Raw genomic sequence first — 142,646 nt, 5'->3', positions numbered from 1 at the left:
TCTACTTTAGGTGCCCACAGAGCCCCAGAATTACCTTGGGCCGCCTTGATTTGTTACTGAGCTCTCAAGGTAGCGCTGACTGTTCCATTAACTGCCACTTTTGCAAAATTTGCTCAACTTTCAGCGAGGTTTTATTGTCCCCTGGGGAATGGCCTGGGGTGACAGGGACAGGGACAACCCTCCCAAGCCCCTCCCAAGCATCCCCCAGGGCCAGAGGCACAGAGACCCCTTGAGCATCTCCTGGGCACTGGACAAAATAAACTTGGCAGAAATCAAACTTAACTCTGCATAAATCACTTTGAAGAATATTTGCTCTTCCCACAAGTAACTTGTGATGGAAATGCAAACAAATCCCAAATATGAATAAACCGACAATCCAAGCAGTGATGTGGCAATTCCAAGTTTCATTGGTTCCTGCACAGCTCCAGCTCAGCTGCTGGCAGGTTCTGATAGAAGAAAAGAGAAAAACTGGCCCAATACAGATTATTAAAAGGAAGGGGAAGCTCTGTGTAGCTGTCACAAAGGTGACAGGGATCAAGAGACAAATGATTCTCACATTGGGCAAAGAACCCAAGCCTGGGAATTCAGGAGATATTCAGGAATTTAGGTACTTGAGCTGGGCTTCTTGTAGGAAGGACTTTTAGCAGCCTTATGTTCCTCACCGTGGGGTGAAAGAACCTTGTCAGTCTCGCTGGTAACATTTGCTCCCTTTCCTCCAATGATTTTAACACACTTTTCAAGGAAGGACAACAAAATATTTTCTTTTCACTGGCCACCCACAACAGCCATTTTCCTCATCAGTTCTCCCATAAGTTGCTCAGAGGAAGCTGTGTCCAAGTTTCCAAGAGTTCCTCCAGAGAGAGAACCACAACCTCCTCAGAGGACGGGAACCATGCTGTTGTCAAAGGCACCTGGGGACAGACAACAGTGCCCTGAACTCACTGTGCCAAAATCATGTGGCAATCTGGTTAAGAAAATTGTTAGAGAGATGCCTCAGCCCCAATTAAGGCGCTAAATCCAAATCCAAAAGTGGATTTTATTGAACAGTAAATGTGGGGTAGAGAGAGAGCTGGAAAGAAAGAGAAAAGGGGGGGAGAGCAAGGGAGTGACAGGGACAGAGACCTCCCCTTGAGCAGGTGTAAGAGTCTGTCCGAATTTTCCCTCATCTGCCTCACGATCATCATTTGAGGACCACTGAAGAGAAGATCCCCCCCGTCTCCTCTGTAGGAGAAAGTCATATGCCACAAGGCCCTGAGACCTGAGAGCATTGCTAAGCTACTGTTTCCACAAGCGTTGTTTGCTGTATGCTACACTGAGCCCAATGAGAAGAAGGGGGCACCGTGCCCTTTTTGCAACAACAGCCTTGGAAGCTGCCCCACCTCTCGGTCTGGCTGGACTTCTCCTGAGTGGTGGAACCCTGCAGAAGACCCCTCTCACTCGTTTGCAACCACCGTGACACACAGACTGAGATGTAAGAAGCCTCTTCATCAAGAGACCGAGACATCAAACCCCCATGTGAGAAGTCCCCCTCTTATACTTTCCAAGGACTGGGACTGAGACCCCCAACCCGGGGGAGGTGTGTGGGGAGAGGCAAGCTGACCAAAACGAGATGGATGTTGCAGGTGTGAGCATTGGGCCACAAAAACAATGGCTCACGCCCACTGCCGAACATGGACTGTGTGTACCCTTTGGAAGCACCATTCTTTCCCCAAAACTACCTTTGATTCGGTTGCAAAGTTCATTCTCCCTTCCCCCATTGGAAAAGAGTACAATTGGGGTCCAGATGAACTGCGCCTCTGAGATCTCCCCGGCGTAACAGGTGGATCCTCAAGTGGACTGGACCAAAGGACTTCATCTTTACGTTTGGTAGCTATATCCCTCTCTCTCTCTCTCTCTTTTCTCTCTCTTTCTCTGTATTTTTCTCTCCCTTAATCCCTCTATCGCATTTTGTTGTGGTCATTCAATAAAGGTGCGTTTGTTTTGATGATTACTGCAAATAATAATCAATCCTGATTATTATTTGCAGTAATAATCAATCCATGAGATCAATCCTAAGGACGGATCGTGACGCTGGGGTTACTAGGAGCTACCAGGCCCATGCTGGGAGCTCTCTGTGCACACACTGGGAGCAACTGGGAATGACAGGATGCATGCTAGTGACAACTGGGATGTCCTGGCAGTGACTGGGATAAAACTGGGGGCAGCTGAACCATGCTGAGGTAACTGGGAGTGCCTGGTGATGACTACGAGAATGTTCAGGGCAGCTGGGATATAGTGGGAGTGCCTGAGACCATGCAGGCGATGACTGGGACTGGACTGGGAGCCACTGGGAGCCACTGGGAGCGTGCTGCGGGGAACTGGGACCATGCTGGGGGCAACTGGGGGCAAGTGTGAATGACTGCAGCCCTGCTGGGAGAGACTGGCATCATACTGGGAGTTACTTGGGGCTACACTAGGGGCAACTGGGAGAACTGGGAACACACTGGATCAAAGGGGGAGCAACTGAGACCAACTGGAACTGTGCCAGAGGCAAATTGCATCATAATGAAGAATGACTGGGAGCAACTGGGATCATACTAGGAGCAGCTCCTGGGTGACTCAGTTCTACTGGGATCATCCTAGGATCATCCTGGGAGTGAGGAGGAGCAGTGCGATGGCTCCAGCGCTGGGGCTGGGGGCGCTCCTGGGGGGCCAGGGGGGAGTGGGACCCCCGGCACCGGCACCCCCCTGCTCCTCCTATCCTGCACAGGGACCCCCTGAATCCCCCATTCTGGACATCAGGACCCCCTGCTCCCCTTTTCCTGGCCTTCCCATGGCTCCCAGCCTCCAGACTTGCCATGGGCGTCACCCTAGGATGCCCTGGAGCACCTTGGATCCCCATTCTTGCCTTTCCCAGCCCCCAGCCCCACTTTCTACAAAACCAGAGACCCCCTGAACTCCCCCTTCCCGAACATCCTGAGTGTTCCCACCCTGGTCCCCCCTTTTTGGGAAACCCTGGACTCCCTTTTCCTGGGCTCAAGGACCCCCTGGAACTCCTTCTACCTCTCCACGTCCCTGCCCCTGTCTCCTGTCCCTCAGCTGTCCCCTGTCCCTCGGCTCTGTGGGGCCAGGGACAGCAGCAGGACCCAGGGCAGCCCTGGGAGAGAACAACCCTGAGCCCCAGCTGGGCCAGTTCCCCCCAGGTCACTCCCAGCATGGGCCCTGTGGCTCCCAGTCACACCCAGGATGGTCCCAGTCACTTCCAGTTACACTCAGTGTAATCCCAGTATCATCCCAGTCACTCCCAGTATGATCCCAGTATGATCCCAGCATGGTCCCAGCACAGTCCCAGCTGTTCCCATTCACCCCTACCATAGTTCCAGGCACTCCCAGTATGGTTCCAGTCCTTCCCAGTATGATTCCAACATGAACCCAGTCACTCTCAGTACAGTGCCACTTGCCCCCAGTATGATTCCAGTCACTCCCAGATACTCCCAGTATTATTCCAGTAACTTTAAGCTTCCTCTGTGGTCCCAGTCACTCCTGGTCTCCCCCAGTATATCCCAGTTGTCCTTAACGTGTTTCCACTCACTCCCAGTTGCTCCCAGTAGTTTCTGGCATTATTCCAGTTGCTCATAACCACTCCCAGTCACCTCCAACATGATTCCTGTCACTTCCTGTATATCCCAGTTGCCCCAGCATGGTCCCAGTTGCCCTCAGCCTGCTCCCAATCACTTCCAGTATGATTCCAGAAGGATCCCAGTCACCCTCAGTATGGTGCCAGTTGCTCCCAGTATGATCCCATTTGTCCCCAGCATGTCCCCATTTCCTCCCAGTGTGATCCCAGTTGCCTCTAGCACAGACCCAGTCCCTCTCAGTATGATCCTACTCTGATGCCATGATAATGCCAGTTGCTCCTAGTATGGTCCTGGTTGCTCCCAGTTGCTCCCAGTCTGATCCCAGTTGCTCCCAGCGGCCCTGTGTTATGCTTTGGAGTGGGAGGAAATTTAGGGAAGTGATGCAAAGTTTTTTGTGTATCTGACAGTCTGTTGAGCTACTGAAAAGCTAGACACGCTTTTGTGAAACACACATGGTAAAGATGAAAAAATTCAGAAACTTTTTTTCTTTGTTGGTCGGCAGGGAGCTGCTGGGTTTGGCTTCTGCTCTGTGTCTGGGCTGGGCTGGCAGTCTTGCTGCAGGCTGGGCTTCTTTTCTATTTCCTGGGCTGCTTGCTGGCTTCTCTCTCCATGGGCTCTGGTTTGGCCGGGCTGGGCTTCAGCAGCTGCCGGGCAAGGAGACAGGGGAGGCTGCGGAGCTTTAGCCAGAGCAGGGCTGGCTGTGGCTGTGAAGATCTCGCTGTCAGGCTGCTGCTTCTTCTTCTTCTTAGCATGGCTGAGACCAGAGACTTCTGTGGCTGGTGTAGAAAACTAAACACTAACTATAAAGCTGATCTGAACACAACTGAGCCACAGCTTTCTGTTACAAGTTATTGGTGGGTTAGGTAGGCCTCATGCGTGATGTTAAGTTTTTCAGTACTTCAGTCTTCTTCTGAGTGAGAGAAAAGAACAAAATGCAAGGATATAAAAAACAATATGAAGACACTAAAGTCAATAGAGAAGAAGTTAAGTCCTAGATGAGAGGGCTGAGAAGATGCTTTGTTTTTAGAGCTGAAATCTTCTTGTAAGCTGTAAAGGAGAGGAACAGTGGATTTGTTTTTACTAAAAATCTGTGGGTCTGCTCGTAGATAAAACTAGCTCTGGAAGATAAAAGAAACAATGGGAAGGATTCCACTGATCGATGAAGGGAAAAAGATATTTGCTTTTACAAATACACTTTAGGTTTGCAGATAAACAAAATAAGCCATTGAGAAATGAAAGAAACAATGGGGAAGAAAAACCCCTAAACTCCGTAAGAATTAAAAACTAAAAGGGAGGGTTATACATTAGAGGGAAATCTTTGGGAAATCTTCGGTGTCAGGCGTATCAGGGCATCTGTACCTCTCAAGCACCTCAGCCAAGGGGAAAGAGAGAAGGGAAATGTGGCCAGGAAATTAGGATAAAAAGAAGGCTGCATCCTCCAAAAATTCAAAGATCCCAGGGGAATGCCCCATGGCCTCTCCCTTTATTGGAATAAAGCCAGAAAGGACTCCTCTGTCGTCTTTGTGAAGAAAAACTTCTGGTGTTTCTGGATTAATTTTCCTAACAACAAGAAAATACTCTTTTTCTTCATAACGCATAAAACTATAAGGAGATTAAATGTTCAAATTGATATGAAATAAAGGCTTCTATGTTAAAGTAAGCAGACGTTAAAATAGCTGTAATTCCATGAGAAGTTCGAACAGAGAAAGAGTAGTCTTGTGCTTCAAAAAACGAAGAAGGGGCTGGGAAAAGGTTGACTTGGTGCCGGATAAAGGGGTGTAGGGGGGGTCTCAGTACTGAGCAAAGGGGTAAAATGGTATCTGGGTTCTCAGGAATGGGGGTGCCAGGGGGGTCTCAGGGTCATGGGAATGGGGGGGGTGGGCAGGGACGTGGAGAGGTAGAAGGGAGTTCCAGGGGGTCCTTGAGCCCAGGAAAGGGGAGTGCAGGGTTTCCCAGAAAGGGGGGACCAGAGTGGGGACACCCGGGATGTTCGGAAAGGGGGAGTTCAGGCTGTCTCTGGTTTTGCAGAAAGGTGTGCCTGGGAAAGGCAGGAATGGGAGACCAAGGCGTTCCAGGTTGTCCCAGAGTCAGGCCTACGCCAAGTCTGGAGGCTGGGAGCCATGGGATGGCCGGGAAAAGGGGAGCAGCGGGACCTGATGTCCAGAACAGGGCAATTCAGGGGGTCCCTGTGCAGGCTAAGGGGAGCAGGGGGGTTCCGGTGCTGGCAGTGGCGGTTCAGGGTCCCAGTGCCGGGGGTCCCACTCGCCCCTGGCCGCCCAGGAGCGCCCTCAGCCCCAGCGCTGGAGCCATCGCGCTGCTCCTCCTCACTGCCAGTGTGATCCCAGGATGATCCCAGTAGAACTGAGTCACCCAGGAGCTGCTCCCAGGATGATCCCAATACAGCCCAGTCACTCCCAGTCCTGGCATCCCCCCAGGCCTCTCTGCGTTCCGGCCTGTCCCGGCTCCATCCCCGCCCCTGCCGGGGGCTGCGAGGGCTGCGGGAGCGGAGGAGGAGGAGGAGGAGGGAGGGAGGAAGAGGCGGAGCGGGGGAGGAGAGGGGGAGCCAGGCGGCTCCGGCGCTGCCTGAACTTGCAGCAGCCTCTTGTCCCCTCCTGTCAGGGAGTTGTGCAGAGCCAGAAGGTCCCCCCTGAGCCTCCTTTTCTCCAGGCTGAGCCCCCTTCCCTGCTGCCTCAGCCCCTCCTGCTGTTCCAGCCAGGGTCGGATACTAGTGCTGCAAAGAGCAATGTACAGCCCTGGCATAGGTGCCTTTGTCACCACATTTTAACCTTTCATTAGTTACAGAAAGACTCTTGGGAAGCCCCAAACTGCAGTCAGTCGCTGCAGTGCCAATGTCCTTTGCAAAGCCATGCGGCCCGGCCCGGCCCCGCCCGGCCCCGCACTCGGCGCCGCGGTTGCCCGGTAACCGCGGCCGGGCCCTCAGCGCCTGTGACAGCGGCGCGGCCTCAGCTGCCTGAGAGCGCGGCCCTGGCTGGGTGTGCGCAGCCCGGGCTCCTGCAGGCGGCTGCACCGGGCCCTTCGCCAGGTGAATTGTCGGCGTAGAGAATTGCTAAAGGTGCAGAGCATTGGCCTCTGCGAAAAGCTCCGCAGCGTGCAGAACACTGGTGTCTGCTAGGGAGTCCTGAATTTCATTTGAAGGTAAAGACCGACTAAAGTTGAACTTTTTGGTTTTGTTTCATCTGTGCTCTGAAAGAGAATGCCAAAGGGAAATAGAGGATGTGATCATGCCAGTGTTCTGGCGCAGTAGTTCACTGACATGTACGCCTGAGAGGATGAACAATAAATGGACTACTGATTGTGCTTTTTTTACTGAAGAAATGCAACATTTTCTAAAGATAGTAGTCTATACATTTTTTCGCTATGGTAAGTGCTTAAACTGCTTAAAGGTGAATGAGTTCTGTTCAAGTTTCAGTGGGTTTTTATCATCTGGGTTTTAAAATTTTTAGGGAGATGCCTCTGTATTGAGGTGCAAAGGAGAGCATATGCCAAAGTCAATGGTCTGGATTTTATGGAACAGTAAATGTGAGGGAGAAAGAGAGAGAATGAAAAGAAAAAGTGGGAGGGGGATGGAGGTTGGGAAGGGGGGGAGGAGAAAGAGAGTGACAGAGAGAGATTTAGTAAAAGATATCACCATTCCATGGATCCCATTGGCCTACCATTAAATCCTCTTCTGATCTTCTCTGTGGTGAGGTCTGGCAAAATGTAAGACTCCAATGGATTAATGCAGATTTGGGCAAGGTGATACCTTGCCCAGGTACCTCCCAGGAGTGGGGCAAGTTGGACTCTGTCTCTTGCTACTTAGAAATAATATAAAATCTTTAGCACCCGTATATCCTTTGAGTCTGCCATGAGTTGGGTTCTGGATTTTCAGATTTGTTCTGTTAGCTTGCATGCCCTGCAGTCGTCTGGTGCGAGGCCTCAGGAATGGGTCTGGAGGCACTGCGGAGGTCTTTGCTGGGAGGTTTGTGTGCAAAGCTGGCCTCAGCAGAAGAGTCAGTGGCTGTGACTTCCCCAGGCTGAACGCAGACAGAGCTGATTTTCAGGACAGCTGCTGGGTTTGGCTTTGTTGTGGATATGTTTTTCTCCTCAGCCTTGTTTACTTCTCCCCAGACCTGAGCTAATGGGACAATAGTGTCACCTTGATCTTGTCTCAAGTTCCCTTAGGCAGCTTAACTCACAGTGCCAAGTTCCAGTCAGGAGGCATTTTCAGGGAAGGGTGGGCTTGGGTGGTCGCAGCTTCTTTCTAGAGTTTTGTCACAATGGGCAGAAAGTCCTTTATAATGATATTTAAGCCATTAGCCATAACATTCCAGTCTCTCATTAGTCTCCCAGCTGTGAGGAGCAGCTGAGAGAGCAAGGGTGCTTTAGCCTAAAGAAGAGGAGGCCCACCCTAGCTATTTTTGAGTAATATTTAAGCTACAGCTTTGTCTGTTTGAACTGTTATTAATGTTCAGATTTTTAGCTCCAGGTTTCAGTATGATCTAACTTGGAATTGCACAAGGTAGCCATCGAGTTCAAATAAAGTCCAACTAGAGGCCTAACTATACTAGCTGCTTACACCAAACAAGCACTTAGCTACTTTCAAGTAATGTAACATTTTTAGCACCAGAATATGCCTTGAATCTGCCATGAATTGGGTTGTGGATTTTCAGAGTTCCATTGTTGCTCCTTCCAGTTTTGTTGAGGCATTGTCGCTCACCTGCGACACCGTCCCTTGGAAATGGCGTCTGGATTGCCAAAGAAGACACCAACACCTCGTCTTTTGTCCAGGGAAGGGCTGAAGCCTAATGCTGTGAGTACCCCCTGGGGCTGTGTTAAGGCTGGCACTGCCCTGGTGTGCCTGCTCTCCCTGCCCCTGTTGTCCAGCAGTGCTGTGAAGCTGCAGAGCCCCTGCCCAGCCCTTTGTGCTGTGCTGCTGTTGCTGGGGCTGTCCTGGTGCAATAGGGAACACTGTGGGATGCTTCAGCTGTGTCTTGCCTGGCTGTGCCAGCAGAGCCAAGTGAAACCAATGTACAGCTGAAGCCCTGAGCATGTGTTCTGTCCCTTTCCCTTTGCCACAGGAATTCCTTCTGTCAGGCTGGGCACCACTCACCTGTGCTGCTCTGACCATGCTGCCCTTGGGCACCTGGGCGTGTTGGGGGGGGGGGAGCTCAAACTCTGCCCAAAGCCTTGAGAGCCACGGCTGGTCCCAGCTGGAAGAGCTTCCAAAGCAGCTGTTCTCTCCCAGCTCCTGTGTGGGCACAGGTGCAGCCCTGCAGGCAGCGCTGGAGCCAGGGCCACAAAGGTCCCTTGCTGTCTGCAGCTCACTTGGCTGAAGATGCCCCAGTGCTGAGGCTCTGTCAAGGAGATGCCTCTGTTTTCTTCTGTGGAGGGCTCTGTCAGCCCAGACAGAGAAAACAATTCACAGGGAGAACTAAAACCTAGAGACATTCCTGTGCACCTCACTCTTGGTACAGTGTTCCTTTCTTGCATCTCTTGGACTCATCCAGCAGCGATATCTCCTTGCTGTGAGTTCTGAGCGTTGTGCAGGGATGGAGTTCAGGCAGTTCTGAGAGCCCCTCCCCATTCTCTGGAAAGGTCACTGCCTCAATCCAATGAAACGTAAGAGGAAACAAATGCCCAAAGAGCAGAAATGCCCAACCATGTCCCATCCAGTCATGGAGAAGCCAATGGGACCGAGCCATATGGCTGGAGTATGTGTGTTCCACTGTGTATTATTAATTCCCTGATGCTAAGTATTTCAGCAGGAAACTCCCAGGGCTTCCAGGAATGTCCTAGTGGCTGTGATCACAAGTTATTCACCAGTGTCACTTGTTGAAGAAAAGCCTTTCTGAACAAGCACAACTCTGAGGCTCTAGCTGGTTTACTTTTGCCTTTCAGCTGCTTCCCTGTAAGTTCCAGAGGGAGAAGTTTCTCAGCAGGAAGAAGGAGGCCAGCACTGGGGGGAGTATTCTGCCCAGACTTGGCCCATTTCTAGACAGGAGTGAGACTCGCCCAAAGGTAGCCTTTTCCTGCTCTTTTCCTTTCTGTTTCACATGAAGTTTGAAGAGGGTGTGTGTTTGTGACAGGCTTGCCTCCAGCAAAATGCCTCAGTGTCCAGGTCCTGCTGTCTTTGCAAGGTGCTGGGAGTGGTGGACTGGGAGTCCTGATCTGCACTAAGCCAACACAAATACCCTCTGCTGAAGCTGCTGGGGTGTGCTGGAGTGCAGCTGCCATTGCTAAAACAATGGGAGGAAGGCTGGGGACACAGAGGCCCAAAATTGCCCTTTGCCATTCTCCTGCTAAAGGAGCCACCTCTTGCTTTGGTGTGGTCACCATCAAATGCTCGGGGTCCCAGGATTCCCTGCAGAGTGGCAGCCTTGGCCTTTGAAGGCCAAGGATCTGCAGGAATTACTTCAGATTGAACAAAACAAATGTCATTACTGCTTTGGGCTGGAACAATGTGTTGGACCCTGACGGGGTGTTAGATTTTGCAGGCTGCCAGATGTACAGGGGACTGGCCCTGGGCAGAGGGGAATGGATGTGCTTTGTCTGGATCAGTGCCTACTCAGAGGTGTGTTTAAAGCTGCTTTTCTGGCAGGACTAGCTCAGTAGAAAGCACAGTCCAAACGGGTAGGTGACTGAGGTGGGCTGTTGAGCAGGAAATTGGCAGCAAGAGACACGGAACACAATCCAGGTTAAGGATTGTCCTGGAGAGGGGCCTTGGGAACACCTCAGGGAAGGGCACAGCTAAGGGACAGTGTGCTGCAGCCACTCCCTTCAGCAGAATGTGTCTGCTGTGAAGTCACAGAGGAGACCTGCTTGTGTCTCTGCAGTGACAGCAGTGTGGCTGGAGAAGGCAGACAAAGCAGGGCAGAGTTTTCTCCAAGCAATGTCTCTGCTCCAGAAGCATTTGCTCTTGTTGTGTCATTCCAGACGTGCCTCTACAATGGCATGAAATGAGGTGTCAGTAATGACAAGAAAGCACCCATTTAAAGGCCATTGAAAAAGGAGATACCAACTCTGCTTTTACCCAAGTTGCTGAGAAAATAACTGAAACTTATCCTCATTCAGCATTCACCTCACTTGTCTTTTTCTTTTCATCTCATTTGTCTTTTTATTTTTGCCTTTTCCTCTCTTTGGAACACACTAACTTTTAAATACATTGAAAAGGAACAAAATCATCAAAGCAAAAGGAAAGTGTTTCTTAGTCCCTGTGACCTTTGCCATTGGATGGGTACTCAGGAGCTTCCATTCTCTGCTGAGCACCAACTTTTCTGTCCGCCCCCTTCTCGTCCTCCTTCCTTTTGGTCAGGTCTTCAAGCCTGTCCCTCTCACTGTGACACTCAACAAACCAACCTGAACAAATCCAAACCACAAAAAACACACAGAACCAACAAATTCCATTCTTTTGCTTAATAACCTTTTGGCTTCAGCCAAATGTCACCTCATCTCTCACACCTGCTCTGGTCCTGTGCTCTTCTTACTGATGTCTAAGTTCTAGAGCAAAAAAAGATATTTGCAGTTGTGTGGGCCTCGGTTTCCCTGTCTCAGAGTAAAAGACATCCCAAATCCTTTCCCATGGAGTCTCCTGTAAATTCATGGGTTTTACTTACTCCATGAGTGCTCAGTCAGTGCCCCAGAGCTCTGTGACCGCATGGGCACAGGGCTGTGTTTTAGGAAAGTGCTGCCTGGCATTCTGGAGAAAGAAACCTGGAGAAATCCATGCCGAAAGAGCAGCTTGGCTTGAGCCTGCTCTGTGTGGCCCAGCAGCTGTGGATGAGCTCAGAGCAGAGGTGGGTGAGCCACTGTTTGCCCAGTGTGGGCTGGGCAGACGTGCTCCCTCAGAGTCTGTACTTCACTGGGGATCAGTGGAAGATTCTCCTGCATGAACCTTCCTCCCAGCAGCTGAAGCTCTCCCTGCTCTCTCTCCTCTCCAGCTGCCGTCAGCTGCCCCGAAACAGAGCTGGTTTGGGGTTTCCCCACCAGAGCTGGTATTTCAGAACTTTGTCGCTCGGGAGGTCTCGGAAATGGTGCTGTCTCTCATGAATAAGGACAAGGTAAGTGCTGGCACCCAGAGCTTTATCGCTGTGCTGGAAGAGGAGAGTGCTCTCATTCCCTCAGTGTACAGCAAAGCAAGTTATCTGCTGCAGCACATGCAGAAGAAAATGTCTCAGCACCTTCTTCTGCAAGATGGTGGAAATCTTCCTGTGCTGGGAATTGTCCCCAGATTTTGGCCAGGCGTTGATGGTGTCTATCCCAAAGGAGTTTCCTTCTCTTGAAAGCTCTGGATTGACTGGAATGTTGAGGGCTGTACAGTTCTTACCTGCTCTCATGCTTTGCCTTGGCTCTATAGCACACCCTGTGTCTCCTTGGTTCATCTTGGCTCCTGGTAGGAATCTCTGCCTCTTTCAGCCAGTTTGGCTCCCTTTGTGCAGCTCACAGCCAGAGCTCAGGGGCTGAGCCTTCTGCACTTTATGCTGGAATCACTTCTCCTTAATGGCATTGGCCCTGCAGGAACCGGGTTCTGCAAGAGCCCTGCAATCAGAGTGATGGAGCAGAAGCAGTGAGAGGCCTTTAGGTGCCACTTGAGGCTCCTGCTCAGCTTCATCCAGCTCTGCTCAGCTTTTCCAAAAGCAACACGGTGCTCTGCTTTCCCTTTGCAGAAGCACAGCAAATCCAAAGCCATGTACTCCTGGAGGTTTCCACCTTCATCTGAAGAAATTGGCATTGTTTTGCAGTTTCCCAAGAGAGCTGAGAGGGAAAAAGTTGAAAAATGTCAATTGTGTTCCACTGTAAAGAGGAAAACTTGAGACCATTTGAATTTCAGTCCGGGAAACATTTTCTCAAGTGAGGCTTGTGCCAAGAGTGGGCTGGTGGGAGGAGACAGGAGGGAGTCCAAATCACCTGGTTTAGACTTTTGGAGAGCATTTTGGTGCTCAGGGGTTGATGAGATCAGTGTGCTAGAAAATGCATATGTGCTGTGCATGTAGTACCCCAGAGGGCCGAACCTGGCCTGCTGGCTGCAGGCAGGAATGCCCAGCAGCCCAGCTTGCCTGCACAGGCAGCAGGAAGCCCTGGAGAGCCAAGATTGGCTTTTCATACTGGAACCACACTGTCAGTCAGTGCTGGTCCTGTTTCTCCAGGCAGAAAATGCCTCTGAAGCCCCATGGTCAATAGACACCGCCTGTCTGTGTTTCTGTCACTTTTGGCAAGCTGGTTGCTCTCATGGTTTTATGATTCTTGCTTGCTGCTTTACTGCCCATTTAAATTCTCTTTGCCATCTCCTTGTTTTCGGGATTGTCTTGCTGTGTTCATTCCTTCTTTTGCTTTTCAGGTTTGCTTTTATTCCCAGTAAGACCACAGTGTTTGGTCTCCTGTCTTGTTGCTCTGCCTGCCTGACTGTATCCCCAGAAGGTCCCTACCCAAAGCTGATCTGCTAGAAGGGAATTTCTTCCTTCCCCCACAGAAATGGGCTGGTTTGCTTTTAGGTAGCACATTCCCCCTCTGGAACATGACCACTTCGTGGCTGTGTGCAGGCAGAAGCCAGCAGGTTTTTTGGCCTTGTTGAATATGCAGGTGACTTGGTTCAGGTGCTGTGTCTCCATGCTGCTGGTGCTGACCTGCTCGGCCCTTCCTTCCCAGCAGGCACTGCCCTACTGCCCCTGGCCAAAATGCTGGAGCCAGAGAGAAGGGATTCAAGTTCAGCCTTGTGAATGATGTGCCTGTGCCTGCTCAGCTGAAAGTGCTTTGGAAAAGGGGCAGGGGAGGGATGTTAGCAGGGCATGGACAGGTCTCCTCTCATCCTGTTTCCACAAGTGGCAAAATCATAATTTCATGTCTTTGCTGCAGTTTCTTCACGTGGTGAAGGTCTCCATGGAGAGCTCACCTTACTTCCAGCTGGTGAGCTCCAGCGATGCGTACCGTGCCGTGCCGCCGGGCGCCTCTGTCCCTGTGCGCATCCGCTTCACCGCCAGCAAGAACAAGGTGAGGCTGGAGGAGCCAAAGCACACAATGATCTCCACAGCCACTGTTTTCCCTGCACTCTGGCTGCAGCCCATTGCATGCTGTGAGCTGGGCTCCAGGCGTGGGCAGGCAGCCTGCAGCCAGTCACACCTTGGCACTGCTGGCAGGCACTGCAGCCAGGCCTGACAGGCTCTGCTTCCCCTCCCTGCACATTGCTGAGCATTGCCAAGGGAAGATGCACAGGAAAGAGGATGAAAATGACAGAGGGCTGTTGATAGATGTTGGGCCATCTCTAGGTCCAGTGGAAGGGGTTTCATTCTGATGGAAAACACCAGAGGAACAAAGAGGTCAGAGAGCTTTCCTCCTTCCTGGACTGCCAACAGCTTCCCTGCCTGCCCCTGGGCTGGAGCAAAGCCGGTGCTTTTTCACCCCCTCTGTTGTGCAGCCTTGCAGCTGTGCTGTCCCAGAGCACAAGTGAGCACGGCACAGCTGCAGGGCCAGGGCAGAGGATGTGCTGTGCCCGTGAGCCCGGCCTGGCACAGGCACGCTGGGCCCTGGGTGCCCTTGGTCAGCAGGAGGTTGCTGAGCTGCAGGGCACTTGGACACCTGCCTGAAGGAGCTGGTGTAGGGCAGGTACAAGCTGCAGGCAGAGCTGTGAGCCCAGAGCCCGTGGCAGTGACACTGCTGGGGCTCTGTCTTCATGCCTGTCCCTGTGCTTGCTCTGTCAGCTGGCACCCATTCCGTGCCAAAGGTGCTTTTGCGGGGAGGTTTGAACAGCAGTGCCGAGGCCCTGGCAAGTCTGATCTCAGTGCTGGGATCTGGAGGGTTCATGTTCTGATCTGGAGGCTTGTTCATACAGAAGGGTTGAGGGCATGGCATGGAAGGGAGGAAGCCTTGCAGGGAAACAAAGAGAGGCCCTTTCCAACAGCATCCTGCTACCTCTTAGCACCGTTCTTCTCCTGACTTGGTTGGACAGGCAAAGTTAGAGGGGACTTGTGAGCCAACTGATGTTTCTGCACCAGGCCAGAGGTGCAGGATGTCTTTGGGTGCAGCTGTTTTCTCCTCTTCCTTTTGCTGCTTAGAGTAAGTTGAACACTTTGTCCTGTTCTCAGACAGTGGGAATATAGAAGCCTAAGGAGCAATGTCCTGTGTTCCCCAGCTCCATGTTGCTTAGAAAGGGCTTAGGAATTCTTTAACATCATTAAAGTTTAGAGTAAAAATGATGGTGGCCTAGGGCTGTTATCTGTATGAGCCAAGTGACACAAGAGCTGAATGCCACTGAGACAGATTTTGCAAAGTGCGCTGGTGCCTTTAAAATGTGACATAGTAGTAGAACTTAGTGTTCATTTGAGGGTGCAATAGGTAAATTGATGCCCTTGGAGGGGTATAGGAAATGGTTTTTCTTCTGCCATGGGGATGGCACTAAATGTGCTGTGCTGAGCCAGTTTCTTTTCCTGCAGGATTATTGCCACGAGCTGGTGTGCCTCACTGGAAGGGAAAGGATCGTTGTGCCAATTCGGGCCATTGGTGCCCGAGCTGTGCTGGACTTCCCTGCCCAGCTGGACTTCTCCAAGTGTCCAGTCAAGGTCAGCACCCAGCAGACTCTGCTGGTGCACAATGTCGGTGCCCGGGCAGCTCGGTACCAGCTGGGCACCCAGAGGTGAGGCAGCTCATCTGTCCCTGTGCAAACACCTTTGGGTGAGAGCGGAGTTGGGAAAGAGCTACAGAAGGAACCAAGCACCGGATCTGCTGCCCTGCAGCCTGGCTGGAAGTGAGCAGGATGGAAGGCATCTGCTCTTGCTCTCAGTGGCCTTGGAGCTTTCTGTGTCCCAGATTTCCTGGAGGCTGCTGGAACATGTTGGGAGCTGGCTTGCACCCTGCTGAGCACAAGCAGCTTCTGAAATGCTTCCTCAGCACTGTCAGGGCTGCCTGCTGCCCTGTGTGGTAGGCGGGAGCCGGAATGACTCCTCCCTGCAGGGATCTCCCTGTGCCTTGGGCCATGGCAGGCAGTGGGATGGATCAGCTTTGGGCAGCAGCTGCTCTGGGATGTCCCACCTGAACACCCAGCAAGGCCCCCAGGGCTTTGCAGAAGGGCCAGCCTGGCTGATTCTGCAGCTGCAGCAGTGTTTGTAAAACCTTGTGTGAATAATCCATGCCAGATGGGCAGCAGCAGCCTCAGCTCACCTCTCATGGCCATGCTGTGGGGCACAAGCTGTGCCCCCAGCTCCTGTGCACAGAGGGCTCTGGTGCCTCCTTTGCACAGCCAGCAAAGCGCTGATGTGGGAGTCAGGAACTGTGCCAAGGACTTGGGCACCGTCCCGTGGGCTGGTGCCATGGCAAGAGACAATCCTGGCCCAGCCACAGGGAGAAGGGCAGATCATAGGGGAGGCAGAGCTCAGGGCTCAGCACCACAGCAGCGTGAGGCCTTGTCCCTGCCAGCCTGAGCCATGTGCTGCAGGATAATGGAGCGGAAGCAGGAGAGCTGATGTTGGCTGCTTTGCAGCTTTGGAGCTGGGCTGCTGCTCTTGGGCGGCACTGGCTCAAGGCAGTGAAGAAATGAAAGCAATCTGCCCTGGATGATAGCAATGAGATAAGGGAGATGGGTAAAGAAGAACAAGGGAGTTATTTCTTAGCAAGAGAAAAGTGGTGAGCAGGTGCGCCCATAGTGGAGAAACAATGATGCTGCCTTTGTTTTTGGAGGAAAAGTGCTGCTTTTTTCATTTGGAAATCAAGAGGGAACCTTTCCCCATCAAATAATTGATTCTCCTCTGTCCCTCCCCCAAAATGGCCATGGGGTGTTTCTGCATAAGCAGCTTTCTCCTTGAGCAGGGGCAGGTGTCTCTTGTTGAGATGTGCAGAGCAGAGCCAGGGGCAGTCCTGTGAGTACAATAGAGGACACAGCTCACTGGTTCTTGATTTTGAACCAAAAGGCAGAGTGGGCACTGATTGGCATCAACCATGAAATCAACTGGTGAATGTTGTGCAGCTTCAAGTGCTGATTTCAGTGGATGTTGGTGGCTTTTGGAGTGTGTCTGCTGAGTTCAAGGGCAGGTGAGGTGCTGTGCTAGATTCAGGACAGCCAAGTTTGGTTGTTGAAGCTCTTGCTCTTGGCTGTGCCAGCTGGTGCACTGCTGACAAGCTGGTCCTTTCCCCTAGGATTCATCTGTGCCCTGGGTAGAACTGTTGCTGCTCTTTTCAGAGGATGTTTGGGAATGCCCTGGATTGGTGTCTCAGAACAGTGTCTGTAATGATTGTGTGGGTCAAACTCTCTTGAGAAAGCTCCTCCATGGGAACAGCAGTTGCAGCTCAGAAGGAGCAAAGCAGGGAAGCTGTGGCTGGAAGGGCTGCTTTCAGAAGTTAGTGGGGACACCTTGATGTCCATGCCATTGCAGATGGGGAAACTGAGGCACGGAGCCATGTCTGGGTGTGTGTTCAGGGTCCTTCATGGGACCGCCAGCAACCCGGGGGCTTCTCCTGCCTGCCCTGTGCCCAGAGCCCATCAGGGGCTGTTGGCTGCTGCCCCTTGGCTGGAGCTGCCTCCTGTGCCCAGGGCCCTGTGCTGAGCACACGGGGCTGTGTTGGTTGGAAACCCAGGGTGCCCTGAGCCCGGGTTTTGTGCCCCCGAGCCACGACAGCCGGACCTGTGCAATGCCTTTAACCGAGCCATTGCCTGCTCTGTCCTCGGCCTGCAGGGGCAGCGTCACTGCACCGAGTTTACACTTCGACCTCGCTGAGCTCGACTTCGGGGACATCTCCTTTGGTGAGTGTTCCCTGGGCTGGGACACAGCCTCAGGGATCTGTGCCTTCCAACAGAAAAGCATCCCTCACTCCTGCTCGGCCCCAGCAGCCTCTTCAGGCTGTGAACTGCAGGGCTGCTGCTGCTGCTGCTGCTGCTGCCTCAGGGGGCATCTTGCCATTGTGAGATCCAATGGAAGCAAGGAATAGAAAGGCAGAATTTTCTGGTGTCTCTGTGCTGCTTTAAAAGACAGATGTCTGCCAAGGAAGGTGGGAATCTTGCTGCAATGGAAAGATGAGCCCCTCCCTCCAAATGATTATCCTTTTGAAATGACAGGGCTCCCAGGCAAAACTGTGGGAAAAGGAATAACAGTTCTCTGCTAGACTGTCTCAGGAGAGCACAGACAAGAAGGCAAGAACAGACATTTCCCAGATGCCAAGTCCTGTTTTTCCCCTTTGGTGGAGGTCTGGTGACAGCAGGAGGAGCTGTGGGCTCTGGCAGGGCAGGGATCCCCCCCAGCCGGTGCGGGAAGGGAAGGGAAGGAGGAAATGCTCCTTTTGCAGAGCCCCAGAGGGCAGGGGAATGCAGGCAGTGCCAAGCAGCAGCAGCAGCAGCAGCGGGGCAGGCAGGCAGGGTCGGTGCCAGCGCTGAGCTGCAGCCAGGGCAGCCCCGGGCCAAGCACAAACCCTCCCGCAGCAGCAGCGGCCGAGCTGCGAGCCCCGAGCGGGAGGAAGGGAAGCTCCGCTCCCTGCCCAGCCTCAGCTCCCACTGCACAGCCGCCCACGGCATCACGCCACAACTCCCAAAAACCCCCCAGGGAAAAGCCCAGCCCAGGGCCAAAACCGCCCAAAACCCCCCAGAACCCCTGTCCCCCTTCCCAGAGCCAGGGCAACGTTCACGGCCAAGCCTAAAGCCACAACAATGAAGTTCATGAACTTCTGAAGGAAACTCATTGCCTTTCTTGAGCTGCTTCTTCCCAGCCTGCATCACCACGGAGGCGCTTGTCAAGTTGACTTTGGAAGGAATGAAACAAGAAAGGCAACAGATGGAAATATGGGTCTGAAGCAGGAGACTGATCCTGCTGAATCCAATTTCATGCCTAAGGGCTCTTCGGCTGAAGGCAGCTGTTGTATCTTTGCTTCTTTGTAAGTGTTGACTGTTGTCTGCGTGTGCTGGCCTCAGTCTCGTTGGAGGTGTTGCCATCTGGGTTTGTCCTTTGTGTGCCTCTCTTGCCTCCCTGCTGGAGTCCCTGCTGGAGCTGGCAGTGGTCACTTGGATGGGCACAGAGAAGCTCTGGGCTGCAGCTGCAGTTGTTTTTCCTCCCCATCTGTGTCCCAGTGACTCTTGGTGAGCAGGCCTGGGGAGAAGTCTCCTCCCCGCAGAGCTGGCCAGCCCAGCCAGATGTGCAGTGCAGAGCAGGCTGTGGCTGCTCTGCGCACTCTGCAGGACATCCCCTCCATGAGTGGCTGTATCTCTGGCTTTGCAGGATGGAAAGCAAATCTCAGAGCCAAAGTGGGGTAAACCCTTGCAGGCAGCACTCTCAGTGCGCAGCACGGCTGTGATGTCCCTGTGTGTGGGTGAGGTGGGACCTGGTTCCTGATTGCTAATCTCAAAGCAAGGCTGGGCTGTGCCCCCAGCTGAGTGGGCTCTGAGCTGTCACGTGCTCAGTCTGTTTGGCCCAAAGCAAGAGATGCCTTAAGGATCCTGCAGAGAGAAGCTGCATTAGGGTGCTTTGCATCACGTTCTAGTTCCTGATCCCATCCTCACTTTCTTTTGCTGTAGCTTCTTCTCACTGACAACTCACTCTTTATATGTGTTGAAAAAGGTGGGAGTGTTGGCAGGCTGAGCAGGGAATTGGACAGCTTGAATTCTCAGAGTAAATGCTGGCTCTGGGTGCACACTTATCACTGAGAGAGAACTGGTGCTGGTTTGGGGCAGGTGAGGGAGCTGGTCCCCATCACAAAGAGAGAAGCTTGCATTGTTCAGCAGGGCTAGTAGTGGGCATTTTCAAGGCTGCAGTCTGGAATCTGTGTCAAAGGGAACTAAGTGACGATTAATTCCTCACGCAGCTTCTGGGTGAGCTGTAGTTCAGATCATAAAGAGCTCAACTCCAATCCCACTTTGATCCTGCCAGGATCTTGCCCTGCCAGGATCTTGCCCTGCTGGGTGCCTGAATGGCTGTTTGTGTCCTGGCCCAGGCTTTCCCTACACGCAGCGCTGCCGCCTCACCAACAGCTCCGCGGTGCCCCTGACGTTCCAGCTCCGCATGTCGGACGATGGCACGCAGCCGGCTGTGGACAGCGTGGATCAGATCCGCAGGGACAGCGACCCGGCCTGGAGCAAGGGAATCCATTTCCATGTGGAGCCCAGGGAGTTCACCATCAATCCCAGCAGAGGCACCATCCTCCCCCAGGGACACCAGGACATCGAGGTACGGCAAGAGCCCGGCCACAGCCGCTGCAGCACCAGGGCTGGAGCTGCACTGCAGGGTGGGAGGGCTTTAGCTCTGGTGCCAGCTTGGAGCATCGTGGCACGGAGAGATCTGCACTGCTGGGAGGCCTCTGCTGGCTGGCTTAGTCGGGATGTTCCTCAAGGAGCACTGTTTGCTTTCCAAAATCATATGCTGAGCTCACAGACCTTATGGTCAAGGCGTGAAACCATTCTTGTGTTTTTGAGAGCGATGGATTTGATTGCAACGGGGCAGAGCAAGGATGAGGGCAGAAGGTGGCTGTTAGAGAGATGTCATTGTATCAAGCAGTGAGCTTTTCTTCTTGGTGTCATTTCCCCCCTCCTGGGGAGCAGAATGATTTGTGTTCACTGCAGGAAGCTCCAGTGGAGACAAAAAAATCTGCAGCCATGTGTAGCGGTTCAAATTTATTGTATTGATTCCTTGTTAAGTGGTTTGTTCTGTTGTACCCCGTGTTGTCCCCGAGTTAGTTTACCCCTGGGTTTTACCCTCCCTCAAAGCTGTCCCTCATGCCATTCCCTGCCCCTTGTTCCAGCTCTTTCCCTGCCTGTCAAACCCAGCCCCTTTTGTTCCCCAACTTTCTTTGCCAATTTAACCTGGAGCCAATCCCTGTCTGCAACGCCCCTTTGGAATTCCCCTGTTCCTGGATGGCCCAAGTGAGCCATCCTCCCCACCCTCCAACCCAAAGTGGCCCCAGACACTTGATGTAATCCCCTCAGTGCTCCCCTGAGGATTCCCTTTTGGTTTGCTGTTTGTATCCACCTCCTGATTTGTGTCTGTACAAAAGCCCTTGCACAGGAGTGTCCAGGGCTCTTTTGGCTCTGATCCCTTTGCTTGGAATAAACCCTTTCTTGTGTAATTTCAAGACACAGATCGTCCTCCTTTCTCCTCTGCCTGGTCCCGTTGGTGGCTTGTCTCTTGCAGTGTAGAGCAAGAAGCTCTGAGGGTTCTGCCTGTGGTCAATGCCCAGCCTGGGCCAGTTCTGAGGGTTCTGCCTGTGGTCAATGCCCAGCCTGGGGCAGTTCTGAGGGTTCTGCCTGTGGTCAGTGCCCACCCTGGGGCAGTTCTGAGTGTTCTGCCTGTGGTCAATGCCCAGCCTAGGGCAGTTCTGAGGGTTCTGCCTGTGGTCAATGCCCACCCTGGGGCAGTTCCCCACTCCTGGCGTGGGGCCGGAGTTCTCAGAGCCAGCCCGGGCTCAGGGTCCCAGGGCAGCCATGAACTGCCCAGCACCTGCTGGGCCACACTTTGCCCTCAGCCTCCTGCTGTAAAGCTGAACTCGTTGTGGTCAAGTCAGATTTCCTCTGCATGGATGTCTTTGTAGTCAGATGAGAAACTGGCCCCTTCATTTGAATGCAGTGGTGCATGGAGCTGTAGTCTAATGTTTTAATGTAGCTGACCTGTGCCCTGATAGCAAGGTGTGTTTAACAAATGTGGTATTGCCAGAAGGCTTTTGTTACTCTGAGACTGTGCTCTACACATGGAGCAGCCGAAGAATGAAGGGCAAATCCTCCCTCAGGAACTGGAGGATATCACCCGTGGGTAATGAGCTTTTGGAAGGAAGCATTGACTGTTCTTCTCTTCCACCAGGTGACCCTGTGCTCCAACACGGTGATGGAGTTCTACCGGAGATTGCTGGTGGACCTGGAGGGTGTTGGCAAAGGAGTGGCAGCCCTGATCATCACAGCCAGGTACCAGCCCTTGCCTGGCCTCCCCCAGGCACTGCCTTGCCCAGGCTGTGCTGGCTGCAGCTGCCAAGGAGAAGTGCTGCTGAATGCCCTCATGTTGTGCCAGCTGGACACGAGAACAGCAGTGCTTGGGCAGCAGCCTGTAGTGAAAAGCACGTTTGCTGCCAGCCCAGCACGGTCCTGGGCCCTCTTCTAAAGGCACCAGGAATGATATCATTGATTGGCCTTGTTTTTGGTGCTTGAGGTGGAACAGATTTCCTGAGGGCCTCCTCTCCTTCAGGCTGCAAGAGGTGGAGTTGTGCTGGCTGTGAGCACCGTGCACTGGTTTGGGCCACACCAAGCTGAGAGTCAGGCTCTGGCTCTGTCCATGAGGGCACATGGCAGGGGGGAAGTGGCTCCCAGCAAGAGTGGGGAGGGCAAGGTCTGACAAGGGGAAAGCAGCCCTTGATGTGGCAGGTCAGCTGCAGTTGTTGTCCTTCCCTCTGCTTCCCATTTTGAGCTTTAATGTTGTCAGAGTTGAGAGCAAAAGTCGTTGTTGCTGCAGCAGAATTCCATGCTGCTGTGCTGCTGTGGGTGGCAGTGTGATGCCCAGAGGGATGCAGCTCCCTGGTGCTGTTCCCTGTGCCAGGCAGAGCCATGCAGGCAGTGCCTGGGCTGCCACTGTGTACAGCAGGTGGAGCTGGGGCCAGGCAGTGCCTGGAGCTGTGCAGTGAAGGAGCCAGGGAGCTGCAGGGCCTGGCAGGGGCTGATCAGCCCCTCTGTGGGGCAGCTGCTGTCTCGTGCCCTCCAGGGCTGGGGCAAAGAGCTGAGTTCTCAGGCAGGGCAACAGCACCATGGCAGAGAAGGGAGTCATTTTTACTGAGACCCTGGAGCTGTGTGTTCCTTGAGCCTTAGGGAGCACTGATCCTTGTTGGGAAGGCTTCCCCAGAGCTCGTGGGTCACTGGCACTGTTGCAGGAGTCCTTGCAAGCCTTCTTGGGTAAAGGAGGGGCTGAGGCGGCTGTGGGGCAAAGTGCTCTGCCTGGGGAACTTGGCAGCCTCTGGGTGCTGCCTCTCAGGGTTTGCCCCTCCTTGACAAGACATGTTGGAGTGGGAAGAGGTAGAAGGCAATTTATCCCTGTAGGGCTCTTCAGTGTGCATTTGACAGTGACCAATGTGTTCTGCTCCATTTCACAATCTTTGGGGGTAGGCATTCTCCATTCTCTCAGTATCTCTGATTGTCCTGGGCTTATCTCTTTGCCCAGGTGTCTCGTTCCTGAGCTCCAAGTGTCCTCCCCAGTGCTGCTGTGTGATGAGTGCCACCTGAAGGTGCCCTATGAGAGGAAGATCCTCATTAGGAATCCCAGCCACCTTCCTGGCTGCTAGGGGCTTATTCCCCAGGTTTGGCACCACATCCACCTCCTCCTGTCAAATCTTCCTGAGGAGATTATTAGGGGAACAAAGGGTTTGGATAAGACCTTGCTGGTTTCTATTCGGTCTTAAAGATCTGCTGAGAACAGGATCCTACCCAACTGTAAACTTGAGGAGGCAGTTTAAGCCCCTGAGGAAACAGTTGATGCTCTAGTCCTCAGGGTGTTTTCCTGTGGGAGATCTTAGAGGGTTGTGAAAAGCTGCTGCACCCACAGACACCAGTGCCTGTGCTGGCAGCCTCCTTGCAGGATGCCCTGGGAGTGCTAAGCCTACAATTCTTGCATCTTGTTTGTGCCTTTGACCTTTGTCCTGGGGAGCTTTAAAGGTGTGTGTAAGTTGCTGTTGTGGTGGATGTTAAGGAGCCTAAAGTTTCTGGAGAGGTCCCTCTGAATGTGCGTTTCATTGTGTCCCTTCCAGAAGCGCAAGGAGGACTCTGCTGTGCTCTACTCCAGCCCCAAGCCCTGTGGGATTGTGCAGCCCCAGAGCACAGCAGAGATCCCAGTTGTGGTGGCAGTGCAGGCCCTGGGCACTCATCGCACCGACGTTCTCATCGGCGTGTTCGGGGATGAGAGAAACCCCCTGGTGAGGGCAAGGGGAGCTGTGAGCCTGTGTGCAGCTGCTCCTGGCAGGGTGCACGGGGACAGGGATTCTGCCGGGGAAAACAGGCACAGGCTGCTGGGGAGAAGGACAGGAGGGATGGGGGCACAAACAGCTCCTGCCTTAGAGGTGGCAATCTCAGTGTCTGACACAGAATGGAGTTGGGCTAAGCTGGAATCCAGGGGGATTTCAGGTCATTTTTCTTTCAAATGCTGTTAACTTTGGAAACATCTGTTTGAAAATGTCATCTCTCTGAGCGCAAGAGAGGATGTCAAAGTCTTCTGGGAACCTTGAGCTTTCTGTTAAAGAAAGGAAAGCTGGCATTTGAAGAGTGGTTGCAAGGACTGAAACTTCAATTAAAACATATGGAAATGGCAATGCCAAATTCCCTGGATGGCACCAAACATCTGAACCCGGGCCATCATGGCACTGCCTGTAAATCAGTGAACAGGAAGGAAAGGCAGTGCAGGCTGTGCCAGGGAGCCTGAAGTTTGACCAAACAGTTGCTTTTAACTATCAGGCTGCTTCTGTTAAAGAGGAGGGTTTCTCCCCACCCGAAGAACCAGTTGTTTAACTGTCAGGCTGGTCTTACCTAGAGATTTCTTGCAAAGATGAAAGATTTCGGACAGTAATTTTTAGTTTGAAAGGTTCTCTTACCTTAATCCTTTTCAATTTGGAGGTGAACATGTAATTTTCTTTTTCCCCAAAAGCCCAGCATTTCAGCTGGAGACTGGTAGCTGTCCCTAAAGAAATAACTTGAGCAGGGTTGAGCTGTTGAAGGTTTTTTAGGTTTCTCTGTTGTGGTTTTTTTTTGGGTTTTTTAAACTCTTTCTTGCTTGCTTCCTGGAACAGAGAGCACAATTACGGAGCTCAGGACGGCTGGCAGAAATCTCCCCAAGCCCAAGGCTGGCAGAGCTTGGCAGGATCCCAGCACCACAGCCTGTGTATGTATGGATGGATGGAAGGATGGATGGATGGATGGATGGATGGATGGATGGATGGATGGATGGATGGATGGATGGATGGGGAATGCGACCTGAGTCACCTGGGAGTGTTGTAAAATGTCAACCAACCCCCCATCGGTGTCAGGGGACCATTGCTGATAAATCCCTGGTGGAGCTGCAGAGTTTCTGGCCTTGGGCACTGGGTGGGCTGTGCTGGCTGGGCACTGGCTGGGTCTGCCCCTCGGTGTCTCAAATCTCACCTTTTTGCTGCCTTCTCTGTCTTTTCCTCTCCCACTGTGCTTTTTGCATCCCCACCAGGTGTAAATGCCTGTCCTCTGTAATTGCTCAATGCGAGCAGTTGCAGCTGCTGCAGCACCTCAGTGCCATCCCTGGGCTGCCTTTAGAACAGACCTGCCCCAGCCTGGATTGGGAAGGGCTGGATCAAAGCATTTCTCAGTTCAACGAGCCAGCACCCAGCCAGGGGCTGCATCCTGGCCAGGAGCTGTTGGTGCAGGTGTCCCTCCCTCCCTCCCTCCCACTGCAGGTCCCTGTTCATAGTTATTTATTTACCAGAGATGAGCTCCACCCACCTAAATTCAAACCCCAGCCACCAAAGGAGATGAGAACCAGTCTGGATTGCCCGGCAACTCGATGGAGGCACTTCAGGACTTGAACGGAGGAGGCAGCCAGGGCCCTGTCCAGGTTTAGACCAAATTTGGGGAAGAATCCCCTGAAGCAGCTCCGGTGGGAAAAAAGCAGATCCAATCGGCCCCTCCCCCCAACTGGTCCAGCAGGAAAAAATACCTCCCTGGAGAAAGGTGGAAAACAACCTGTTTGTTAAACAATAAAACCAAAACAATATCAAACAATGAGACCCCTTGCCGCTCTACAAGAGATGACAAACTGAGAAAAGCCCCTCCCTGGGTTGCAGCTCACTCAGTCTCTGATCAGTCCCTCCGGTGCTGGAATTGTCTCAGGCCAGGCCCGGCCCGGTGGGCCACAGGTGCAGCTGCAGGTGCTCTCCTGGGTGTTCAGTCCAGAGCAGGTTTCAAGAGGTCCAAAGAAAAGAAAATACACAGTCCAGGGAACTTCTTTGCCTCAGCTAGCTAACACTAACTAAAAAGCCAAAGAAGAGCTCTGTCCCGCTGTCTGTCCGCAGACAACAGCAGTCCAGGAGCAGGAATGTGGGGGAGTGGAGTGCAGTGTATGAAAACAAACTGCGCGCTTCTTCTCTCCCCCCTTCACTCTCTGGAACACTCTTAATGATGCAAAACTTATTATTCAACATAAACAGAAGGAGACGACTGGGGATAAAAGCATCAAATGGTCAACCCAGGACATTCCACCCCTTATCCCCATATCATCTGCTCACTACTAAAACTAATATAAACTCTAACTCTACAAGTACATACATGAAACATCCATTATACAGCTATACACAGACAATGGTAATAGCATTCAGCAAACAGTGATATTTACAGAGGTTTTATCCAACATTCAGATCTCCCTGAGGTACTCATCGTGTTCTTCCATCTTTTTGCATTATCCACCATGTGCAACCTGGTCCCTGAGCAAAAACAACCCCACGAATGGGTTTGTCTGTATTCGAGGCAGGATTACTCCAAACTGTCTTCCCTAATAAACCTTTGACATGTACCACTGGGACTTTGTCTCCATCTACTCTCTGCAAAGGCTCAGAATGGGCAGGGCCCACTCGGTTAGTAGAGCCCTGGGTGTTAACTAACCAGGTGGCTTTTGCCAGAAGCTGCTCCCAGTTTTTGAAAGATCCCCCACCTAATGCTTTCAATGTGGTTTTTAACAGTCCGTTGTACCTCTCTACTTTTCCTGCAGCTGGTGCATGGTAGGGGATATGGTACACCCCCTCAATGCCATGTTCCCTAGCCCAGGTGTTGATAAGGCTGTTCTTGAAATGAGTCCCATTGTCTGACTCAATCCTCTCAGGGGTGCCATGTCTCCACAGAACTTGCTTTTCCAGGCCCAGGATGGTGTTCCGGGCTGTAGCATGAGACACAGGGTAGGTTTCCAACCATCCCGTGGTGGCTTCCACCATGGTCAGCACGTAGCGCTTGCCCTGGCGTGTCTGGGGCAGTGTGATGGAGTCAATCTGCCAGGCCTCCCCATCCTTGTACTTGGACCACCGCCCACCGTACCAGAGGGGCTTCACTCCCTTGGCCTGCTTGATGGCAGCACACGTCTCACAGTCATGGATAACCTGAGCAATACTGTCCATGGTTAAATCCACCCCTCGGTCTCGTGCCCACTTATAGGTGGCATCCCTGCCCTGATGGCCTGAGGCATCGTGGGCCCATCGAGCTAGGAATAACTCTCTTTTATGTTGCCAATCTAAGTCTATCTTTGACACCTCTATCTTTGCCACCTGGTCTACTTGCTCATTGTTTTGGTGCTCCTCATTGGCCCTACTCTTGGGAACGTGAGCATCCACATGGCGGACTTTCACAGGTAGCCTCCCTACCCTGGGAGCAATGTCTTTCCACTCTTCAGCAGCCCAAATTGGTTTTCCTCGACGCTGCCAGTTAGCCTGTTTCCACCTCTCCAGCCATCCCCACAGAGCATTGGCTGCCATCCATGAATCAGTGTAGAGGTAGAGCTTTGGCCACTTCTCTCTCTCAGCAATGTCCAGGGCCAGTTGAAGAGCTTTGAGTTCAGCAAGTTGGCTTGATCCACCTTCTCCTTCAGTGGCCTCTGCCACCTGTCGTGTGGGGCTCCATGCGGCTGCTTTCCACTTCCGGTTCATTCCCACAATGCGACACCAACCATCAGTAAAGAGAGCGTATCGTGGATCTTCTGCTGGCAGTTGGTTGTATGGTGGAGCTTCCTCAGCCCGTGTCGCTTCTTGTTCCCCTCCATCAGCGAGACCAAAGTTTTCACCCTCTGGCCAGTTTGTAATTATTTCCAGAATCCCAGGGCGATTCTGGTTTCCAATACGGTTGCGCTGTGTGATAACAGCAATGCATTTGCTACATGTAGCACTGGTGGCATGTTGCGTAGAGGGAACTTTTGCTTTGGACATCCACCCCAGTACTGGTAGTCGGGGTGCCAGGAGGAGTTGTGCTTCAGGGCCTATTACCTCTGAGGCAGCCTGGACTCCTTCATAGGCAGCCAAGATTTCCTTCTCTGTGGGAGTGTAGTTGGCTTCAGAGCCTCTGTAGCTTCGACTCCAAAATCCCAGTGGTCGGCTTTGAGTCTCCCCAGGCACCTTCTGCCAAAGGCTCCAGGACAAGCCATGGTTCCCGGCTGCAGAGTAGAGCACGTTCTTCACCTCTGGTCCTGTCCTGACTGGGCCAAGGGCCACTCCATGAGCGATCTCCTGCTTGATCTGTGCAAAGGCTTGTTGCTGCTCAGGGCCCCAGTGGAAAGTGTTCTTCTTACAGGTGACCAGGTAGAGAGGGCTCACGATCCGACTGTATTCGGGAATGTGCATCCTCCAAAAACCTATGGCACCTAGGAAAGCTTGTGTTTCTTTCTTGCTGGTTGGTGGAGACATTGCTGTGATCTTGTTGATGACATCGGTGGGAATCTGACGCCATCCATCTTGCCACTTCACTCTTAGAAACTGGGTCTCTCAGGCAGGTCCCTTGACTTTGCTCCTCTTGATGGCAAAGCCAGCTTTTAGGAGAATCTGGATGATTTTCTCCCCTTTTTGGAACACATCTGCTGCTGTCTTCCCCCACACAATGATGTCATCAATACATTGCAGGTGTTCTGGAGCCTCACCCTTTTCCAGTGCAGCCTGGATCAGTCCATGGCAGATGGTGGGGCTGTGCTTCCACCCCTGGGGCAGTCGGTTCCAGGTGTACTGCACGCCTCTCCAGGTGAAGGCAAACTGAGGCCTGCATTCTGCTGCCAGGGGAATGGAGAAAAATGCATTGGCAATGTCTATAGTGGCGTAGCACCTTGCTGCCTTGGACTCCAGCTCGTACTGGAGTTCCAGCCTGTCCGGCACAGCAGCGCTCAGGGCTGGAGTCACTTCATTCAATGCACGGTAGTCCACTGTCAATCTCCATTCTCCTTCAGGTTTACGCACAGGCCAAATGGGGCTGTTCAAGGGTGAGTGGGTCTTGCTGAGCACCCCTTGGCTCTCCAGCTCACGGATCATTTTGTGCATGGGGATCACAGCATCTCGATTCCTTCGGTACTGTCGGCGGTGCACTGTTGAGGTGGCAATGGGTACTCGTTGCTCTTCCACCTTCAGGAGACCTACTGCAGATGGGCTTTCTGACAGTCCAGGCAAGCTGTTCACCTGCTTGACACCCTCTGTCTCTACAGCAGCTATTCCAAATGCCCATCTGAGTCCCTTTGGGTCTTTGAAATACCCACTTCGGGGGAAGTCTGTGCCTAAAATGCATGGGGGCCTCTGGGCCAGTCACAATAGAGTGTTTCTTCCACTCATTTCCAGTCAGGCTCACCTCAGCTTCCACCAAAGTAAAATCCTGTGATCCCCCTGTCACACCAGCAATAGAAACAGACTCTGTCCCCACATGTCTCGATGGGATTAATGTACATTGCGTACCAGTGTCAACCAAAGCTTTGTATACTTGCGGTTCAGATGTGCCAGGCCAACGAATCCACACAGTCCAAAAAACATGGTTTTCCCCAGCCTCTACTTGGCTAGAGGCAGGGCCCCCCTAAGCCTGGTTATCCTTCTTTCCCTAGGCATATGCCTTGGAGGGTCTTTCAAGGGGATCAAAAATATTATCATTATCATCATATGTGACAGTTCGGTTACTGGCCACTGGAGCTGCTTCCCTTTTGGAACTTCCTCTCTGAGTCTTCAGTTCACACACCCATTGTGCCAGAGCAGCGGTATGTTTTCTGTGCCATCTCCCCATGTCTTCTCCACAATCACGCAGGTAGAACCACAGCTCAGCTCGTGGGGTGTTCCTTCTCTCGCCATCTGGGGAACGTCTGCGTTGGGTACCAGAACCTCTGATCTGTACTGCCGAGATTTGGAGAAAGCCCTCTTTAATCTCCTCCCTCAGTTTCTTGTGACCCTCCTCCGTCTTGTCTTCTAATTTTTGCAGACATGTTTCCACTGCTGTGATTCTGGCATGTGTTGGGCCATGCACAGCACCTGCATATGCTCGGAGCTTCCTTGCCATATCCAGCACAGTCTCCTCACCATCATCCTGCTTCATTATTGCTAACGCAGAAGCGTATTCTCGTGGCCCAAGTCGTACAAGTTTTCTCCACATCAGAGATGTGCATGGTACCAAGTCTGGATTTACAGTGTTTCCATCATCTGAGAAGACAATCTCGGCCACTGCCATTTCCCTCAAGTGTTGAATCCCTTGCTCTATGGTTTTCCACTGGGTTTGCTTCATAGAGAGATCGTCTGTGCACAGGTATCTTTGTGCTACACTTCTTAGGACCCGTTCCCAGAGGCTGTGAGGGTTAGCCCCCATCATCATGCCTTGGTCGATGACAGGATCCTGTGACAGGGATCCCAAATGCTTGGCTTCAGTGCCATCCAGAATTGTAGCCTTGCCTGCAGCATCCCAGAGACGGACCAGCCAACAAATTATGGATTCATCAGACCTTCGAGTGTAATCCTTCCCTTGGCCACGAAGGTCCTTCAGGGAAAAGGACTCAGTATTTGCGTCTGATCTTGCACCTGCTGCTTTGACTCCTGATTTTATGTCAGGAGGCATCACGGCTTCTTCTCCTGTATCACCATCATCATCATCATCCACTGGTTGATTAGATTTTCTGTGCATTTCCCACTTCTAGTACTGGTAGCAACAGCCATGGGTTTAGATGCTGGCTTAGGCTCACTATCTGGTTTGGCTGCTGGCTTCAAGCCTGGGCTGTTGGCTACAGCTCGAGTGATTGGGATAGCTGATTTATCTCCCTGCCCCCCTGCCTCTGTCTGCTGCCCTACACTATCTAACAGAGAGTGATAAGCATAGGGCAGGGCCCAGCTTATTGCAATGAGCCTTTTCTCCTTAGAATCGTCATGGCACTTCTCTTTTAGGTATTTCCCCACCTCAGCTGGGTTCTGAATTTGTTCCCATGGAAAATCCCGGTCTACAGCATCAGAAAATTCCTTCAGGGTTTGGCTTATATTTTCCCATTGTCCACACCACTCAGGATTTTTCACGCCTGCATCTGCTTCTGGGTCAGGGGAGGGAGAAATAGGAGAGTTTTCCTTGGAGAAGCTGACTCAGATCCTACAGGCCTGTACTGAGTGTGGGATTTTTTGCCTTGTTTCCTTCCCCATGTAAGATGAGGCTTTTCTCTGCATCATCATAGTAACCCCTCCAGCTTCCCTCCCAGAGCAAGCTGGGATGATCCTGGTCTCCATGGAGCCTCTTCCCAAGGCAGCCAGACTCCCTGTTTGCAGGGCTCTGCTTTCACCCAGAGCTGCTGTTGCGCTGCTGGCCCTGGAGCTGTCTGACAAAGGCAGACTTTGCAGAGGGGCTGTCTCTTCCTCCCAGCATAGAAAATGGCTTGTTTTTCAGGTGGCAGCACCAAGTCCTGAGCACCCTCACCTGCCTCGAGGCTTGGACGGATTCAGGTGCTCCCTGGACGTGGCGCACACTGCCCTGGGAGCGGAGAAGGCAAGAGGGAATCTGTCTCCCTTGCCCATTGTCAGTGTGGCAAGCAGGGCTGGAGCTGCCAGTGCCCCTGGGGGCCCTCAGCATTGGCCACAGAGGGGCCTCCCATCCCTGCAGGCCCATCACCAAGTGCTGCTGGAGCAGCTGCTTGTTGGAGAGGCCGTGCAGGGCATGTTGCAGGGCTGCCCAAGGACGCTGTGCAGCACCTGTGGAGGGCACGGCTTCCTCTGCAACTCCTCAGGTGCTCCACAGGAAATTTTTGCAGGAGCTTTTGCTGTAGCACCTTGAGAAAGCAGCATTTAAATCAGAGAGAGAGGGGAAGAGCCTCAGGAGTCAGATGAGCTGGGCTGGACTCCTTCCCTCAGCTCCAAGAGCTCTCACTCTGAGTCTCCTCCTTTTCTAAAAGCAGCAAGTTTTGAAACTTTGTAATGGCAAGTTGTGCATCAGAGAGAATTTCTGCTGCCAGGAGCCATCCCAGTTCACTTTCATGTGATGTACTAATTAATGCATTGACCCGTCAGTATGGGAGAAGATTTTCCCCATGGTCCCTGCACTGGTCAATGGCATGGATGCAGGATGAGGTGAGGGTGATTCTGGCAGTGTTTGGGGAATAGGCCCCTTCTGGCTACAGCTGCAAGATGCTCTTCTGCATCCATTTCCATGCTCAACACCTCAATCTCTCCTGTCTTCCATCCAGGCTTTCAATATCCTTCCACTGCCAGGTGTGCTGCAGCCAGGAGAGAGCCAGCAGGTCTCCTCCACCTTCTCTGGCCACCTCACCACCACCTGCAATGTCCCAGAGCTGTGCCACATGGAGGGAGGCTCCACCTCCGAGGTGCCGGTGCCCGAGGAGGCCTCACGTGTCAGCTCCTCCCTGAGCCCCCAGGAGATCAACTGTGGCTCTCAGGCCCCTCTCAGGGACAGGTGAGTCAGCCTTCTGTGGGTTCCTGCTCTGCCATGGGTTATTGTCCCTGCAGGGCTTCCCTGCTCCAAGGCCTCTGAGCTCAGAGGAGCTGCAGAGCAAAGGCCAGCAGCAACACAGGGATGGCCACTCTGAGCTGCCTGGCTGCCAAGAGAGGAAGGACCTTCTTCTGTTGAGACAGAACATCTTCTTCTCTATTTGAGTGCTGAGCCCTGCTGGCTTAGCTGCTGCCTGCAGGGAGCTGGGCTCTGGGCTTGCCTTGGCACCACCTCTAGAGGTGTCTTGAAGTCCATGGTGTTGAGTGGCATCTTCTTCATCACCTGCCTTCTTCACCAGAACAGTGGGATTGTGGTATGGGCAGGCGTGGGGCACAGAGCAAACCTTGCTTTGGGTCCTGCTCCTGCCACAGATGAAGTCCTTGCACTGCTGATCTGCCAGGGTTCTCCTTATGGTGGCACAGCAGCCAGAAAAGCTCCTGTGCTTTAGGCTCCCCTGCAGCTGCAGCCGTAGGCAAGCACAGGAGAAGCTCAGCTCCAGCAAGGCAGCCCAGCTCAGGACACACAGGCCAAGTGTGGAGCTGGGAGTGGAGGCTGCTTAAAGCAAGCCTGTGCATCAGGACTTCTTCAGGCCAGGCTGAAGTTGGTTTCATGGGGAGGAGAGGGACGAGGCTGCTTCCAATGGTTTCCACGGCAGCCAGCACTGGTTTGCTTGGTCCCAGCTGGGTTCCAGCAGGAAATCTGCCTGACAAGAGCCTGTCTTGCAGGAGAGGAGTTCCTGCAGCCTTTGCTTTCTGACTGATAGGATTGTTCTCATGAAGGAGCAGGCTAGGAGTCGTTAAAACCGAAGATCACGGGCAGAGACTCTCTAACTAATTCAAGTTAGACAGTGGGATGTTTATTAACACCGGTGGGTGGCACCAGAGCCGTCCCTAAAAGGCGTGACCGCGCTGTCCAAGGTTCTTTGCCCTCTCTTTATTTCCCAAGATCTTACACACAATACATCTGCACAACCCCAGCACCTCCCATGCCTGCTCTGTATTCAAATGAGGTCATTGGTCCTTCACTCCTGTGCACTTCTTCCCTTGAATTGGGTTGGTGGTCTCAAATTGGGTCAGTGGTCTTAAAGGATGAGGTCAGGAATGTCTTCATCAGGTCTCTGTGACCCTCTGGCACCATCCAAGGTCCCCAGCTTAGTGATTGATTGACATCAAGCCCAGGTGCTGACCATTGTTCTCCTGGTTTCAAGATGTTCTTATCACAGTTCACTTCCTCCACTTCCTTCTAGAAAGAAGCTCCTAATGGTAAACAATAGAACAATCAGCTCCAGCTTAAGCATCTCATAACCATTAACCTATGGTCTGCCTATCTAACTTACATCCTGATCAATGGGAATTGCTTCTAACCCTCAGCTGAAATCTGAACTCTTTAAAATCATGCTTCAGCTGTGCCCAGGGAGAAGGGGGCTGAATGAGCTGAGTAAGAACTGTAGGAGAGCTAAGCAGATGTCAGCAATCAGTGCTCTGCTTTAAACTGGGAAGCCAAGAGACAAAGGGCGTTTCCAGGCACCAGCGCAGAGAGCTGCTGGATCAGCCTTTGGCAGGAGCTGAGGGGTCTGGCTGTGCCTTCAGAGGGAGCGTGCACAGTCAACACCTTATGATGGCAAAGCTCAGGTTTGGCTGGTCCTGGAGGTCCCCTTCCACCCATGCCCTCACTTGGGATGTTCCCAACCTCTGTGGGTTGAGGAGAATTCACGGAAATGGCTTCAGGGTCAAGGAATGAAGTGCAGGGCCAGCCAGGACGAGGGAGCCCAAGGTTCTGGTGGGACTCTCAGCCATGTTTTCTGTTTTGTCTGCACAAGGGAGCTGAAGGAGCCAGCTCAAAATGTCGAGGAGGAGGCAAAGGCCTTAGAGGAGGAAGAGAGGAGGAAGGAGGATGAGAGGCAGAAGAAGGAAAAGAAGAGTGTCTCTGTTGGGAAGCAAGCTCCAAAACCAGCAAAGGGGAAAACCAAGACCCGGGAGAAGAAAGAAGCCCATGCGAAAGCATCAGAGAGGAAGGAAAGCAGAATCCCAGAGAAGAAGGAAAGCAAAATCTCAGAGAGGAAGGAAACCAAAATCCCAGAGAAGGAAACCAGAGCGCCAGAAAAGAAGGAAACCAAAGCCCTAAAGAAGGGGGGAACTGCAATCCCAGAAGACCCAGCTGAGCTGGAGAACTCTTTACTCTTTATTCACAAAACTCATTTTACACAGTTTGACAGACCTCGTGTGCAACATTAGTTAGTTCATGGATTTCTTAGCAGTTCTTCTGTTATTGGTTAATAAATTAGATTTTACTTGTGCATCAAACCTCTCTATTGTATTGTTTACCTGTTCTCTTCACTGATTCTCATGGGACAAATCCCTTGATGCAGGTGCATTTGTTTTTCACCCTCAGAATAGATTGTTCACAAAGTCTCATTCTCAAAATAGCTTCACATAGGAACTTGTAACTGCTTAGCTGCACTCAGAATATGTTCTGCCATATTATGCTATTAATAAGGCAGAACAAGGCCGGATTTCAAAAGGCCTTTCTTTTATCCTTATTCTACCTGTCTACGACATCTCCCCCTTTTTGTTCATTTAAAAAGGCTCCTATGTTCTGATGTTGAAACAGCTCACTCTTGTGAGGGTATTATCTCATCACAGTTGTCACTGGTTATCTGTTAGATATGGGATAAGATAGACAAAAGACCAATTACAATCAACAAAACTTAGCAAATTCTATCAAGTCATTGACACAGGGTTTTGCAGCATGAGAAAACAAAAGAATAATGTCCAGTGTCTCTTAGGGAAATGGAAAGAAATGACCATTGTTTCCAATGAGTTGAGAAGGATGAGAAAGTCTATGAGCTGAAAATGTTGATCTTTGACATCACTGAATGTCCTCCTGGGCGCTGGAACAGGGAATAACTGCAGGTTGGTAGGAGCACTGTACCATGAGGATGCCATGAGGCTTTTGTTGGCAAATTGCCTCTGTCAGTTTCCAGCCACAGCCATGTCTTGGCAGTCCTCCTTCTGCTCCTGCTCTGGCCACCAAGGCTGCAAGGTGATGAGGTTATTTCTCCTTTCACTGGGCCTCATGTTTTCAGAGCTGATCAGTATCTGATGGAATGAGCAGGTGACTGCTTTGAACTGCTGATGATAAAACACAGGCACATCTTCTCCTGAAGTTAATGAATCAAGCAGGCTTCACTGTGGTACACTCAATTGGGATTTAGATGTGATGATCTTTTTTCCAAATTTCTCATGTAAATATTGCATTATTCAAAATGATTAGTTGTCCAGATTTCTCATGTACATATTGCATTACTTGAACGTTCTTAAGGTGTTCATTCCTCTTCTATTTTGTTTTTTAAGAATGTCTTTTATTATGGGTACGACGAAACATCATTGCAAAATATTACATGGAGTGGACAAGAAACTTACAGTAATTAGGAATAATTTGGATACAACAATCAGGAATATTTCAAATAGCAGACAAAGCTAAGAGGTTTCTTTCACCCACCGGAAAAAAAGAAAGTTTTCTTGGCAGTTCTCTGCTTTTAACCCCCTGTGTTCTCAGAGGCGTATTCATGTCTTCAGTTGCCACACCACGTGCCAATATTCAAATCTGAGTACCTATTGGTTTAACCACAGCCTTACAAGAAACTCACTTCCTTTTCAAAGCAGGATAGAGGTTCTCTTTCCCTTCTGGCTGGCAAAGAGGTAACAAGTCTGACCCGGCCAACATCTCAGCCAGGCCGGGCCAGGCGGTTCCTGCCGTGGGGCCGGGCCCCTTCCCAGGGACCCCGCCAGGCCCTGTTATAAATTGAGACGACAATTTGCCAAGTAAAACCAATTGAGAATTTATTGATTACAGAGGGCAAGGCAATAAGCAAATCAGCGCTGGGCGACAGGGGAGTCTCCGCTCTGCCACTGCCGCACTCTTCTGATTTTCCGCGGAGTTCTTATACAGTCCTTCTTCCAGGTTGATGTGTAGTACTCTGCGTATTCTTCTTTTGTGTTTAGGTGGTTATAGTCCACCTCCCGGGTTCTGAAGATGAAGGTTGGTAATTTTCCTTTGTCTGATTCCTGGAATTTTTAGGCTCAATCTGCTGAGTTCCTGGAATCCTAGGTTTACTGAGCAGATAAGCTGATACTGTGTTATCAATCATAGCAAATCCCCCACCCATATTAACAGTTTGCAAAACAGATAAACAAATGTTTGTGAAACCTATTGCCTTTTGGTTTCACCTTCCTTATCCTTTAAAGTCTGGAAATTTACTTAAACAAACTAGAGGTGGTGCAACAGTCTTACAGGAATAACTTTGTAAGTTTTGATGAACAAACTTAAAGTTTTAACCCATTACAGGCCCCATCAGCTGCCGGGCAGGGCAGGGGAGGCCATGGCTGCAGTTGTGACCATCTGGGCACTGCTGAGCCCTGCCCCGCCACCAGCCCGGGCCCAGCCGGGATCCGCCGGGCCCCAGGAGCAGCCCCGGGCCGGGCCAGCTCGACCAAGATTCTGCCACCATTGGGGTTCAGCCGCAAGCCCCGGGCAGGGGGAGGAGAAGCCATCGGCCCCAGCCGTGCTGCTGCTGTGCTCTGGCCTGGCTGCTGAGAGCCTGGCCCTGCCCCAGCGCGGCCCATCCTGACACAGCCCCAGCGCAGCCGCTGCAGAAACCCCCATCGTAAAACAGCTCCGGCCCAAGCACCGAGCCCGGCCGCGGTCACGGAACCATCTGCAGGCCCCGGGTGAGATATGAACTCTTTCAGTGCCTCCATCCTCCATCGAGTGAGAGAAAAGGACAAAGTGCAGGCTCACAGAGGAGCAACAGGAAGACACCAAGATCTCTGAAGAGCAAGTTGAGTCCCAGATGGGAGGGATGAGGAGATACCTTGATCTTGGGGCTGAAATCCTCTTGTAAAGCCATGGAGAAGGATGTAATTGATACATTAGACTCTCTTATTCCCTATAACACGTTGAAAACTATGGAGAGATGACTTGTTCAGCAAAGGCCTCCATGCTAAAGTAAGCAAATATTGAAGTAGCTGTGATCCCATGAGAAGCTTCACAGAGAAAGAGAAAAGAGTGATGAGACCCTGTGCCCTCACAGGAGAAGATCTCTATTTTCAGGGATGAAGATGATTTCAGAAATAGATGAAGTGCACCTTTGCTCTTCAACAGCTCATCTTTAAACTAATACCCCATGAGTTCACATGACCCATAAACACAGCTTTGGGAAAAGCTGTGGAAAAAATGGAAGGGATTCACAATTGCAGATTTTCACGGCAGCTGCTCTTCATGGGAATTGAGAACCACAAGAGAACTGTTTTCTTATAGAGAAGTCTCCATGGCATGAAAGTGGACTCCTCTCCATAAGTGAACTGAAGAAAGACTATTCTAGAGGTGGTAAACTGACTGAAAATTTTAGGTTTTGTCTCTTTTCATTGTCAGTAAGAAAGAAAAGGGTGTAGAGAGAGGAGAAGTGTTCTGAATTCCTACTACTCTTAGTTACTATTGACAAACTTTTCTTTATACCCTTTTAAGCTTTGAGCCTACTTTGTCTTTCTCTTAATCCTATCTCACAGCCTATCTCAATGTATTCTAGTGAGTGCACTGGTAATTACCCAACCACACCACACTAATTGATGCTTTGGCCAAGAAATCTCAAATTGGTGACCCAAAACCACTACAGAAACCCTCCTGATGAACTGCATGAGAGCAGAGGGAAATCAAGGCAGAGCCATGGTTTGTCAGGACTTGCCTGATCCTGATGAGCTCCATGGTGCATTTGGAGCTGAGCCCTTCAACCCCAGGGCCTAGGAGGAGATTGCACAAACCTTGCCAGGAGTCACAGTCAGAGGAAACACCCCGAGTGTCTCCAGGCATTCATGGCTCCCACTGAGGTCCCTCTCCAACACAGGCTCCTCATGGACTCCTTGGAGGGGAGAACTGGTGGCCAGGATGGCACAGAAACCTTTCAGACACTCAGTGTGGGAAGGAAAATGCAAAGTACCTTAAAAACCTTGAGTATCTCAAGGCATTAATGAGCCCCACTGAGGGTTGTTACTGACAAAGCCTCTCCAGGGACTAAGTACAGCAGAAAATTGGAGGCCATGATTGCACAAACCTCTCAGAGACTCCAAGGCAAAAGCCAAACCCAAAAAAGGTCCTTTGAAAAACTTGCAGTCCCTGCAGGGAGCATTCAGGAGCCCCCAGGGCCATTGCTGAGCAAGGCTCCCCAGGGACTCCTTCCAGCAGATCCTTGAGGCCACTGGGATGTGGGCTAGGGGGGGATGCTGAGGGCAGGACAAGGGGCTGACAGTGCCCAGCCTGGCTGGGGCTGTGCCAGGAGGCCCCAGGGCCTCAGGACAAGGTGTGTCCTCACAGCCCTTGGTGGCACAGACCCTGCTGTGCCCCAGGGCACCAAGAACTGGCTTCTCTTTGTCCCCACCTGTCATCACTGCCTCCAGTTCTCTGCTCTGCCTGGGGCCTGGGGACACTTTCTCAGTCGTGTCCCTGACAGGGATCTCTTCAAAGTACAAGGAACTTCAGTGTTTCAATAGAACTGAGTTCTTGAGGGTTTTGTGACATCACTGAGTGGGTGGTGACATCACAGAGCTGGCTGTGACACCCCAGAGTAGGGTGTGAGGCCGTAGAGCAGAGTCTGCCATCATAGAGGGTGGCTCTGTGGCATCAGAGAGTGAGTTGTGACATCACCTGGTGGCTGTGGAACATCATAGAGCAGGCTGTGACCTCACAGAACAGATGGTGACATCACAGGGTGACTTTGTGACATCACTCTTGTGTGACATCACAGCACTGCTGTATGACATCACAAGGTGACATAAAGTTGGTTCTGTGACATCACAGGGGGCTGTGTGACATCACAGAGATGGCTGTGGGACATCACAGCAATGGCTGTGTGACATCACATGGGCTGTGTGACATCACATGGGCTGTGTGACATCACATGGGCTGTGTGAACTCACAGGGGGCAGTGTGACATCACAGGGGCAGTGTGAGGTCCCCCGTTTTGCAGAGAAAAGAAGAAACCTCACAACTTTATAAATAAAGTTGTAAAGCTCGGTATGTTTATTTAGGGCGCCGGACACATGCGGAGAAAACTCTCCTCAAAAAGGCCTGCGTACCTCTGAGAACTTCAGATCTCCTTTTATCCCCCTCTCCAATACATATGCATACAGTTTCACAATGGGTTCATACATATTCATTTTTATAGGTTTTGTGCGACTTTTACCACTAGTTCCTTTTTATCAGCAAGAATTCCGAGGTCAGGCTGACTTGCCCTTACAGCAATCCCTGTCTCTCTCTATCATCTTCTGTCTCCTCCCCTTTATCTCTGTCCTTAGCTGAAGTAACTTCACTGAGCTTAGGCCTTGCAGGCTGGCTAAATAACTACGATTTCTAACCACAGACGCAACTCAAAAATGTACATTTCACCTAAATTAAAATGGATTTCTACCCTGGAAAATTTTCACTTTGCTTCATCCCGGGGAGGTCACTCTGCCCCAGCCCCCCTCACAGTTCCTCCCAGAGCAGTCCAACCCTGCTCATGCACAGCGGGGTCCCCTGTCCCCCCGGGTCCCCCGGCCCCGCAGCCTCCCCCAGAGGATGTTCCACGAGATCGACCCCAGAGCCTGACACGGGGACGGGGGCCGGGGCCCTGGGGGTGGCACAGGGGGACAGGGACCCCCCGGCAGCGTCCCCGTGTGCCCCAGGGCCAGAGCCTGGGCCAGGGCTCCTTCACCCTGGTACGAACAAGGGCTTGAGAGCGCTGAAAAAATCCCCAGCAAGGGAGCAGCACAAACCAGATTGAATATTAAGGGACAGCAGCACAGAGTTCCTTGGCAAGAGTCACTCTGCTCCTGACTGGACACTTCAGGCACACCAGGGAAACAAAGCAACAGCAACGCCAAACAGAATCCAGGCAATCAAACCAGAAATTAACCCAGAACTGTCCCTCTGTGTGTGTGTGTGACACAAGGACAGTGAGGGCAAGGATCAAAGGAATACGGCCTAAAAGTTTAACAGAGCTCAAACTCAACAGGACTTAACTGATACCTTAACCTTAACTGATATTTTCAACTTCACAATTTAGCAAAAGAGCAGAGTCTAACGGCATTTAACCTAACTTAAGCCTATGACTTTGCAATTTAACATAGGAATAACACTTTACAATACTTATCTTATAACTTATATTAAAGGTAACAACTCAGCAACTAAGAACAACTCTTAGCAGCATTTATCTTCACGTAGATCGTGTGATTTAATTTAGCTACAGGCCTGACTGACTCAGCTATCCAAGGCACTCCAACCCCTCAGAGTTCTGTGGCATTTCTGCCACATTTCCCCAGCACAGGCACTCATGTGTGCACACAGACACAAAGGGTCAATGCAAGGCAGCTGTGAGCAATTCCCCTGAGGGCAGGCAATGCTCACTGCTGATGCTTTGGCATCTCCCCAGCAAAGGGCAAAGGGCTGAGCCTGGAAGAGTGGGGGGATCGGCCCAGGCTCCATCGTTGTTCAGGATCCCCGGGTGCTGCAAACGGGAGAGTTCCCGGCTGGGAGAGGCCCCACTCAGAGGGAGTGGCTGGCCCAGGAGAGCTCCAAGGGCTCCTTTTGGAGCGCTGTTTGCAGGGCCCCAAGAGAGGGGCTTCAGTCCCAGCAATGGTTCATCCTGGCCGCACTTGGCACCAACAGCTTTCTTTGGCAGTGTGAGAACAGGGATGTTGTGCCACGGAGGGAACAAAAACAGTTCCCAGGGCTGCGGCTAAAGGAACCAGGAGCTGGTTGGGCAGCAGCAGTGCCTGGAGCAGTGTTTGTGATGAGCTGCAGAGGAGCTGAGCCCAGGGGCTGTTGGCCAAGGCCGAGGCCCAGGGAGCATTTCTCAGCTGGCAGGGGCAGCCTGAGAAGGGGAGGGGGGAATGCAGCAGCACAGGGCCATGGAACCAAGGGACCATTGTGACACTGTGGAGCCCTGTGAGACCAAGGGACAATTATGACACTGTGGAGCCCTGTGAGACCAAGGGACCATTGGGACACTGTGGAGCCCTGTGAGACCAAGGGACAATTATGACACTGTGGAGCCCTGTGCAACCAAGGGACAATTATGACACTGTGGGGCCCTGTGACACCAAGGGACCATTGTGACACTGTGGGGCCCTGTGAGACCAAGGGACCAGTGTGACACTGTGGGGCCTCATGGAATCATGGAGAGCACTGTGACATTGCTGGGCCTCATGGAACCAAGGGGACTTTACTGATGCAGTGTGGCTTCATGGAATGTAGGGATCATTGTGACACTGAGAGGCCCCTTCCAACCAAGGGTCCATTGTGGCACCGTGGGGCCTTATGGAACCATGGAGACCATTATGACACTGTGGGGTGTTATGGAACCAAGGGGCCATTGTGACACTGCAAGACTCCATGGAACCAAAGGTCCATTGTGACATTGCAAGGCCTCATGGAACCATGCAAAGACAATTAAGACACTTTACAGCCTCATGGAACCAAGGGGCCATTGTGACACTGAGGGGCACCACGGAAACACAGAGACCATTGTGACACTCAGGGGACTCATGGAAACATGCAGACCATTGTGACGCTGTGAGGCCTCATGGAATCAGTGAGACCATTGTGACCCTGGGAGGACCATTGTGATATTGTGGGGCCTTGTGAAACCAAGAGGCCTTTGTGACACTGCAGGGCTGCATGGAACCAAAGGTCCATTGTGGCACTGCAGGGCCTCATGTCATCGGTGGTCCATTGTGACACTGGGCAACCAAAGGAGACCCTTGTGACACTGCAGGGCTACATGGAATCAAAGCTCCAGGGTGACACAGAGTGGCCTCCTGTCATCAATGGTCCATTGTGACACTGGGCAACCAAAGGAGATCATTGAGACACAGCAAACCCCCAGGGTCCAAAGGTCCATTGTGACATTGCAGACCTCATGGAACAGAGTGGGGCCTGGGGGACCGCAGAGACCATTGTGACACTGCAAAGCCTCATGGAATCCTTGGGACCATTGTGACACTGCAGGGCCTTATGACACCTAGGGGCTACTGTGACATTGTGGGACCCCATTGAACCTAGGGGCCAGTGTGACACTGCAGGTCTTCTTGTAATCAAGGGGCCATTGTGACACTGCTGGAACCCATGGAATCAAGTCACCATTATGACACTGCGGGGCCCCATGGATCCAAGGCACCATTGTGACACTATGGAGCCCCATAAAACCAAGGGAACACAGAACAGCTCTGGCTGGTTTGGCTTCCCATGGACTGCCTGACTGGTCCAACTGACCTTTGCATGTTGAGTGTCACTTCTCATGTGCTGCCGAAACACTGGGGCTCTGTGCTTTCCTTCCTATGGAAAAGAACTGTCCTTCTGCTCCAGGCACCCATGGCCAGAAGTGGGATCTCACCTCCAAATTTCCTTTATATCCAGGGATTCTTCCCATAGGAATATTGCCAGGACAAGTCTGGCTGGCAGTGGTTTCACATGGGTCACCTCTCATCCGTCCCCAAAACACTGAGGGAGGCTCCATGCTCTCCTTCCCATGGAAAAGAACTGTCTTGCTTTTCCAGGTGCCCATGGCTGAGATTGGGTTTCCACCTCCAAAATTCCCTAAATCCAAACTGTGCTATTACTGACAAGTCTAGCTGGCCTTGGCCTGCTGAGGCTGTCACCTGCCTTCCAAACCTTGGGGCTCTGTGTTTTCCTTCCCATGGAAAAGAACTGTCCTTCTCAGCCAGGTGCCCATGGCCACAAATGGGATTTCACCTCCAACACTGCCTGTTGTGACAGACTGGAGGAGATTGTTGGCTCTAAACATTTTGTGTGTGGGGGACGAAGGGGCAGGTCCAGCCTTGCCCTGCCCTGTGAGCCCAGCCCTGCCCTGCCCTGTGACCCCAATCCCTCCAGGGGCCTCCAGTGGGTTTACGGTTTCTACCTGAACCGCGGCACACTGAACCCCCAGCACCGCCGTTCCACCCTGGGCACTGGGGCCCTCTTGGCTCTACTCAGTGCTGCTGCTGTACTCGGGGCACCCTAAACCCTGCTAGGGACCCGTGTCCCCCCACTGCAGGGATTGTGCGCGACTCACACTGCCGCGATCCTCCACGCACCCGGAGCGCCATTCGGGGTTTGCATGCCAGCTCACCAATGCGTCTGCCACCCTCAGCACACCCTGAGGGCACCTACCAAGTCTTAAGGGGAAAGGCCGACCCCTTGTGTGCCACTCACCTTTCTATTCCTCCCCACGCCCAGACGGGGGGCCCACCTCATTCCCCTGGGAGGCGTCTCACTCACTCAGGCTTCTCTTGCTTCCCTCTCTTTCTGGCCGGTCTCCTCGCAGGAGTCCGGAACCGTGGTACTCGGAGGGCCACAGCTGCTTCGGGCTCCGAGCTGCTGGGCCCCGTCTCACACACACTTCTTTCGCTTGCCTCCTACTTCTGCCACCGCCTTTACTCACCGATGCTCCTCCACACTGGTCCTAGGCTGCTGCCGACCGGTCCAAATAGGGCCAGATATCCCGGAGGCCCTCAGTCCTCTTCGGGTGTGGTCTGGCCTGGACCAGTCCCCAAGACTGTTATGAATGGCACATGTCCAGCTCTTTAGTGATTTCAGCTTTACTGGAAACAGTCTAGGTAGGGGACCCATGGGGGTGTGCGCACACCACCGCTCCTCCCGAGACGGCGTGGAGGAGGAGGAGGAGGTCAACTCTGTCGTCCAGCAGAGCTGGGTCTTCTTTCCTCATAAGAGTCTCTGAGTAGACGCCTGTTGGTTTCAGGTTCATAATCTTTATACTGCTCTTGGCCCACTCTGGTTAGGGTGACGTAGGCAAAAAGTTCTGACCAGTGTCTTTGATATTGTCTCAAGTTTCTCTCTGTTTAGAGGTGTTATTTTGATTCTTTATTTGCATGGTGCTTCATTGTTCTAGAGGTTTTTGTTATGTAATCCTTTTCTGCTAAGTCTTATGGGTGTTTCATATTTGCTTATTAGGTGACATAATCATCTTCTTTATGGTCTTGGATGATTCGCCATTTTTGAGGAGAGTGGGAGCAGCGGCGGTAATACCCAACGGGAAGGGGATTTACATAATTATAAAACCTTTAACAAACAATTAATAATTAACATTGGAACATTACATAACTATAAAACATTAAGCAAACAATCTATAACTATCATTGGAACTTTATATTAACTCCTTTAAAAATGAATTCTCTACAACACTGTGGGAAGTTGCGGAACCAGGGGGATCATCGTGGCACTGTTGGGGCCCATGGAACCAAGGGGCCAGTGTGGAAACAAGAGGCCGTTGTGAGCCTGTGGGGTGCAACAGCCCAGAACACTGAAATGCTGGAGGTAACCAAAGGCTCCTTTACTCGAATTTGGTGCACAGGAGAAACACCAGCCAGATATTTTCAAGAGGTCAAAATGACACAAAATTCTACTGGCAAAGTGCAAAAAACCAAGAAACTTTGGAAGAGGATTTAATGCAACCTCCAATTACACAGAAAACACTTTTCATAGCAGCAACTTCATTAACTTAGCTCATTTAACCTAAAAACCTTTAAATATGTAAGCTGTTGAGGTACCCAAAAATGTTGCATATAAAGACCATTAGAAGGAGAAGAAAGAGAGAGAGACAGAAAGACAGAAGCTCTATAGAAAGACACGCACATGACTATCAGTTCCTAGGGTTCCAGTGTGGGTGAGACACAAACCCCAGGAGAAGGCAGAGTCCATACCAGGGACTCACCTTGTGCTCTGTGTTTTTAAGCCCCCGGGCCCTTGTGGGCCTCCCCCAGGTGGGATTTCTGATCGCTCAGGCAATCAGGGCTGGGTTAGCACTGTCCCCACTGTGTGACTGATTGACAGCTCATCCCAGGCTGTCTCAGGACACTGATCACATCCAGCCTCTGACAGTGACCATGGTGACACTGGGGAACCTCATGGAACCTTGGGTCAGTTGTGACCAGGTGGGTCCAAGGACACCACGGTGACACTCGGGAGCCTCATGGGAACAAGCGGCCATTGTGATGCTCTGGATCCCCATGGAACCAAGGGAACATGGAACAGGCTGATGCCTTCAGTTTTAGCTGGCATATTTCCAGATTCTGTACTGCATTAGTCTGTAACTCTGGACTTCATACAGAGTGTTAGCAAGTTTTCTTCACAGTGTAGTTAGACAAAACAATTCTTTTCCAGCCCCAGAACTGGACACTGTTGCAGCTTCAGGCCCAAAAAGCGCCAAAAACAGTGAATTGAGGAGAGCAAACCAGAAGGATGGGAATTGCATAACCTGAGGCTGTAATTGGACAATTAATCCCAATACGTAAATGGACCTGTCGTGGTTTGAAAGGAAGTAAGTTTTCTGGGATATGCTGTAGTCAAACTAATAGGTGCTCAGATTTGAATATTGGCATGTGGTGTGGCCACTGAGGACATGGATACGCCGCTGAGAACACAGGGGGTTAAAAGCAAAGAGCTGCCAAGAAAACTGTCTTTTGGTTCCAGTGGGTGAAAGAGGTCAGAGCTCCCCTGCCCAGCTGCGGGCTGGGCGCGTGAGAGGAAGCCATGGAGCCGGGTGAGGTAGGCCGGGGCCTTGTACAGACAGGGGAGGTGAAGGCCCCTGCAGGATGGAAGGGTGGAGGAGCACTGAGAGGCAGCAGGCAGCCCCTCGGCCCCCGAGACAGAGAGAGAGAGAGATTGTGCCTATGCTTGTGCCACCTTGAAATTTGATATCATGTGCTGGCAGCGCGGCTGAAGGAGAAGGGGGGCGTGCAGCAAGGGTGCGGCGAGCAGGTGCCCGGCAGGGCCAGCATGGGAGTCCTGGACAGGCAGAGCCTGAGATTTGAACTCTTTCTTGGATGATGAAACCTTACAAATACAGATCCTTCTGGATCTGAATGACAAGAGAGATTGAGATGAAATAGAAGGAAATGGACAAGTGTGATGAAAGTCCGTGCAAGTGAAAGATATCAGAAGAGTTGAGAAAAATCCTAGGTGGGAGGAGATGATGGAGTGGCCTTTGGCTGGACTTCTCTGGTATAGCCATGGACAGAAGCATTTCTCCTGTGACACAGAGACTGCATTTTGGGGGAGGCAATTTTGGAGCCAAGAGAGTGTGGTGTTGTTATGTGAAGGAGTGGCGTGAACAGGGACGACGGGTGAGGAGGGTGGTGGTGCCCTCTGTCTTCAGGGAAGAAGATCTCTGTTCTCAAGACCCATCGGACCCAGGGGGTGAATTTGGGGCTGACAGGTGTCCTAAAAGTGAGAGACTGTGCTTTTTTTGGAACTGGGCAAAGCATCCTTAAAAGAGGAACGCTGGAAGCAGCTCAGGTCCATGTGCAGTGGTGAGAGCACTGGGCGCGGAAGGAAGATGTCAAGATGGCAAATGATCTCCAGGCGGTGCCATGTGTAACATGGAAACACAAGAGGTCTCAACTGTGTTTCCAGGGGAAGCCTATGGCACAAGAGGGACTCCTCTCTTCTTGATGAATTCAGAATTGATTATCTAAAGGGTGGTGATGGTCTGAGAGTTGGTGATCTGAGGGGTAGTATCTGAATTGAGAATCCAAGGTTTTGCTTACTGTGATGTATTGGGAATTTGGTGGGGGGAGGAGGAATATTTGGAAGGTTTTCGTCCTGAGTTCTGTGTGTTTCTCTTATGTATTCTAAGTTAATAAAGTTTTTTTTTTTTTCCTTTTTATTCCTAAGCTGGAGCCTGCTTTGCTCTATTGCTGGTCCCATCTCACAGCAGACACCAGGGAGAATGTATTTTCCTGGGGGCACTGGCATTGTGCCAAAGTGGCATTGTGTCAAACCGTGACACCTTTGTAGCAGATGCCTGGCCTGTCTGTAACTCGGAGCTCCTCTGCACCACAGGTAAGAGACCATACCTGGCAGATACTTGGGACAGGCGGACAAAAATGCTGCCCAATGCTCTAGAGGAATCCCAAGAACTGGACCTGTTGGAGTCATCCAAGGCCACATCCTGAGTCAAATTTTACTTGAGACGTGTGAAAAACAATTGGCCAGAAATTGACCAGGCAAAAAACACATACCAAAAAGACATATCAGCAATTAACAAAGCCTGTAACTATCCCTATGGATAAATATTAACTATATTGAGAAGCAGTAAATGCAATGCCTTATTACCTATCAAATTTTAACATGGTCTGATTTCTTTAACAAGTATGCTAACAAATTTGCCATATAAAATGATGCCAGATACAGTCACAAAAAGCTGTTGGGTTGTTCAGCAATATGTTAAATTGCATGTTATTATATTTATTTTCCAGTAACCCTGCACTTTAAAAAGTCTAACTGAATTTCTGTTTCCATGGAATTTGCAGTTACCATGGGTTTTCTCATAACTGATTTATTAATAATTACTTAATAATAATTCTAATATGCTTGTAACACCTTGAATCCCTCTAGTACACCATCATGCTGTTATTTCACTTATGGCTTATTCATCTTGAAGTAGTCTTTTTGTGTTAATAACCTTAGACAAAATTACACCATGTCATACCTATACCTTTTAAGGATGTTCATTTTAACTCTGTTAAATTAAAGCCCAATATTGCAATGCTCAGTTTTGTTCTGTTAAATTAAATAAGGCAAAGTTTTATTTGGTTAATTTTGGTAGATTTTATTTCTGTTAAGTTTCAGTATTACTAAGTTTGAACAATGTTCTATTCCAGGTTTTATGGATCCAGTTATGTTTGGTATTAATAGGAATTGAGTTCATCAGGTTTGAGTGTTATTTAATCTGAGGTATCATCAATTTTACCAGTGAGGTGTTCAGTGTTTTCCTATGATGCATTTATTCTGTCATAAATATATAAATGTTTGTATTACTGTTTTTATAGCCAGCTTTCCATATGCCTTACCATCTTTTGGTGTAGTTATCTACAAGACACGTGTCATTTCAAGATCCTCCTTTGGTTCCCTAGCTGCTTATGTATCTCTCAGACCAGACTACCCCTCTAGCTGGGCTTCACACTGTGGCTCTGCGGTTTGACCCAGTGCTGTCTCATCATTTTTAAGTATTTTTCACAGTTCCAAGAAATGAGATCTCAGCTTTGTCGGAAGTCTCCTCTAAACTGATGGTATTGTGGCATCTACTCTAAATAATCAGATGCTGCCCCAATTATTATTACAGAACCACTCCAACAGGTTGCTGGGTTTAAAGCATCTCTGTGCTGAGGAAATTTTGGAGGAGACAGCTATTGGATGCTTCATTAGTCTGTCACCCCTAGACCTTTACTCCTAAGTGCTATTCTCAAGAGCCTTGTTTAAATTTACATTTAAGGAATTTTCTCCCACTTAGAGCTTGGGTGGTGGCCAGGCCTTAGCTCTACCTGGATGGGAATTTGCCAACAGACCCAGATGTTTTCTGCATCACAGCTAGATTTGAGTTGCTTTGACTTGGCAATTTGACCCTCTAGACATGACAGTTGAACGATTTTTAAATGGAGCTTGGGAATTTTATCTGGAAATAATTATCCAAGTCCCCACTGAATCGAGGTTTGTCAGCTGTTTGCAGACTCTGAGGTGATGGTACATTATTTCAGAGATTGCTATTTACCTAATTCCACCTATGTTGTTAGCTTTCTCTGCTATTTCAAATATTCCTGATTGTTGTATCCAAATTATTCCTAATTGCTGTAAGTTTCTTGTCCACTCCATGTAATATTTTGCTATGGTGTTGTTTCATACTCATAATAAAAGACATGCATCTCATTCTTAAAAAACAAAATAGAAGAGGAATGAACACCTTAAGAACGTTCAAATAAGGCAATGTGTACATGAGAAATTTGGACAACTAATCATTTTGAATAATGCAATATTTACATGAGAAATTTGGAAAAAAGATCATCACATCTAAATCCCAATTGAGTGTAGCACAGTGAAGCCTGATTGATTCATTAACTTCAGGAGAAGATGTGCCTGTGTTTTATCATCAGCAGTTCAAAGCAGTCACCTGCTCATTCTATCAGATACTGATCAGCTCTGAAAAAATGAGGCCCAGTGAAAGGAGAAATAACCTCATCACCTTGCAGCCTTGGTGGCCAGAGCAGGAGCAGAAGGAGGACTGCCAAGACATGGCTGTGGCTGGAAACTGACAGAGGCAATTTGCCAACAAAAGCCTCATGGCATCCTCATGGTACAGTGCTCCTACGAACCTTCTGCAGTTATTCCCTGTTCCAGCGCCCAGGAGGACATTCAGTCATGTCAAAGATCAACATTTTCAGCTCATAGACTTTCTCATCCTTCTCAACTCATTGGAAACAATGGTCATTTCTTTCCATTTCCCTAAGAGACATTGGACATTATTCTTTTGTTTTCTCATGCTGCAAAACCCTGTGTCAATGACTTGATAGAATTTGCTAAGTTTTGTTGATTGTAATTGGTCTTTTGTCTATCTTATCCCATATCTAACAGATAACCAGTGACAACTCTGATGAGATAATACCCTCACAAGAGTGAGCTGTTTCAACATCAGAACATAGGAGCCTTTTTAAATGAACAAAAAGGGGGAGATGTCGTAGACAGGTAGAATAAGGATAAAAGAAAGGCCTTTTGAAATCAGGCCTTGTTCTGCCTTATTAATAGCATAATATGGCAGAACATATTCTGAGTGCAGCTAAGCAGTTACAAGTTCCCATGTGAAGCTATTTTGAGAATGAGACTTTGTGAACAATCTATTCTGAGGGTGAAAAACAAATGCACCTGCATCAGGGGATTTGTCCCATGAGAATCAGTGAAGAGAAGAGGTAAACAATACAATAGAGAGGTTTGATGCACAAGTAAAATCTAATTTATTAACCAATAACAGAAGAACTGCTAAGAAATCTATGAACTAACTAATGTTGCACACGAGGTCTGTCAAACTGTGTAAAATGAGTTTTGTGAATAAAGAGTAAAGAGTTCTCCAGCTCAGCTGGGTCTTCTGGGATTGCAGTTCCCCCCTTCTTTAGGGCTTTGATTTTGCTCTTCTTTAGGGCTTTGGTTTCGCTCTTCTCTGGAGCTTTGGGTTCCTTCTTCTTTAGGGCTTTGGTTTCCTTCTTTTCTGGCGCTCTGGTTTCCTTCTCTGGGATTTTGGTTTCCTTCCTCTCTGGGATTTTGCTTTCCTTCTTCTCTGGGATTCTGCTTTCCTTTCTCTGATGCTTTCGCATGGGCTTCTTTCTTCTCCCGGGTCTTGGTTTTCCCCTTCGCTGGTTTTGGAGCTTGCTTCCCAAAAGAGACACTCTTCTTTTCCTTCTTCTGCCTCTCATCCTCCTTCCTCCTCTCTTCCTCCTCTAAGGCCTTTGCCTCCTCCTCGACATTTTGAGCTGGCTCCTTCAGCTCCCTTGTGCAGACAAAACAGAAAACATGGCTGAGAGTCCCACCAGAACCTTGGGCTCCCTCGTCCTGACTGGCCCTGCACTTCATTCCTTGACCCTGAGGCCATTTCCGTGAATTCTCCTCAACCCACAGAGGTTGGGAACATCCCAAGTGAGGGCACGGGTGGAAGGGGACCTCCAGGACCGGCCAAACCTGAGCTTTGCCATCATAAGGTGTTGACTGTGCATGCTCCCTCTGAAGGCACAGCCAGACCCCTCAGCTCCTGCCAAAGGCTGATCCAGCAGCTCTCTGCGCTGGTGCCTGGAAACGCCCTTTGTCTCTTGGCTTCCCAGTTTAAAGCAGAGCACTGATTGCTGACATCTGCTTAGCTCTCCTCCAGTTCTTACTCAGCTCATTCAGCCCCCTTCTCCCTGGGCACAGCTGAAGCATGATTTTAAAGAGTTCAGATTTCAGCTGAGGGTTAGAAGCAATTCCCATTGATCAGGATGTAAGTTAGATAGGCAGACCATAGGTTAATGGTTATGAGATGCTTAAGCTGGAGCTGATTGTTCTATTGTTTACCATTAGGAGCTTCTTTCTAGAAGGAAGTGGAGGAAGTGAACTGTGATAAGAACATCTTGAAACCAGGAGAACAATGGTCAGCACCTGGGCTTGATGTCAATCAATCACTAAGTTGGGGACCTTGGATGGTGCCAGAGGGTCACAGAGACCTGATGAAGACATTCCTGACCTCATCCTTTAAGACCACTGACCCAATTTGAGACCACCAACCCAATTCAAGTGAAGAAGTGCACAGGAGTGAAGGACCAATGACCTCATTTGAATACAGAGCAGGGATGGGAGGTGCTGGGATTGTGCAGATGTATTGTGTGTAAGATCTTGGGAAATACAGAGAGGGCAAAGAACCTTGGACAGCGCGGTCACGCCTTTTAGGGACGGCCCTGGTGCCACCCGCCGGTGTTAATAAACATCCCACTGTCTAACTTGAATTAGTTAGAGAGTCTCTGCCCGTGATCTTCGGTTTTAACGACTCCTAGCCTGCTCCTTCATGAGAACAATCCTATCAGTCAGAAAGCAAAGGCTGCAGGAACCCCTCTCCTGCAAGACAGGCTCTTGTCAGGCAGATTTCCTGCTGGAACCCAGCTGGGACCAAGCAAACCAGTGCTGGCTGCCATGGAAACCATTGGAAGCAGCCTCGTCCGTCTCCTCCCCATGAAACCAACTTCAGCCTGGCCTGAAGAAGTCCTGATGCACAGGCTTGCTTTAAGCAGCCTCCACTCCCAGCTCCACATTTGGCCTGTGTGTCCTGAGCTGGGCTGCCTTGCTGGAGCTGAGCTTCTCCTGTGCTTGCCTACGGCTGCAGCTGCAGGGGAGCCTAAAGCACAGGAGCTTTTCTGGCTGCTGTGCCACCATAAGGAGAAGCCTGGCAGACCAGCAGTGCAAGGACTTCATCTGTGGCAGGAGCAGGACCCAAAGCAAGGTTTGCTCTGTGCCCCACGCCTGCCCATACCACAATCCCACTGTTCTGGTGAAGAAGGCAGGTGATGAAGAAGATGCCACTCAACACCATGGACTTCAAGACACCTCTAGAGGCGGTGCCAAGGCAAGCCCAGAGCCCAGCTCCCTGCAGGCAGCAGCTAAGCCAGCAGGGCTCAGCACTCAAATAGAGAAGAAGATGTTCTGTCTCAACAGAAGAAGGTCCTTCCTCTCTTGGCAGCCAGGCAGCTCAGAGTGGCCATCCCTGTGTTGCTGCTGGCCTTTGCTCTGCAGCTCCTCTGAGCTCAGAGGCCTTGGAGCAGGGAAGCCCTGCAGGGACAATAACCCATGGCAGAGCAGGAACCCACGGAAGGCTGACTCACCTGTCCCTGAGAGGGGCCTGAGAGCCACAGTTGATCTCCTGGGGGCTCAGGGAGGAGCTGACACGTGAGGCCTCCCCGGGCACCGGCACCTCGGAGGTGGAGCCTCCCTCCATGTGGCACAGCTTGGGACATTGCAGGTGGTGGTGAGGTGGCCAGAGAAGGTGGAGGAGACCTGCTGGCTCTCTCCTGGCTGCAGCACACCTGGCAGTGGCAGCCTGGATTGAAAGCCTGGATGGAAGACAGGAGAGATTGAGGTGTTGAGCATGGCAATGGATGCAGAAGAGCATCTTGCAGCTGTAGCCAGAGGGGCCTATTCCCCAAACACTGCCAGAATCACCCTCACCTCATCCTGCATCCATGCCATTGACCAGTGCAGGGACCATGGGGAAAATCTTCTCCCATACTGACGGGTCAATGCATTAATTAGTACATCACATGAAAGTGAACTGGGATGGCTCCTGGCAGCAGAAATTCTCTCTGATGCACAACTTGCCATTACAAAGTTTCAAAACTTCCTGCTTTTAGAAAAGGAGGAGACTCAGGGTGAGAGCTCTTGGAGCTGAGGGAAGGAGTCCAGCCCAGCTCATCTGACTCCTGAGGCTCTTCCCCTCTCTCTCTGATTTAAATGCTGCTTTCTCAAGGTGCTACAGCAAAAGCTCCTGCAAAAATTTCCTGTGGAGCACCTGAGGAGTTGCAGAGGAAGCAGTGCCCTCCACAGGTGCTGCACAGCGTCCTTGGGCAGCCCTGCAACATGCCCTGCACGGCCTCTCCAACAAGCAGCTGCTCCAGCAGCACTTGGTGATGGGCCTGCAGGGATGGGAGGCCCCTCTGTGGCCAATGCTGAGGGCCCCCAGTGGCACTGGCAGCTCCAGCCCTGCTTGCCACACTGACAATGGGCAAGGGAGACAGATTCCCTCTTGCCTTCTCCGCTCCCAGGGCAGTGTGCGCCACGTCCAGGGAGCACCTGAATCCCTCCAAGCCTCGAGGCAGGTGAGGGTGCTCAGGACTTGGTGCTGGCACCCGAAAAACAAGCCATTTTCTATGCTGGGAGGAAGAGACAGCCCCTCTGCAAAGTCTGCCTTTGTCAGACAGCTCCAGGGCCAGCAGTGCAACAGCAGCTCTGGGTGAAAGCAGAGCCCTGCAAACAGGGAGTCTGGCTGCCTTGGGAAGAGGCTCCATGGAGACCAGGATCATCCCAGCTTGCTCTGGGAGGGAAGCTGGAGGTGTTACCATGATGATGCAGAGAAAAGCCTCATCTTACATGGGGAAGGAAACAAGGCAAAAAATCCCACAGTCAGCACAGGCCTGTAGGATCTGAGTCAGCTTCTCCAAGGAAAACTCTCCTATTTCTCCCTCCCCTGACCCAGAAGCAGATGCAGGCGTGAAAAATCCTGAGTGCTGTGGACAATGGGAAAATATAAGCCAAACCCTGAAGGAATTTTCTGATGCTGTAGACCGGGATTTTCCATGGGAACAAATTCAGAACCCAGCTGAGGTGGGGAAATACCTAAAAGAGAAGTGCCATGACGATTCTAAGGAGAAAAGGCTCATTGCAATAAGCTGGGCCCTGCCCTATGCTTATCACTCTCTGTTAGATAGTGTAGGGCAGCAGACAGGGGCAGGGGGGCAGGGAGATAAATCAGCTATCCCAGTCACTCGAGCTGTAGCCAACAGCCCAGGCTTGAAGCCAGCAGCCAAACCAGATAGTGAGCCTAAGCCAGCATCTAAACCGATGGCTGTTGCTCCCAGTACTAGAAGTGGGAAATGCAAAGAAAAAACTAATCAACCAGTGGATGATGATGATGATGGTGATACAGGAGAAGAAGCCTTGATGCCTGCTGACATAAAATCAGGAGTCAAAGCAGCAGGTGCAAGATCAGACGCAAATATTGAGTCCTTTTCCCTGAAGGACCTTCGTGGCCAAGGGAAGGATTACACTCGAAGGTCTGATGAATCCATAATTTGTTGGCTGGTCCGTCTCTGGGATGCTGCAGGCAAGGCTACAATTCTGGATGGCACTGAAGCCAAGCATTTGGGATCCCCGTCACAGGATCCTGTCATTGACCAAGGAATGATGAGCGGGGCTAACCCTCACAGCCTCGGGCAACGGGTCGTAAGGAGTGTAGCACAAAGATACCTGTGCGCAGACGATCTCTATATGCAGCAAACCCAGTGGAAAACCATAGAGCAAGGGATTCAACGCTTGAGGGAAATGGCAGTGGCCGAGATTGTCTTCTCAGATGATGGAAACACTGTAAATCCAGACTTGGTACCATGCACATCTCTGACGTGGAGAAAACTTGTACGACTTGGGCCACGAGAATACGCTTCTGCGTTAGCAATAATGAAGCAGGATGATGGTGAGGAGACTGTGCTGGATATGGCAAGGAAGCTCCGAGCATATGCAGGTGCTGTGCATGGCCCAACACATGCCAGAATCACAGCAGTGGAAACATGTCTGCAAAAATTAGAAGACAAGACGGAGGAGGGTCACAAGAAACTGAGGGAGGAGATTAAAGAGGGCTTTCTCCAAATCTCGGCAGTACAGATCAGAGGTTCTGGTACCCAACGCAAACGTTCCCCAGATGGCGAGAGAAGGAGCACCCCATGAGCTGAGCTGTGGTTCTACCTGCGTGATTGTGGAGAAGACATGGGGAGATGGCACAGAAAACCTACCGCTGCTCTGGCACAATGGGTGTGTGAACTGAAGACTCAGAGAGGAAGTTCCAAAAGGGAAGCAGCTCCAGTGGCCAGTAACCGAACTGTCACATATGATGATAATGACAATATTTTTGATCCCCCTTGAAAGACCCTCCAAGGCATATGCCTAGGGAAAGAAGGATAACCAGGCTTAGGGGGGCCCTGCCTCTAGCCAAGTAGAGGCTGGGGAAAACCATGTTTTTTGGACTGTGTGGATTCGTTGGCCTGGCACATCTGAACCGCAAGTATACAAAGCTTTGGTTGACACTGGTACGCAATGTACATTAATCCCATCGAGACATGTGGGGACAGAGTCTGTTTCTATTGCTGGTGTGACAGGGGGATCACAGGATTTTACTTTGGTGGAAGCTGAGGTGAGCCTGACTGGAAATGAGTGGAAGAAACACTCTATTGTGACTGGCCCAGAGGCCCCATGAATTTTAGGCACAGACTTCCCCCGAAGTGGGTATTTCAAAGACCCAAAGGGACTCAGATGGGCATTTGGAATAGCTGCTGTAGAGACAGAGGGTGTCAAGCAGTTGAACAGCTTGCCTGGACTGTCAGAAAGCCCATCTGCAGTAGGTCTCCTGAAGGTGGAAGAGCAACGAGTACCAATTGCCACCTCAACGCCGACAGTACCGAACAAATCGAGATGCTGTGATCCCCATGCACAAAATGATCCGTGAGCTGGAGAGCCAAGGGGTGCTCAGCAAGACCCACTCACCCTTCAACAGCCCCATTTGGCCCGTGGGTAAACCTGAAGGAGAATGGAGATTGACAGTGGACTATCGTGCATTGAATGAAGTGACTCCAGCCCTGAGCGCTGCTGTGCCGGACAGGCTGGAACTCCAGTACGAGCTGGAGTCAAAGGCAGCAAGGTGGTACGCCACTATAGACATTGCCAATGCATTTTTCTCCATTCCCCTGGCAGCAGAATGCAGGCCTCAGTTTGCCTTCACCTGGAGAGGCGTGCAGTACACCTGGAACCGAATGCCCCAGGGGTGGAAGCACAGCCCCACCATCTGCCATGGACTGATCCAGGCTGCACTGGAAAAGGGTGAGGCTCCAGAACACCTGCAATGTATTGATGACATCATTGTGTGGGGGAAGACAGCAGCAGAGGTGTTCCAGAAAGGGGAGAAAATCATCCAGATTCTCCTAAAAGCTGGCTTTGCCATCAAGAAGAGCAAAGTCAAGGGACCTACCTGAGAGACCCAGTTTCTAAGAGTGAAGTGGCAAGATGGATGGTGTCAGATTCCCACCGATGTCATCAACAAGATCACAGCAATGTCTCCACCATCCAGCAAGAAAGAAACACAAGCTTTCCTAGGTGCCATAGGTTTTTGGAGGATGCACATTCCCGAATACAGTCGGATCGTGAGCCCTCTCTACCTGGTCACCTGTAAGAAGAACACTTTCCACTGGGGCCCTGAGCAGCAACAAGCCTTTGCACAGATCAAGCAGGAGATCGCTCATGGAGTGGCCCTTGGCCCAGTCAGGACAGGACCAGAGGTGAAGAACGTGCTCTACGCGGCAGCCAGGAACCATGGCTTGTCCTGGAGCCTTTGGCAGAAGGTGCCTGGGGAGACTCAAAGCCGACCACTGGGATTTTGGAGTCGAAGCTACAGAGGCTCTGAAGCCAACTACACTCCCACAGAGAAGGAAATCTTGGCTGCCTATGAAGGAGTCCAGGCTGCCTCAGAGGTAATAGGCCCTGAAGCACAACTCCTCCTGGCACCCCGACTACCAGTACTGGGGTGGATGTCCAAAGCAAAAGTTCCCTCTACGCAACATGCAACCAGTGCTACATGTAGCAAATGCATTGCTGTTATCACACAGCGCACCCGTATTGGAAACCGGAATCGCCCTGGGATTCTGGAAATAATTACAAACTGGCCAGAGGGTGAAAACTTTGGTCTCGCTGATGAAGGGGAACAAGAAGCGACACGGGCTGAGGAAGCTCCACCATCCAACCAACTGCCAGCAGAAGATCCACGATACGCTCTCTTTACTGATGGTTGGTGCCGCATTGTGGGAATGAACCGGAAGTGGAAAGCAGCCGCATGGAGCCCCACACGACAGGTGGCAGAGGCCACTGAAGGAGAAGGTGGATCAAGCCAACTTGCTGAACTCAAAGCTCTTCAACTGGCCCTGGACATTGCTGAGAGAGAGAAGTGGCCAAAGCTCTACCTCTACACTGATTCATGGATGGCAGCCAATGCTCTGTGGGGATGGCTGGAGAGGTGGAAACAGGCTGACTGGCAGCGTCGAGGAAAACCAATATGGGCTGCTGAAGAGTGGAAAGACATTGCTCCCAGGGTAGGGAGGCTACCTGTGAAAGTCCGCCATGTGGATGCTCACGTTCCCAAGAGTAGGGCCAATGAGGAGCACCAAAACAATGAGCAAGTAGACCAGGCGGCAAAGATAGAGGTGTCAAAGATAGACTTAGATTGGCAACATAAAAGAGAGTTATTCCTAGCTCGATGGGCCCACGATGCCTCAGGCCATCAGGGCAGGGATGCCACCTATAAGTGGGCACGAGACCGAGGGGTGGATTTAACCATGGACAGTATTGCTCAGGTTATCCATGACTGTGAGACGTGTGCTGCCATCAAGCAGGCCAAGGGAGTGAAGCCCCTCTGGTACGGTGGGCGGTGGTCCAAGTACAAGTATGGGGAGGCCTGGCAGATTGACTCCATCACACTGCCCCAGACACGCCAGGGCAAGCGCTACGTGCTGACCATGGTGGAAGCCACCACGGGATGGTTGGAAACCTACCCTGTGTCTCATGCTACAGCCCGGAACACCATCCTGGGCCTGGAAAAGCAAGTTCTGTGGAGACATGGCACCCCTGAGAGGATTGAGTCAGACAATGGGACTCATTTCAAGAACAGCCTTATCAACACCTGGGCTAGGGAACATGGCATTGAGGGGGTGTACCATATCCCCTACCATGCACCAGCTGCAGGAAAAGTAGAGAGGTACAACGGACTGTTAAAAACCACATTGAAAGCATTAGGTGGGGGATCTTTCAAAAACTGGGAGCAGCTTCTGGCAAAAGCCACCTGGTTAGTTCACACCCGAGGCTCTACTAACCGAGTGGGCCCTGCCCAATCTGAGCCTTTGCAGAGAGTAGATGGAGACAAAGTCCCAGTGGTACATGTCAAAGGTTTTTTAGGGAAGACAGTTTGGAGTAATCCTGCCTCGAATACAGACAAACCCATTCGTGGGGTTGTTTTTGCTCAGGGACCAGGTTGCACATGGTGGATAATGCAAAAAGATGGAAGAACACGATGTGTACCTCAGGGAGATCTGAATGTTGGATAAAACCTCTGTAAATATCACTGTTTGCTGAATGTTATGACCATTGTCTATGTATAGTTGTATAATGGATGTATCATGTATGTACTTGTAGAGTTAGAGTTTATATTAGTTTTAGTAGTGAGCAGATGATATGGGGATAAGGGGTGGAATGTCCTGGGTTGACCATATGATGCTTTTATCCCCAGTCGTCTCATTCTGTTTATGTTGAATAATAAGTTTTGCATCTTTAAGAGTGTTCCAGAGAGTGAAGGGGGGAGAGAAGAAGCGTGCAGTTTGTTTTCATACACTGCACTCCACTCCCCCACATTCCTGCCCCTGGACTGCTGTTGTCTGCGGACAGACAGCGGGACAGAGCTCTTCTTTGGCTTTTTAGTTAGTGTTAGCTAGCTGAGGCAAAGAAGTTCCCTGGACTGTGTATTTTCTTTTCTTTGGACCTCTTGAAACCTGCTCTGGACTGAACACCCAGGAGAGCACCTGCAGCTGCACCTGTGGCCCACCGGGCCGGGCCTGGCCTGAGACAATTCCAGCACCGGAGGGACTGATCAGAGACTGAGTGAGCTGCAACCCAGGGAAGGGCTTTTCTCAGTTTGTCATCTCTTGTAGAGTGGCAAGGGGTCTCATTGTTTGATATTGTTTTGGTTTTATTGTTTAACAAACAGGTTGTTTTCCACCTTTCTCCAGGGAGGTATTTTTTCCTGCTGGACCAGTTGGGGGGAGGGGCCGATTGGATCTGCTTTTTTCCCACCGGAGCTGCTTCGGGGCATTCTTCCCCAAATTTGGTCTAAACCTGGACAGGGCTCTGGCTGCCTCCTCCTGTCCAGTCCTGAAGTGCCTCCATCGAGTTGCCGGGCAATCCAGACTGGTTCTCATCTCCTTTGGTGGCTGGGGTTTGAATTTAGGTGGGTGGAGCTCATCTCTGGAAAATAAATAACTATGAACAGGGACCTGCAGTGGGAGGGAGGGAGGGAGGGAGGGAGGGACACCTGCACCAGCAGCTCCTGGCCAGGATGCAGCCCCTGGCTGGGTGCTGGCTCGTTGAACTGAGAAATGCTTTGATCCAGCCCTTCCCAATCCAGGCTGGGGCAGGTCTGTTCTAAAGGCAGCCCAGGGATGGCACTGAGGTGCTGCAGCAGCTGCATCTGCTCGCATTGAGCAATTACAGAGGACAGGCATTTACACCTGGTGGGGATGCAAAAAGCACAGTGGGAGAGGAAAAGACAGAGAAGGCAGCAAAAAGGTGAGATTTGAGACACCGAGGGGCAGACCCAGCCAGTGCCCAGCCAGCACAGCCCACCCAGTGCCCAAGGCCAGAAACTCTACAGCTCCACCAGGGATTTATCAGGAATGTTCCCCTGACACCGCTGGGGGGTTGGTTGACATTTTACAACACTCCCAGGTGACTCAGGTCGCATTCCCCATCCATCCATCCATCCATCCATCCATCCATCCATCCATCCATCCATCCATCCATCCATCCATCCATCCATCCTTCCATCCATACATACACAGGCTGTGGTGCTGGGATCCTGCCAAGCTTTGCCAGCCTTGGGCTTGGGGAGATTTCTGCCAGCCGTCCTGAGCTCCGTAATTGTGCTCTCTGTTCCAGGAAGCAAGCAAGAAAGAGTTTAAAAAACCCAAAACAAACCACAACAGAGAAACCTAAAAAACCTTCAACAGCTCAACCCTGCTCAAGTTATTTCTTTAGGGACAGCTACCACTACCAGCTGAAATGCTGGGCTTTTGGGGAAAAAGAAAATTACATGTTCACCTCCAAATTGAAAAGGATTAAGGTAAGAGAACCTTTCAAACTAAAAATTACTGTCTGAAAGCTTTCATCTTTGCAAGAAATCTCTAGGTAAGACCAGCCTGACAGTTAAACAACTGGTTCTTCTGGTGGGGAGAAACCCTCCTCTTTAACAGAAGCAGCCTGATAGTTAAAAGCAACTGTTTGGTCAATCTTCAGGCTCCCTGGCACAGCCTGCATTGCCTTTCCTTCCTGTTCACTGATTTACAGGCAGTGCCACGATGGCCCGGGTTCAGATGTTTGGTGCCATCCAGGGAATTTGGCATTGCCATTTCCATATGTTTTAATTGAAGTTTCAGTCCTTGCAACCACTCTTCAAATGCCAGCTTTCCTTTCTTTTACAGAAAGCTCAAGGTTCCCAGAAGACTTCTGACATCCTCTCTTGCGCTCAGAGAGATGACATTTTCAAACAGATGTTTCCAAAGTTAACAGCATTTGAAAGAAAAATGACCTGAAATCCCCCTGGATTCCAGCTTAGCCCAACTCCATTCTGTGTCAGACACTGAGATTGCCACCTCTAAGGCAGGAGCTGTTTGTGCCCCCATCCCTCCTGTCCTTCTCCCCAGCAGCCTGTGCCTGTTTTCCCCGGCAGAATCCCTGTCCCCGTGCACCCTGCCAGGAGCAGCTGCACACAGGCTCACAGCTCCCCTTGCCCTCACCAGGGGGTTTCTCTCATCCCCGAACACGCCGATGAGAACGTCGGTGCGATGAGTGCCCAGGGCCTGCACTGCCACCACAACTGGGATCTCTGCTGTGCTCTGGGGCTGCACAATCCCACAGGGCTTGGGGCTGGAGTAGAGCACAGCAGAGTCCTCCTTGCGCTTCTGGAAGGGACACAATGAAACGCACATTCAGAGGGACCTCTCAAGAAACTTTAGGCTCCTTAACATCCACCACAACAGCAACTTACACACACCTTTAAAGCTCCCCAGGACAAAGGTCAAAGGCACAAACAAGATGCAAGAATTGTAGGCTTAGCACTCCCAGGGCATCCTGCAAGGAGGCTGCCAGCACAGGCACTGGTGTCTGTGGGTGCAGCAGCTTTTCACAACCCTCTAAGATCTCCCACAGGAAAACAGCCTGAGGACTAGAGCATCAACTGTTTCCTCAGGAGCTTAAACTGCCTCCTCAAGTTTACAGTTGGGTAGGATCCTGTTCTCAGCAGATCTTTAAGACTGAATAGAAACCAGCAAGGTCTTATCCAAACCCTTTGTTCCCCTAATAATCTCCTCAGGAAGATTTGACAGGAGGAGGTGGATGTGGTGCCAAACCTGGGGAATAAGCCCCTAGCAGCCAGGAAGGTGGCTGGGATTCCTAATGAGGATCTTCCTCTCATAGGGCACCTTCAGGTGGCACTCATCACACAGCAGCACTGGGGAGGACACTTGGAGCTCAGGAACGAGACACCTGGGCAAAGAGATGAGCCCAGGACAATCAGAGATCCTGAGAGAATGGAGAATGCCTACCCGCAAAGATTGTGAAATGGAGCAGAACACATTGGTCACTGTCAAATGCACACTGAAGAGCCCTACAGAGATAAATTGCCTTCTACCTCTTCCCACTCCAACATGTCTTGTCAAGGAGGGGCAAACCCTGAGAGGCAGCACCCAGAGGCTGCCAAGTGCCCCAGGCAGAGCACTTTGCCCCACAGCTGCCTCAGCCCCTCCTTTACCCAAGAAGGCTTGCAAGGACTCCTGCAACAGTGCCAGTGACCCACGAGCTCTGGGGAAGCCTTCCCAACAAGGATCAGTGCTCCCTAAGGCTCAAGGAACACACAGCTCCAGGGTCTCAGTAAAAATGACTCCCTTCTCTGCCATGGTGCTGTTGCCCTGCCTGAGAACTCAGCTCTTTGCCCCAGCCCTGGAGGGCACGAGACAGCAGCTGCCCCACAGAGGGGCTGATCAGCCCCTGCCAGGCCCTGCAGCTCCCTGGCTCCTTCACTGCACAGCTCCAGGCACTGCCTGGCCCCAGCTCCACCTGCTGTACACAGTGGCAGCCCAGGCACTGCCTGCATGGCTCTGCCTGGCACAGGGAACAGCACCAGGGAGCTGCATCCCTCTGGGCATCACACTGACACCCACAGCAGCACAGCAGCATGGAATTCTGCTGCAGCAACAACGACTTTTGCTCTCAACTCTGACAACATTAAAGCTCAAAATGGGAAGCAGAGGGAAGGACAACAACTGCAGCTGACCTGCCACATCAAGGGCTGCTTTCCCCTTGTCAGACCTTGCCCTCCCCACTCTTGCTGGGAGCCACTTCCCCCCTGCCATGTGCCCTCATGGACAGAGGCAGAGCCTGACTCTCAGCAGCTGCTTGGTGTGGCCCAAACCAGTGCACGGTGCTCACAGCCAGCACAACTCCACCTCTTGCAGCCTGAAGGAGAGGAGGCCCTCAGGAAATTTGTTCCACCTCAAGCACCAAAAACAAGGCCAATCAATGATATCATTCCTGGTGCCTTTAGAAGAGGGCCCAGGACCGTGCTGGGCTGGCAGCAAACGTGCTTTTCACTACAGGCTGCTGCCCAAGCACTGCTGTTCTCGTGTCCAGCTGGCACAACATGAGGGCATTCAGCAGCACTTCTCCTTGGCAGCTGCAGCCAGCACAGCCTGGGCAAGGCAGTGCCTGGGGGAGGCCAGGCAAGGGCTGCTACCTGGCTGTGATGATCAGGGCTGCCACTCCCTTGCCAACACCCTCCAGGTCCACCAGCAACCTCCGGTAGAACTCCATCACCGTGTTGGAGCACAGGGTCACCTGGTGGAAGAGAAGAACAGTCAATGCTTCCTTCCAAAAGCTCATTACCCACGGGTGATATCCTCCAGTTCCTGAGGGAGGACTTGCCCTTCATTCTTCTGCTGCTCCATGTGTAGAGCACAGTCTCAGAGTAACAAAAGCCTTCTGGCAATACCACATTTGTTAAACACACCTTGCTATCAGGGCACAGGTCAGCTACATTAAAACATTAGACTACAGCTCCATGCACCACTGCATTCAAATGAAGGGGCCAATTTCTCATCTGACTACAAAGACATCCATGCAGAGGAAATCTGACTTGAGCACAACGAGTTCAGCTTTACAGCAGGAGGCTGAGGGCAAAGTGTGGCCCAGCAGGTGCTGGGCAGTTCATGGCTGCCCTGGGACCCCGAGCCCGGGCTGGCTCTGAGAACTCCGGCCCCACGCCAGGAGTGGGGAACTGCCCCAGGCTGGGCATTGACCACAGGCAGAACCCTCAGAACTGCCCCAGGGTGGGCAATGACCACAGGCAGAACCCTCAGAACTGCCCCAGGGTGGGCAATGACCACAGGCAAAACCCTCAGAACTGCCCCAGGCTGGGCCTTGACCACAGGCAGAACCCTCAGAACTGGCCCAGGCTGGGCATTGACCACAGGCAGAACCCTCAGAGCCTCTTGCTCTACACTGCAAGAGACAAGCCACCAACGGGACCAGGCAGAGGAGAAAGGAGGAGGGAGGATCTGTGTCTTGAAATTACACAAGAAAGGGTTTATTCCAAGCAAAAGGATCAGAGCCAAAAGAGCCCTGGACACTCCTGTGCAAGGGCTTTTGTACAGACACAAATCAGGAGGTGGATACAAACAGCAAACCAAAAGGGAATCCTCAGGGGAGCACTGAGGGGATTACATCAAGTGTCTGGGGCCACTTTGGGTTGGAGGGTGGGGAGGATGGCTCACTTGGGCCAATGGGGCCTCCAGGAACAGGGGAATTCCAAAGGGGCGTTGCAGACAGGGATTGGCTCCAGGTTAAATTGGCAAAGAAAGTTGGGGAACAAAAGGGGCTGGGTTTGACAGGCAGGGAAAGAGCTGGAACAAGGGGCAGGGAATGGCATGAGGGACAGCTTTACAGGGGTAAACTAACTCGGGGACAACACGGGGTACAACAGAACAAACCACTTAACAAGGAATCAATACAATAAATTTGAACCGCTACACATGACTGCAGATTTTTTTGTCCCCACTGGAGCTTCCTGCAGTGAACACAAATCATTCTGCTCCCCAGGAGGGGGGAAATGACACCAGGAAGAAAAGCTCACTGCTTGATACAATGACATCTCTCTAACAGACACCTTCTGCCCTCATCCTTGCTCGCCCCAGCTGCAATCAAATCCATCGCTCTCAAAAACACAAGAATGGTTTCACGCCTTGACCATAAGGTCTGTGAGCTCAGCATATGATTTTGGAAAGCAAACAGTGCTCCTTGAGGAACATCCCGACTAAGCCAGCCAGCAGAGGCCTCCCAGCAGTGCAGATCTCTCCGTGCCACGATGCTCCAAGCTGGCACCAGAGCTAAAGCCCTCCCACCCTGCAGTGCAGCTCCAGCCCTGGTGCTGCAGCGGCTGTGGCCGGGCTCTTGCCGTACCTCGATGTCCTGGTGTCCCTGGGGGAGGATGGTGCCTCTGCTGGGATTGATGGTGAACTCCCTGGGCTCCACATGGAAATGGATTCCCTTGCTCCAGGCCGGGTCGCTGTCCCTGCGGATCTGATCCACGCTGTCCACAGCCGGCTGCGTGCCATCGTCCGACATGCGGAGCTGGAACGTCAGGGGCACCGCGGAGCTGTTGGTGAGGCGGCAGCGCTGCGTGTAGGGAAAGCCTGGGCCAGGACACAAACAGCCATTCAGGCACCCAGCAGGGCATCATCCTGGGGGCAAGATCCTGGCAGGATCAAAGTGGGATTGGAGTTGAGCTCTTTATGATCTGAACTACAGCTCACCCAGAAGCTGCGTGAGGAATTAATTGTCACTTAGTTCCCTTTGACACAGACTCCAGACTGCAGCCTTGAAAATGCCCACTCCTAGCCCTGCTGAACACTGCAAGCTTCTCTCTTTGTGATGGGGACCAGCTCCCTCACCTGCCCCAAACCAGCACCAGTTCTCTCTCAGTGATGAGTGTGCACCCAGAGCCAGCATTTACTCTGAGAATTCAAGCTGTCCAATTCCCTGCTCAGCCTGCCAACACTCCCACCTTTTTCAACACATATAAAGAGTGAGTTGTCAGTGAGAAGAAGCTACAGCAAAAGAAAGTGAGGATGGGATCAGGAACTAGAACGTGATGCAAAGCACCCTAATGCAGCTTCTCTCTGCAGGATCCTTAAGGCATCTCTTGCTTTGGGCCAAACAGACTGAGCACGTGACAGCTCAGAGCCCACTCAGCTGGAGGCACAGCCCAGCCTTGCTTTGAGATTAGCAATCAGGAACCAGGTCCCACCTCAGCCCACATACAGGGACATCACAGCCGTGCTGCGCACTGAGAGTGCTGCCTGCAAGGGTTTACCCCACTTTGGCTCTGAGATTTGCTTTCCATCCTGCAAAGCCAGAGATACAGCCACTCATGGAGGGGATGTCCTGCAGAGCGCGCAGAGCAGCCACAGCCTGCTCTGCACTGCACATCTGGCTGGGCTGGCCAGCTCTGCGGGGAGGAGATTTCTCCCCAGGCCTGCTCACCAAGAGTCACTGGGACACAGATGGGGAGGAAAAACAACTGCAGCTGCAGCCCAGAGCTTCTCTGTGCCCATCCAAGTGACCACTGCCAGCTCCAGCAGGGACTCCAGCAGGGAGGCAAGAGAGGCACACAAAGGACAAACCCAGATGGCAAAACCTCCAACGAGACTGAGGCCAGCACAGGCAGACAACAGTCAACAGTTACAAAGAAGCAAAGATACAACAGCTGCCTTCAGCTGAAGAGCCCTAGGCATGAAATTGGATTCAGCAGGATTGGTCTCCTGCTTCAGACCCATATTTCCATCTGTTGCCTTTCTTGTTTCATTCCTTCCAAAGTCAACTTGACAAGCGCCTCCGTGGTGATGCAGGCTGGGGAAGAAGCAGCTCGAGAAAGGCAATGAGTTTCCCTCAGAAGTTCATGAACTTCATTGTTGTGGCTTTAGGCTTGGCCGTGAACGTTGCCCTGGCTCTGGGAAGGGGGACAGGGGTTCTGCGGGGTTTTGGGCGGTTTTGGCCCTGGGCTGGGCTTTTCCCTGGGGGGTTTTTGGGAGTTGTGGCATGATGCCGTGGGCGGCTGTGCAGTGGGAGCTGAGGCTGGGCAGGGAGCGGAGCTTCCCTTCCTCCCGCTTGGGGCTCGCAGCTCGGCCGCTGCTGCTGCGGGAGGGTTTGTGCTTGGCCCGGGGCTGCCCTGGCTGCAGCTCAGCGCTGGCACCGACCCTGCCTGCCTGCCCCGCTGCTGCTGCTGCTGCTGGGCACTGCCCGCATTCCCCTGCCCTCTGGGGCTCTGCAAAAGGAGCATTTCCTCCTTCCCTTCCCTTCCCGCACCGGCTGGGGGGGATCCCTGCCCTGCCAGAGCCCACAGCTCCTCCTGCTGTCACCAGACCTCCACCAAAGGGGAAAAACAGGACTTGGCATCTGGGAAATGTCTGTTCTTGCCTTCTTGTCTCTGCTCTCCTGAGACAGTCTAGCAAAGAACTGGTATTCTTTTCCCCACAGTTTTGCCCGAGAGCCCTGTCATTTCAAAGGGATAATCATTTGGAGGGAGGGGCTCATCTTTCCATTGCAGCAAGATTCCCACCTTCCTTGGCAGACATCTGTCTTTTAAAGCAGCACAGAGACACCAGAAAATTCTGCCTTTCTATTCCTTGCTTCCATTGGATCTCACAATGGCAAGATGCCCCCTGAGGCAGCAGCAGCAGCAGCAGCAGCCCTGCAGTTCACAGCCTGAGGAGGCTGCTGGGGCAGAGCAGGAGTGAGGGATGCTTTTCTGTTGGAAGGCACAGATCCCTGAGGCTGTGTCCCAGCCCAGGGAACACTCACCAAAGGAGATGTCCCCGAAGTCGAGCTCAGCGAGGTCGAAGTGTAAACTCGGTGCAGTGACGCTGCCCCTGCAGGCCGAGGACAGAGCAGGCAATGGCTCGGTTAAAGGCATTGCACAGGTCCGGCTGTCGTGGCTCGGGGGCACAAAACCCGGGCTCAGGGCACCCTGGGTTTCCAACCAACACAGCCCCGTGTGCTCAGCACAGGGCCCTGGGCACAGGAGGCAGCTCCAGCCAAGGGGCAGCAGCCAACAGCCCCTGATGGGCTCTGGGCACAGGGCAGGCAGGAGAAGCCCCCGGGTTGCTGCGGGTCCCATGAAGGACCCTGAACACACACCCAGACATGGCTCCGTGCCTCAGTTTCCCCATCTGCAATGGCATGGACATCAAGGTGTCCCCACTAACTTCTGAAAGCAGCCCTTCCAGCCACAGCTTCCCTGCTTTGCTCCCTCTGAGCTGCCACTGCTGTTCCCATGGAGGAGCTTTCTCAAGAGAGTTTGATCCACACAATCATTGCAGACACTGTTCTGAGACACGAATCCAGGGCATTCCCAAACATCCTCTGAAAAGAGCAGCAACAGTTCTACCCAGGGCACAGATGAATCCTAGGGGAAATGACCAGCTTGTCAGCAGTGCACCAGCTGGCACAGCCAAGAGCAAGAGCTTCAACAACCAAACTTGGCTGTCCTGAATCTAGCACAGCACCTCACCTGCCCTTGAACTCAGCAGACACACTCCAAAAGCCACCAACATCCACTGAAATCAGCACTTGAAGCTGCACAACATTCACCAGTTGATTTCATGGTTGATGCCAATCAGTGCCCACTCTGCCTTTTGGTTCAAAATCAAGAACCAGTGAGCTGTGTCCTCTATTGTACTCACAGGACTGCCCCTGGCTCTGCTCTGCACATCTCAACAAGAGACACCTGCCCCTGCTCAAGGAGAAAGCTGCTTATGCAGAAACACCCCATGGCCATTTTGGGGGAGGGACAGAGGAGAATCAATTATTTGATGGTGAAAGGTTCCCTCTTGATTTCCAAATGAAAAAAGCAGCACTTTTCCTCCAAAAACAAAGGCAGCATCATTGTTTCTCCACTATGGGCGCACCTGCTCACCACTTTTCTCTTGCTAAGGAATAACTCCCTTGTTCTTCTTTACCCATCTCCCTTATCTCTTTGGTATCATCCATTGCAGATTGCTTTCATTTCTTCACTGCCTTGAGCCAGTGCCGCCCAAGAGCAGCAGCCCAGCTCCAAAGCTGCAGAGCAGCCAGCATCAGCTCTCCTGCTTCCACTCCATTATCCTGCAGCACATGGCTCAGGCTGGCAGGGACAAGGCCTCACGCTGCTGTGGTGCTGAGCACTGAGCTCTGCCTCCCCTATGATCCGCCCTTCTCCCTGTGCCTGGGCCAGGATTGTCTCTTGCCATGGCACCAGCCCACGGGACGGTGCCCAAGTCCTTGGCACAGTTCCTGACTCCCACATCAGCGCTTTGCTGGCTGTGCAGAGGAGGCACCAGAGCCCTCTGTGCACAGGAGCTGGGGGCACAGCTTGTGCCCCACAGCATGGCCATGAGAGGTGAGCTGAGGCTGCTGCTGCCCATCTGGCATGGATTATTCACACAGGTTTTACAAACACTGCTGCAGCTGCAGAATCAGCCAGGCTGGCCCATCTGCAAAGCCCTGAGGGCCTTGCTGGGTGTTCAGGTGGGACATCCCAGAGCAGCTGCTGCCCAAAGCTGATCCATCCCACTGCCTGCCATGGCCCAAGGCACAGGGAGATCCCTGCAGGGAGGAGTCATTCCGGCTCCCGCCTACCACACAGGGCAGCAGGCAGCCCTGACAGTGCTGAGGAAGCATTTCAGAAGCTGCTTGTGCTCAGCAGGGTGCAAGCCAGCTCCCAACATGTTCCAGCAGCCTCCAGGAAATCTGGGACACAGCAAGCTCCAAGGCCACTGAAAGCAAGAGCAGATGCCTTCCATCCTGCTCACTTCCAGCCAGGCTGCAGGGCAGCAGATCCGGTGCTTGGTTCCTTCTGTAGCTCTTTCCCAACTCCGCTCTCACCCAAAGGTGTTTGCACAGGGACAGATGAGCTGCCTCACCTCTGAGTGCCCAGCTGGTACCGAGCTGCCCGGGCACCGACATTGCGCACCAGCAGAGTCTGCTGGGTGCTGACCTTGACTGGACACTTGGAGAAGTCCAGCTGGGCAGGGAAGTCCAGCACAGCTCGGGCACCAATGGCCCGAATTGGCACAACGATCCTTTCCCTTCCAGTGAGGCACACCAGCTCGTGGCAATAATCCTGCAGGAAAAGAAACTGGCTCAGCACAGCACATTTAGTGCCATCCCCATGGCAGAAGAAAAACCATTTCCTATACCCCTCCAAGGGCATCAATTTACCTATTGCACCCTCAAATGAACACTACGTTCAACTACTATGTCACATTTTAAAGGCACCAGCGCACTTTGCAAAATCTGTCTCAGTGGCATTCAGCTCTTGTGTCACATGGCTCATACAGATAACAGCCCTAGGCCACCATCATTTTTACTCTAAACTTTAATGATGTTAAAGAATTCCTAAGCCCCTTCTAAACAACATGGAGCTGGGGAACACAGGACATTGCTCTTTAGGCTTCTTTATTCCCACTGTCTGAGAATAGGACAAAGTGTCCAACTGACTCTAAGCAGCAAAAGGAAGAGGAGAAAACAGCTGCACCCAAAGACATCCTGCACCTCCGGCCTGGTGCAGAAACATCAGTTGGCTCACAACTCCCCTCTAACTTTGCCTGTCTAACCAAGTCAGGAGAAGAACGGTGCTAAGAGGTAGCAGGATGCTGTTGGAAAGGGCCTCTCTTTGTTTCCCTGCAAGGCTTCCTCCCTTCCATGCCATGCCCTCAACCCTTCTGTATGAACAAGCCTCCAGATCAGAACATGAACCCTCCAGATCCCAGCACTGAGATCAGACTTGCCAGGGCCTCGGCACTGCTGTTCAAACCTCCCCGCAAAAGCACCTTTGTCACGGAATGGGTGCCAGCTGACAGAGCAAGCACAGGGACAGGCATTAAGACAGAGCCCCAGCAGTGTCACTGCCACGGGCTCTGGGCTCACAGCTCTGCCTGCAGCTTGTACCTGCCCTACACCAGCTCCTTCAGGCAGGTGTCCAAGTGCCCTGCAGCTCAGCAACCTCCTGCTGACCAAGGGCACCCAGGGCCCAGCGTGCCTGTGCCAGGCTGGGCTCACGGGCACAGCACATCCTCTGCCCTGGCCCTGCAGCTGTGCCATGCTCACTTGTGCTCTGGGAGAGCACAGCTGCAAGGCTGCACAACAGAGGGGGTGAAAAAGCACCGGCTTTGCTCCAGCCCAGGGGCAGGCAGGGAAGCTGTTGGCAGTCCAGGAAGGAGGAAAGCTCTCTGACCTCTTTGTTCCTCTGGTGTTTTCCATCAGAATGAAACCCCTTCCACTGGACCTAGAGATGGCCCAACATCTATCAACAGCCCTCTGTCATTTTTATCCTCTTTCCCGTGCATCTTCCTTTGGCAATGCTCAGCAATGTGCAGGGAGGGGAAGCAGAGCCTGTCAGGCCTGGCTGCAGTGCCTGCCAGCAGTGCCAAGGTGTGACTGGCTGCAGGCTGCCTGCCCACGCCTGGAGCCCAGCTCACAGCATGCAATGGGCTGCAGCCAGAGTGCAGGGAAAACAATGGCTGTGGAGATCATTGTGTGCTTTGGCTCCTCCAGCCTCACCTTGTTCTTGCTGGGGGTGAAGCGGATGCGCACAGGGACAGAGGCGCCCGGCGGCACGGCACGGTACGCATCGCTGGAGCTCACCAGCTGGAAGTAAGGTGAGCTCTCCATGGAGACCTTCACCACGTGAAGAAACTGCAGCAAAGACATGAAATTATGATTTTGCCACTTGTGGAAACAGGATGAGAGGAGACCTGTCCATGGCCTGCTAACATCCCTCCACTGCCCCTTTTCCAAAGCACTTTCAGCTGAGCAGGCACAGGCACATCATTCACAAGGCTGAACTTGAATCCCTTCTCTCTGGCTCCAGCATTTTGGCCAGGGGCAGTAGGGCAGTGCCTGCTGGGAAGGAAGGGCCGAGCAGGTCAGCACCAGCAGCATGGAGACACAGCACCTGAACCAAGTCACCTGCATATTCAACAAGGCCAAAAAACCTTCTGGCTTCTGCCTGCACACAGCCACAAAGTGGTCATGTTCCAGAGGGGGAATGTGCTACCTAAAAGCAAACCAGCCCATTTCTGTGGGGGAAGGAAGAAATTCCCTTCTAGCAGATCAGCTTTGGGTAGGGACCTTCTGGGGATACAGTCAGGCAGGCAGAGCAGCAAGACAGGAGACCAAACACTGTGGTCTTACTGGGAATAAAAGCAAACCTGAAAAGCAAAAGAAGGAATGAACACAGAAAGACAATCCCTAAAACAAGGAGATGGCAAAGAGAATTTAAATGGGCAGTAAAGCAGCAAGCAAGAATCATAAAACCATGAGAGCAACCAGCTTGCCAGAAGTGACAGAAACACAGACAGGCGGTGTCTATTGACCATGGGGCTTCAGAGTCATCTTCTGCCTGGAGAAACAGGACCAGCACTGACTGACAGTGTGGTTCCAGTATGAAAAGCCAATCTTGGCTCTCCAGGGCTTCCTGCTGCCTGTGCAGGCAAGCTGGGCTGCTGGGCATTCCTGCCTGCAGCCAGCAGGCCAGGTTCGGCCCTCTGGGGTACTCCATGCACAGCACACATGCATTTTCTTGCACACTGATCTCATCAACCCCTGAGCACCAAAATGCTCTCCAAAAGTCTAAACCAGGTGATTTGGACTCCCTCCTGTCTCCTCCCACCAGCCCACTCTTGGCACAAGCCTCACTTGAGAAAATGTTTCCCGGACTGAAATTCAAATGGTCTCAAGTTTTCCTCTTTACAGTGGAACACAATTGACATTTTTCAACTTTTTCCCTCTCAGCTCTCTTGGGAAACTGCAAAACAATGCCAATTTCTTCAGGTGAAGGTGGAAACCTCCAGGAGCACATGCCTTTGGATGTGCTGTGCTTCTGCAAAGGGAAAGCAGAGCACCGTGTTGCTTTTGGAAAAGCTGAGCAGAGCTGGATGAAGCTGAGCAGGAGCCTCAAGTGGCACCTAAAGGCCTCTCACTGCTTCTGCTCCATCACTCTGATTGCAGGGCTCTTGCAGAACCCAGTTCCTGCAGGGCCAATGCCATTAATGAGAAGTGATTCCAGCATAAAGTGCAGAAGGCTCAGCCCCTGAGCTTTGGCTGTGAGCTGCACAAAGGGAGCCAAACTGGCTGAGAGAGGCAGAGATTCCTACCAGGAGCCAAGATGAACCAAGGAGACACAGGGTGTGCTATAGAGCCAAGGCAAAGCATGAGAGCAGCTAAGAACTGTACAGCCCTCAACATTCCAGTCAATCCAGAGCTTTCAAGAGAAGGAAACTCCTTTGGGATAGACACCATCAACGCCTGGCCAAAATCTGGGGACAATTCCCAGCACAGAAAGATTTCCACCATCTTGCAGAAGAAGGTGCTGAGACATTTTCTTCTGCATGTGCTGCAGCAGATAACTTGCTTTGCTGTACATTGCGGGAATGAGAGCACTCTCCTCTTCCAGCACAGCGTTAAAGCTCTGGGTGCCAGCACTTACCTTGTCCTTATTCATGAGAGACAGCACCATTTCCGAGACCTCCCGAGCAACAAAGTCCTGAAACACCAGCTCTGGTGGGGAAACCCCAAACCAGCTCTGTTTCGGGGCAGCTGACGGCAGCTGGAGAGGAGAGAGAGCAGGGAGAGCTTCAGCTGCTGGGAGGAAGGTTCATGCAGGAGAATCTTCCTCTGATCCCCAGTGAAGTACAGACTCTGAGGGAGCACGTCTGCCCAGCCCACACTGGGCAAACAGTGGCTCACCCACCTCTGCTCTGAGCTCATCCACAGCTGCTGGGCCACACAGAGCAGGCTCAAGCCAAGCTGCTCTTTCGGCACGGATTTCTCCAGGTTTCTTTCTCCAGAATGCCAGGCAGCACTTTCCTAAAACACAGCCCTGTGCCCATGCGGTCACAGAGCTCTGGGGCACTGACTGAGCACTCATGGAGTAAGTAAAACCCATGAATTTACAGGAGACTCCATGGGAAAGGATTTGGGATGTCTTTTACTCTGAGACAGGGAAACCGAGGCCCACACAACTGCAAATATCTTTTTTTGCTCTAGAACTTAGACATCAGTAAGAAGAGCACAGGACCAGAGCAGGTGTGAGAGATGAGGTGACATTTGGCTGAAGCCAAAAGGGTTTTAAGCAAAAGAATGGAATTTGTTGGTTCTGTGTGTTTTTTGTGGTTTGGATTTGTTCAGGTTGGTTTGTTGAGTGTCACAGTGAGAGGGACAGGCTTGAAGACCTGACCAAAAGGAAGGAGGACGAGAAGGGAGCGGACAGAAAAGTTGGTGCTCAGCAGAGAATGGAAGCTCCTGAGTACCCATCCAATGGCAAAGGGCACAGGGACCGCCCCAGCCGGGTACAAAGGGGATACAAAGATTGCCATTTTCTCAGAGGGTGTGTGTGTGCGCTTGGCTCTCAGGGAGGGAGACACCCTCAGCTCAGCTGAATCGTTACTAAGAAACACTTTCCTTTTGCTTTGATGATTTTGTTCCTTTTCATTGTATTTAAAAGTTAGTGTGTTCCAAAGAGAGGAAAAGGCAAAAATAAAAAGACAAATGAGATGAAAAGAAAAAGACAAGTGAGGTGAATGCTGAATGAGGATAAGTTTCAGTTATTTTCTCAGCAACTTGGGTAAAAGCAGAGTTGGTATCTCCTTTTTCAATGGCCTTTAAATGGGTGCTCTCTTGTCATTACTGCAACCTTATTTCATGCCATTGTAGAGGCACGTCTGGAATGACACAACAACAGCAAATGCTTCTGGAGCAGAGACATTGCTTGGAGAAAACTCTGCCCTGCTTTGTCTGCCTTCTCCAGCCACACTGCTGTCACTGCAGAGACACAAGCAGGTCTCCTCTGTGACTTCACAGCAGACACATTCTGCTGAAGGGAGTGGCTGCAGCACACTGTCCCTTAGCTGTGCCCTTCCCTGAGGTGTTCCCAAGGCCCCTCTCCAGGACAATCCTTAACCTGGATTGTGTTCCGTGTCTCTTGCTGCCAATTTCCTGCTCAACAGCCCACCTCAGTCACCTACCCGTTTGGACTGTGCTTTATACTGAGCTAGTCCTGCCAGAAAAGCAGCTTTAAACACACCTCTGAGTAGGCACTGATCCAGACATAGCACATCCATTCCCCTCTGCCCAGGGCCAGTCCCCTGTACATCTGGCAGCCTGCAAAATCTAACACCCCGTCAGGGTCCAACACATTGTTCCAGCCCAAAGCAGTAATGACATTTGTTTTGTTCAATCTGAAGTAATTCCTGCAGATCCTTGGCCTTCAAAGGCCAAGGCTGCCACTCTGCAGGGAATCCTGGGACCCTGAGCATTTGATGGTGACCACACCAAAGCAAGAGGTGGCTCCTTCAGCAGGAGAATGGCAAAGGGCAATTTTGGGCCTCTGTGTCCCCAGCCTTCCTCCCATTGTTTTAGCAATGGCAGCTGCACTCCAGCACACCCCAGCAGCTTCAGCAAAGGGTATTTGTGTTGGCTTAGTGCAGATCAGGACTCCCAGTCCACCACTCCCAGCACCTTGCAATGACAGCAGGACCTGGACACTGAGGCATTTTGCTGGAGGCAAGCCTGTCACAAACACACACCCTCTTCAAACTTCATGTGAAACAGAAAGGAAAAGAGCAGGAAAAGGCTACCTTTGGGCGAGTCTCACTCCTGTCTAGAAATGGGCCAAGTCTGGGCAGAATACTCCCCCCAGTGCTGGCCTCCTTCTTCCTGCTGAGAAACTTCTCCCTCTGGAACTTACAGGGAAGCAGCTGAAAGGCAAAAGTAAACCAGCTAGAGCCTCAGAGTTGTGCTTGTTCAGAAAGGCTTTTCTTCAACAAGTGACACTGGTGAATAACTTGTGATCACAGCCACTAGGACATTCCTGGAAGCCCTGGGAGTTCCCTGCTGAAATACTTAGCATCAGGGAATTAATAATACAGAGTGGAACACACATACTCCAGCCATATGGCTCGGTCCCATTGGCTTCTCCATGACTGGATGGGACATGGTTGGGGATTTCTGCTCTTTGGGCATTTGTTTCCTCTTACGTTTCATTGGATTGAGGCAGTGACCTTTCCAGAGAATGGGGAGGGGCTCTCAGAACTGCCTGAACTCCATCCCTGCACAACGCTCAGAACTCACAGCAAGGAGATATCGCTGCTGGATGAGTCCAAGAGATGCAAGAAAGGAACACTGTACCAAGAGTGAGGTGCACAGGAATGTCTCTAGGTTTTAGTTCTCCCTGTGAATTGTTTTCTCTGTCTGGGCTGACAGAGCCCTCCACAGAAGAAAACAGAGGCATCTCCTTGACAGAGCCTCAGCAGTGGGGCATCTTCAGCCAAGTGAGCTGCAGACAGCAAGGGACCTTTGTGGCCCTGGCTCCAGCGCTGCCTGCAGGGCTGCATCTCTGCCCACACAGGAGCTGGGAGAGAACAGCTGCTTTGGAAGCTCTTCCAGCTGGGACCAGCCGTGGCTCTCAAGGCTTTGGGCAGAGTTTGAGCTTCCCCCCCCCCAACACGCCCAGGTGCCCAAGGGCAGCATGGTCAGAGCAGCACAGGTGAGTGGTGCCCAGCCTGACAGAAGGAATTCCTGTGGCACAGGGAAAGGGACAGAACACATGCTCAGGGCTTCAGCTGTACATTGGTTTCACTTGGCTCTGCTGGCACAGCCAGGCAAGACACAGCTGAAGCATCCCACAGTGTTCCCTATTGCACCAGGACAGCCCCAGCAACAGCAGCACAGCACAAAGGGCTGGGCAGGGGCTCTGCAGCTTCACAGCACTGCTGGACAACAGGGGCAGGGAGAGCAGGCACACCAGGGCAGTGCCAGCCTTAACACAGCCCCAGTGGGTACTCACAGCATTACGCTTCAGCCCTTCCCTGGACAAAAGACGAGGTGTCGGTGTCTTCTTTGGCAATCCAGACGCCATTTCCAAGGGACAATGTCGCAGGTGAGCGACAATGCCTCAACAAAACTGGAAGGAGCAACAATGGAACTCTGAAAATCCACAACCCAATTCATGGCAGATTCAAGGCATATTCTGGTGCTAAAAATGTTACATTACTTGAAAGTAGCTAAGTGCTTGTTTGGGGTAAGCAGCTAGTATAGTTAGGCCTCTAGTTGGACTTTATTTGAACTCTATGGCTACCTTGTGCAATTCAAAGTTAGATCATACTGAAACCTGGAGCTAAAAATCTGAACATTAATAACAGTTCAAACAGACAAAGCTGTAGCTTAAATATTACTCAAAAATAGCTAGAGTGGGCCTCCTCTTCTTTAGGCTAAAGCACCCTTGCTCTCTCAGCTGCTCCTCACAGCTGAGAGACTAATGAGAGACTGGAATGTTATGGCTAATGGCTGAAATATCATTATAAAGGACTTCCTGACCATTGTGACAAAACTCTATAAAGAAGCTGCAACCACCCAAGCCCGCCCTTCCCTGAAAATGCCTCTTGACTGGAACTTGGCACTGTGAGTTAAGCTGCCGAAGGGAACTTGAGACAAGATCAAGGTGACACTATTGTCCCATTAGCTCAGGTCTGGGGAGAAGTAAACAAGGCTGAAAAACCTTGGAGTTTTTCAAAGTAAACAAGGAGAAAAACCTATCCACAACAAAGCCAAATCCAGCAGCTGTCCTGAAAATCAGCTCTGTCTGCATTCAGCCTGGGGAAGTCACAGCCACAGACTCTTCTGCTGAGGCCAGCTTTGCACACAAACCTCCCAGCAAAGACCTCCGCAGTGCCTCCAGACCCATTCCTGAGGCCTCGCACCAGACGACTGCAGGGCATGCAAGCTAACAGAACAAATCTGAAAATCCAGAACCCAACTCATGGCAGACTCAAAGGATATACGGGTGCTAAAGATTTTATATGATTTGAAAGTAGCAAGAGACAGAGTCCAACTTGCCCCACTCCTGGGAGGTACCTGGGCAAGGTATCACCTTGCCCAAATCTGCATTAATCCATTGGAGTCTTACATTTTGCCAGACCTCACCACACAGAAGACCAGAAGAGGATTTAATGGTAGGCCAATGGGATCCATGGAATGGTGATATCTTTTACTAAATCTCTCTCTGTCACTCTCTTTCTCCTTCCCAACCTCCATCCCCCTCCCACTTTTTCTTTTCATTCTCTCTCTTTCTCCCTCACATTTACTGTTCCATAAAATCCAGACCATTGACTTTGGCATATGCTCTCCTTTGCACCTCAATACAGAGGCATCTCCCTAAATATTTTAAAACCCAGATGATAAAAACCCACTGAAACTTGAACAGAACTCATTCACCTTTAAGCAGTTTAAGCACTTACCATAGGAAAAAAATGTATAGACTACTATCTTTAGAAAATGTTGCATTTCTTCAGTAAAAAAAGCACAATCAGTAGTCCATTTATTGTTCATCCTCTCAGGCGTACATGTCAGTGAACTACTGCGCCAGAACACTGGCATGATCACATCCTCTATTTCCCTTTGGCATTCTCTTTCAGAGCACAGATGAAACAAAACCAAAAAGTTCAACTTTAGTCGCTCTTTACCTTCAAATGAAATTCAGGACTCCCTAGCAGACACCAGTCTTCTGCACGCTGCGGAGCTTTTCGCAGAGGCCAATGCTCTGCACCTTTAGCAATTCTCTACGCCGACAATTCACCTGGCGAAGGGCCCGGTGCAGCCGCCTGCAGGAGCCCGGGCTGCGCACACCCAGCCAGGGCCGCGCTCTCAGGCAGCTGAGGCCGCGCCGCTGTCACAGGCGCTGAGGGCCCGGCCGCGGTTACCGGGCAACCGCGGCGCCGAGTGCGGGGCCGGGCGGGGCCGGGCCGGGCCGCAGGGCTTTGCAAAGGACATTGGCACTGCAGCGACTGACTGCAGTTTGGGGCTTCCCAAGAGTCTTTCTGTAACTAATGAAAGGTTAAAATGTGGTGACAAAGGCACCTATGCCAGGGCTGTACATTGCTCTTTGCAGCACTAGTATCCGACCCTGGCTGGAACAGCAGGAGGGGCTGAGGCAGCAGGGAAGGGGGCTCAGCCTGGAGAAAAGGAGGCTCAGGGGGGACCTTCTGGCTCTGCACAACTCCCTGACAGGAGGGGACAAGAGGCTGCTGCAAGTTCAGGCAGCGCCGGAGCCGCCTGGCTCCCCCTCTCCTCCCCCGCTCCGCCTCTTCCTCCCTCCCTCCTCCTCCTCCTCCTCCGCTCCCGCAGCCCTCGCAGCCCCCGGCAGGGGCGGGGATGGAGCCGGGACAGGCCGGAACGCAGAGAGGCCTGGGGGGATGCCAGGACTGGGAGTGACTGGGCTGTACTGGGATCATCCTGGGAGCAGCTCCTGGGTGACTCAGTTCTACTGGGATCATCCTGGGATCACACTGGCAGTGGGGAGGAGCAGCGCGATGGCTCCAGCGCTGGGGCTGAGGGCGCTCCTGGGCGGCCAGGGGCGAGTGGGACCCCCGGCACCGGGACCCTGAACCGCCCCTGCCAGCACCGGAACCCCCCTGCTCCCCTTAGCCTGCACAGGGACCCCCTGAATCGCCCTGTTCTGGACATCAGGTCCCGCTGCTCCCCTTTTCCCGGCCATCCCATGGCTCCCAGCCTCCAGACTTGGCGTAGGCCTGACTCTGGGACAACCTGGAACGCCTTGGTCTCCCATTCCTGCCTTTCCCAGGCACACCTTTCTGCAAAACCAGAGACAGCCTGAACTCCCCCTTTCCGAACATCCCGGGTGTCCCCACTCTGGTCCCCCCTTTCTGGGAAACCCTGCACTCCCCTTTCCTGGGCTCAAGGACCCCCTGGAACTCCCTTCTACCTCTCCACGTCCCTGCCCACCCCCCCCCATTCCCATGACCCTGAGACCCCTCTGGCACCCCCATTCCTGAGAACCCAGATACCATTTTACCCCTCTGCGCAGTACTGAGACCCCCCTAAACCCCTTTATCCGGCACCAACTCAACCTTTTCCCAGCCCCTTCTTCGTTTTTTGAAGCACAAGACTAGTCTTTCTCTGTTCGAACTTCTCATGGAATTACAGCTATTTTAACGTCTGCTTACTTTAACATAGAAGCCTTTATTTGATATCAATTTGTACATTTAATCTCCTTATAGTTTTATGCGTTATGAAGAAAAAGAGTATTTTCTCGTTGTTAGGAAAATTAATCCAGAAACACCAGAAGTTTTTGTTCACAAAGAAGACAAAGGAGTCCTTTCTGGCTTTATTCCAATAAAGGGAGAGGCCATGGGGCGTTCCCCTGGCATCTTTGAATTTTTGGAGGATGCAGCCTTCTTTTTATCCTAATTTCCTGGCCACATTTCCCTTCTCTCTTTCCCCTTGGCTGAGGTGCTTGAGAGGTACAGATGCCCTGATACGCCTGACACCGAAGATTTCCCAAAGATTTCCCTCTAATGTATAACCCTCCCTTTTAGTTTTTAATTCTTACGGAGTTTAGGGGTTTTTCTTCCCCATTGTTTCTTTCTTTTCTCAATGGCTTATTTTGTTTATCTGCAAACCTAAAGTGTATTTGTAAAAGCAAATATCTTTTTCCCCTCATCGATCAGTGGAATCCTTCCCATTGTTTCTTTTATCTTCCAGAGCTAGTTTTATCTATGAGCAGACCCACAGATTTTTAGTGAAAACAAATCCACTATTCCTCTCCTTTACAGCTTACAAGAAGATTTCAGCTCTAAAAACAAAGCATCTTCTCAGCCCTCTCATCTAGGACTTAACTTCTTCTCTATTGACTTTAGTGTCTTCATATTGTTTTTTATATCCTTGCATTTTGTTCTTTTCTCTCACTCAGAAGAAGACTGAAGTACTGAAAAACTTAACATCACGCATGAGGCCTACCTAACCCACCAATAACTTGTAACAGAAAGCTGTGGCTCAGTTGTGTTCAGATCAGCTTTATAGTTAGTGTTTAGTTTTCTACACCAGCCACAGAAGTCTCTGGTCTCAGCCATGCTAAGAAGAAGAAGAAGCAGCAGCCTGACAGCGAGATCTTCACAGCCACAGCCAGCCCTGCTCTGGCTAAAGCTCCGCAGCCTCCCCTGTCTCCTTGCCCGGCAGCTGCTGAAGCCCAGCCCGGCCAAACCAGAGCCCATGGAGAGAGAAGCCAGCAAGCAGCCCAGGAAATAGAAAAGAAGCCCAGCCTGCAGCAAGACTGCCAGCCCAGCCCAGACACAGAGCAGAAGCCAAACCCAGCAGCTCCCTGCCGACCAACAAAGAAAAAAAGTTTCTGAATTTTTTCATCTTTACCATGTGTGTTTCACAAAAGCGTGTCTAGCTTTTCAGTAGCTCAACAGACTGTCAGATACACAAAAAACTTTGCATCACTTCCCTAAATTTCCTCCCACTCCAAAGCATAACACAGGGCCGCTGGGAGCAACTGGGATCAGACTGGGAGCAACTGGGAGCAACCAGGACCATACTAGGAGCAACTGGCATTATCATGGCATCAGAGTAGGATCATACTGAGAGGGACTGGGTCTGTGCTAGAGGCAACTGGGATCACACTGGGAGGAAATGGGGACATGCTGGGGACAAATGGGATCATACTGGGAGCAACTGGCACCATACTGAGGGTGACTGGGATCCTTCTGGAATCATACTGGAAGTGATTGGGAGCAGGCTGAGGGCAACTGGGACCATGCTGGGGCAACTGGGATATACAGGAAGGGACAGGAATCATGTTGGAGGTGACTGGGAGTGGTTATGAGCAACTGGAATAATGCTAGAAACTACTGGGAGCAACTGGGAGTGAGTGGAAACACGTTAAGGACAACTGGGATATACTGGGGGAGACCAGGAGTGACTGGGACCACAGAGGAAGCTTAAAGTTACTGGAATAATACTGGGAGTATCTGGGAGTGACTGGAATCATACTGGGGGCAAATGGCACTGTACTGAGAGTGACTGGGTTCATATTGGAATCATACTGGGAAGGACTGGAACCATACTGGGAGTGCCTGGAACTATGGTAGGGGTGAATGGGAACAGCTGGGACTGTGCTGGGACCATGCTGGGATCATACTGGGAGTGACTGGGATGACACTGGGATCACACTGAGTGTAACTGGAAGTGACTGGGACCATCCTGGGGGTGACTGGGAGCCACAGGGCCCATGCTGGGAGTGACCTGGGGGGAACTGGCCCAGCTGGGGCTCAGGGTTGTTCTCCCCCAGGGCTGCCCTGCGTCCTGCTGCTGTCCCTGGCCCCACAGAGCCGAGGGACAGGGGACAGCTGAGGGACAGGAGACAGGGGCAGGGACGTGGAGAGGTAGAAGGAGTTCCAGGGGGTCCTTGAGCCCAGGAAAGGGGAGTCCAGGGTTTCCCAAAAAGGGGGGACCAGGGTGGGAAGACTCGGGATGTTTGGGAAGGGGGAGTTCAGGGGGTCTCTGTTTTTGCAGAAAGTGGGGCTGGGGGCTGGGAAAGGCAAGAATGGGGATCCAAGGTGCTCCAGGGCATCCTAGGGTGACGCCCATGGCAAGTCTGGAGGCTGGGAGCCATGGGAAGGCCAGGAAAAGGGGAGCAGGGGGTCCTGATGTCCAGAATGGGGGATTCAGGGGGTCCCTGTGCAGGATAAGAGGAGCAGGGGGGTCCCGGTGCCGGGGGTCCCACTCCCCCCTGGCCCCCCAGGAGCGCCCCCAGCCCCAGCGCTGGAGCCATCGCACTGCTCCTCCTCACTGCCAGGATGATCCCAGGATGATCCCAGTAGAACTCAGTCACCCAGGAGCTGCTCCTAGTATGATCCCAGTTGCTCCCAGTCATTCTTTATTATGATGCAATTTGCCTCTGGCACAGTTCCAGTTGGTCTCAGTTGCTCCCCCTTTGATCCAGTGTGTTCCCAGTTCTCCCAGTTGCCCCTAGTGTAGCCCCAAGTAACTCCCAGTATGATGCCAGTCTCTCCAAGCAGGGCTGCAGTCATTCACACTTGCCCCCAGTTGCCCCAGCATGGTTCCAGTTCCCCGCAGCACGCTCCCAGTGGCTCCCAGTGGCTCCCAGTCCAGTCCCAGTCATCGCCTGCATGGTCTCAGGCACTCCCAGTATATCCCAGCTGCCCTGAACATTCTCGTAGTCATCACCAGGCACTCCCAGTTACCTCAGCATGGTTCAGCTGCCCCCAGTTTTATCCCAGTCACTGCCAGGACATCCCAGTTGTCACTAGCATGCATCCTGTCATTCCCAGTTGCTCCCAGTGTGTGCACAGAGAGCTCCCAGCATGGGCCTGGTAGCTCCCAGGAACCCCAGCGTCACGATCCGTCCTTATGAACGGGTTTCGTGATCGTTCAAGGATTGATCTCATGGATTGATTATTACTGCAAATAATAATCAGAATTGATTATTATTTGCAGTTATCATCAAAACAAATGCACCTTTATTGAATGACCACAACAAAATGCGATAGAGGGATTAAGGGAGAGAAAAATATAGAGAAAGAGAGAGAAAAGAGAGAGAGAGAGAGAGAGGGATATAGCTACCAAACCTAAAGATGAAGTCCTTTGGTCCAGTCCAGTTGAGGATCCGCCTGTTACGTCGGGGAGATCTCAGAGGCGCAGTTCATCTGGACCCCAATTGTACTCTTTTCCAATGGGGGAAGGGAGAATGAATTTTGCAACCGAATCAAAAGGTAGTTTTGGGGAAAGAATGGTGCTTCCAAAGGGTACACACAGTCCATGTTCAGCAGTGGGCGTGAGCAATTGTTTTTGTGGCCCAATGCTCACACCTGCAACATCCATCTCGCTTTGGTCAGCTTGCCTCTCCCCACACACCTCCCCCGGGTTGGGGGTCTCAGTCCCAGTCCTTGGAAAGTATAAGAGGGGGACTTCTCACATGGGGGTTTGATGTCTCGGTCTCTTGATGAAGAGGCTTCTTACATCTCAGTCTGTGTGTCACGGTGGTTGCAAACGAGTGAGAGGGGTCTTCTGCAGGGTTCCACCACTCAGGAGAAGTCCAGCCAGACCGAGAGGTGGGGCAGCTTCCAAGGCTGTTGTTGCAAAAAGGGCACGGTGCCCCCTTCTTCTCATTGGGCTCAGTGTAGCATACAGCAAACAACGCTTGTGGAAACAGTAGCTTAGCAATGCTCTCAGGTCTCAGGGCCTTGTGGCATATGACTTTCTCCTACAGAGGAGACGGGGGGGCATCTTCTCTTCAGTGGTCCTCAAATGATGATCGTGAGGCAGATGAGGGAAAATTCGGACAGACTCTTACACCTGCTCAAGGGGAGGTCTCTGTCCCTGTCACTCCCTTGCTCTCCCCCCCTTTTCTCTTTCTTTCCAGCTCTCTCTCTACCCCACATTTACTGTTCAATAAAATCCACTTTGGATTTGGTCTCATTAGCGCCTTAATTGGGGCTGAGGCATCTCTCTAACAATTTTCTTAACCAGATTGCCACATGATTTTGGCACAGTGAGTTCAGGGCACTGTTGTCTGTCCCCAGGTGCCTTTGACAACAGCATGGTTCCCGTCCTCTGAGGAGGTTGTGGTTCTCTCTGGAGGAACTCTTGGAAACTTGGACACAGCTTCCTCTGAGCAACTTATGGGAGAACTGATGAGGAAAATGGCTGTTGTGGGTGGCCAGTGAAAAGAAAATATTTTGTTGTCCTTCCTTGAAAAGTGTGTTAAAATCATTGGAGGAAAGGGAGCAAATGTTACCAGCGAGACTGACAAGGTTCTTTCACCCCACGGTGAGGAACATAAGGCTGCTGAAAGTCCTACAAGAAGAAGCCCAGCTCAAGTACCTAAATTCCTGAATATCTCCTGAATTCCCAGGCTTGGGTTCTTTGCCAAATGTGAGAATCGTTTTTCTCTTGATCCCTGTCACCTTTGTGACAGCTACACAGAGCTTCCCCTTCCTTTTAATAATCTGTATTGGGCCAATTTTTCTCTTTTCTTCTATCAGAACCTGCCAGCAGCTGAGCTGGAGCTGTGCAGGAACCAATGAAACTTGGAATTGCCACATGACTGCTTGGATTGTCGGTTTATTCATATTTGGGATTTGTTTGCATTTCCATCACAAGTTACTTGTGGGAAGAGCAAATATTCTTCAAAGTGATTTATGCAGAGTTAAGTTTGATTTCTGCCAAGTTTATTTTGTCCAGTGCCCAGGAGATGCTCAAGGGGTCTCTGTGCGTCTGGCCCTGGGGGATGCTTGGGAGGGGCTTGGGAGGGTTGTCCCTGTCCCTGTCACCCCAGGCCATTCCCCAGGGGACAATAAAACCTCGCTGAAAGTGGAGCAAATTTTGCAAAAGTGGCAGTTAATGGAACAGTCAGCGCTACCTTGAGAGCTCAGTAACAAATCAAGGCGGCCCAAGGTAATTCTGGGGCTCTGTGGACACCTAAAGTAGAACGTTTAGTAAATGGCAGGTATTGAAGGGAAGAACTTGATCTGTCTTCCCCAACAGTCTTGGGGACATTGGCAGGAGAAATTTTGTCATTGTCTTCTTTATGGACTGTCAAGCTGACATAAAACGTGACTTGAAGGAAAATGTCCAAAGGCTTCACCCACAGAGACTTTTTGCCCGAACTCCTGAGAAGAAAGGATTCTGAGCCCCAACAACCCCATAGCTCAGCCAGGGGCTCATGCACAGCCCCCCTGGCAAAGGCTGATCCCAATGGATGCTCCAAACCAGGCTGAGGGTTTGCAGCAGTGGGGGAACTGGCTCAGATGTGACGCACATCTTAAACTGATCAAAAGAAAAACAATGAGGCTGTACTCTCCTGGGAGAACTTTGAGCACTTTATGGGAATTAAAAGGACTATCAAAGGGCTGGAGGTGGACTTTGTACAAGGGCTTGGCATGGAAATGGCGTCACAATGACAGAGGGGAGAGATAGGTGGGATATTGGGAAGAAATTCTTCCTTGTGAGCATGGTGATGCCTTAACAGAGCCTGCCCCATTCCTGGAAGTGTCTAAGACCAGCTTAGATGGGATCTTGCCGCAACCAGGTCTAGTGGAAAATGTTCCTTTACCTGTCCCTGACAGGGGGTGAAACAAGATGATCTTTTAGGTCCCTTCCAGCCCATGCCATTCCAAGGCTCCATTAATCTCTGACTTCATGGGCCCCACTGGCTCCCAGGAGTGGAGTGGGGTGCGTTGCCTGGCAACAGGAGTTGTGTTGAGGGGGGCCTCAGTCCTGCAAGGGATGTGGAAGGAGAAGGAGCCTGCTGGCTGCTCGTCCTATTTATCATTGCTTTCTCATTGCTTCTATCAGCCTTTTGTTCACCCTGTTTGTCATCCATTTTGCTCGTCTCTGACAGACCCAACTGGGCAGAAGGCTTGTGACAAATCAGGGACAGAGTGTGTGCAGACAGGGGGAGAGGAGTGTGCTCCTACATCCTGGGGTGTGCCCCAACCTTGCTGTGGTGTCATGGGTTCCTTCCTGTGCTGAAAGATGCTGTCCCAGTTCCTGGAGAAGCTGCAGAAGGACAAAGCAGATCAGCAGGACATGATGGCTGCCATGGACATGGTACAGTCTAAGGGGCCTCTGTGCCAGCCCAGGGCTTCCCAGGCAGGGTGACAAATGCCCCTTGTCCCTTGGGGGCTGGGTGGCAGAAATTGTCCCCTTGGGAGAGGGAATTTCCTGAGCTCATGGGGTCCCTCACCCTTCACATGGTGGGACCAAGCTCACCAGGGTGATGGGGCAAATGGGGCCACAGCAGCCTGAAAGGGGCATGATGGCCTGGAGGAAGCACTCCTCCCTCTGCCCCTCACACGCTGGCCCTGCCTGGCATTCCTCATCCCTTTCCCCGCCGCTCTCCTGCCGTTCCCCTCTGCTAGAAGGCGGACAAGGCTGCCTTGGACAGCAAAGTCAATTGCAGCCAGTTTGAAGAGAACATGGAGGAGCTGGATGAGAGAATGCAGGAGTTGCAGAGCCAGATTTCAGGCCAGGAGCAGCACTGGAACAATATGCAGCAGCAGTTCAGCAATGCAATTGAAGACAAGGTGAGGGGTATTTCGTCCCCACCATGAGGAACTGGCACCTTTGGGACTTGACAGCCTGCGGCAGCATCCCTCTGAGGATCCCCCTCCAGGCTTTTCCCTGGAGAGCTCCATGTCACATCCTGGAGCAGCTGGCTGAGGCTGTGCACCTGTTCACAGCCGGATCGCCTGGAGATGAAGACTTTCCGTAAACACCTGGAGGACTCCTGGAACAGGAACATGGAGGAAGTCGAGGATAGGCTGTTGCGTGAAAACGCCGCTGGGATTAAGAAGTGAGTGCGATGGAGATTCTGATGGCTTTGGGAACAGAGACGGCAACTTCTCCTCCCAGGCAGGGCTGTCACACACTATGTCCCTGAGCTGGGCCATGCCCTGCCCTCCTGGCCGTGCACACGGGGGGACTTTGGTGCCAGAGAGGGGCTGAAAGTGCTGCAGGGGCTGCTTGAGATGGTGGCATGGGTGCCTGTGCCCTTCACCTGGCATCAGCCAGCACCTTGGGGATGGGGAGAAACAGGCTCAACAGCCCACGGTTCACTCTGCAATGGCCGTGACCCTGTGCAGTGACCTGCCCAGCAGCTGGCTGCTGCAGGGAGCTGCTGCCTGTGTGCTGCAGGCCTGTGGCCCCAGGAGCTCAGCCGGCCCTCTTCCCTCACCCTCCTTAGGCAGCTGCCAGTCCCTTTCACATGCCTGTCCTGTGACCGCATGCTCAGCGTGCAGGTCCCTGGCCAGTGAGTAGCACCCGTGCATGGGGGGCAGCGGGGCTGGCATGGGGGGAGATGGGTGCCAGCGGTGACCTGCTGTGCTGGGCACAGGGGTGACAGTGTCTGCTTGGGAGGGGCTGATGTGGGGAGCCCCCTCTGCAGCCCTGCCCATCAGCAGGGCCTGTGGGGGCTCATCCCAAGGGCTACAGGCAGCGGGATGCCATGGGCTACAATCCCATGGCTTTGGGGGTGCTGCCTCCAACAGGAACAGGTTCGTTGTCCCCTGCCACACACCTGTGACTCCTGCCCACCCCAGGTACCCCAAAAAACTCCCGTATTTGCAGCCGATGCCCCCTAGCAAGGAGCCACCGCCCAGCCAAAGGTAAGGGCTCTGAGGACACATTCCCCGCGCCTGGGGTGCAGGGTAGCCCTGACACAGCAAGGAGGGCTCTGCACCTGGGCTGGGGCAGAGGAGCCTGGGGGGACGGGGCAGGGTAGGGGAGCAGAAGGCAGCTGTGGAGGGCCAGTGCTTGCCCCAGGGCTGGGGGCTTTTGCATTCCTTGCCTTGCACTGCCCTGTCTGGCCCACCTCTCTGTCCCAAGGTTGCTGAAAGCACATCTGATGAGCTGTGTCTGTTTTCAGTCTGAGCTCAGGCTTGGTGGGGAGTTGTGTGCCTCCTGTGAAAGGAGTTCCCAAAACCAATCCCTGCAACTGGGACAGCGCAGCTCCTGCCAGCTGGTGTCCTATGCACAGGGACCTGCCATGGCCATGGCCAGCACACCTTGCTGTGGAGACAGAGCCAGCAGATCAAGCCTGGTGGGATGGGCTTGGGGCTCCTGCAGCAGGTGGACAGGAGCTGGCAGGGACATGCCCCTGCAAGCAGCACTGCTAGTGCCCTCCCTGGCACAGCAGGGTGATGCCCTGCATGCCACAGGGCTGGGCACTGAGCCTCCTGTGTCCCATCCCACAGGAGGCCGCTGGTCTGTGCCAGTGTCCCCCGTATGCCTCAGATCTCTGGGGACCATCAAAGCAGCAGTTTCACGATGCAGAACATCAAGGCTTCCCCACATACAAGTGCACAGCTGCCACGTCTCCTGGTACACCACAACAAGGTAGGTGTGATGGAAGTAGAGACACAGAATGGTGACTGAGGCTTTAAGCATTGCTGACTATCCAGGAGGAATCTGTGCCTTCAGTCCCCAGGGAGACCTGGGTTAGGAGGATTATTGGCGGGTGCTGGATTGGGCCCTGCATTGCAGCCAGCTGGCCTCTCCTCCTCAGCCTCGTGTGACCCTGCTGCACGGTGATGGACACATCTCGAGGGGCCGTAATGACCAGCATCGCACGGCGATCAGGACACAGGATGCGTCAGACACGGCCCTGTCGGGGCAAGGGGGTCAGTGACGACAGGGGGCTGATTATCTGCAGGGTGCTAGCTGGGGGATGAGTGGGGCTCTGTGTAGTGAGCTGGGTAATGTGGCATGGGTATTTTGTGTCTGGGGTAAGAAGGAAGGGGCAGAATGGAGCAGGAGGACTGGCACATGGGGCAACTGAGCTTGGAGCCGGAGTTACGTGGGAGAATGGCCATGCCCAGTGTGGGACAAGACCTTGAGTCCTGGTGCGCTGGGGCCAGCACCTGTGGCAGCTCACCCTTGTCCTTCACCGCCCAGGCCCTGCTGCCTCAGGACAGCACCGGCCAGGCACAGCTCCTTGACAGGTCTCATGGGCCCCAGGGCTCGAGCAGCCTCTCCAGCCCCGCCAGACATCAACAGCCCCCGGCCAGCTGGAAAGGACTCAGCGCCCATTGCTCGCCCTGGGACATCTTGTCCGAAGCGAGAAACACCTGTGACAATGTCATAAGGAACTTGACTTTTTACTTGTATATAAGAACTAAGTTAGTTGTATATGTTATGAACAAAATCTCGGTTAATATTTTTTTATGAGAAAAAGTTTCATAAAGGCAGCCAGACCACTGGCCCTGCCCAAGTTCTGTGTGTTTTGTTATTGTAATCACGGGTCGTTGTCGTTAATGGTTGTTTTTGTATTAGTAAAAGCCCTGGCTGGGGCGAGGTAATGGCCCTTCTCCTGGGTGGGGACCTTGCCCGAAGCTAAGTTTTACCTTACTCAGAATAGGGAAGACACCTGAGAAGGTGGGGGGGGTTATGCAAAGTGATGCGCAAGACCAGAATGCTTTGTGGGACCCCCCATCTCCAAACTCATGGAGAAACCCCAAAAACAACGAGCCACCTAAGAGTTGAGAGACTGGAGTGATGTCTGGACGTGAGGAACCGAGTGCTGAGCCTGCAGAGACGCGGAACACCTTCGGACCCTCTCGCCCTGACCATGGGAGGTGACCCCGGCGGTGAGACCAGGCCGACTGAGTGGGAGGGGCAACATCTGACGGGAACATCTTATGGGATCAAGCCCTGAAGGCTTCCCAAGAGGATCTGATCCCCAGCTCTGCCCCTGGTGGACAAAGCTGCGCATATCCTCCTCTTCTGAGTCGCCCTGGGAGACGACGGGCGCTGCAGACCCGTCGAGCCGCCCACTCCTGAGCTGATCACTTTTTAATAAAGGCATTACACAGGAGAAGAAGTCTCCTGGCCCTGTTTATCTCAGTATATAGTTATTAGGTTAATAAAAACTGTTAAAATTACGGGCAGAGCCTTGTCTCACAGCCTGTCTCTCCCCGGGCTCCCTGGTGTTATGAACAAAAATTCGGTTAATATTTTTTTGTGAGAAAAAGTTACAAAGAGGCAGCCAGATCACTGGCCCTGCCCAAGTTCTGTGTGTTTTGGTATTGTAATCACGGGTTGTTGTGGCTAATTGCTCCTTTTGTATTAGCAGAGCCTTGCCCGAGGCTAAGTTTTACCTTTCTCAGAATAGGGAAGACACCTGAGAAGGTAGGGGGGGTTATGCAAAGTGACTCCCAAGACCAGAATGCTTTGTGGGACCCCCGACTCCAAACTCACGGAGAAACCCCAAAAACAACGAGCCACCTAAGAGTTGAGAGACTAGAGTGATGTCTGGATGTGAGGAGCGGAGTGCTGGGCCTGCAAGAGATGCTGGAAACCTTCATCGTTCCTCACCCTGTCTTCGAGATCCCCCAGGCCAGGTCTGGGAGGGGAGCGAGACTCGGACCGAACTAACATCTGACAGAGATACCACGCCCTAAAGGCTCCCACGAGGACCGGATTCCCCCAGCTCTGCTCCTAGTGGACAGAGCTGTGCATATCCTCCTCCTCTGAGTCGCCCTGGCAGACGACGGGACGCTGCAGACACGCCCGTCGAGACGCCCAATGGTGAGCTGATCACTTTCAATTAAGGCATTAAAAAAGGAGAAGAAGTCTCCTGGTCCTGTTTATTTCACCTGGTGCATCTTCAGGTCCTTCCCCCCTGCTGTGGCTCTGCCCCCGGGCTGAGCAGATCGAGCCCCGGGCCAGGCCCTGAGGCCGCTGCTGCTCCCGTGGCGCCTGCGGGGCAGCCCTGAGGCTCGGGGCCGGCTGTGGGAGCAGGAGCCGCGCTGCAGAGCCCGCGGCCCTCACGGGCTGCGAAGGCACGGGCAGATGGCCATGGGGCCTGGCTGGCAATGCCGGCGCTGCTGCTCTCGGCTGCCGCCTGCAATCCTTACAGGCAGCCCTCATGCGGCTCAGGAGCCGCTCGGAGCCGTGCCTGAGGGCTGGCACCGACCCGCGGCCCCCAAAGGCACTTGTCCCTTCATCTCTGCACTGCCACATTCCGAGCTCATTTGTCAGCTCCCTCCTCCCCTTCCTTTCTGCAGAGCAGCGTTAGGGGCCGGCCCAGCGGCTTTCTTCCCGCACAGCCGGCAGCCCCCGGCCCACAGCTCCCTGGCGGGAGCCAGAGCTGCTTTCCAGCCGGGCAGCCCCGCCGTGTCCCGCAGCCCGGGCCGGCTCTTGCCCGCCGCCGGCGAGGCCCAGCGGCTGGGCCCGGCCATCCCGGGCCAGAGCAGCTCCCTGGCCGGGGGAACACAGCTGGACATGGGAGAACACACAGCAACACAAAGGGGACACACGACGGGCACCGTTTCCCGTGTCCCCGTTGCCGCAGAGCAGTGCTGTGTGCGGGGCTGGCACAGACCCGGGCACAAAGCAATGTCTTTGCTGTCACCGGAGAAAGGACACGGCAGGGGTGCTGCTCACGGATGAGGGTGCTTGGGGCTGGAGGGGCTCTCCGACCTTCTCACACCTGCGCAGGTCGGGGCAGTCTCTGTCCCTCTCAGCCCTGGTGTGACCCCACCATCATCGGGGTCAGAGGGACAGAGACACCCGCAAACCCCCAGAACGGCAGAACCTGGGATTTGGTTTGGGGCTGAGGATTTAGGAAGGGGCTGGAATTGGGGCTGGCTTGGAGTTGGGGCTGAGATTTGGATTAGAGCTGGGATTGGGGTTAAGGCTAGACATGGGATTGGCTTTGGGCTGGGGTTGGGTTGTGCTCTGGGGCTAGACAAGTTTGGAATTGGGATGTGATTAAATACAGAACTGTGAGTGTGTCTAAACGTGGAGTGAGATTGAGACCAGGATCAAGGTCAGGTTTGGGACTGAGCTCACCCAGAGCGGGACAGAGGGGATGTCACTGCAGGATGTCCCTGGCATCATCCCAGCCCTCCTCAGGCACCTCCAAACATGAGGGGCAGCTGGGTGCCCCAAGATCCAGGTGCTCTCACGCTGCCCCTCAATACCAGGCGAGCATTCCCTGAGGGCAGCCCTGACTGTGACCCTTAGGGCTCTGGGATCAGCCCTCACATCCCTGTGGGAGCAGCTGCAGACAGGATGAGAGATTTCCCCCCCTCTTCCCTGTGGAAAGATAAAGCCCAGCTGCCCTTTCCTTCTGGTGCCTCCTCCTCTCCTCAGTTGAGGATGTCAAATTTCCCAGGAGCAGGAAAATCCCCATTCCCTGTTTCCTTGTGGCTGCAGCTTGGAACACCCACTCAGAATTAAGGACTTTCTGACAGCCCTGCTAAATGACACTGGGAGGAGATTTGTGAGAAAGGGAGGAAATTGTATTTCAATAGTAAATAAAAGGTGCAAAATTATTTCTTTCTGTAACATTTGTTTTCAGTCAGTTGCAGTTCTAGTCCCAGGCCAGAGAAAAGGGTGGGGCTGGGGGCTGGGAAAAGGTTGCGTTGGTGCTCGATGAAGAGATGCAGGGGGGTCTGGGTTCTCAGGAATGGGGGTGCCAGGGGGGTCTCAAGGTCATGGGAATGGGGGGGGGTGGGCAGGGACGTGGAGAGGTAGAAGGGAGTTCCAGGGGGTCCTTGAGCCCAGGAAAGGGGAGTGCAGGGTTTCCCAGAAAGGGGGGACCAGAGTGGGGACACCCGGGATGTTCGGAAAGGGGGAGTTCAGGCTGTCTCTGGTTTTGCAGAAAGGTGTGCCTGGGAAAGGCAGGAATGGGAGACCAAGGCGTTCCAGGTTGTCCCAGAGTCAGGCCTACGCCAAGTCTGGAGGCTGGGAGCCATGGGATGGCCGGGAAAAGGGGAGCAGCGGGACCTGATGTCCAGAACAGGGCGATTCAGGGGGTCCCTGTGCAGGCTAAGGGGAGCAGGGGGGTTCCGGTGCTGGCAGGGGCGGTTCAGGGTCCCGGTGCCGGGGGTCCCACTCGCTCCTGGCCGCCCAGGAGCGCCCTCAGCCCCAGCGCTGGAGCCATCGCGCTGCTCCTCCTCACTGCCAGTGTGATCCCAGGATGATCCCAGTAGAACTGAGTCACCCAGGAGCTGCTCCCAGGATGATCCCAATACAGCCCAGTCACTCCCAGTCCTGGCATCCCCCCAGGCCTCTCTGCTTTCCGGCCTGTCCCGGCTCCATCCCCGCCCCTGCCGGGGGCTGCGAGGGCTGCGGGAGCGGAGGAGGAGGAGGAGGAGGGAGGGAGGAAGAGGCGGAGCGGGGGAGGAGAGGGGGAGCCAGGCGGCTCCGGCGCTGCCTGAACTTGCAGCAGCCTCTTGTCCCCTCCTGTCAGGGAGTTGTGCAGAGCCAGACGGTCCCCCCTGAGCCTCCTTTTCTCCAGGCTGAGCCCCCTTCCCTGCTGCCTCAGCCCCTCCTGCTGTTCCAGCCAGGGTCCGATACTAGTGCTGCAAAGAGCAATGTACAGCCCTGGCATAGGTGCCTTTGTCACCACATTTTAACCTTTCATTAGTTACAGAAAGACTCTTGGGAAGCCCCAAACTGCAGTCAGTCGCTGCAGTGCCAATGTCCTTTGCAAAGCCCTGCGGCCCGGCCCGGCCCCGCCCGGCCCCGCACTCGGCGCCGCGGTTGCCCGGTAACCGCGGCCGGGCCCTCAGCGCCTGTGACAGCGGCGCGGCCTCAGCTGCCTGAGAGCGCGGCCCTGGCTGGGTGTGCGCAGCCCGGGCTCCTGCAGGCGGCTGCACCGGGCCCTTCGCCGGGTGAATTGTCGGCGTAGAGAATTGCTAAAGGTGCAGAGCATTGGCCTCTGCGAAAAGCTCCGCAGCGTGCAGAAGACTGGTGTCTGCTAGGGAGTCCTGAATTTCATTTGAAGGTAAAGAGCGACTAAAGTTGAACTTTTTGGTTTTGTTTCATCTGTGCTCTGAAAGAGAATGCCAAAGGGAAATAGAGGATGTGATCATGCCAGTCTTCTGGCGCAGTAGTTCACTGACATGTACGCCTGAGAGGATGAACAATAAATGGACTACTGATTGTGCTTTTTTTACTGAAGAAATGCAACATTTTCTAAAGATAGTAGTCTATACATTTTTTTCCTATGGTAAGTGCTTAAACTGCTTAAAGGTGAATGAGTTCTGTTCAAGTTTCAGTGGGTTTTTATCATCTGGGTTTTAAAATTTTGAGGGAGATGCCTCTGTATTGAGGTGCAAAGGAGAGCATATGCCAAAGTCAATGGTCTGGATTTTATGGAACAGTAAATGTGAGTGAGAAAGAGAGAGAATGAAAAGAAAAAGTGGGAGGGGGATGGAGGTTGGGAAGGGGGGGAGGAGAAAGAGAGTGACAGAGAGAGATTTAGTAGAAAATATCACCATTCCATGGATCCCATTGGCCTACCATTAAATGCTCTTCTGGTCTTCTCTGTGGTGAGGTCTGGCAAAATGTAAGACTCCAATGGATTAATGCAGATTTGGGCAAGGTGATACCTTGCCCAGGTACCTCCCAGGAGTGGGGCAAGTTGGACTCTGTCTCTTGCTACTTAGAAATAATATAAAATCTTTAGCACCCGTATATCCTTTGAGTCTGCCATGAGTTGGGTTCTGGATTTTCAGATTTGTTCTGTTAGCTTGCATGCCCTGCAGTCGTCTGGTGCGAGGCCTCAGGAATGGGTCTGGAGGCACTGCGGAGGTCTTTGCTGGGAGGTTTGTGTGCAAAGCTGGCCTCAGCAGAAGAGTCTGTGGGTGTGACTTCCCCAGGCTGAACGCAGACAGAGCTGATTTTCAGGACAGCTGCTGGGTTTGGCTTTGTTGTGGATATGTTTTTCTCCTCAGCCTTGTTTACTTCTCCCCAGACCTGAGCTAATGGGACAATAGTGTCACCTTGATCTTGTCTCAAGTTCCCTTAGGCAGCTTAACTCACAGTGCCAAGTTCCAGTCAGGAGGCATTTTCAGGGAAGGGCGGGCTTGGGTGGTCGCAGCTTCTTTCTAGAGTTTTGTCACAATGGGCAGAAAGTCCTTTATAATGATATTTCAGCCATTAGCCATAACATTCCAGTCTCTCATTAGTCTCCCAGCTGTGAGGAGCAGCTGAGAGAGCAAGGGTGCTTTAGCCTAAAGAAGAGGAGGCCCACTCTAGCTATTTTTGAGTAATATTTAAGCTACAGCTTTGTCTGTTTGAACTGTTATTAATGTTCAGATTTTTAGCTCCAGGTTTCAGTATGATCTAACTTTGAATTGCACAAGGTAGCCATAGAGTTCAAATAAAGTCCAACTAGAGGCCTAACTATACTAGCTGCTTACCCCAAACAAGCACTTAGCTACTTTCAAGTAATGTAACATTTTTAGCACCAGAATATGCCTTGAATCTGCCATGAATTGGGTTGTGGATTTTCAGAGTTCCATTGTTGCTCCTTCCAGTTTTGTTGAGGCATTGTCGCTCACCTGCGACACCGTCCCTTGGAAATGGCGTCTGGATTGCCAAAGAAGACACCGACACCTCGTCTTTTGTCCAGGGAAGGGCTGAAGCCTAATGCTGTGAGTACCCACTGGGGCTGTGTTAAGGCTGGCACTGCCCTGGTCTGCTCTCCCTGCCCCTGTTGTCCAGCAGTGCTGTGAAGCTGCAGAGCCCCTGCCCAGCCCTTTGTGCTGTGCTGCTGTTGCTGGGGCTGTCCTGGTGCAATAGGGAACACTGTGGGATGCTTCAGCTGTGTCTTGCCTGGCTGTGCCAGCAGAGCCAAGTGAAACCAATGTACAGCTGAAGCCCTGAGCATGTGTTCTGTCCCTTTCCCTGTGCCACAGGAATTCCTTCTGTCAGGCTGGGCACCACTCACCTGTGCTGCTCTGACCATGCTGCCCTTGGGCACCTGGGCGTGTTGGGGGGGGGGAAGCTCAAACTCTGCCCAAAGCCTTGAGAGCCACGGCTGGTCCCAGCTGGAAGAGCTTCCAAAGCAGCTGTTCTCTCCCAGCTCCTGTGTGGGCACAGATGCAGCCCTGCAGGCAGCGCTGGAGCCAGGGCCACAAAGGTCCCTTGCTGTCTGCAGCTCACTTGGCTGAAGATGCCCCACTGCTGAGGCTCTGTCAAGGAGATGCCTCTGTTTTCTTCTGTGGAGGGCTCTGTCAGCCCAGACAGAGAAAACAATTCACAGGGAGAACTAAAACCTAGAGACATTCCTGTGCACCTCACTCTTGGTACAGTGTTCCTTTCTTGCATCTCTTGGACTCATCCAGCAGCGATATCTCCTTGCTGTGAGTTCTGAGCGTTGTGCAGGGATGGAGTTCAGGCAGTTCTGAGAGCCCCTCCCCATTCTCTGGAAAGGTCACTGCCTCAATCCAATGAAACGTAAGAGGAAACAAATGCCCAAAGAGCAGAAATCCCCAACCATGTCCCATCCAGTCATGGAGAAGCCAATGGGACCGAGCCATATGGCTGGAGTATGTGTGTTCCACTCTGTATTATTAATTCCCTGATGCTAAGTATTTCAGCAGGGAACTCCCAGGGCTTCCAGGAATGTCCTAGTGGCTGTGATCACAAGTTATTCACCAGTGTCACTTGTTGAAGAAAAGCCTTTCTGAACAAGCACAACTCTGAGGCTCTAGCTGGTTTACTTTTGCCTTTCAGCTGCTTCCCTGTAAGTTCCAGAGGGAGAAGTTTCTCAGCAGGAAGAAGGAGGCCAGCACTGGGGGGAGTATTCTGCCCAGACTTGGCCCATTTCTAGACAGGAGTGAGACTCGCCCAAAGGTAGCCTTTTCCTGCTCTTTTCCTTTCTGTTTCACATGAAGTTTGAAGAGGGTGTGTGTTTGTGACAGGCTTGCCTCCAGCAAAATGCCTCAGTGTCCAGGTCCTGCTGTCTTTGCAAGGTGCTGGGAGTGGTGGACTGGGAGTCCTGATCTGCACTAAGCCAACACAAATACCCTCTGCTGAAGCTGCTGGGGTGTGCTGGAGTGCAGCTGCCATTGCTAAAACAATGGGAGGAAGGCTGGGGACACAGAGGCCCAAAATTGCCCTTTGCCATTCTCCTGCTGAAGGAGCCACCTCTTGCTTTGGTGTGGTCACCATCAAATGCTCGGGGTCCCAGGATTCCCTGCAGAGTGGCAGCCTTGGCCTTTGAAGGCCAAGGATCTGCAGGAATTACTTCAGATTGAACAAAACAAATGTCATTACTGCTTTGGGCTGGAACAATGTGTTGGACCCTGACGGGGTGTTAGATTTTGCAGGCTGCCAGATGTACAGGGGACTGGCCCTGGGCAGAGGGGAATGGATGTGCTTTGTCTGGATCAGTGCCTACTCAGAGGTGTGTTTAAAGCTGCTTTTCTGGCAGGACTAGCTCAGTATAAAGCACAGTCCAAACGGGTAGGTGACTGAGGTGGGCTGTTGAGCAGGAAATTGGCAGCAAGAGACACGGAACACAATCCAGGTTAAGGATTGTCCTGGAGAGGGGCCTTGGGAACACCTCAGGGAAGGGCACAGCTAAGGGACAGTGTGCTGCAGCCACTCCCTTCAGCGGAATGTGTCTGCTGTGAAGTCACAGAGGAGACCTGCTTGTGTCTCTGCAGTGACAGCAGTGTGGCTGGAGAAGGCAGACAAAGCAGGGCAGAGTTTTCTCCAAGCAATGTCTCTGCTCCAGAAGCATTTGCTGTTGTTGTGTCATTCCAGACGTGCCTCTACAATGGCATGAAATAAGATGTCAGTAATGACAAGAAAGCACCCATTTAAAGGCCATTGAAAAAGGAGATACCAACTCTGCTGTTACCCAAGTTGCTGAGAAAATACCTGAAACTTATCCTCATTCAGCATTCACCTCACTTGTCTTTTTCTTTTCATCTCATTTGTCTTTTTATTTTTGCCTTTTCCTCTCTTTGGAACACACTAACTTTTAAATACAATGAAAAGGAACAAAATCATCAAAGCAAAAGGAAAGTGTTTCTTAGTAACGATTCAGCTGAGCTGAGGGTGTCTCCCTCCCTGAGAGCCAAGCGCACACACACACCCTCTGAGAAAATGGCAATCTTTATATCCCCTTTGTACCCGGCTGGGGCGGTCCCTGTGCCCTTTGCCATTGGATGGGTACTCAGGAGCTTCCATTCTCTGCTGAGCACCAACTTTTCTGTCCGCTCCCTTCTCGTCCTCCTTCCTTTTGGTCAGGTCTTCAAGCCTGTCCCTCTCACTGTGACACTCAACAAACCAACCTGAACAAATCCAAACCAACAAATTCCATTCTTTTGCTTAATAACCTTTTGGCTTCAGCCAAATGTCACCTCATCTCTCACACCTGCTCTGGTCCTGTGCTCTTCTTACTGATGTCTAAGTTCTAGAGCAAAAAAAGATATTTGCAGTTGTGTGGGCCTCGGTTTCCCTGTCTCAGAGTAAAAGACATCCCAAATCCTTTCCCATGGAGTCTCCTGTAAATTCATGGGTTTTACTTACTCCATGAGTGCTCAGTCAGTGCCCCAGAGCTCTGTGACCGCATGGGCACAGGGCTGTGTTTTAGGAAAGTGCTGCCTGGCATTCTGGAGAAAGAAACCTGGAGAAATCCGTGCCGAAAGAGCAGCTTGGCTTGAGCCTGCTCTGTGTGGCCCAGCAGCTGTGGATGAGCTCAGAGCAGAGGTGGGTGAGCCACTGTTTGCCCAGTGTGGGCTGGGCAGACGTGCTCCCTCAGAGTCTGTACTTCACTGGGGATCAGAGGAAGATTCTCCTGCATGAACCTTCCTCCCAGCAGCTGAAGCTCTCCCTGCTCTCTCTCCTCTCCAGCTGCCGTCAGCTGCCCCGAAACAGAGCTGGTTTGGGGTTTCCCCACCAGAGATTGTATTTCAGAACTTTGTTGCTCGGGAGGTCTCGGAAATGGTGCTGTCTCTCAGGAATAAGGACAAGGTAAGTGCTGGCCCCCAGAGCTTTAACGCTGTGCTGGAAGAGGAGAGTGCTCTCATTCCCGCAGTGTACAGCAAAGCAAGTTATCTGCTGCAGCACATGCAGAAGAAAATGTCTCAGCACCTTCTTCTGCAAGATGGTGGAAATCTTCCTGTGCTGGGAATTGTCCCCAGATTTCGGCCAGGCATTGATGGTGTCTATGCCAAAGGAGTTTCCTTCTCTTGAAAGCTCTGGATTGACTGGAATGTTGAGGGCTGTACAGTTCTTAGCTGCTCTCATGCTTTGCCTTGGCTCTATAGCACACCCTGTGTCTCCTTGGTTCATCTTGGCTCCTGGTAGGAATCCCTGCCTCTCTCAGCCAGTTTGGCTCCCTTTGTGCAGCTCACAGCCAAAGCTCAGGGGCTGAGCCTTCTGCACTTTATGCTGGAATCACTTCTCATTAATGGCATTGGCCCTGCAGGAACCGTGTTCTGCAAGAGCCCTGCAATCAGAGTGATGGAGCAGAAGCAGTGAGAGGCCTTTAGGTGCCACTTGAGGCTCCTGCTCAGCTTCATCCAGCTCTGCTCAGCTTTTCCAAAAGCAACACGGTGCTCTGCTTTCCCTTTGCAGAAGCACAGCAAATCCAAAGCCATGTGCTCCTGGAGGTTTCCACCTTCACCTGAAGAAATTGGCATTGTTTTGCAGTTTCCCAAGAGAGCTGAGCGGGAAAAAGTTGAAAAATGTCAATTGTGTTCCACTGTAAAGAGGAAAACTTGAGACCATTTGAATTTCAGTCCGGGAAACATTTTCTCAAGTGAGGCTTGTGCCAAGAGTGGGCTGGGGGGAGGAGACAGGAGGGAGTCCAAATCACCTGGTTTAGACTTTTGGAGAGCATTTTGGTGCTCAGGGGTTGATGAGATCAGTGTGCTAGAAAATGCATGTGTGTTGTGCATGTAGTACCCCAGAGGGCCGAACCTGGCCTGCTGGCTGCAGGCAGGAATGCCCAGCAGCCCAGCTTGCCTGCACAGGCAGCAGGAAGCCCTGGAGAGCCAAGATTGGCTTTTCATACTGGAACCACACTGTCAGTCAGTGCTGGTCCTGTTTCTCCAGGCAGAAGATGACTCTGAAGCCCCATGGTCAATAGACACCGCCTGTCTGTGTTTCTGTCACTTTTGGCAAGCTGGTTGCTCTCATGGTTTTATGATTCTTGCTTGCTGCTTTACTGCCCATTTAAATTCTCTTTGCCATCTCCTTGTTTTCGGAATTGTCTTGCTGTGTTCATTCCTTCTTTTGCTTTTCAGGTTTGCTTTTATTCCCAGTGAGACCACAGTGTTTGGTCTCCTGTCTTGCTGCTCTGCCTGCCTGACTGTATCCCCAGAAGGTCCCTACCCAAAGCTGATCTGCTAGAAGGGAATTTCTTCCTTCCCCCACAGAAATGGGCTGGTTTGCTTTTAGGTAGCACATTCCCCCTCTGGAACATGACCACTTCGTGGCTGTGTGCAGGCAGAGCCAGCAGGTTTTTTGGCCTTGTTGAATATGCAGGTGACTTGGTTCAGGTGCTGTGTCTCCATGCTGCTGGTGCTGACCTGCTCGGCCCTTCCTTCCCAGCAGGCACTGCCCTACTGCCCCTGGCCAAAATGCTGGAGCCAGAGAGAAGGGATTCAAGTTCAGCCTTGTGAATGATGTGCCTGTGCCTGCTCAGCTGAAAGTGCTTTGGAAAAGGGGCAGGGGAGGGATGTTAGCAGGCCATGGACAGGTCTCCTCTCGTCCTGTTTCCACAAGTGGCAAAATCATAATTTCATGTCTTTGCTGCAGTTTCTTCACGTGGTGAAGGTCTCCATGGAGAGCTCACCTTACTTCCAGCTGGTGAGCTCCAGCGATGCGTACCGTGCCGTGCCGCCGGGCGCCTCTGTCCCTGTGCGCATCCGCTTCACCCCCAGCAAGAACAAGGTGAGGCTGGAGGAGCCAAAGCACACAATGATCTCCACAGCCATTGTTTTCCCTGCACTCTGGCTGCAGCCCATTGCATGCTGCGAGCTGGGCTCCAGGCGTGGGCAGGCAGCCTGCAGCCAGTCACACCTTGGCACTGCTGGCAGGCACTGCAGCCAGGCCTGACAGGCTCTGCTTCCCCTCCCTGCACATTGCTGAGCATTGCCAAGGGAAGATGCACAGGAAAGAGGATGAAAATGACAGAGGGCTGTTGATAGATGTTGGGCCATCTCTAGGTCCAGTGGAAGGGGTTTCATTCTGATGGAAAACACCAGAGGAACAAAGAGGTCAGAGAGCTTTCCTCCTTCCTGGACTGCCAACAGCTTCCCTGCCTGCCCCTGGGCTGGAGCAAAGCCGGTGCTTTTTCACCCCCTCTGTTGTGCAGCCTTGCAGCTGTGCTCTCCCAGAGCACAAGTGAGCATGGCACAGCTGCAGGGCCAGGGCAGAGGATGTGCTGTGCCCGTGAGCCCGGCCTGGCACAGGCACTCTGGGCCCTGGGCGCCCTTGGTCAGCAGGAGGTTGCTGAGCTGCAGGGCACTTGGACACCTGCCTGAAGGAGCTGGTGTAGGGCAGGTACAAGCTGCAGGCAGAGCTGTGAGCCCAGAGCCCGTGGCAGTGACACTGCTGGGGCTCTGTCTTCATGCCTGTCCCTGTGCTTGCTCTGTCAGCTGGCACCCATTCCGTGACAAAGGTGCTTTTGCGGGGAGGTTTGAACAGCAGTGCCGAGGCCCTGGCAAGTCTGATCTCAGTGCTGGGATCTGGAGGGTTCATGTTCTGATCTGGAGGCTTGTTCATACAGAAGGGTTGAGGGCATGGCATGGAAGGGAGGAAGCCTTGCAGGGAAACAAAGAGAGGCCCTTTCCAACAGCATCCTGCTACCTCTTAGCACCGTTCTTCTCCTGACTTGGTTGGATAGGCAAAGTTAGAGGGGAGTTGTGAGCCAACTGATGTTTCTGCACCAGGCCAGAGGTGCAGGATGTCTTTGGGTGCAGCTGTTTTCTCCTCTTCCTTTTGCTGCTTCGAGTCAGTTGAACACTTTGTCCTATTCTCAGACAGTGGGAATATAGAAACCTAAAGAGCAATGTCCTGTGTTCCCCAGCTCCATGTTGCTTAGAAGGGGCTTAGGAATTCTTTAACATCATTAAAGTTCAGAGTAAAAATGATGGTGGCCTAGGGCTGTTATCTGTATGAGCCAAGTGACACAAGAGCTGAATGCCACTGAGACAGATTTTGCAAAGTGCGCTGGTGCCTTTAAAATGTGACATAGTAGTAGAACTTAGTGTTCATTTGAGGGTGCAATAGGTAAATTGATGCCCTTGGAGGGGTATAGGAAATGGTTTTTCTTCTGCCATGGGGATGGCACTAAATGTCCTGTGCTGAGCCAGTTTCTTTTCCTGCAGGATTATTGCCACGAGCTGGTGTGCCTCACTGGAAGGGAAAGGATCGTTGTGCCAATTCGGGCCATTGGTGCCCGAGCTGTGCTGGACTTCCCTGCCCAGCTGGACTTCTCCAAGTGTCCAGTCAAGGTCAGCACCCAGCAGACTCTGCTGGTGCGCAATGTCGGTGCCCGGGCAGCTCGGTACCAGCTGGGCACCCAGAGGTGAGGCAGCTCATCTGTCCCTGTGCAAACACCTTTGGGTGAGAGCGGAGTTGGGAAAGAGCTACAGAAGGAACCAAGCACCGGATCTGCTGCCCTGCAGCCTGGCTGGAAGTGAGCAGGATGGAAGGCATCTGCTCTTGCTTTCAGTGGCCTTGGAGCTTGCTGTGTCCCAGATTTCCTGGAGGCTGCTGGAACATGTTGGGAGCTGGCTTGCACCCTGCTGAGCACAAGCAGCTTCTGAAATGCTTCCTCAGCACTGTCAGCCAAACAGAGCCATTCTCTGGGAGGCCACAGGCACGTGGCTTTGCAGTGGTCATGGAGGGGACCTCTGGAAATCATCTGAGCAAACACACTGCTCAAAGAAAGAGCCCTGTCTGGGGGTTGCAAGGTGCCATTGGGAGACATGGACCTGTCTTTAGATGCCATACAAGAAAACAAACATGTCAATGGACCTAGTTATAAAAGCAGAAGAAAACAACCTTTTAAAACCCCCTCCATACCTTATCTTTTCTGCCTGTCAGGTGCAGTAGTGATTCATTGAGAGGATGGATCTGACAGGATGAGAAGTGTCTTAAGGAGCAGCTCACAATGAACAGAGAAAAGCCCAAAATTTAGCTTTCCAGGCCCATCTCTTGACAGCGATTTTAATTTGGTTCTTATAGTGTCAGGGATGTCTCCTTCACAGCTCTTCTAGCTGTGGGCTCAGGGAACAGTTTAGTGGTGTTGTCTGAAATTCAGAGGAGTTAAGTTGAGCTGTGGAGCTTGTGTCTTTGGGTCTTGGGGAGCCAGGTGTGTGTGAGAGATGACTGCTACAGCAGGAACAGAGGAGTCTGGTGGGTAGAGCCCAGGGATGGAGGCGATGCGGGGGCTGATTTGCACTCAGTTTTTCAGTCCTGACAGCTGAGTCCTGAACTTGGTTGGATCCTCTTCTCCTGATAATTTGAAAAGAAGAAGACCCCTTCTTTCTTAGGCAAGCCCTGAAGTCATCCCTGGAATGTTATTCCCATCCTGCCACCTGAAGGCAGGAGCATGTAAGATGGGGCAGGAGTGGGAAGGGAATGGAATGGAAGGTAGTGCTGAAGCCTGGCCAGGGATTCCCCTAACTGGCAGCTTCTCTATTGTGGTGAAATTTGTGGCCAAAGACTAAGAACAGAATGCTGTGTCTTGCCCCCAGCAGGCCCTGATCCCCCCAGCCCCAGCAGAGCTGCAGCAGTGCTGGCATCAGCCCCGGGGCAGATGCAGGAGCACAAGCACTGATCTGGCTCTGCAGCTTTGGAGCTGGGCTGCTGCTCCTGGGCGGCACTGGCTCAAGGCAGTGAAGAAATGAAAGCAATCTGCACTGGATGATAGCAAAGAGATAAGGGAGATGGGTAAAGAAGAACAAGGGAGTTATTCCTTAGCAAGAGAAAAGTGGTGAGCAGGTGCGCCCATAGTGGAGAAACAATGATGCTGCCTTTGTTTTTGGAGGAAAAGTGCTGCTTTTTTCATTTGGAAATCAAGAGGGAACCTTTCACCATCAAATAATTGATTCTCCTCTGTCCCTCTCCCAAAATGGCCATGGGGTGTTTCTGCATAAGCAGCTTTCTCCTTGAGCAGGGGCAGGTGTCTCTTGTTGAGATGTGCAGAGCAGAGCCAGGGGCAGTCCTGTGAGTACAATAGAGGACACAGCTCACTGGTTCTTGATTTTGAACCAAAAGGCAGAGTGGGCACTGATTGGCATCAACCATGAAATCAACTGGTGAATGTTGTGCAGCTTCAAGTGCTGATTTCAGTGGATGTTGGTGGCTTTTGGAGTGTGTCTGCTGAGTTCAAGGGCAGGTGAGGTGCTGTGCTAGATTCAGGACAGCCAAGTTTGGTTGTTGAAGCTCTTGCTCTTGGCTGTGCCAGCTGGTGCACTGCTGACAAGCTGGTCCTTTCCTCTAGGATTCATCTGTGCCCTGGGTAGAACTGTTGCTGCTCTTTTCAGAGGATGTTTGGGAATGCCCTGGATTGGTGTCTCAGAACAGTGTCTGTAATGATTGTGTGGGTCAAACTCTCTTGAGAAAGCTCCTCCATGGGAACAGCAGTTGCAGCTCAGAAGGAGCAAAGCAGGGAAGCTGTGGCTGGAAGGGCTGCTTTCAGAAGTTAGTGGGGACACCTTGATGTCCATGCCATTGCAGATGGGGAAACTGAGGCACGGAGCCATGTCTGGGTGTGTGTTCAGGGTCCTTCATGGGACCCGCAGCAACCCGGGGGCTTCTCCTGCCTGCCCTGTGCCCAGAGCCCATCAGGGGCTGTTGGCTGCTGCCCCTTGGCTGGAGCTGCCTCCTGTGCCCAGGGCCCTGTGCTGAGCACACGGGGCTGTGTTGGTTGGAAACCCAGGGTGCCCTGAGCCCGGGTTTTGTGCCCCCGAGCCACGACAGCCGGACCTGTGCAATGCCTTTAACCGAGCCATTGCCTGCTCTGTCCTCGGCCTGCAGGGGCAGCGTCACTGCACCGAGTTTACACTTCGACCTCGCTGAGCTCGACTTCGGGGACATCTCCTTTGGTGAGTGTTCCCTGGGCTGGGACACAGCCTCAGGGATCTGTGCCTTCCAACAGAAAAGCATCCCTCACTGCTGCTCTGCCCCAGCAGCCTCTTCAGGCTGTGAACTGCAGGGCTGCTGCTGCTGCTGCTGCTGCTGCTGCCTCAGGGGGCATCTTGCCATTGTGAGATCCAATGGAAGCAAGGAATAGAAAGGCAGAATTTTCTGGTGTCTCTGTGCTGCTTTAAAAGACAGATGTGTGCCAAGGAAGGTGGGAATCTTGCTGCAATGGAAAGATGAGCCCCTCCCTCCAAATGATTATCCCTTTGAAATGACAGGGCTCCCAGGCAAAACTGTGGGAAAAGGAATAACTGTTCTTTGCTAGACTGTCTCAGGAGAGCAGAGACAAGAAGGCAAGAACAGACATTTCCCAGATGCCAAGTCCTGTTTTTCCCCTTTGGTGGAGGTCTGGTGACAGCAGGAGGAGCTGTGGGCTCTGGCAGGGCAGGGATCCCCCCCAGCCGGTGCGGGAAGGGAAGGGAAGGAGGAAATGCTCCTTTTGCAGAGCCCCAGAGGGCAGGGGAATGCGGGCAGTGCCCAGCAGCAGCAGCAGCAGCAGCGGGGCAGGCAGGCAGGGTCGGTGCCAGCGCTGAGCTGCAGCCAGGGCAGCCCCGGGCCAAGCACAAACCCTCCCGCAGCAGCAGCGGCCGAGCTGCGAGCCCCGAGCGGGAGGAAGGGAAGCTCCGCTCCCTGCCCAGCCTCAGCTCCCACTGCACAGCCGCCCACGGCATCACGCCACAACTCCCAAAAACCCCCCAGGGAAAAGCCCAGCCCAGGGCCAAAACCGCCCAAAACCCCCCAGAACCCCTGTCCCCCTTCCCAGAGCCAGGGCAACGTTCACGGCCAAGCCTAAAGCCACAACAATGAAGTTCATGAACTTCTGAAGGGAACTCATTGCCTTTCTCAAGCTGCTTCTTCCCCAGCCTGCATCACCACGGAGGCGCTTGTCAAGTTGACTTTGGAAGGAATGAAACAAGAAAGGCAACAGATGGAAATATGGGTCTGAAGCAGGAGACTGATCCTGCTGAATCCAATTTCATGCCTAAGGGCTCTTCAGCTGAAGGCAGCTGTTGTATCTTTGCTTCTTTGTAACTGTTGACTGTTGTCTGCATGTGCTGGCCTCAGTCTCGTTGGAGGTTTTGCCATCTGGGTTTGTCCTTTGTGTGCCTCTCTTGCCTCCCTGCTGGAGTCCCTGCTGGAGCTGGCAGTGGTCACTTGGATGGGCACAGAGAAGCTCTGGGCTGCAGCTGCAGTTGTTTTTCCTCCCCATCTGTGTCCCAGTGACTCTTGGTGAGCAGGCCTGGGGAGAAGTCTCCTCCCCGCAGAGCTGGCCAGCCCAGCCAGATGTGCAGTGCAGAGCAGGCTGTGGCTGCTCTGCGCGCTCTGCAGGACATCCCCTCCATGAGTGGCTGTATCTCTGGCTTTGCAGGATGGAAAGCAAATCTCAGAGCCAAAGTGGGGTAAACCCTTGCAGGCAGCACTCTCAGTGCGCAGCACGGCTGTGATGTCCCTGTATGTGGGCTGAGGTGGGACCTGGTTCCTGATTGCTAATCTCAAAGCAAGGCTGGGCTGTGCCCCCAGCTGAGTGGGCTCTGAGCTGTCACGTGCTCAGTCTGTTTGGCCCAAAGCAAGAGATGCCTTAAGGATCCTGCAGAGAGAAGCTGCATTAGGGTGCTTTGCATCACCTTCTAGTTCCTGATCCCATCCTCACTTTCTTTTGCTGTAGTTTATTCTCACTGACAACTCACTCTTTATATGTGTTGAAAAAGGTGGGAGTGTTGGCAGGCTGAGCAGGGAATTGGACAGCTTGAATTCTCAGAGTAAATGCTGGCTCTGGGTGCACACTTATCACTGAGAGAGAACTGGTGCTGGTTTGGGGCAGGTGAGGGAGCTGGTCCCCATCACAAAGAGAGAAGCTTGCAGTGTTCAGCAGGGCTAGGAGTGGGCATTTTCAAGGCTGCAGTCTGGAATCTGTGTCAAAGGGAACTAAGTGACGATTAATTCCTCACGCAGCTTCTGGGTGAGCTGTAGTTCAGATCATAAAGAGCTCAACTCCAATCCCACTTTGATCCTGCCAGGATCTTGCCCCCAGGATGATGCCCTGCTGGGTGCCTGAATGGCTGTTTGTGTCCTTGCCCAGGCTTTCCCTACACGCAGCGCTGCCGCCTCACCAACAGCTCCGCGGTGCCCCTGACGTTCCAGCTCCGCATGTCGGACGATGGCACGCAGCCGGCTGTGGACAGCGTGGATCAGATCCGCAGGGACAGCGACCCGGCCTGGAGCAAGGGAATCCATTTCCATGTGGAGCCCAGGGAGTTCACCATCAATCCCAGCAGAGGCACCATCCTCCCCCAGGGACACCAGGACATCGAGGTATGGCAAGAGCCCGGCCACAGCCGCTGCAGCACCAGGGCTGGAGCTGCACTGCAGGGTGGGAGGGCTTTAGCTCTGGTGCCAGCTTGGAGCATCGTGGCACGGAGAGATCTGCACTGCTGGGAGGCCTCTGCTGGCTGGCTTAGTCGGGATGTTCCTCAAGGAGCACTGTTTGCTTTCCAAAATCATATGCTGAGCTCACAGACCTTATGGTCAAGGCGTGAAACCATTCTTGTGTTTTTGAGAGCGATGGATTTGATTGCAGCTGGGGCGAGCAAGGATGAGGGCAGAAGGTGTCTGTTAGAGAGATGTCATTGTATCAAGCAGTGAGCTTTTCTTCCTGGTGTCATTTCCCCCCTCCTGGGGAGCAGAATGATTTGTGTTCACTGCAGGAAGCTCCAGTGGAGACAAAAAAATCTGCAGCCATGTGTAGCGGTTCAAATTGATTGTATTGATTCCTTGTTAAGTGGTTTGTTCTGTTGTACCCCGTGTTGTCCCCGAGTTAGTTTACCCCTGGGTTTTACCCTCCCTCAAAGCTGTCTCTTATGCCATTCCCTGCCCCTTGTTCCAGCTCTTTCCCTGCCTGTCAAACCCAGCCCCTTTTGTTCCCCAACTTTCTTTGCCAATTTAACCTGGAGCCAATCCCTGTCTGCAACGCCCCTTTGGAATTCCCCTGTTCCTGGAGGCCCCATTGGCCCAAGTGAGCCATCCTCCCCACCCTCCAACCCAAAGTGGCCCCAGACACTTGATGTAATCCCCTCAGTGCTCCCCTGAGGATTCCCTTTTGGTTTGCTGTTCTTATCCACCTCCTGATTTGTGTCTGTACAAAAGCCCTTGCACAGGAGTGTCCAGGGCTCTTTTGTCTCTGATCCCTTTGCTTGGAATAAACCCTTTCTTGTGTAATTTCAAGACACAGATCCTCCTCCTTTCTCCTCTGCCTGGTCCCGTTGGTGGCTTGTCTCTTGCAGTGTAGAGCAAGAGGCTCTGAGGGTTCTGCCTGTGGTCAATGCCCAGCCTGGGGCAGTTCTGAGGGTTCTGCCTGTGGTCATTGCCCAGACTGGGGCAGTTCTGAGGGTTCTCCCTGTGGTAAATGCCCACCCTGGGGCAGTTCTGAGGGTTCTGCCTGTGGTCAATGCCCAGACTGGGGCAGTTCTGAGGGTTCTCCCTGTGGTCAATGCCCACCCTGGGGCAGTTCTGAGGGTTCTGCCTGTGGTCAATGCCCAGCCTGGGGCAGTTCCCCACTCCTGGCGTGGGGCCGGAGTTCTCAGAGCCAGCCCGGGCTCGGGGTCCCAGGGCAGCCATGAACTGCCCAGCACCTGCTGGGCCACACTTTGCCCTCAGCCTCCTGCTGTAAAGCTGAACTCGTTGTGCTCAAGTCAGATTTCCTCTGCATGGATGTCTTTGTAGTCAGATGAGAAATTGGCCCCTTCATTTGAATGCAGTGGTGCATGGAGCTGTAGTCTAATGTTTTAATGTAGCTGACCTGTGCCCTGAGAGCAAGGTGTGTTTAACAAATGTGGTATTGCCAGAAGGCTTTTGTTACTCTGAGACTGTGCTCTACACATGGAGCAGCAGAAGAATGAAGGGCAAATCCTCCCTCAGGAACTGGAGGATATCACCCGTGGGTAATGAGCTTTTGGAAGGAAGCATTGACTGTTCTTCTCTTCCACCAGGTGACCCTGTGCTCCAACACGGTGATGGAGTTCTACCGGAGATTGCTGGTGGACCTGGAGGGTGTTGGCAAGGGAGTGGCAGCCCTGATCATCACAGCCAGGTAGCAGCCCTTGCCTGGCCTCCCCCAGGCACTGCCTTGCCCAGGCTGTGCTGGCTGCAGCTGCCAAGGAGAAGTGCTGCTGAATGCCCTCATGTTGTGCCAGCTGGACACGAGAACAGCAGTGCTTGGGCAGCAGCCTGTAGTGAAAAGCACGTTTGCTGCCAGCCCAGCATGGTCCTGGGCCCTCTTCTAAAGACACCAGGAACGATATCATTGACTGGCCTTGTTTTTGGTGCTTGAGGTGGAACAAATTTCCTGAGGGCCTCCTCTCCTTCAGGCTGCAAGAGGTGGAGTTGTGCTGGCTGTGAGCACTGTGCACTGGTTTGGGCCACACCAAGCAGCTGCTGAGAGTCAGGCTCTGGCTCTGTCCATGAGGGCACATGGCCGGGGGGAAGTGGCTCCCAGCAAGAGTGGGGAGGGCAAGGTCTGACAAGGGGAAAGCAGCCCTTGATGTGGCAGGTCAGCTGCAGTTGTTGTCCTTCCCTCGGCTTCCCATTTTGAGCTTTAATGTTGTCAGAGTTGAGAGCAAAAGTCGTTGTTGCTGCAGCAGAATTCCATGCTGCTGTGCTGCTGTGGGTGTCAGTGTGATGCCCAGAGGGATGCAGCTCCCTGGTGCTGTTCCCTGTGCCAGGCAGAGCCATGCAGGCAGTGCCTGGGCTGCCACTGTGTACAGCAGGTGGAGCTGGGGCCAGGCAGTGCCTGGAGCTGTGCAGTGAAGGAGCCAGGGAGCTGCAGGGCCTGGCAGGGGCTGATCAGCCCCTCTGTGGGGCAGCTGCTGTCTCGTGCCCTCCAGGGCTGGGGCAAAGAGCTGAGTTCTCAGGCAGGGCAACAGCACCATGGCAGAGAAGGGCGTCATTTTTACTGAGACCCTGGAGCTGTGTGTTCCTTGAGCCTTAGGGAGCACTGATCCTTGTTGGGAAGGCTTCCCCAGAGCTCGTGGGTCACTGGCACTGTTGCAGGAGTCCTTGCAAGCCTTCTTGGGTAAAGGAGGGGCTGAGGCAGCTGTGGGGCAAAGTGCTCTGCCTGGGGCACTTGGCAGCCTCTGGGTGCTGCCTCTCAGGGTTTGCCCCTCCTTGACAAGACATGTTGGAGTGGGAAGAGGTAGAAGGCAATTTATCCCTGTAGGGCTCTTCAGTGTGCATTTGACAGTGACCAATGTGTTCTGCTCCATTTCACAATCTTTGCGGGTAGGCATTCTCCATTCTCTCAGTACCTCTGATTGTCCTGGGCTCATCTCTTTGCCCAGGTGTCTCGTTCCTGAGCTCCAAGTGTCCTCCCCAGTGCTGCTGTGTGATGAGTGCCACCTGAAGGTGCCCTATGAGAGGAAGTTCCTCATTAGGAATCCCAGCCACCTTCCTGGCTTCTACGGGCTTATTCCCCAGGTTTGGCATCACATCCACCTCCTCCTGTCAAATCTTCCTGAGGAGATTATTAGGGGAACAAAGGGTTTGGATAAGACCTTGCTGGTTTCTATTCAGTCTTAAAGATCTGCTGAGAACAGGATCCTACCCAACTGTAAACTTAAAGGGGGCAGTTTAAGCTCCTGAGGAAACAGTTGATGCTCTAGTCCTCAGGGTGTTTTCCTGTGGGAGATCTTAGAGGGTTGTGAAAAGCTGCTGCACCCACAGACACCAGTGCCTGTGCTGGCAGCCTCCTTGCAGGATGCCCTGGGAGTGCTAAGCCTACAATTCTTGCATCTTGTTTGTGCCTTTGACCTTTGTCCTGGGGAGCTTTAAAGGTGTGTGTAAGTTGCTGTTGTGGTGGATGTTAAGGAGCCTAAAGTTTCTGGAGACGTCCCTCTGAATCTGCGTTTCATTGTGTCCCTTCCAGAAGCGCAAGGAGGACTCTGCTGTGCTCTACTCCAGCCCCAAGCCCTGTGGGATTGTGCAGCCCCAGAGCACAGCAGAGATCCCAGTTGTGGTGGCAGTGCAGGCCCTGGGCACTCATCGCACCGACGTTCTCATCGGCGTGTTCGGGGATGAGAGGAACCCCCTGGTGAGGGCAAGGGGAGCTGTGAGCCTGTGTGCAGCTGCTCCTGGCAGGGTGCACGGGGACAGGGATTCTGCCGGGGAAAACAGGCACAGGCTGCTGGGGAGAAGGACAGGAGGGATGGGGGCACAAACAGCTCCTGCCTTAGAGGTGGCAATCTCAGTGTCTGACACAGAATGGAGTTGGGCTAAGCTGGAATCCAGGGGGATTTCAGGTCATTTTTCTTTCAAATGCTGTTAACTTTGGAAACATCTGTTTGAAAATGTCATCTCTCTGAGCGCAAGAGAGGATGTCAGAAGTCTTCTGGGAACCTTGAGCTTTCTGTAAAAGAAAGGAAAGCTGGCATTTGAAGAGTGGTTGCAAGGACTGAAACTTTGATTAAAACATATGGAAATGGCAATGCCAAATTCCCTGGATGGCACCAAACATCTGAACCCGGGCCATCGTGGCACTGCCTGTAAATCAGTGAACAGGAAGGAAAGGCCATGCAGGCTGTGCCAGGGAGCCTGAAGTTTGACCAAACAGTTGCTTTTAACTATCAGGCTGCTTCCCTTAAAGAGGAGGGTTTCTCCCCACCAGAAGAACCAGTTGTTTAACTGTCAGGCTGGTCTTACCTAGAGATTTCTTGCAAAGATAAAAGCTTTCGGACAGTAATTTTTAGTTTGAAAGGTTCTCTTACCTTAATCCTTTCCAATTTAGAGGTGAACATGTAATTTTCTTTTTCCCCAAAAGCCCAGCATTTCAGCTGGAGAGTGGTAGCTGTCCCTAAAGAAATAACTTGAGCAGGGTTGAGCTGTTGAAGGTTTTTTAGGTTTCTCTGTTGTGGTTTGTTTTGGTTTTTTTAAAATCTTTCTTGCTTGCTTCCTGGAACAGAGAGCACAATTACGGAGCTCAGGACGGCTGGCAGAAATCTCCCCAAGCCCAAGGCTGGCAGAGCTTGGCAGGATCCCAGCACCACAGCCTGTGTATGTATGGATGGAAGGATGGATGGATGGATGGATGGATGGATGGATGGATGGATGGATGGATGGATGGATGGATGGATGGGGAATGCGACCTGAGTCACCTGGGAGTGTTGTAAAATGTCAACCAAGCCCCCAGCGGTGTCAGGGGAACATTGCTGATAAATCCCTGGTGGAGCTGCAGAGTTTCTGGCCTTGGGCACTGGGTGGGCTGTGCTGGCTGGGCACTGGCTGGGTCTGCCCCTCGGTGTCTCAAATCTCACCTTTTTGCTGCCTTCTCTGTCTTTTCCTCTCCCACTGTGCTTTTTGCATCCCCACCAGGTGTAAATGCCTGTCCTCTGTAATTGCTCAATGCGAGCAGTTGCAGCTGCTGCAGCACCTCAGTGCCATCCCTGGGCTGCCTTTAGAACAGACCTGCCCCAGCCTGGATTGGGAAGGGCTGGATCAAAGCATTTCTCAGTTCAACGAGCCAGCACCCAGCCAGGGGCTGCATCCTGGCCAGGAGCTGCTGGTGCAGGTGTCCCTCCCTCCCTCCCTCCCACTGCAGGTCCCTGTTGATAGTTATTTATTTTCCAGAGATGAGCTCCACCCACCTAAATTCAAACCCCAGCCACCAAAGGAGATGAGAACCAGTCTGGATTGCTCGGCAACTCGATGGAGGCACTTCAGGACTGGACAGGAGGAGGCAGCCAGAGCCCTGTCCAGGTTTAGACCAAATTTGGGGAAGAATGCCCCGAAGCAGCTCCGGTGGGAAAAAAGCAGATCCAATCGGCCCCTCCCCCCAACTGGTCCAGCAGGAAAAAATACCTCCCTGGAGAAAGATGGAAAACAACCTGTTTGTTAAACAATAAAACCAAAACAATATCAAACAATGAGACCCCTTGCCACTCTACAAGAGATGACAAACTGAGAAAAGCCCCTCCCTGGGTTGCAACTCACTCAGTCTTTGATCAGTCCCTCCGGTGCTGGAATTGTCTCAGGCCAGGCCCGGCCCGGTGGGCCACAGGTGCAGCTGCAGGTGCTCTCCTGGGTGTTCAGTCCAGAGCAGGTTTCAAGAGGTCCAAAGAAAAGAAAATACACAGTCCAGGGAACTTCTTTGCCTCAGCTAGCTAACACTAACTAAAAAACCAAAGAAGAGCTCTGTCCCGCTGTCTGTCCGCAGACAACAGCAGTCCAGGAGCAGGAATGTGGGGGAGTGGAGTGCAGTGTATGAAAACAAACTGCGCGCTTCTTCTCTCCCCCTTCACTCTCTGGAACACTCTTAAAGGTGCAAAACTTATTATTCAACATAAACAGAATGAGACGACTGGGGATAAAAGCATCATATGGTCAACCCAGGACATTCCATCCCTTATCCCCATATCATCTGCTCACTACTAAAACTAATATAAACTCTAACTCTACAAGTACATACATGATACATCCATTATACAGCTATACACAGACAATGGTCATAACATTCAACAAACAGTGATATTTACAGAGGTTTTATCCAACATTCAGATCTCCCTGAGGTACACATCGTGTTCTTCCATCTTTTTGCATTATCCACCATGTGCAACCTGGTCCCTGAGCAAAAACAACCCCACGAATGGGTTTGTCTGTATTCGAGGCAGGATTAATCCAAACTGTCTTCCCTAATAAACCTCTGACATGTACCACTGGGACTTTGTCTCCATCTACTCTCTGCAAAGGCTCAGATTGGGCAGGGCCTACTCGGTTAGTAGAGCCTCGGGTGTGAACTAACCAGGTGGCTTTTGCCAGAAGCTGCTCCCAGTTTTTGAAAGATCCCCCACCTAATGCTTTCAATGTGGTTTTTAACAGTCCGTTGTACCTCTCTCCTTTTCCTGCAGCTGGTGCATGGTAGGGGATATGGTACACCCCCTCAATGCCATGTTCCCTAGCCCAGGTGTTGATAAGGCTGATCTTGAAATGAGTCCCATTGTCTGACTCAATCCTCTCAGGGGTGCCATGTCTCCACAGAACTTGCTTTTCCAGGCCCAGGATGGTGTTCCTGGCTGTAGCATGAGACACAGGATAGGTTTCCAACCATCCCGTGGTGGCTTCCACCATGGTCAGCACGTAGCGCTTGCCCTGGCGTGTCTGGGGCAGTGTGATGGAGTCAATCTGCCAGGCCTCCCCATACTTGTACTTGGACCACCGCCCACCGTACCAGAGGGGCTTCACTCCCTTGGCCTGCTTGATGGCAGCACACGTCTCACAGTCATGGATAACCTCAGCAATACTGTCCATGGTTAAATCCACCCCTCGGTCTCGTGCCCACTTATAGGTGGCATCCCTGCCCTGATGGCCTGAGGCATCGTGGGCCCATCGAGCTAGGAATAACTCTCTTTTATGTTGCCAATCTAAGTCTATCTTTGACACCTCTATCTTTGCCGCCTGGTCTACTTGCTCATTGTTTTGGTGCTCCTCATTGGCCCTACTCTTGGGAACGTGAGCGTCCACATGGCAGACTTTCACAGGTAGCCTCCCTACCCTGGGAGCAATGTCTTTCCACTCTTCAGCAGCCCAAATTGGTTTTCCTCGACGCTGCCAGTTAGCCTGTTTCCACCTCTCCAGCCATCCCCACAGAGCATTGGCTGCCATCCATGAATCAGTGTAGAGGTAGAGCTTTGGCCACTTCTCTCTCTCAGCAATGTCCAGGGCCAGTTGAACAGCTTTGAGTTCAGCAAGTTGGCTTTGATCCACCTTCTCCTTCAGTGGCCTCTGCCACCTGTCGTGTGGGGCTCCATGCGGCTGCTTTCCACTTCCGGTTCATTCCCACAATGCGGCACCAACCATCAGTAAAGAGAGCGTATCGTGGATCTTCTGCTGGCAGTTGGTTGGATGGTGGAGCTTCCTCAGCCCGTGTCGCTTCTTGTTCCCCTTCATCAGCGAGACCAAAGTTTTCACCCTCTGGCCAGTTTGTAATTACTTCCAGAATCCCAGGGCGATTCAGGTTTCCAATACGGTTGCGCTGTGTGATAACAGCAATGCATTTGCTCCATGTAGCACTGGTTGCATGGTGCGTAGAGGGAACTTTTGCTTTGGACATCCACCCCAGTACTGGTAGTCGGGGTGCCAGGAGGAGTTGTGCTTCAGGGCCTATTACCTCTGAGGCAGCCTGGACTCCTTCATAGGCAGCCAAGATTTCCTTCTCTGTGGGAGTGTAGTTGGCTTCAGAGCCTCTGTAGCTTCGACTCCAAAATCCCAGTGGTCGGCTTTGAGTCTCCCCAGGCACCTTCTGCCAAAGGCTCCAGGACAAGCCATGGTTCCTGGCTGCCGCGTAGAGCACGTTCTTCACCTCTGGTCCTGTCCTGACTGGGCCAAGGGCCACTCCATGAGCGATCTCCTGCTTGATCTGTGCAAAGGCTTGTTGCTGCTCAGGGCCCCAGTGGAAAGTGTTCTTCTTACGGGTGACCAGGTAGAGAGGGCTCACGATCCGACTGTATTCGGGAATGTGCATCCTCCAAAAACCTATGGCACCTAGGAAAGCTTGTGTTTCTTTCTTGCTGGATGGTGGAGACATTGCTGTGATCTTGTTGATGACATCGGTGGGAATCTGACGCCATCCATCTTGCCACTTCACTCTTAGAAACTGGGTCTCTCAGGTAGGTCCCTTGACTTTGCTCTTCTTGATGGCAAAGCCAGCTTTTAGGAGAATCTGGATGATTTTCTCCTCTTTCTGGAACATATCTGCTGCTGTCTTCCCCCACACAATGATGTCATCAATACATTGCAGGTGTTCTGGAGCCTCACCCTTTTCCAGTGCAGCCTGGATCAGTCCATGGCAGATGGTGGGGCTGTGCTTCCACCCCTGGGGCATTCGGTTCCAGGTGTACTGCACGCCTCTCCAGGTGAAGGCAAACTGAGGCCTGCATTCTGCTGCCAGGGGAATGGAGAAAAATGCATTGGCAATGTCCATAGTGGCGTAGCACCTTGCTGCCTTGGACTCCAGCTCGTACTGGAGTTCCAGCCTGTCCGGCACAGCAGCGCTCAGGGCTGGAGTCACTTCATTCAATGCACGATAGTCCACTGTCAATCTCCATTCTCCTTCAGGTTTACGCACGGGCCAAATGGGGCTGTTGAAGGGTGAGTGGGTCTTGCTGAGCACCCCTCTGCTCTCCAGCTCACGGATCATTTTGTGCATGGGGATCACAGCATCTCGATTCGTTCGGTACTGTCGGCGGTGCACTGTTGAGGTGGCAATTGGTACTCGTTGCTCTTCCACCTTCAGGAGACCTACTGCAGATGGGCTTTCTGACAGTCCAGACAAGTGGTTCACCTGCTTGACACCCTCTGTCTCTACAGCAGCTATTCCAAATGCCCATCTGAGTCCCTTTGGGTCTTTGAAATACCCACTTCAGGGGAAGTCTGTGCCTAAAATGCATGGGGGCCTCTGGGCCAGTCACAATAGAGTGTTTCTTCCACTCATTTCCAGTCAGGCTCACCTCAGCTTCCACCAAAGTAAAATCCTGTGATCCCCCTGTCACACCAGCAATAGAAACAGACTCTGTCCCCACATGTCTCAATGGGATTAATGTACATTGCGTACCAGTGTCAACCAAAGCTTTGTATACTTGTAGTTCAGATGTGCCAGGCCAACGAATCCACACAGTCCAAAAAACATGGTTTTCCCCAGCCTCTACTTGGCTAGAGGCAGGGCCCCCCTAAGCCTGGTTATCCTTCTTTCCCTAGGCATATGCCTTGGAGGGTCTTTCAAGGGGATCAAAAATATTGTCATTATCATCATATGTGACAGTTCGGTTACTGGCAACTGGAGCTGCTTCCCTTTTGGAACTTCCTCTCTGAGTCTTCAGTTCACACACCCATTGTGCCAGAGCAGCGGTAGGTTTTCTGTGCCATCTCCCCATGTCTTCTCCACAATCACGCAGGTAGAACCACAGCTCAGCTCATGGAGTGCTCCTTCTCTCGCCATCTGGGGAACGTCTGCGTTGGGTACCAGAACCTCTGATCTGTACTGCCGAGATTTGGAGAAAGCCCTCTTTAATCTCCTCCCTCAGTTTCTTGTGACTCTCCTCCATCTTGTCTTCTAATTTTTGCAGACATGTTTCCACTGCTGCGATTCTGGCATGTGTTGGGCCATGCACAGCACCTGCATATGCTCGGAGCTTCCTTGCCATATCCAGCACAGTCTCCTCACCATCATCCTGCTTCATTATTGCTAACGCAGAAGCGTATTCTTGTGGCCCAAGTCGTACAAGTTTTCTCCACATCAGAGATGTGCATGGTACCAAGTCTGGATTTACAGTGTTTCCATCATCTGAGAAGACAATCTCGGCCACTGCCATTTCCCTCAAGCGTTGAATCCCTTGCTCTATGGTTTTCCACTGGGTTTGCTGCATATAGAGATCGTCTGCGCACAGGTATCTTTGTGCTACACTTCTTAGGACCCGTTGCCCGAGGCTGTGAGGGTTAGCCCCACTCATCATTCCTTGGTCGATGACAGGATCCTGTGACGGGGATCCCAAATGCTTGGCTTCAGTGCCATCCAGAATTGTAGCCTTGCCTGCAGCATCCCAGAGACGGACCAGCCAACAAATTATGGATTCATCAGACCTTCGAGTGTAATCCTTCCATAGGCCACGAAGGTCCTTCAGGGAAAAGGACTCAATATTTGCGTCTGATCTTGCACCTGCTGCTTTGACTCCTGATTTTATGTCAGGAGGCATCAAGGCTTCTTCTCCTGTATCACCATCATCATCATCATCCACTGGTTGATTAGTTTTTTCTTTGCATTTCCCACTTCTAGTACTGGTAGCAACAGCCATGGGTTTAGATGCTGGCTTAGGCTCACTATCTGGTTTGGCTGCTGGCTTCAAGCCTGGGCTGTTGGCTACAGCTCGAGTGACTGGGATAGCTGATTTATCTCCCTGCCCCCCTGCCCCTGTCTGCTGCCCTACACTATCTAACAGAGAGTGATAAGCATAGGGCAGGGCCCAGCTTATTGCAATGAGCCTTTTCTCCTTAGAATCGTCATGGCACTTCTCTTTTAGGTATTTCCCCACCTCAGCTGGGTTCTGAATTTGTTCCCATGGAAAATCCCGGTCTACAGCATCAGAAAATTCCTTCAGGGTTTGGCTTATATTTTCCCATTGTCCACACCACTCAGGATTTTTCACGCCTGCATCTGCTTCTGGGTCAGGGGAGGGAGAAATAGGAGAGTTTTCCTTGGAGAAGCTGACTCAGATCCTACAGGCCTGTGCTGACTGTGGGATTTTTTGCCTTGTTTCCTTCCCCATGTAAGATGAGGCTTTTCTCTGCATCATCATGGTAACACCTCCAGCTTCCCTCCCAGAGCAAGCTGGGATGATCCTGGTCTCCATGGAGCCTCTTCCCAAGGCAGCCAGACACCCTGTTTGCAGGGCTCTGCTTTCACCCAGAGCTGCTGTGGCACTGCTGGCCCTGGAGCTGTCTGACAAAGGCAGACTTTGCAGAGGGGCTGTCTCTTCCTCCCAGCATAGAAAATGGCTTGTTTTTCGGGTGCCAGCACCAAGTCCTGAGCACCCTCACCTGCCTCGAGGCTTGGAGGGATTCAGGTGCTCCCTGGACGTGGCGCACACTGCCCTGGGAGCGGAGAAGGCAAGAGGGAATCTGTCTCCCTTGCCCATTGTCAGTGTGGCAAGCAGGGCTGGAGCTGCCAGTGCCCCTGGGGGCCCTCAGCATTGGCCACAGAGGGGCCTCCCATCCCTGCAGGCCCATCACCAAGTGCTGCTGGAGCAGCTGCTTGTTGGAGAGGCCGTGCAGGGCATGTTGCAGGGCTGCCCAAGGACGCTGTGCAGCACCTGTGGAGGGCACGGCTTCCTCTGCAACTCCTCAGGAGCACCACAGGAAATTTTTGCAGGAGCTTTTGCTGTAGCACCTTGAGAAAGCAGCATTTAAATCAGAGAGAGAGGGGAAGAGCCTCAGGAGTCAGATGAGCTGGGCTGGACTCCTTCCCTCAGCTCCAAGAGCTCTCACTCTGAGTCTCCTCCTTTTCTAAAAGCAGGAAGTTTTGAAACTTTGTAATGGCAAGTTGTGCATCAGAGAGAATTTCTGCTGCCAGGAGCCATCCCAGTTCACTTTCATGTGATGTACTAATTAATGCATTGACCCGTCAGTATGGGAGAAGATTTTCCCCATGGTCCCTGCACTGGTCAATGGCATGGATGCAGGATGAGGTGAGGGTGATTCTGGCAGTGTTTGGGGAATAGGCCCCTCTGGCTACAGCTGCAAGATGCTCTTCTGCATCCATTGCCATGCTCAACACCTCAATCTCTCCTGTCTTCCATCCAGGCTTTCAATATCCTGCCACTGCCAGGTGTGCTGCAGCCAGGAGAGAGCCAGCAGGTCTCCTCCACCTTCTCTGGCCACCTCACCACCACCTGCAATGTCCCAAGCTGTGCCACATGGAGGGAGGCTCCACCTCCGAGGTGCCGGTGCCCGGGGAGGCCTCACGTGTCAGCTCCTCCCTGAGCCCCCAGGAGATCAACTGTGGCTCTCAGGCCCCTCTCAGGGACAGGTGAGTCAGCCTTCCGTGGGTTCCTGCTCTGCCATGGGTTATTGTCCCTGCAGGGCTTCCCTGCTCCAAGGCCTCTGAGCTCAGAGGAGCTGCAGAGCAAAGGCCAGCAGCAACACAGGGATGGCCACTCTGAGCTGCCTGGCTGCCAAGAGAGGAAGGACCTTCTTCTGTTGAGACAGAACATCTTCTTCTCTATTTGAGTGCTGAGCCCTGCTGGCTTAGCTGCTGCCTGCAGGGAGCTGGGCTCTGGGCTTGCCTTGGCACCGCCTCTAGAGGTGTCTTGAAGTCCATGGTGTTGAGTGGCATCTTCTTCATCACCTGCCTTCTTCACCAGAACAGTGGGATTGTGGTATGGGCAGGCGTGGGGCACAGAGCAAACCTTGCTTTGGGTCCTGCTCCTGCCACAGATGAAGTCCTTGCACTGCTGATCTGCCAGGGTTCTCCTTATGGTGGCACAGCAGCCAGAAAAGCTCCTGTGCTTTAGGCTCCCCTGCAGCTGCAGCCGTAGGCAAGCACAGGAGAAGCTCAGCTCCAGCAAGGCAGCCCAGCTCAGGACACACAGGCCAAGTGTGGAGCTGGGAGTGGAGGCTGCTTAAAGCAAGCCTGTGCATCAGGACTTCTTCAGGCCAGGCTGAAGTTGGTTTCATGGGGAGGAGAGGGACGAGGCTGCTTCCAATGGTTTCCACGGCAGCCAGCACTGGTTTGCTTGGTCCCAGCTGGGTTCCAGCAGGAAATCTGCCTGACAAGAGCCTGTCTTGCAGGAGAGGAGTTCCTGCAGCCTTGGCTTTCTGACTGATAGGATTGTTCTCATGAAGGAGCAGGCTAGGAGTCGTTAAAACCGAAGATCACGGGCAGAGACTCTCTAACTAATTCAAGTTAGACAGTGGGATGTTTATTAACACCGGTGGGTGGCACCAGAGCCGTCCCTAAAAGGCGTGACCGTGCTGTCCATGGTTCTTTGCCCTCTCTTTATTTCCCAAGATCTTACACACAATACATCTGCACAACCCCAGCACCTCCCATGCCTGCTCTGTATTCAAATGAGGTCATTGGTCCTTCACTCCTGTGCACTTCTTCCCTTGAATTGGGTTGGTGGTCTCAAATTGGGTCAGTGGTCTTAAGGGATGAGGTCAGGAATGTCTTCATCAGGTCTCTGTGACCCTCTGGCACCATCCAAGGTCCCCAGCTTAGTGATTGATTGACATCAAGCCCAGGTGCTGACCATTGTTCTCCTGGTTTCAAGATGTTCTTATCACAGTTCACTTCCTCCACTTCCTTCTAGAAAGAAGCTCCTAATGGTAAACACTAGAACAATCAGCTCCAGCTTAAGCATCACATAACCATTAACCTATGGTCTGCCTATCTAACTTACATCCTGATCAATGGGAATTGCTTCTAACCCTCAGCTGAAATCTGAACTCTTTAAAATCATGCTTCAGCTGTGCCCAGGGAGAAGGGGGCTGAATGAGCTGAGTAAGAACTGGAGGAGAGCTAAGCAGATGTCAGCAATCTGTGCTCTGCTTTAAACTGGGAAGCCAAGAGACAAAGGGCGTTTCCAGGCACCAGCGCAGAGAGCTGCTGGATCAGCCTTTGGCAGGAGCTGAGGGGTCTGGCTGTGCCTTCAGAGGGAGCGTGCACAGTCAACACCTTATGATGGCAAAGCTCAGGTTTGGCTGGTCCTGGAGGTCCCCTTCCACCCATGCCCTCACTTGGGATGTTCCCAACCTCTGTGGGTTGAGGAGAATTCACGGAAATGGCCTCAGGGTCAAGGAATGAAGTGCAGGGCCAGTCAGGACGAGGGAGCCCAAGGTTCTGGTGGGACTCTCAGCCATGTTTTCAGTTTTGTCTGCACAAGGGAGCTGAAGGAGCCAGCTCAAAATGTCGAGGAGGAGGCAAAGGCCTTAGAGGAGGAAGAGAGGAGGAAGGAGGATGAGAGGCAGAAGAAGGAAAAGAAGAGTGTCTCTGTTGGGAAGCAAGCTCCAAAACCAGCGAAGGGGAAAACCAAGACCCGGGAGAAGAAAGAAGCCCATGCGAAAGCATCAGAGAAAGGAAAGCAGAATCCCAGAGAAGAAGGAAAGCAAAATCCCAGAGAGGAAGGAAACCAAAATCCCAGAGAGGAAGGGAAACCAAAGCACCAGAAAAGAAGGAAACCAAAAGCCTAAAGAAGAAGGAACCCAAAGCTCCAGAGAAGAGCGAAACCAAAGCCCTAAAGAAGAGCAAAACCAAAGCCCTAAAGAAGGGGGGAACTGCAATCCCAGAAGACCCAGCTGAGCTGGAGAACTCTTTACTCTTTATTCACAAAACTCATTTTACACAGTTTGACAGACCTCGTGTGCAACATTAGTTAGTTCATAGACTTCTTAGCAGTTCTTCCTTTATTGGTTAATAAATTAGATTTTACTGTGCCTCAAACCTCTGTATTGTATTGTTTACCTGTTCTCTTCACTGATTCTCATGGGACAAATCCCCTGATGCAGGTGCATTTGTTTTTCACCCTCAGAATAGATTGTTCACAAAGTCTCATTCTCAAAAGAGCTTCACATGGGAACTTGTAACTGCTTAGCTGCACTCAGAATATGTTCTGCCATATTATGCTTTTAATAAGGCAGAACAAGGCCTGATTTCAAAAGGCCTTTCTTTTATCATTATTCTACCTGTCTACGACATCTCCCCCTTTTTGTTCATTTAAAAAGGCTCCTATGTTCTGATGTTGAAACAGCTCACTCTTGTGAGGGTATTATCTCATCACAGTTGTCACTGGTTATCTGTTAGATATGGGATAAGATAGACAAAAGACCAATTACAATCAACAAAACTTAGCAAATTCTATCAAGTCATTGACACAGGGTTTTGCAGCATGAGAAAACAAAAGAATAATGTCCAATGTCTCTTAGGGAAATGGAAAGAAATGACCATTGTTTCCAATGAGTTGAGAAGGATGAGAAAGTCTATGAGCTGAAAATGTTGATCTTTGACATCACTGAATGTCCTCCTGGGCGCTGGAACAGGGAATAACTGCAGAAGGTTCGTAGGAGCACTGTACCATGAGGATGCCATGAGGCTTTTGTTGGCAAATTGCCTCTGTCAGTTTCCAGCCACAGCCATGTCTTGGCAGTCCTCCTTCTGCTCCTGCTCTGGCCACAAAGGCTGCAAGGTGATGAGGTTATTTCTCCTTTCACTGGGCCTCATGTTTTCAGAGCTGATCAGTATCTGATGGAATGAGCAGGTGACTGCTTTGAACTGCTGATGATAAAACACAGGCACATCTTCTCCTGAAGTTAATGAATCAAGCAGGCTTCACTGTGGTACACTCAATTGGGATTTAGATGTGATGATCTTTTTTCCAAATTTCTCATGTAAATATTGCATTATTCAAAATGATTAGTTGTCCAGATTTCTCATGTACACATTGCCTTATTTGAACGTTCTTAAGGTGTTCATTCCTCTTCTATTTTGTTTTTTAAGAATGAGATGCATGTCTTTTGTTATGAGTATGAAACAACACCATAGCAAAATATTACATGCAGTGGACAAGAAACTTACAGCAATTAGGAATAATATGGATACAACAATCAGGAATATTTCAAATAGCAGAGAAAGCTAACAACATAGGTGGAGTTAGGTAAATAGCAATCTCTGAAATAATGTACCATCACCTCAGAGTCTGCAAACAGCTGACAAACCTCGATTCAGTGGGGACTTGGATAATTATTTCCAGATAATAATTCCCAAGCTCCATTTAAAAATCGTTCAACTGTCATGTCTAGAGGGTCAAATTGCCAAGTCAAAGCAACTCAAATCTAGCTTTGATGCAGAAAACATCTGGGTCTGTTGGCAAATTCCCATCCAGGTAGAGCTAAGGCCTGGTCACCACCCAAGCTCTAAGTGGGAGAGAATTCCTTAAATGTAATTTTAAACAAGGCTCTTGAGAATAGCACTTAGGAGTAAAGGTCTAGGGGTGACAGACTAATGAACCATCCAATAGCTGTCTCCTCCAAAATTTCCTCAGCACAGAGATGCTTTAAACCCAGCAACCTGTTGGAGTGGTTCTGTAATAATAATTGGGGCAGCATCTGATTATTTAGAGTAGATGCCACAATACCATCAGTTTAGAGGAGACTTCCGACAAAGCTGAGATCTCATTTCTTGGAACTGTGAAAAATACTTAAAAATGATGAGACAGCACTGGGTCAAACCGCAGAGCCACAGTGTGAAGCCCAGCTAGAGGGGTAGTCTGGTCTGAGAGATACATGAGCAGCTAGGGAACAAAAGGAGGATCTTGAAATGACACGTGTCTTGTAGATAACTACACCAAAAGATGGTAAGGCATATGGAAAGCTGGCTATAAAAACAGTAATACAAACATTGATATATTTATGACAGAATAAATGCATCATAGGAAAACACTGAACACCTCACTATAAAATTGATGATACCTCAGATTAAATAACACTCAAACCTGATAGAAATTTATTTGGACAGCGCTAGAGCTTAACAAGAGGAACCTAAACTCAGCCTTAAAAGGATTTCAAATTAATAAACATCATTTCATTATCACCTTAGTAGAACAAAAAGCGCGCTCAAATGAACTCAAAGTTAATTCCTATTAATACCAAACATAACTGGATCCATAAAACCTGGAATAGAACATTGTTCAAACTTAGTAATACTGAAACTTAACAGAAATAAAATCTACCAAAATTAACCAAATAAAACTTTGCCTTATTTAATTTAACAGAACAAAACTGAGCATTGCAATATTGGGCTTTAATTTAACAGAGTTAAAATGAACATCCTTAAAAGGTATAGGTATGACATGGTGTAATTTTGTCTAAGGTTATTAACACAAAAAGACTACTTCAAGATGAATAAGCCATAAGTGAAATAACAGCATGATGGTGTACTAGAGGGATTCAAGGTGTTACAAGCATATTAGAATTATTATTAAGTAATTATTAATAAATCAGTTATGAGAAAACCCATGGTAACTGCAAATTCCATGGAAACAGAAATTCAGTTAGACTTTTTAAAGTGCAGGGTTACTGGAAAATAAATATAATAACATGCAATTTGACATATTGCTGAACAACCCAACAGCTTTTTGTGACTGTATCTGGCATCATTTTATATGGCAAATTTGTTAGCATTCTTGTTAAAGAAATCAGACCATGTTAAAATTTGATAGGTAATAAGGCATTGCATTTACTGCTTCTCAATATAGTTGATATTTATCCATAGGGATAGTTACAGGCTTTGTTAATTGCTGATATGTCTTTTTGGTATGTGTTTTTTGCCTGGTCAATTTCTGGCCAATTGTTTTTCACACGTCTCAAGTAAAATTTGACTCAGATGTGGCCTTGGATGACTCCAACAGGTCCAGTTCTTGGGATTCCTCTGGAGCATTGGGCAGCATTTTTGTCCACCTGTCCCAAGTATCTGCCAGGTATGGTCTCTTACCTGTGGTGCAGAGGAGCTCCGAGTTACAGACAGGCCAGGCATCTGCTACAAAGGTGTCACGGTTTGACACAATGCCACTTTGGCACAATGCCAGTGCCCCCAGGAAAATACATTCTCCCTGGTGTCTGCTGTGAGATGGGACCAGCAATAGAGCAAAGCAGGCTCCAGCTTAGGAATAAAAAGGAAAAAAAAAACTTTATTAACTTAGAATATATAAGAGAAACACACAGAACTCAGGACGAAAACCTTCCAAATATTCCTCCTCCCCCCACCAAATTCCCAATACATCACAGTAAGCAAAACCTTGGATTCTCAATTCAGATACTACCCCTCAGATCGCCAACTCTCAGACCATCACCACCCTTTAGATAATCAATTCTGAATTCATCAAGAAGAGAGGAGTCCCTCTTGTGCCATAGGCTTCCCCTGGAAACACAGTTGAGACCTCTTGTGTTTCCATGTTACACATGGCACCGCCTGGAGATCATTTGCCATCTTGACATCTTCCTTCCGCGCCCAGTGCTCTCACCACTGCACATGGACCTGAGCTGCTTCCAGCGTTCCTCTTTTAAGGATGCTTTGCCCAGTTCCAAAAAAAGCACAGTCTCTCACTTTTAGGACACCTGTCACCCCCAAATTCACCCCCTGGGTCCGATGGGTCTTGAGAACAGAGATCTTCTTCCCTGAAGACACAGGGCACCACCACCCTCCTCACCCGTCGTCCCTGTTCACGCCACTCCTTCACATAACAACACCACACTTTCTTGGCTCCAAAATTGCCTCCCCCAAAATGCAGTCTCTATGTCACAGGAGAAATGCTTCTGTCCATGGCTATACCAGAGAAGTCCAGCCAAAGGCCACTCCATCATCTCCTCACACCTAGGATTTTTCTCAACTCTTCTGATATCTTTCACTTGCACGGACTTTCATCACACTTGTCCATTTCCTTCTATTTCATCTCAATCTCTCTTGTCATTCAGATCCAGAAGGATCTGTATTTGTAAGGTTTCATCATCCAAGAAAGAGTTCAAATCTCAGGCTCTGCCTGTCCAGGACTCCCATGCTGGCCCTGCCGGGCACCTGCTCGCCGCACCCTTGCTGCACGCCCCCCTTCTCCTTCAGCCGCGCTGCCAGCACATGATATCAAATTTCAAGGTGGCACAAGCATAGGCACAATCTCTCTCTCTCTCTGTCTCGGGGGGCCGGGGGCTGCCTGCTGTTTCTCAGTGCTCCTCCACCCTTCCATCCTGCAGGGGCCTTCACCTCCCCTGTCTGTACAAGGCCCCGGCCTACCTCACCCGGCTCCATGGCTTCCTCTCACCCGCCCAGCCCGCAGCTGGGCAGGGGAGCTCTGACCTCTTTCACCCACTGGAACCAAAAGACAGTTTTCTTGGCAGTTCTTTGCTTTTAACCCCCTGTGTTCTCAGAGGCGTATCCATGTCCTCAGTGGCCACACCACATGCCAATATTCAAATCTGAGCACCTATTAGTTTGATTACAGCATATCCCAGAAAACTTACTTCCTTTCAAACCACGACAGGTCCATTTACATATTGGGATTAATTGTCCAATTACAGCCTCAGGTTATGCAATCCCATCCTTCTGGTTTGCTCTCCTCAATTCACTGTTTTTGGCGCTTTTTGGGCCTGAAGCTGCAACAGTGTCCAGTTCTGGGGCTGGAAAAGAATTGTTTTGTCTAACTACACTGTGAAGAAAACTTGCTAACACTCTGTATGAAGTCCAGAGTTAGAGACTAATGCAGTACAGAATCTGGAAATATGCCAGCTAAAACTGAAGGCATCAGCCTGTTCCATGTTCCCTTGGTTCCATGGGGATCCAGAGCATCACAATGGCCGCTTGTTCCCATGAGGCTCCCGAGTGTCACCGTGGTGTCCTTGGACCCACCTGGTCACAACTGACCCAAGGTTCCATGAGGTTCCCCAGTGTCACCATGGTCACTGTCAGAGGCTGGATGTGATCAGTGTCCTGAGACCGCCTGGGATGAGCTGTCAATCAGTCACACAGTGGGGACAGTGCTAACCCAGCCCTGATTGCCTGAGCGATCAGAAATCCCACCTGGGGGAGGCCCACAAGGGTCGGGGACTTAAAAACACAGAGCACAAGGTGAGTCCCTGGTATGGACTCTGCCTTCTCCTGGGGTTTGTGTCTCACCCACACTGGAACCCTAGGAACTGATAGTCATGTGCGTGTCTTTCTATAGAGCTTCTGTCTTTCTGTCTCTCTCTCTTTCTTCTCCTTCTAATGGTCTTTATATGCAACATTTTTGGGTACCTCAACAGCTTACATATTTAAAGGTTTTTAGGTTAAATGAGCTAAGTTAATGAAGTTGCTGCTATGAAAAGTGTTTTCTGTGTAATTGGAGGTTGCATTAAATCCTCTTCCAAAGTTTCCTGGTTTTTTGCACTTTGCCAGTAGAATTTTGTGTCATTTTGACCTCTTGAAAATATCTGGCTGGTGTTTCTCCTGTGCACCAAACTCGAGTAAAGGAGCCTTTGGTTACCTCCAGCATTTCAGTGTTCTGGGCTGTTGCGCCCCACAGGCTCACAACGGCCTCTTGTTTCCACACTGGCCCCTTGGTTCCATGGGCCCCAACAGTGCCACGATGATCCCCCTGGTTCCGCAACTTCCCACAGTGTTGTAGAGAATTCATTTTTAAAGGAGTTAATATAAAGTTCCAATGATAGTTATAGATTGTTTGCTTAATGTTTTATAGTTATGTAATGTTCCAATGTTAGTTATTAATTGTTTGTTAAAGGTTTTATAATTATGTAAATCCCCTTACCGTTGGGTATTACTGCCGCTGCTCCCACTCTCCTCTAAAATGGCGAACCATCCAAGACCATAAAGAAGATGATTACGTCACCTAATAAGCAAATATGAAACTCCCATAAGACTTAGCAGAAAAGGATTACATAACAAAAACCTCTAGAACAATGAAGCACCATGCAAATAAAGAATCAAAATAACACCTCTAAACAGAGAGAAACTTGAGACAATATCAAAGACACAGGTCAGAACTTTTTGCCTACGTCACCCTAACCAGAGTGGGCCAAGAGCAGTATAAAGATTATGAACCTGAAACCAACAGGCGTCTACTCAGAGACTCTTATGAGGAAAGAAGACCCAGCTCTGCTGGACGACGGAGTTGACCTCCTCCTCCTCCTCCACGCCGTCTCGGGAGGAGCGGTGGTGTGCGCACACCCCCATGGGTCCCCTACCTAGACTGTTTCCAGTAAAGCTGAAATCACTAAAGAGCTGGTCATGTGCCATTCATAACAGTCTTGGGGACTGGTCCAGGCCAGACCACACCCGAAGAGGACTGAGGGCCTCGGGGATATCTGGCCCTATCTGGACCGGTCGGCAGCAGCCTAGGACCAGTGTGGAGGAGCATCGGTGAGTAAAGGAGGTGGCAGAAGTAGGAGGCAAGTGAAAGAAGTGTGTGTGAGACGGGGCTCAGCAGCTCAGAGCCCGAAGCAGCTGTGGCCCTCCGAGTACCGCGGTTCCGGACTCCTGCGAGGAGACCGGCCAGAAAGAGAGGGAAGCAAGAGAAGCCTGAGTGAGTGAGACGCCTCCCAGGGGAATGAGGTGGGCCCCCCGTCTGGGCATGGGGAGGAATAGAAAGGTGAGTGGCACACAAGGGGTCGGCCTTTCCCCTTAAGACTTGGTAGGTGCCCTCAGGGTGTGCTGAGGGTGGCAGACGCATTGGTGAGCTGGCACGCAAACCCCGAATGGCGCTCCGGATGCGTGGAGGATCGCGGCAGTGTGAGTCGCGCACAATCCCTGCAGTGGGGGGACACGGGTCCCTAGCAGGGTTTAGGGTGCCCCGAGTACAGCAGCAGCACTGAGTAGAGCCAAGAGGGCCCCAGTGCCCAGGGTGGAACGGCGGTGCTGGGGGTTCAGTGTGCCGCGGTTCAGGTAGAAACCGTAAACCCACTGGAGGCCCCTGGAGGGATTGGGGTCACAGGGCAGGGCAGGGCTGGGCTCACAGGGCAGGGCAAGGCTGGACCTGCCCCTTCGTCCCCCACACACAAAATGTTTAGAGCCAACAATCTCCTCCAGTCTGTCACAACAGGCAGTGTTGGAGGTGAAATCCCATTTGTGGCCATGGGCACCTGGCTGAGAAGGACAGTTCTTTTCCATGGGAAGGAAAACACAGAGCCCCAAGGTTTGGAAGGCAGGTGACAGCCTCAGCAGGCCAAGGCCAGCTAGACTTGTCAGTAATAGCACAGTTTGGATTTAGGGAATTTTGGAGGTGGAAACCCAATCTCAACCATGGGCACCTGGAAAAGCAAGACAATTCTTTCCCATGGGAAGGAGAGCATGGAGCCTCCCTCAGTGTTTTGGGGACGGATGAGAGGTGACCCATGTGAAACCACTGCCAGCCAGACTTGTCCTGGCAATATTCCTATGGGAAGAATCCCTGGATATAAAGGAAATTTGGAGGTGAAATCCCACTTCTGGCCATGGGTGCCTGGAGCAGAAGGACAGTTCTTCTCCATAGGAAGGAAAGCACAGAGCCCCAGTGTTTCGGCAGCACATGAGAAGTGACACTCAACATGCAAAGGTCAGTTGGACCAGTCAGGCAGTCCATGGGAGGCCAAACCAGCCAGAGCTGTTCTGTGTTCCCTTGGTTTTATGGGGCTCCATAGTGTCACAATGGTGCCTTGGATCCATGGGGCCCCGCAGTGTCATAATGGTGACTTGATTCCATGGGTTCCAGCAGTGTCACAATGGCCCCTTGATTACAAGAAGACCTGCAGTGTCACACTGGCCCCTAGGTTCAATGGGGTCCCACAATGTCACAGTAGCCCCTAGGTGTCATAAGGCCCCGCAGTGTCACAATGGTCCCAAGGATTCCATGAGGCTTTGCAGTGTCACAATGTTCTCTGTGGTCCCCCAGGCCCCACTCTGTTCCATGAGGTCTGCAATGTCACAATGGACCTTTGGACCCTGGGGGTTTGCTGTGTCTCAATGATCTCCTTTGGTTGCCCAGTGTCACAATGGACCATTGATGACAGGAGGCCACTCTGTGTCGCCCTGGAGCTTTGATTCCATGTAGCCCTGCAGTGTCACAAGGGTCTCCTTTGGTTGCCCAGTGTCACAATGGACCACCGATGACATGAGGCCCTGCAGTGCCACAATGGACCTTTGGTTCCATGCAGCCCTGCAGTGTCACAAAGGCCTCTTGGTTTCACAAGGCCCCACAATATCACAATGGTCCTCCCAGGGTCACAATGGTCTCACTGATTCCATGAGGCCTCACAGCGTCACAATGGTCTGCATGTTTCCATGAGTCCCCTGAGTGTCACAATGGTCTCTGTGTTTCCGTGGTGCCCCTCAGTGTCACAATGGCCCCTTGGTTCCATGAGGCTGTAAAGTGTCTTAATTGTCTTTGCATGGTTCCATGAGGCCTTGCAATGTCACAATGGACCTTTGGTTCCATGGAGTCTCGCAGTGTCACAATTGCCCCTTGGTTCCATAACACCCCACAGTGTCATAATGGTCTCCATGGTTCCATAAGGCCCCACGGTGTCGATGGAAGGGAACCAGGACATCAGTCTGATCATCACAGGCTCGATTTTATTGATCAGTACGGTGGGTTAAATACAGTTAATAATGAGCTTCATACATATTGCAAAAGTTGAGCTCAGGATTGGTCAGTTACATATCAGCACCTACGCCTACTTCTGCATTCCTATGGTTCTACTTTTGATACTTTCTACATATTCTTAGGATATATTCAGGACTAATCTCTACTCCCTATCCTCATGTTGCAGCAAGGTCACTGCTGACTTTTCCTTTCAGCTTGCTGACTGCTGACTTTTCTCCTTCAGCTTAACCAGCGGCATTATGTCAGTATGGCCTTTCTCAGCTAACCAATTATTAATAATACTCTCCACATTTCCCCCGTTTTCTTCTTGTGCAAAGAGATTAGTTTGCCATGTTTTTGCTATTGTATGGCTGACCATGTTTTGAATACAGTTAAAGATACATGGCAAAATAAGCAAAAACAGTAAAATTACACCCAGAAGTCCTATAGCATAGATCACAAGGTTCCTCAGCCACGGTCCGAGTCCTAAGCCTTTAAGCCATTCGTCAATTCCTAAACCGTCTTCTTCCTTAAGTTTGTGAAGTCCCTGTTGCAGATCTTTTATCTTAGTGTGAATGGACACCGAATGATCAGACAGATTCATGCAACACATTCCCTCAAACTCTTCACATCCATGCCCTTGTGCTAAGAGCAAAAAATCTACAGCAGCTCCATTTTGCAAAACAGCATGGTTAACACTTTGCACATCTGCGGTTAACATGTCTAGAATTTGTGATGTCTTGTTCAGCTCATCCCTTGCCCAGCATCCTAATTGTTTTGCTAAATTCATAGCTTTATTGGCAGATCCTCCTGGCAAGATAGTTGAAACCACCACCTGTTTGAATGTCCCCAACACCGTGGATCTCCTATCTGGCTGCAGTCTAAGTCATGTATGCTACGTTTTTTCCTGTTTGAATTTTGACTCAGCTGCATTAGCAAGGACACATTAGGGTGAAACAGTGACAATTTTCCCAAAAAACAGGGTCCACCCTGTGGTTTAGCTGGTATACCATTCCACGCCCTGTCTCCACAAATCAAAAATATTCCTGTGGGTAATTTCATTGGTGCTGTGATATTTGTGCTGTTACATTGAATGTAATGCTGTGGAGAGAATTCACTCACATTCAGGGATGAATCTAGGGTAGCCCATGTTTCTTTAGGTTGGTTTAAATTCTGAGCACCCGAAAGTTTGAAGCTAAACCATCCACCAGCTGTAGTGTTAGATATGCTGGCATTTGTACTTCCAAAAAGATCCAACTCTTCAGGAGGAGAATGCAAAGAGGTGTTAAGTGATTGGATTAGTAAGCATTGACGATAGCCATCACTCTGACCTGTAGTATACCCTTGTTGTACTGGCAATGTGATGTTTGACATGTTAGACATGCATGAGGTTTGATTGTTTATCAAACTGCAAAATTCTCCAGGAGACCACACCGGAAGTCCCACCAGGCATGTTCGAAATGGGTTAGTGACTCCTCCAAGACTAAGACAAAGTGATGATTGGTTAGTTTGATTAGCAAGTGTCATTCATAAATTTTCCCTTGGTTGACTAAAGTGTGTTATTCCTACTGCTTCACTTGCTACAGCATTGAGCATTATAACAAAAACAAACCTCATTTTTCTTTCTGCTTGCTTTGCTTCTCCCTTTCTTCCTTCTGCTTGCGTTGTTTTTCCTTTCTTCGCTGTCTTTTCGCTGGTTTGCTAGATTGTCTATTGTAAGGCTGAGTCAATTTTTGAATATACTGATCTAATTCTAAAACAGCATCCTTGCTCACAGGTACAGCATGAGGTAAGTTTGAAGGCAAATCAGCTTTACAGCGAGCTGCTATGATGCGTTAGGCTTTATAAATTTCAAATATTCTAAGGTTTTCCTGCAACTTCCACCTAAGATATGCTATAACCACTTGTTCTGCACTCTCAAAGAGCTGTAATCCTGTCCGTCCTGGCAGGCCAGTACTTTGTTCAAGAGCTCTAACCCAGAAAAAATTTCGAATCCACCTTCCAGAACAAGGTGCACACCATAAATAATCTACTGACCTCTGTGAATACCAATAAACCTGATTACAATCTGCACAATGCAAAGCTACCCATGCATAGCACTTATCATTATCCCTTTTGCAAACATAACAAGGAAGTGAATATAAGTAAGGACCAGTATAAAAGTCTGTTTCTTCAATCCAAAGCAACCAATTCAATGGTGGTGATCGCAAAGCCTCTTCAGCTTTTTTACTATATGAGGCTAACAGCTCAAGGTCTTTCTTTAACACAAGGCGTATCTTATTTCGTAATCGTAGTTCTTGTTCGTTATCCTCCTCAACAACTATATCCTCCTGAGGGTCCCACAACTGTAAAAGTGTTCTAATCATAGAAAATTAATTAGCAATCACTGATATCCTTGTTCAAATGAGACCGTTCCCTTTTTACCTTCTTTTTCTTATCTATCTTCAATCTTGCTGCTCCTGATTTTACTGGTCCTGCCTCTTGCAAACTTAATTTTTGCAACTTGTCAATGCAGCAATATAATGCCCTATCAGGATCCCCTTTGAAGGCTCCTACAATTGAATGCTGTGTTAAAGGCACTAATGTCCTACACCTTATAGAAACTATACGTGATTTACTTTGAACCTTAATTCTATTTACAATACATTGTACTTCCCATCGATAATAAGCAAGAATTTTCTGTTCAGGAGACTCATAAAGACTTAAAGCTATATATGCGTTTTGCCCCGTTTGTCTCCTTAATTCATCTTGCCAGCTTTTGCCCCATGTGTGCTCGTGTTCACAAGTGTGACACCACAAGTCCCACAATAATGATTGTTCTATCCAAAAAGTTCTTTCACGACCTCCACAACGTAGAGCTATCCAGGCAGCACAATGTGGATTGTGACAGTCAAGGCAATGTAGTTTCGCTGGATTTGTTAAGCGAAAAGTTGATAATGAGTCAATGAAACCAATCAACTCCTGGGCCGTCCGATAGTGACGTGTCAGTGCTCTGTCCACCGCTTCCGAGTGCCCCTTCAATTGTAACAGTAGTGGTCATAGGACTAGAAGCAGTTTCTTCCCCAGTCGCTCCCTGTCCTCCTCCATAAGGCGATCCACCAGAGGCTGCATCAAAAACAGGTTTAGTCCTCTTAGCAGGCACCCACAAAGGCCCTGTAGGTGAGGAAACACAAAGATACCCCCGACCCCAATGTAATACCTTTGCAGGTTTTTCCCATAGTCCTGTACTTGGGTTCTTATACTTAACCCAGACCTCTGTTTCCTTAGTATTTTCCTGACCTGACCTCGGATGATGTTTCATTGCAGGAGGGGTATCATCTTCCCCAAAAATGCATAAATGATTAATCACATACAAAACCGTAGCCAAACATGCTTGTGGATCTGCCAAATCTTGATGTTTTTCAATATACTGCTTAAGGGTACCGTTTGCTCTTTCCACTATTGCCTGTCCAGTAGGAGAGTGTGGAATACCTGTCACGTGCTTAACAGACCACTGATTCAAAAATTTCCGAACCCTAGCACTTACATAAGCTGGACCATTATCCGTTTTAATAGTCTTTGGAACTCCCATAACAGCGAAACAACTTAACAGGTGTCTGATAACATGTATAGCTTTCTCTCCTCCCTGAGCCGTAGCCCATATGTAATGACTATATGTACCTATGGTGACGTGCACATGCTTGACTTTACCAAATCTGGCTATATGTGTGTAACATCCATTTGCCATTTCTCATTTATTTCTAAACCTCGAGGATTAACCCTGATGCCTAGACCTATCCCACCATTATGATAACTACATGTTGGACATGCTCTGACAATGGCCTTGGCTTCTGACAAACTCAGCTCAAAGTGTTTTGCTAAACCTCTTGCATTTTGATGATATCTACTATGTGCTTCTCTGGCCAATGTGTGCTTGTCAATAGGACAAGAATTATCAATGGGTAGGGTAACCAATTTATCTGCACCTTCATTCCCTTCTCCTAAACCTTCAGACCACTTATGACTCCTAATATGAATCACAGAATATGCTGCATTTTTCTCTCGTAAAGCCTTCCTTAACTGTATCAGTAACTCATACAATCGTTTATTATTCACTTCCTTAATTGCCGCTTCCTTTATTTGTTTGACTACTCCTGCAACATACATAGAGTCTGTGACCACATTTAAAGGTTCCTGTAAGTTGGACACTGCCCATACTTCTGCTAACAATTCCAGGGTTTGTAAGCTATCCCTGTGTTTATTGTTCCTTTACCAATTCATGGGCATGCATAAGACTCTCCCCTTTTAATGGCCATTGCTTAACCATCACCGGTGTATCCGTTTTCCAGGTGAATGGAATGGGGAAAGTCCAAGCAATGGCAATTACCCCAAAGGGTGCTGATTAGTTAACACCACTCCCAATTGTGTTAAAATGTCCCTTCCAATTAAGCAGGAAACTGTAGGAGGCAGTTGAACAATTGAAAACACAGCAGACACTTGTTGATTCTCAATGCACACAGACAAAGACGGCGACCTGCTTGCCAATGTAAATCCTCCCACTCCTGTGAGCATGTTTGATGAAGGAAATAGGGGCCAATGTTGTGGCCATGCTTCTGGAGAAATGATGCTGGTATCTGCTCCTGTATCCAGTAATCCATAAAGGGTTATGCTTTGATGCCCATAGGTAATTTCAACCTTTTGCTTTGGTCTATTTTGTAAATCCGCAGTTAAAAGTGTAACACCAGTAGAGCCAAAACCTTTTTCATCCCGTGTTTGCCCAGTAAATGATCGTATTCCTGATGTCATTTGTGATAGTGGTACCAATTGTGCAATGCATTGTCCCTTTGTAATTTTAATCGGAGGATAAAGGGTGTAAGCCATGATTTGTATTTCCCCTGTAAAGTCCGCATCGATAACACCAGGCAAAACAAATAATCCCAACATAGTTATAGAGGAACGTCCCAGCAATAATGCTCCACATGTTTGTCCATTTAATATAAGAGGACCCTTTACTCCAGTGGGTATCCTCTCAGGCCGGTTTGTCATTAGTGTGACATCTACTGCTGCTGATAAGTCCAGGCCGAGGCTCCCGGTTGTTGCGGGTTGCAGACAGGAGGTGGCAGCGATGTCACGGCAGCTGCTGGTGTCTCCGATGTCACGGCGGCAACTTGTGTCTGGGCACGGCCCCCGAGATGGGCGCTCCGGGGATGGTTTCCCGACCGGCGCCTACAAGCCGTAGTGTTGTGGGAGCTGGATCGGCAGTGTTGACACCATACGCCAGTCGCTCGGCACGTTCGGCGTGTGTGTCCTTCGTTGCCGCATCGGTAACACTTGAGGAATGGCTTCGAACCTCCTTGCGTGAATGCCAGTGAGCCACTTCGGAGAGGAGCAAGAGCAGCTAACACCTCATTCTGAGTAGACTCTGCTTGCTTTTGCAACCCCAATCCTAATTCCTTTAAGGCTTCTGGTTTAAATGCCTGTGAAGCTGTTGGCATTAATGCCATTCGCTCTAGTGCTTCCTCAATAGTCTAATTTGCCCCTAAAGTAGCTAACACTCTTTGAGTTGCTGGATTGCTATTTTGCAAGGCATACCTGCCAATGTGCATTAAACAATAACTGCTGATGCTGAGTGAATATCAACCGAACTATTCCTCTTAAATCATTAGGACATAAAACCTGAGTATTAAAAAGATAATCTAACATTTGCCTAACAGGTTCACTTTTTACTCCAAACTGACTAACCGTAGAATGTAGCTGAGTAAACAGCTTCCAATCTAAGGGAGTATATTCTGCTATATTATGCGTAAGGTTCCCCTGTGCATCATACTGTGGTGTGTATGTGACTGGACATGCAAGACTAGAAGCTATTTCCACCGCTTCACCATCCCCCATTTGCATTACTTCCTTTGCCAAAGCAGCCCAAGCTTCCCTCCTTTGTTTAGCCATCTCCCCCCATGGATCACGGTGTGCCCCTGGGATGGGATCTGACTCTTTAAGGGTGCTATGCTGCTGGCGCTTCGGTGCAGACACCGAGTTTTCGCACGGGGAAGGCAGTGAAGCAGGGGCTGGCTCGCGCGGAGGAATCAGCCCCCCCGCTGGAGCCGGCTCGCACGGAGGAATCAGCCCCCCCGCTGAAGCCGTAACCGGAGCCGGCTCGCTGAGGGGAAGCGGCGTAGGCAAAGCTGGCGGCGGAGGCGAAGCTGGCTTGCTCCCACCCCCACCATCCGACCCGCCTGAAGCTGGTGGCGGAGGCAAAGCTGGTTTGCTCTTACCCCCACCATCCGACTCGCCCTCCCCCTCTGACAGGAAAGGTGCAGACAGTTCCACTGCGCCTATAGGAAAATCCTCCACACCACTTTGCTGGGGACTCTTAGGCATAAGTACCTTAGTTACAGAAGGTGCCAAGGGATCATCTTCACGACCATACCCTATATTCCTCTTATGAGCTTCTGTCGCCCTTTCTGCTGCCTTTCTCTCAGAGACCTGCTGAAGTAACATGTTATACACCACCCGCCATAACTTCCCGAATTTCTTTGCTGACTTATCATCGTCTAGCACTGTATCCCACAGTATTTCCCCAAACTTCTTCCACTCTGCTAGCTCATGAACTGTATGATGGTTAGAAAAGATACCCTTAGCATGGCCATAAGCTAATAACCCTGGTAACTCCTTTTTTAAATCTATCCCTTTTATCCCACGCCGCTCTAAATAGGCGGTAAGTAAATCATATGCCGCTTGCCTATCCATACCTATTGATCAGCGCGCGCTGTTGCAGCTCTCCAGGCTCCAGCGGACACGTATTGGCTTGAGTCACCGTTGTGAACCTCAAGGGTGCTTCGAATTCCTGCATCGTCCCGGCTGCAAGGACCCAAACCCAACTTCCTCGACCGTGGCGTAATCCCTTTTTCTTTTAATCCGAGAAAAAAGGGCAGAGATTCGGCTTTGCCCGCATTCTCCACCATTTGTCGATGGAAGGGAACCAGGACATCAGTTTGATCATCACAGGCTCAATTTTATTGATCAGTACGGTGGGTTAAATACAGTTAATAATGAGCTTCATACATATTGCAAAAGTTGAGCTCAGGATTGGTCAGTTACATATCAGCACCTACGCCTACTTCTGCATTCCTATGGTTCTACTTTTGATACTTTCTACATATTCTTAGGATATATTCAGGACTAATCTCTACTCCCTATCCCCATGTTGCAGCAAGGTCACTGCTGACTTTTCCTTTCAGCTTGCTGACTGCTGACTTTTCTCCTTCAGCTTAACCAGCGGCATTATGTCAGTATGGCCTTTCTCAGCTAACCAATTATTAATAATACTCTCCACACCACGGTGCCACAATGGACCCTTGGTTGGAAGGGGCCTCTCAGTGTCACAATGATCCCTACATTCCATGGAGCCACACTGCATCAGTACAGTCCCCTTGGTTCCATGAGGCCCAGCAATGTCACAGTGCTCTCCATGATTCCATGAGGCCCCACAGTGTCGCACTGGTCCCTTGGTCTCACACGGCCCCACAGTGTCCCAATGGTCCCTTGGTCTCACAGGGCCCCACAGTGTCATAATTGTCCCTTGGTCTCACAGGGCTCCACAGTGTCACAATGGTCCCTTGGTTCCATGGCCCTGTGCTGCTGCATTCCCCCCTGCCCATCTCAGGCCACCCCTGCCAGCTGAGAAATGCTCCCTGGGCCTCGGCCTTGGCCAACAGCCCCTGGGCTCAGCTCATCACAAACACTGTCTGCTCCAGGCACTGCTGCTGCCCAACCAGCTCCTGATTCCTTTAGCAGCAGCCCTGGGAACTGTTTTTGTTCCCTCCGTGGCACAACATCCCTGTTCTCACACTGCCAAAGAAAGCTGTTGATGCCAAGTGCGGCCAGGATGAACCATTGCTGGGACTGAAGCCCCTCTCTTGGGGCCCTGCAAGCAGCGCTCCAAAAGGAGCCCTTGGAGCTCTCCTGGGCCAGCCACTCCCTCTGAGTGGGGCCTCTCCCAGCCGGGAACTCTCCCGTTTGCAGCACCCGGGCATCCTGAACAACGACGGAGCCTGGGCCGATCCCCCCACTCTTCCAGGCTCAGCCCTTTGCCCTTTGCTGGGGAGATGCCAAAGCATCAGCAGTGAGCATTGCCTGCCCTCAGGGGAATTGCTCACAGCTGCCTTGCATTGACCCTTTGTGTCTGTGTGCACACAGGAGTGCCTGTGCTGGGGAAATGTGGCAGAAATGCCACAGAACTCTGAGGGGTTGGAGTGCCTTGGATAGCTGAGTCAGTTGGGCCTGTAGCTAAATTAAATCACACGATCTACGTGAAGATAAATGCTGCTAAGAGTTGTTCTTAGTTGCTGAGTTGTTACCTTTAATATAAGTTATAAGATAAGTATTGTAAAGTGTTATTCCTCTGTTAAATTGCAAAGTCATAGGTTTAAGTTAGGTTAAATGCCGTTAGACTCTGCTCTTTTGCTAAATTGTGAAGTTGAAAATATCAGTTAAGGTTAAGGTATCAGTTAAGTCCTGTTGAGTTTGAGCTCTGTTAAGCTTTTAGGCCGTATTCCTTTGATCCTTGCGCTCACTGTCCTTGTGTCACACACACACGCAGAGGGACAGTTCTGGGTTAATTTCTGGTTTGATTGCCTGGATTCTGTTTGGCGTTGCTGTTACTTTGTTTCCCTGGTGTGCCTGAAGTTTCCAGTCAGGAGCAGAGTGACTCTTGCCAAGGAACTCTGTGCTGCTGTCCCTTAATATTCAATCTGGTTTGTGCTGCTCCCTTGCTGGGGATTTTTTCAGCGCTCTCAAGCCCTTGTTCGTACCAGGGTGAAGGAGCCCTGGCCCAGGCTCTGGCCCTGGGGCACACGGGGACGCTGCCGGGGGGTCCCTGTCCCCCTGTGCCACCCCCAGGGCCCCGGCCCCCGTCCCCGTGTCAGGCTCTGGGGTCGATCTCGTGGAACATCCTCTGGGGGAGGCTGCGGGGCCGGGGGACCCGGGGGGACAGGGGACCCTACTGTGCACGAGCAGGGTTGGACTGCTCTGGGGGAACTGTGAGGGGGGCCGGGGCAGAGTGACCTCCCCGGGATGAAGCAAAGTGAAAATTTTCCAGGGTAGAAATCCATTTTAATTTAAGTGAAATGTACATTTTTGAGTTGCGTCTGTGGTTAGAAATCGTAGTTATTTAGCCAGCCTGCAAGGCCTAAGCTCAGTGAAGTTACTTCAGCGAAGGACAGAGATAAAGGGGAGGAGACAGAAGATGATAGAGAGAGACAGGGATTGCTGTAAGGGCAAGTCAGCCTGACCTCGGAATTCTTGCTGATAAAAAGGAACTAGTGGTAAAAGTCGCACAAAACCTATAAAAATGAATATGTATGAACCCATTGTGAAACTGTATGCATATGTATTGGAGAGGGGGATAAAAGGAGATCTGAAGTTCTCAGAGGTACGCAGGCCTTTTTGAGGAGAGTTTTCTCCGCATGTGTCCGGCGCCCTAAATAAACATACCGAGCTTTACAACTTTATTTATAAAGTTGTGAGGTTTCTTCTTTTCTCCGCAAAACGGGGGACCTCACACTGCCCCTGTGATGTCACAATGCCCCCTGTGAGTTCACACAGCCCATGTGATGTCACACAGCCCCCTGTGATGTCACACAGCCATTGCTGTGATGTTCCACAGCCATCTCTGTGATGTCACACAGCCCCCTGTGATGTCACAGAACCAACTTTATGTCACCTTGTGATGTCATACAGCAGTGCTGTGATGTCACACAAGAGTGATGTCACAAAGTCACCCTGTGATGTCACCATCTGTTCTGTGAGGTCACAGCCTGCTCTATGATGTTCCACAGCCACCAGGTGATGTCACAACTCACTCTCTGATGCCACAGAGCCACCCTCTATGATGGCAGACTCTGCTCTATGGCCTCACACCCTACTCTGGGGTGTCACAGCCAGCTCTGTGATGTCACCACCCACTCAGTGATGTCACAAAACCCTCAAGAACTCACTTCTATTGAAACACTGAAGTTCCTTGTACTTTGAAGAGATCCCTGTCAGGGACACGACTGAGAAAGTGTCCCCAGGCCCCAGGCAGAGCAGAGAACTGGAGGCAGTGATGACAGGTGGGGACAAAGAGAAGCCAGTTCTTGGTGCCCTGGGGCACAGCAGGGTCTGTGCCACCAAGGGCTGTGAGGACACACCTTGTCCTGAGGCCCTGGGGCCTCCTGGCACAGCCCCAGCCAGGCTGGGCACGGTCAGCCCCTTATCCTGCCCTCAGCATCCCCCCCTAGCCCACATCCCAGTGGCCTCAAGGATCTGCTGGAAGGAGTCCCTGGGGAGCCTTGCTCAGCAATGGCCCTGGGGGCTCCTGAATGCTCCCTGCAGGGACTGTAAGTTTTTCAAAGGACCTTTTTTGGGTTTGGCTTTTGCCTTGGAGTCTCGGAGAGGTTTGTGCAATCATGGCCTCCAATTTTCTGCTGTACTTAGTCCCTGGAGAGGCTGGGCCCTGCCCTATGCTTATCGCACTCTGTGAGATAGTGTAGGGCAGCAGACAGAGGCAGGGGGGCAGGGAGATAAATCAGCTATCCCAGTCACTCAAGCTATAGCCAACAGCCCAGGCTTGAAGCCAGCAGCCAAACCAGATAGTGAGCCTAAGCCAGCATCTAAACCCATGGCTGTTGCTACCAGTACTAGAAGTGGGAAATGCATAGAAAAGACTAACCAACCAGTGGATGATGATGATGATGATGGTGATACAGGAGAAGAAGCCTTGATGCCTGCTGACATAAAATCAGGAGTCAAAGCAGCAGGTGCAAGATCAGACGCAAATATTGAGTCCTTTTCCCTGAAGGACCTTCGTGGCCAAGGGAAGGATTACACTCGAAGGTCTGATGAATCCATAATTTGTTGGCTGGTCCGTCTCTGGGATGCTGCAGGCAAGGCTACAATTCTGGATGGCACTGAAGCCAAGCATTTGGGATCCCCGTCACAGGATCCTGTCATCGACCAAGGAATGATGAGCGGGGCTAACCCTCACAGCCTCGGGCAACGGGTCGTAAGGAGTGTAGCACAAAGATACCTGTGCGCAGACGATCTCTATATGCAGCAAACCCAGTGGAAAACCATAGAGCAAGGGATTCAACGCTTGAGGGAAATGGCAGTGGCCGAGATTGTCTTCTCAGATGATGGAAACACTGTAAATCCAGACTTGGTACCATGCACATCTCTGATGTGGAGAAAACTTGTACGACTTGGGCCACGAGAATACGCTTCTGCGTTAGCAATAATGAAGCAGGATGATGGTGAGGAGACTGTGCTGGATATGGCAAGGAAGCTCCGAGCATATGCAGGTGCTGTGCATGGCCCAACACATGCCAGAATCACAGCAGTGGAAACATGTCTGCAAAAATTAGAAGACAAGACGGAGGAGGGTCACAAGAAACTGAGGGAGGAGATTAAAGAGGGCTTTCTCCAAATCTCGGCAGTACAGATCAGAGGTTCTGGTACCCAACGCAGACGTTCCCCAGATGGCGAGAGAAGGAACACCCCACGAGCTGAGCTGTGGTTCTACCTGCGTGATTGTGGAGAAGACATGGGGAGATGGCACAGAAAACCTACCGCTGCTCTGGCACAATGGGTGTGTGAACTGAAGACTCAGAGAGGAAGTTCCAAAAGGGAAGCAGCTCCAGTGGCCAGTAACCGAACTGTCACATATGATGATAATGACAATATTTTTGATCCCCCTTGAAAGACCCTCCAAGGCATATGCCTAGGGAAAGAAGGATAACCAGGCTTAGGGGGGCCCTGCCTCTAGCCAAGTAGAGGCTGGGGAAAACCATGTTTTTTGGACTGTGTGGATTCGTTGGCCTGGCACATCTGAACTACAAGTATACAAAGCTTTGGTTGACACTGGTACGCAATGTACATTAATCCCATTGAGACATGTGGGGACAGAGTCTGTTTCTATTGCTGGTGTGACAGGGGGATCACAGGATTTTACTTTGGTGGAAGCTGAGGTGAGCCTGACTGGAAATGAGTGGAAGAAACACTCTATTGTGACTGGCCCAGAGGCCCCCATGCATTTTAGGCACAGACTTCCCCCGAAGTGGGTATTTCAAAGACCCAAAGGGACTCAGATGGGCATTTGGAATAGCTGCTGTAGAGACAGAGGGTGTCAAGCAGGTGAACAGCTTGCCTGGACTGTCAGAAAGCCCATCTGCAGTAGGTCTCCTGAAGGTGGAAGAGCAACGAGTACCCATTGCCACCTCAACAGTGCACCGCCGACAGTACCGAACGAATCGAGATGCTGTGATCCCCATGCACAAAATGATCCGTGAGCTGGAGAGCCAAGGGGTGCTCAGCAAGACCCACTCACCCTTCAACAGCCCCATTTGGCCCGTGCGTAAACCTGAAGGAGAATGGAGATTGACAGTGGACTACCGTGCATTGAATGAAGTGACTCCAGCCCTGAGCGCTGCTGTGCCGGACAGGCTGGAACTCCTGTACGAGCTGGAGTCCAAGGCAGCAAGGTGCTACGCCACTATAGACATTGCCAATGCATTTTTCTCCATTCCCCTGGCAGCAGAATGCAGGCCTCAGTTTGCCTTCACCTGGAGAGGCGTGCAGTACACCTGGAACCGACTGCCCCAGGGGTGGAAGCACAGCCCCACCATCTGCCATGGACTGATCCAGGCTGCACTGGAAAAGGGTGAGGCTCCAGAACACCTGCAATGTATTGATGACATCATTGTGTGGGGGAAGACAGCAGCAGATATGTTCCAGAAAGAG

This window comes from Melospiza georgiana, chromosome 22 (assembly GCF_028018845.1).
Source record: "Melospiza georgiana isolate bMelGeo1 chromosome 22, bMelGeo1.pri, whole genome shotgun sequence".
Classification (NCBI taxonomy): domain Eukaryota; kingdom Metazoa; phylum Chordata; class Aves; order Passeriformes; family Passerellidae; genus Melospiza; species Melospiza georgiana.
This window is presented reverse-complemented; position numbering follows the sequence as displayed.